We start from the raw sequence: 115197 nt of genomic DNA, 5'->3' as shown, positions 1-115197 counted from the left end.
AAACCTCACTCCCATCCGGGTCACGACACCACCGTAACCAGTCCTGCTCGACCTGCTTAGAGAGGGATTCGCACCGGTGTCAGCCAGCACAGGATGCGGGTACAATAACGAGTAGACTAAAGGCTAAAGCCTCTAGCTTTAGTCGCTAGTGTGCCTTTTGAGGCCAGGGGAGTGAGGTTTACACATACCGCACAGCTGTCACGTACCAGCTTGCTCCCATTACATAGGGACAATATTTAAAGGGCAAATTTTGTCAACTTTGACAATAACTTTGAGACAGCAAGATGCTTTTTTGAGAGCATTAACAACAAATACCTTTAACATCAAACAAAATCCCATTGTACCATGTAATAGAAACTTGATGACCCATTACACGTAAACTGCATTTCCATTATTTCTCTTTGGCTGACACACAATGAAACAAAAGACATTCATGAATTCATCATGTATACAAAACGAGGACATTAGTGTTGGTTTGAGTCAACAGGTGTGGAATATTGAGTTTGCTCTTCCTGCCTCAAGCCACCATCTGTCTTTTCGGTTCAGCTTCACCGCTCCAAAGACTGTGAACTCCAGTGACACAACTGCACTGACTGCAGTGTCATGGTCACCCAGTATGGCTCCACTCTTTCCTGTTGATTATTTTGATCAGGGGCGGAGCCAGGGGCCTCTCACAGGGGTGGCTAGGCAGGGGCCAGCGATCAGTTTGTGGTGGCACAGACATTTTTGGGCAGTATTTTCGTATCGTCAGACGGGGGGTTGTTCGTCTAGAAAACAGAGACGCGTGGATACAAAGATGGAGTCTTCACAGAGACAGTTCCAACTGTAAAAACTAAATTGTGCCCAAGACAAAAAATGATCAAAATGGCAATTGTGAGTGGGGTGGCCAATGGGGTGGCCTGGCTTGGTGGCCACGCCCACCCCTGGCCAACCCTAGCTCCACCCCTGCCTAGTTTAATAGGTTTTTGTCCATTTCTGTTGGTAGTCAACGAAAGGCACTTGTGCACTTGGTCTACTTGAGATCTATTTAAAACAACTTCAGGTGTAAGGATGTGTTTAAATGAGTGTGTGCTTAGTTTCAGGTTTAACAAAACAACATGACTAATTTAATTACCTTAACTACACAGATTTCTTGACCCTGTTAGATCCAGTTTCTTTACTAGATCTTTCTCTTTATCAGAAGATATCCAAATATCAGAGTTCTGTCTGATATTCAAAACCAGTCAACATCAACAGCTTGTTATGTGAACTCTTCTAACAGCCGAAGAGTAGGCAGAGTAAGCATGGGAATATAGCAGGAGGCAGGAGACAAAGTGTTTGTAAAAATGAGCTGAATTTACTGAATAATCTTAGTTGCGACATTTCTCAATGCTCAGTCTGACTTCATCTGATCAGCACAAACTCAACAATTGTTATTATACATAGCAAAGACAATGGAAAATCACTCCTTCACAACATCAGTGATGCTAAAGACATTGAAATGGAGACAGTTCTTCATCATCTCTAACTTGGGATGACAATATATCACACCAGGGGTGGACTTAGCACTAGGCAAAGGTATGCATCCGCCTAGGGCCCCCAGAAGCCAAGGGGCCCCCAAAAATACAAATAATATTATTTTTTATTATCATTAATTCTAAATAACGTGTGCTGAAATTATAAATATCACCGTTACAATGCCAATATGAATAACATAACGCTGTTACTTTCAGCACCATTAATGCAAGCAACCCCCTCAGATCAGGCTGTAATGGAATATTCCAAGGTTTTATGCATCTCCACAAGTTCATATAAAGGTGAACGTGAGCCAAACAACTCAGACAGATTAGTGTGATTTCACTGTATACTCTGTTGCAAGTTACAAGCTAAGTTACAATGTTGCTAGTTCAGTTTGAATTGAATTTGTGAAGAGAAAAAAAAAGGTAACACTGTCTTTCAAAACAGAAAAGCTGTACAGCCTACACTGCCAAACTTCTCTGCTTCCACAAGCACAGCAATCACTAAAGTCTCCAAAGCACAGTGTTGATGATGATCTGGGCGTTGACACTCATAAATAAGAAAACACTGTGAGACTGAGACTGTTGACTCATTTTCGCCTTATTTAGCTGCATAAATCTAGCTTACTTATAATGTTTTCAAATGTAAAAGTTGATCAAAGCCTTCTGGAAACATGCAAAGTCAACTTTTTGTCTAATAATTTGGATATAGTCAATTCAAGGTCAGTTAATGGAGAAAAAGTGCATTAAGAAAGAGGGAGAGTGAGAAAGAAAAAAGCTATTGTAGTGGTATATACAGTATAGTAGTTCATAGTAGCCAGATTGTGTTTTTTTATATAATATGTTGTCAGACATTATTATTCACTCCTTTTTAGAAATGTATCACAGCCAGGAGAAAGAGACAACCACGGCTACATATTTGTTTGCTGTCACAGAGACAGATGAAGTATCTCAGGACACTTATTGTGTTTCAGTGATATCTTTCAGGACGAAGGAATATTTTCTCCTTACCATTCCATTATATATATATATATATATACAATGGAATGGTAAGGAGAAAATATTCCTATATATATACTACCAAATGTTTAGGGTCACTTACTCATTCTTTATTTATTTTGTTCACATTTTATAATAATAATAAAGTCATCACAACTATGGAAAAATAGATAGTAAATTATGTTGTGACTAAAAAAATCCAAAATAAATCAAAACTATGTTAAGGCCACACTTTGCCTAGATTTTGCAGACATGTACTCTTGGCATTTTCTCAACCAACTTCTTGAGGTATCACCCTGGGATGCTTTTTAAACAGTATTGAAGGAGTTCCCATCTATATAATGGGCACTTATTGGATGCTTTTCTTAATTATTCGGTACAATTCGGTACAAGTTTTTTTATTAAAAAATTTTATTTGTAATTAAATACATTTATATATTGGAACAATTATATTTTTGTCTACAAAACTAATTTCAAACTTTTAAGCAAAGCCTTCAGATCAAAAGATTTTTAAGATCATGAGAAATATTTCACCAAGTGACCCCAACATTTTGAATGGTAGTGTATTGTGGCAGCGGGGGCATGGTCAAGCGCCCGTCCGGGAGAGAAAAGCGGTAAGAGCGCTTACACCTGAGCTAAATTAAGCCTAACACCTGTGTCTAATTGCAGTAGCGTGAGGAGAGCGGATAAAAGCCAGCAGCCACAAAGCTTCGAGAGAGAGCCCGACAACAAGGCCAAGAATACTTGTGTGTCACAGACATATATACACACATAAATTAAGCTGAGAAAATAAAGCTTACCCCTTAAGCTGACGCCTGTTTCCGTCCCTTCCTTGGTCCGTTTCACATGTATATATATATAAATATACGATATATATATATATATATATATATATATATATATATATAGAAATATATATAAAATATTTCTCTTACAGTACCTTTGGGAGAAAACCGATGTAAATGGCCCCATACCTGTACTTTGCCTAGGGCCCCCAAATCACTAAATCCACCCCTGTATCACACAGCATAAGATTAAACAGTAAAGAATAGAATAAAAGTAAAAATTTGTATAATATGGTATTCTGTATGTATGAATAAGGAAATAATATGAAAGAAATAAACACTTTATCGTAAGGTTCCATTTGGTAACATATGTTCACAACATTAGTTTACATGAACTAACAATGAACAAAGATTGTACAAAGATTAATTAATACTGTAAAAAATTAAGTTAATTATTTGTTGATGATACCTAATGCATTAACAAATGGATCCTTATTGTAAAGTGTTACCAAAGAAATAAAGAAACAACTATAATAAAGTACAACACAGATGTATGTTTGTTCTCTTAATGTAACACACACACACACAAACTTTTTTATATATCATTGTGGGGACTTTCCATAGACTTTTATGCATTTTATGGATTTTATACAGCTCTAACAATCATTTCTATCCCCTAACCCAAAACCTCACAGAAACCTTAGATTAGTATGTTTAATAAGCCATTTCCCTCATGGGGACCGCTGGCTGGGCCCACAATGTAAGTGATCTCAGGTTTTACTATACTTGGGGTGACATTGTAGCATCAACTTGTACACACACACACACACACACACACACACACACACACACACACACACACACACAGGTTGCCTTTAAACACTCAAATTAGAACCATAGATCCTTCAGCCCTATGAAATAAAAGAGTGTGGGAGAGCTCCACTTTGCTGCCTGTAAACATCATGATAAAAATTTAGAAGATGAATGCAATGACTGTAAATATTAATCTGTGGATGGACGAGGCACATTAAACATGAACTATGTGTCCCTGGAGGATAATGCATTTTCATTTTAAACCTGGGTCATCTGCACAGCTTAATATGAATAATTTCTCTCCCCCTGAGTTTGTCTAGTCATTAACATAGTTCATGTTACAGCATAAGGGTATTCAGCAGGAAGATCATTTGTTTTAATTTGTCTTTAGAATTCAATTGAATGAGCGTGTCCAGATAAAAACACCCCTATTTGTAGAAACAAACAATCTTCCTTTACCTTGTGTCTGACATGTGTCTTGGTTTGTAATTGTTGCACCTTCATCATGTCAGTTTCAAAACAAAACATAGAAAATGGCTTTTCATTACACAACTAGCTTGTCTATTTAACATGTTATTTTAGTGTTAATTATAATTAGAAAAATAACGTGTTAATAAATGTTTGCAACTTATCATATCCTCTGACTCGTATGTAAATTCCATAATAAAAGTCCACATTTTCCTACAATCAGAGAAATTCAACTTGAAGCACATGTAACTTCTTGTTTTATGAGCAGCATCAGGGGCAGTCAGCGCACCTCAACAAACCTCACAAGCAGCGCAGCCACAGAATGAGAGACGTCACAAAGGACAGTTGACAGCAAGTACAACATAATACATCTCGAGACATGACAAGTTTCAACTACTTTAACTTAACACTTTTATGACTTCCCTTGTGGTGGGACTGGAAGCGTGTTGCGTCAGCAGTGTGGGAGACCCGGGTTAGGATCCCATGTTAAAACCAGGAAGTAATCGTGTGCTTAAAAATTGTCGAGTGTGAATCGGATATTGCATTTTTCACTCTAACTTAAAATGTTTACTCCACTGATGGTTAGGTTTGGGGTTTGGTTGGAGGGTTCAGTTTATAAAATATGTGATGTTTTAGTAAGCTCTACAAAAATCTCTTGAGGGGTGACATGATGTTGTCGGTGCTCTTAGAACGGGGTCGGGACGGGTGAGTTTTTCAAGTAGTTTAGAGTAGGGTTCAGGTTTGTAATTTTTTATATATATTTTTTATATAGGCTGTCCGAACTTGTTTCTCACTCGCTCTGTTTTTCCAAGTTTTTTATGTAAACACAAGCTGGACAAACATCCATACCTGCTGCACCACATCTCACTATTTCTTCAGTGCCTCCCGGAGGACCAGCACATTTACAGACCCTGTGTCAATTTAATAAAAGCTTCAGGTTTAAAAAATGCATGCCGTAACACCTGATTTGGACAAGTTCTGGACAAGTTCAGGTTGCAAAGAGGGGATTGTTACAATGTTAAACATTATTCCAGTTTGTTCTGCAACAAGCAAAGTTTCAGCGCTTGATAATCAATGTTTTCCTTCTGCTCTACGAGCCGCTATGCCTTGTATGTTTATTGTTAAAGTTACGAATATTACCTACAATGCTTACATAAAATACAACCTCAGCATCAGTATATAAGCTCCAGGTGAAAGTAAAATAAATAATACAGGAATATATATTACTATTATATACAACAAATCCTCAAAGTATTAATAATAATACTGTATTATATTATAATGACAAAATGGACAACAATAAATAATTGTTGGGTTATAATATTAATAAATAACAACTGAATTCCAAAATGTTACTGGGTGAAGTAGTAGGTTTTGCATACCCTGTTCACAAAAAAGAAAAAAGAAAATATAGAATATATGTAGGTAAATCACTGTATTGTGGAAAAACTGGAACACATATTATTTTTTAACTATTAATAAACCAGGGTATCAGTGCATTCAAACTTGCACAAAAATATCATCTGTATGTCATAAAACGTGCAGTTGAAGTAGTGTAATCTCATGAGACTTACTGTGGTTTTATTCAAATGACCTGCCAGTACAAATAGTACCCACATGCACAGAAATCTAGACTGTAGATGCCCCAATGTCTCCATTTTCACACAAGGTAAGTTCTCACTAATATAACCTATTTAGAGATTAAATGTACTGGTAACACTTTACAACAAGTTTCCATTTTTTAACATTAGTTAACAACATTAGTTTACATGAGCTAAAAATGAACAAAACTTTTACAGCATTTATTAATCTTAGTTAATGTTCACTTCAACATTTACTAATACATTTTAAAAACCAATCAAAAACCAACGTACAATGAACTAACCTGAACAAACAATGAACAACTGTGTTTTTATTTCCTAACATTAATAAAGATTAATACATGCAGTAAAAAATATTGTTAATTGTTTGTTCATAATACTAATGCATTAACTTGTATTAACTAATGGAAACTTATTGTAAAGCATAATCAATATACTTCATATGTGCATGGTTTGTCAGCGCCTTTACTTGCTGAGCTACCCAGGCCCCATGACTGATCCGAGCTCTTGAAGGATTAGGCTGTTTTTGGAAGCTCCTTATATACTATGACATGATTGCTTCACCTGTTTAACATCTCCTGTTTCACATTGCTATGTTATTTTAACTCATCAAATTGTTATTAGTCTTAAACTGCCCCGGTCTCAACTTTTTTGAAGTGTGTTGTACTCATCTGATTTGAAATTACTGTGAAATGAACTTCAAGTAAAACATCATATGTGTCGTTGTAATTTTTTCAATATAGTGAAATATGATGAATATAATTGACAAATTACTTTTTTGTTTTTATTAGCATTTTTCATACTGTTCCAACTAATTCGGAATAGGGGTTGTACTGTGAAACTAATTTAAAACCAACCTAGCTGAACTTTAGAAGTAAGATTATCTGGGACATAATATATTACTGTCATGTTCTCTGTTGTCTTTTGTTTTTGTGCTTATATTTTGAAGTTTAGTTTAGTTCCTGTTTCCTGTTTGGTTTTTGTAGTCCTTTGTAGTTTTATTTTATGATTGGTTTTCCCCTGATTAGTTCTCATTCCCTGATTATTTCACCCAGGTGTTCCTTATTCCCTTGTTTGTTCCTTTCTGTATTTAAGTCCTTGGTTTCCCTGTCTCCTGTGTTAGTTCTTGCAAGTTTTATTTTTTATGTTCTGTGCCAGGTCTCCCTTGTTTTGCTTTTTTCTGTTTTTTTGAATAAACCGCTGCATCTAGATCCTCATTCTCCGCCTGCTTCATCACAATTACAGTGTACATTGTTTTTAAAATAACAGTTTATACAGATTTATTGAAACTTTTCTAAACGTTTGTGTTTAAGTCCATATTCATAAATGTAGTGCATTATTCAGTTTGGATCTATTTACATTTTGATAGCTTGATTTTCATTTTGAAAAGAAATAAGCAAAAAAAAAAAGACACGTTTATTGGGTTGTTGTTTTAAATGAGAAAAAAAAAATCCGGCTTTATTTTAAGTTTTGGTTCATGGGTAGAAAAGCTTGAATATTTGCATGGGTATGAAACGGCCCTTTCCACTGATTGGTCAACCCGCGCCATCATTAAATCTTCCTCAAAGCCGTGCAACAGAATAAAAGTCTACCGCTATAACAGTAAAAAAATAAAATTTGCCAAAAATACATTCTTTTCAAACCATTTTTTTGTTTTACAGAACTGTAGGGTCGCTACCGAAGATAGTACTAGGCCTAATATTTGCACGTCCATAAATCATATTTTATCACGTTATTGATATTTAGTCACATTATTTTGTATCTTTTTTTTATTTTCATTTACCATCACAACACATCTATTTTTGCATTTTGTTAGATTATTTTGGACTTTTTTCATGCTTGGAGCTTAACCCTGCATACACTTGCCATAACTGTAAATAGTTCATTAATTACATTAAATAAGAGATTTCTAACTACTGTTTGACTATATATTTTTTCATGTTGTTATGCATTTAAAATGGATTGTTCCTTTGTTTACATGTTTGTGTTGTAAATGTTATAAATTAGCCTCATTATCTGAGGATTTGTCTAGTGTATGAGGATGTTTTCTTCACATTCTAGAGCTTTTTTTGTTTACCATTGCAATTGTCACTCACAAACCCTGTCCAATTATAAAGTATGAGTGTTATGAATGTATCTTTGTGTTTTTCTAGTTTAACTTTCTCACTCGATTAACTTAATGTAACTGAATCAGGTGAAGACAGATGACATGTTAGAGTGTAAAATATTTACAGCTATAGGCTAAACTTTTTTTAAATAAATGTGAAAAACCGAGAAAGTGTGAAAATTAACCCAATCCATTTGGTTGGATTTCTTTCTCTAGTTGCTTTAATAAGAGTAATTAATAGTTGTATTTGGGGCCTTTTCCAGAAATATATTGTCCAGTCCGGCTGTGGTAAACTTTTGGAAATAGGGTTATCAAAATGCTGGGACAGTCTCAAAATTTAAAGATTTGTCCCTCATCCCACAAGTCGTAATAGTGTCCCACATGTAAATAATTTGTCTTTATTATTTTTTTGTTGTTGTTGAAGATAACAATAATAATAATAATAATACACAGTAACAGTGCATTTTCATGCATCTTCCCTGAAATTACAATCACACATTTATTTAAACCAATACATTGTAAAGTGATCAATGGAAAGGAGGAGGCAAGAACCGGCTTTTCAATATAAATAATAGTTTAATGATAAACTTAAAAGACAACAGAAACACACACATGACGGACATGTCTGTAAACTATCTCTCTCTCCCCCGCACGATCCTCTGCAGTCGATCTTTATCCCTCACAGAGGCTTAATTAGCCTAATACGGGACCGGGTGTGTAGGATCATGACCCGGCCCCGCCCTCCGCCCTGCCACATACATCAATAACAATCAATTACAAATCTTTAACAATCTATTTCAAAAAATGTTAAAAAAATTATTTGCGCAGCCGTCATTTGTAAGGTTGCAGGTGTAGGCTACTGGAGACTGTCCCAGCTACTTCGGGCCGAATTATGGCAGGTAAAAAACTTAACAGGTGGATTAAATTATGTATGATGCAATTCTTCTTCCTTTAATAAAATCTTCCTTCAATATCTAAAATTTGCTGGAACATGTTTTCATCTAACATGGTACAATTGTGAAAAATAAGCCTTGATTTTTTGTGTATTTCCTCGTCTATCTCAGCACCGGAATATGCAGATATTAAAGTAAATAATTCCAAATAACCAGTGATGTGAACACAGGTGATGTGAGGGTTTTTAAAATGAGAATTTTTGTTGACAGACATTAAAAATGTAATAAACAGTCAAATAATCACATCTAGCCTGGTTTGCCTGAAACGTGGTTCGTATGTGCGAGGAATGGCAGCCGGTGGAGTTTCTGGTGCCCCGCAGGATAAGATGGTACCCTGTAGGGAGAATCTTATCTTATTTTAATTATTAATTTATATTCCTTCAAGAATGTGAGAAAGACTGTTGCAATTGTATTTTATATTACACTATTCATTACAGATTGAATGAAGAAAACTGAAGAGTTGGGGGCATAACTGAAAAGTGGAGGGGTTGGAATGAGCTCCTGGGTCACTAACGATCTGAGGTATGCAAGGGATAAAACAGGTCACAAATTTGGTAGAAACTGAAATAGCATAATTGCAATCACTACAATGTAAATGCATCCACTCCGCGCTTTGAGAGATGTTGATAGCTGACAGCTAAATAAAACTGTCTAAGAAGTAAACAAAGAGGTCATTTTGCATGCAGATGCGAGGGACATCAAACAAACATCTATTTCTCTGCCACAAATAGGTTGCTGTACCCACTCAGTGCATTTGTTTGATGAGAGAGAGAGATAATATGTAGCCATTGCAATAAACTATGAACAGCCGATCGAACACATTGAGAAACCATACAACAGTAATAGCGGTGGACTTTTAGTCTGTTACAATGCTTTGAAGGAGATTTAATAATGGCGCGGGTTGATCAATCAGTGAAAAGGGGGATTTCATGCCCACTCACATGTGCAAATCAAATATTCAAGCTGTTTATCCAGTTTCTAACCATTAACCAAAAAAATGAAAAATCAAGCCGAATTCTAGTTGTTCCGGTTTTTTTCAAAATGAAAATCAAACTATTAAAACTTACAAGGACCAGTTGGTGCACATGATGGATTACCATCGATGAATATGAGAGAATGTAGATTGTACACAAAACTGAAATAAGACCAAGTCTCCTTAGGTTTGTTTCTGTTTTGTTTCAACTGCATGTTGTCTTGCAATGTTGGCCTTTGAAGTGCAACACTTAAACATTAAAATTGCCTATTTCACTTTTAACTGTTATCTTTCTTTCAGAAGGGATTGTTATATGGAAGGTTAAGCTTTGTTCAAAACATAAATCATATAATTAGAGTTAATTTAACCCATTAGTCATCTATGAATAATTTCAACAATGGGTTTACTATGGTATTAGTCAGTATGTGTATGTGCTGTACATGCAGGTATTTGTCAGGGGCTAGAGAATGGTGCAAAGTTGCCGGGAGGGGCAGTACTTGGACATGCTGGTGCAAAAGTGTGTGTCCTGCAGCATGGTCTGTCATAAACCTTTGATTCTTACACGCTGCTCACAATACTGCGGTAAGTTAGAACAAACTGACTTTCCTGGGCTCATACTTATCAAAGATTTGTCTACTATAGCAAAAGTGGGTAATACTGAGACAAGCGAGTTTAAGTAGAAAATGGGTGTATGTAACTATTTAAAGGGATTATTCCAGATCTAATGCAAGTTAACCCTCCAATGGTATTCTGTCATTTTTTACCAAAACACATTTTCCTTGTTTCATTATTTAATGAAAGTCTTGTTCAAGACTTGGTGACGTTTCCTCAATTTGCCATCTGAACATAAAAAAAACAATGGGCTTGATACGATAAGTCTGAGTGGTCGTACAAAAAAAGAGACTTCTTTGGTATTCGCTGTCAAAATATCTGGAAAACAGCACTTACAGGGTAGTAGACTCTTTAGAGACTCTAAGACATTCTCAGTGCAAAGCATTCACACCTACTCACACACAAAAATGATCTGGTGAGACTATAACACAGCTTATTTTAACATTTGTCAAAAAACAATTATAAATCAGTCACAATGCTAAACACACTCAGAGATGAAGGCGTGGGACGATAACACACTCACAATGCAGAACACACAGACACACGCACTCAGAAATGAAGGGGGTGAGACGATAACACACTCAGAATGCAGAACACACAGAGACACACACACACACACACACTCAGAAATGAAGGGGTGAGATAACACATAATGCAGAACACCTACAAACAGATGTTTGAAAAAAGAATACTATAGAAAGTGTGAAATTGCTAAATGTTTACACTGATTCTTCTGTTTAATACTCTAATTAAATGTTCAGAATTTTGCAGTTAGATTATTGGTAGAACAATGTTTATTCTCTGTCTTCTCTTTGTAACACCATGGTCAGGTTTGATTGCAAGCATAATGACATTCACTGCAAAAACTGACACTTCAAATCTTTAAAATGCTAAACTTTGACAAATAATAGTTTTATAATGTCTAACTATATATCAAAATGTATGTCGTACGATCAAATACACTGTGAAACATTTTTTATTATTTATGTATTTATTTATTGTTCATGGGTAGTAAGTGTTATTTCCTAATTTCTTGTGCCTCAAAAGTATAGCAAATTACTTTTATTATTCCCCACAAACTTTGCTTTTGTGACCAGGACAGTGATATTTTGGAATTTACCTATTTTCCAGAACATTCCAGATAGATTCAGTTCAGAGTAAACTTGGAGTAACTTCTAGAACTTTCCAGTAAAATAATTAGTAGTATAAATACAGGGGCCTTAAGCCCACAGTTCAGTTTAATTCCAGCTGCCAAAATGGATACATATCAGCATTTTCTGATATGACATCAAGAGGCTGCAAGCATCCGGCAGATGCATTTTGCTATGTCTGCGGCCAATTTATCAAGACGAATGAAAATGTACTCTGTGGAAACATCTGCTAAGATGTGTGAGGCCTTCGAGGCATATTTCGGCATGCCTGTCAGGGATCAAGACAAACCCTGGGCACCTCATTTCACCTGCGAGCACTGCAAAAAAACACCGGAAGGTAAGATGGACAATTGTTTCTTGGAATTTTATGTTATAACATTTGTTAATGTTTTAAATTGGAAAAGTTTTTAATTTGTAAATGTTTTTTTGGGACAGCAGGGACACCAAGGCGCACTACCACAGGCAGGACTGGCCACAGGGGACAGAGATCTCTGTCGGGAGTGGGACCCACTGGTGGACCCCCAGAAGGTGCTGATGCCACCACTGCACATCAAATTGGGTCTTATGAAACAATTTGTCAGAGCTCTATATAAGGAGTCGGCAGCCTTCAAGTACCTTCAAGACTTCTTCCTAAGCTGTCTGAGGCAAAGGTCAAAGCTGGTGTCTTTGTTGGACCACAGATAAAGAAGACCCTGGAGTGCAATGAATTCCCCAAGAAGCTCACTAGTAAGGAGAAAGAGGCTTGGAACAGCTTTGTCACAGTGGTTCAGGGCTTCCAGGGCAATCACAAGGCCGAAACTCTGGTGAAGAACTACGGCACAATGGGCTGTAAGACATCCCTCAAAGTCCATATCCTTGATGCTCATCTTGATAAATCTGGAGAACATGGGAGCTTACTCAGAGGAGCAAGGCGAGTGCTTCCATCAGGATATACTGGACATTGAACGCCGCTATCAAGGACAGTATAACGAGAACATGAAGGGAGACTACATTTGGGGGATGATTCGTGAAATGATTTACAGTTTAATTGTAAATCTCAAAAAAATGACTCACTTCTAAATCGTTTGCAGTCATTTTTGTATTACTTTAATATAAATACATGTTAGTTTGGATTCATATGTTGTTGTTTTTCTGACTTAATGTGAGTGAAAATACAAAAATGCATCCGTTTTCTCATTGGAAATATGTCAATTTCAAAATATCACTGTCTTGGTCACAAAAGCAAAGTTTGTGGGGAATAATAGCATTTTCTATACTTTTGAGGCATAATCAGTTAGGAAATAACACTTACTTATTTATTTATAACACTACTTGTTACATAGTGATGGCAAATGAATTCACAACAAGCCATCAGACTACACAGTAGGTGGCTACAGCCATCTACTGGCTGTTACTGGCATGAAATGGTTTTCAAGTCATGTTATTTATATTTTGTTCACCAGATGGTAGCAACCTGCCTCCAAATTGTCTTATAGAAGTGTAGGTTCTAAATGTTTTTTTATTTTTCAAAACTTTTGGAAAAAACTATTTATGCAAACTAATGGAAAAATTTAGAAATGTCCCCCAAAAAATGCATAATTTTATTTGGGGGTTTACACATCTAACCCTTCCAGTCATAAATGACCGCAAATAGCAAAGGGAGGTGCCATTTTTTTTAATCCCATAGCAGGGGTTCATATTGATTATGTGGCAGGATGCTGATAATTACCAAAAAAAAAAAAAAACAATTATAATAATGTTGACTCATCCCTCATAATGCAGAAATGCATTAACGATGCAACTCTACAGGGCAAATGTTTGCCTCGTAGACTTACAATGTAAGTGCCTGTGTGTCACAGATGCCATCAATAAAGCTTAATGCCAACACAGGCAGTATCTTTCTTCATATTAGTGGAGTGGTGGTGGTGTAGGTGTAGTGGTCTAAGCACATAACTGGTAATCTGGTTATCAGAAGGACGTTGGTTTGAGCCCCACAGCCACCACCACTGTGTCCTTGAGCAAGGCACTTAACTCCAGGTTGCTCCGGAGGATTTGTCCCTGTAATAAGGGCTCTGTAAGTCGCTTTGGATAAAAGTGTCTGCCAAATGCATAAATGTAAATCTTTAAAATTATTAAATGCACAGATGAAGTCTTAAATGCACTGAACTACATTGCACAGTGGTCTGGAGATGCAAAGCTGTGTCCAGCCAGTTCTACGACACACTACTGAAGAAGTGTTTGAAGTGCTCAGAGCTGTGTGGCAGTCACCCCTCAGTGTGCTCAGAAGTGTGCAAGAGTGAGTAAAGTTTAATACAGTAAGGGAGTATAAGAGAAGCACAAAGGAGACAAAAAAATAGTATATATATAGGCCTATAGTCTTCATGGATAAGTAACACAATTATGATTTAATATGCGTTTCATGTGTTCAGAAGAAATGCAATAAGTTATATTCTATGGAAAAGGCAAAAATGAGTGCAGTATTCACACTAACAGTTAAGATGAGCTAGGCATTAAAAAAAATATGAATGTCTTTCATACAGACACAGATGCAGCGGCTGTGATGCCTAATGGCATGTCTGCAGTGCAGTTGTTCAACACAAAAGGTCACTCAGTACCCAGAGCAGAGCTGTACTCGGAGGCGCTCCTGTACTCTCTGCTGGGCCTGTGCATCGCAGTGCTCATGTGTACATTCACTGCTGCCATACTAGTGCTGCTGAAGAGAGCAAAGGGCCACCAGCAGCCAAACAAACATGGACAATCATCTAATGGTGAATATCATACATCTTACATGAACGTGGGAACCCTACATATATTAAAGTAGTCGGCCTACCATGGTGCTAAATGGTACTGCTACAGTATTAGCGTTAGTGAAATAAAAACTGCTGCTTCTTTCAGATTCTCTAATGGCTCGGGCAGAGGATGTGTCTCAGGGCAGAGTGAATCAGGATAGACCGAAGGCGACAGAAACCTGTGTCTATTGCTTCTCGGATCACCAGAGGGCGCCACACGTGCTTTATCAGCAGGCAGAACCTCGCGCTTTAGACGCCGACGCGAGCCAGGACAACAATCACCATGACAACGGGCCGGACAATAATCCAGTTAATGCAAATTATGATAAAACCAGATCCTTCAGGATTATATGTTCACCTACACAAACAAGCATGTGAATGTATTGTAGTATACTTGCTGAATCTCAGGCATTCATACATGAACTGTTAGTGTTTTGCACGTCAACTATAAACTCGTTGGCTACAGTCATGGCAAACATACTGCATATGTAATTCATCAAAAATTCTTATGGAAACTTAACTTCATTTTAGTTTTAATAAATGTTATGTACAATAGGATGCAATAGCGACTGCCAACATTTTAAGTGGCATTGGTTTCAGAAGTTGTTTCCCCCTGTTCATTTTCTGAATGGGCATTTAACATTCATCATTACAGTCATGCCATCCCAGATGTGAATATTTCAGCTGTTTGTCTATACAATGAAAGTGAATGGTGGCCAAAACTTTCAAGCTCCAAAAACCACAAAGGCAGCATAGAAGTATTTCCATTGTTTAATTAACTTGAAGCGATCCAATCATGTTTTGGGTGAGAATAGACAAAAATGTAAAGACATTCAGTATACATCTTACCATTGCAGTCTCTTGGCACAATCGTGATTTTAAGCTTGATTACACATCCTAGTGCTGAGGGATGCTCAGAGTGCTAGGAAGTGTAATCGAGCTTAAAATCATGATCACCAGGAGATGGCTAATGTCAAGATATACAGTGAAAATGGAGATTTTTGTTTGCTCTCACCAAAAATCAATTACTACAGAAGAAAAGGATTTAACCACTGGAGTTGTATGGATTAATTTTGTAATTTGTTTTTCCCCCTGAGCTTTAGAATTTTGGTCATCACTCGCTTGCATTGTGAGGACCTACAGAGCTTAGGAATTCTTCTCAATATCTTCATTTGTGTCCTGCAGAATAAAGAAAGTCATAAACATCAGGAATGAGGGTGAGTAAATGAGATAAAAAATAAAAATTAAGTTTAACAGATATTTTTACACATTTTATCTAGTCTTGTTGAATTTCTAAGTTACGTCGACATCCCTGTTGAATAGTTACACTGCATCAGAATGAACTACTCATCACGAGCTACCATATAAAGCATAGCGAAAAATCCAATGAGCAAAAACAGAAAAACTGTTTTTCAAAGTACGCAGTAAACGAGAGCATTTTCTAAATGCACCTTGTTCGGTGAAAACAGTGCGCGTTTATCGGGAGACCTAAATGTAGGTAAATCATTACATTTTCAATAAAAAAAAGGGTTAATGTGGACATGTCCTGACTTGTTTAAGTCATTACTATCCTTAGCAGGATTGACAATGTGGGATGACGCAAGCCTTCAATATTTATATCTTAAAACACAATTCCGGTATCTATGGTAAAAGCAACTTCTCTGATTGATGGATCTCGCTTTAGGATTGTGGGTAATGTAGTACTTAATGTCACCAGAAATTTAGGAATTAACTTTGGGTGGGTTGGTGGGGGTTTAGAATGGCTTCTTCAGAATGACATGGTTTAACTTTATGCTAAATTAACTAATGCTAAAATAAATTTCTCTATGGAGAAAATCTACTTCGTTTGCTTCCCTTCGTGTGGCTGCTGCTTTAAACCCAACTTTACGAACTCTTATCTGGAAACTATATAAAAAAATTAAATCACAGAAATAAAAGACAGCCTAAAAAACATGAAGATAAGAGATGGTGAAAGCAGAATACATTAAAAACTAGAACAAAGCATTTAAAGAAATTTGAAAAGACTAAGAAATTAAGAACTTAACAGTTTTAAAGAGCTGAAATTAATTGAGAGCGAATAAATAAAGAACACAAAGATTAAAAATTTGCTATTCAAAAATGCTGAAAGAAAAAAAGCCTTTCATCCTTTAAAGCTGAAATATATGCAGAAATCTACTGTAGTATTTCTTATAACTTAATGTGACAAGTTGTTCAAGCCCAAAGAACAAAACAGACAACACAGCACTTTTTGTTTCACTATTTTTTTTCCATTGATTTGTTTTACATACATTACATACTATACATAGATACATAATTAACATTTATAAAATCCTCCCCATAGTCTTTTAGCATCCAGTTTAAACGGCATGCCAAGTTTGAGTACTGATTCAGTACACACACACACACACACACACACACACACACACACCACCACTATCAGACAGGTGCCCACATACCTGCATGTGCACACGCCTGGCTAGTACACATATACACGGGTGTACACGGATATGTATACATGCGCACTCGCACACACTCAACTGGAGCAACATGTGGCTGAGGATAACACTGTTGAATCAAGCCGTGGTGGCAATAGGCATCACATGAAAAGAACGAAAAATCTTCATTCACAATGCATCAGAAACATGACAAGCCTTCACAACAAAACCTGTAGCAACATATCGGCAACTGAAACTTTTCATGTTAACAAAAAGAAATCAAGATGCAACAAAGCTAGACTTCTCACAGAAAAACCTTCTTTCCATTCCTTAGAAGACATACAGCACATTTATATATAAAAAAAAAAATAATAAAAAAAAGGGTTCATGGGGAAAACGAAATGAAAAATGTATGTATGCATGCATGTATACACACACACACACATATATATATAAACACTGTATATGTGAGTGAGATACATTTTTATCCTTCAACCAAAATAAAAAAAAAAAATTATGAAAAACTTAAATTCTTGGTAAATGGTACATTCTTTTGAATTAAAAATGAAAGTGCTGAACACTGACAGTATTTTCAAACTCAACCACCAAATGACAATATAAGTTTGAGTTAAAGTTCACAATACCCCTTTTCTTTCTTCTGCGTTCATCACTAATCCATACAAAGAAGAAAAAAAAGAATATTTTCCCTTATATACTTCTTGAAATATCATTTGAGGATGAGAATATGGGACTGAAGTACATGAATGTTTATATTCTTTGAGATAACGGAGGAGAAAAACATAACTAAAAGTGAAAAAGAGATTGTGAAGTTTAAAGGGATAGCTCATCCAAAAATGAAACTTTGCGTTATCATTTAATCTCATGCTGTTCCAAACCTTCCTTTCTTTTATAGAAAGCAAAATGAACATTTTAGCCTAATGTTCGCCTCAGTCACCATTCACATTTATTTTATGGAAAAATGCAACGAAATTAAATGATGACTGAGGCTATCATTCTGCCTCACTTTGTGTTCCATGGAAGAAAGTTATTTTGGGGTGAACAATCCCTTAAAGAACAATGTGATGAGGTGTCAGTTCATCTCCTCTGTTTGTAACGAGAGAAAAGAAAACAGACGGAGGTCTCTCCATCTTCTCTAATGCCGCCTCCGCCGCCTCCGCCGCCGCCTCCTCCTCCTCCTCCTCCTCCTCCTCCTCCTCCTCCTCTTTCTGTCAAGTATGCTACGGTTGCTCAGTGCAGATTGGTTTAGCTGTGTATTTTGTTTGTTTTCAATTTCATATTTTGATATTTTTAATTTCCTTAGTTAATAAAGACTTTTTATTTTCTTTTAACAGCTCTCCTGGGATGAACAAGTGTCAGGCCGGGTGGTTTATGCTCCTTTCTTTCTGTTGTCCACCTCGCCTTCACTCATATGATCTTCCTTTCACAGCTTGTGACTCTGACCACTTCTTGATCTGGGGATTATTCATATTCTAGGAACTGTTTATGGTAAAATAACAAGTACCTGCAAAAATGAAATGCATGTTATTATATAAAATTATTAAATACATGTATATAAACAATATATTATAATGAAAAATATATACATTTCTCCAAAAAGACTGCTACAAAAAAAAGTTCTTTCATGTTTAAGGAATTACAATGGCCTCAAAGTATTTGGACACTTAACTCCAATTAAATATAGTTGAAGTCAGAAGTTTACATACACCTAAGCCAAATACATTTAAACTCAGCTTTTCACAATTTCTGACATTTAATCGTAGAAACAAAATTCCATATCTTGGGTCGGTTAGGATCACTACTATATTTTAAAACTGTTAAATGTCAGAATAATGGTAGAGAGTATGATTTATTTTAGCTTTTATTTCTTTCATAACATTCCCAGTGGGTCAGAAATGTACGTATACTTTGATACTATTTGGAAGAATTGCCTTTAAATAGTTTAACTTGGGTCAAATGTTTTGGGTATCCTTCCACAAGCTTCTCACAATAAGTTGTTGGTATTTTTGTCCATTCCTCCAGAACTGGTGTAATGGAGTCAGGTGTGTAGGCCTCCTTGCTCACACATGCTTTTTAAGTTCTGCCCACACATTTTCAGATTGAGGTCAGGGCTTTGTGATGGCCACTCAAATACCTTGACCTTGTTGTCCTTGAGCTATTTTGCCACAATTTGAGGTACGCTTGGGGTCATTGTCCATTTAGAAGACCCATTTGCGACCAAGCTTTAACTTCTTGAGATGCTGCTTCAATATATCCACATAATTTTCCTTTCTCTTGATGCCATCTATTTTGTGAAGTGTACCAGTCCCTCCTGCAGCAATGCACCCACACAACATGATGCTGCCACCCCCATGCTTCATGGTTGAGATTGTTGTCTTCGGCCTGCAAGCCTCACCCTTTTTCCTCCAAACATAACAAGGGTCATTATGGCCAGTTCAATTTTTCTTTCATCAGACCAAAGGAAATTTCTCCAAAAAGGAAGATCTTTGTCCCCATGTGCACTTGCAAACTGTAATCTGGCTTTTTCATGACCGTTTTGGAGCAGTGGCTTCTTCCTTGCGGAGCAGCCTTTCGGGTTTTATTGATATAGGACCTATTTTACTGTGGATATAGATACTTGTCTACCTGTTTCCTCTAGTATCTTCACAAAGTCTTTTGCTGTTGTTCTGGGATTGATTTGCACTTTTCGCACCAAACTACATTAATCTCCAGCAGACAGAATGCGTCTCCTTCCTGAGTGGTATGATGGCTGCGTGGTCCCATGGCATTTATACTTGCGTACTATTGTTTGTTCAGATGAGCGTGGTACCTTCAGCCATTTGGAAATTGCTCCCAAGGATGAACCAGACTTGTGGGGGTCCACAATTAAGTTTTTCTGAGGTCTTGGCTGATATCTTTGGATTTTCCCATGATGTCAAATACATCCACAGGTACACCTCCAATTGATTCAAAGTAGCCAAATTAGACTCTCGGAAGCTAATTGCCTAAAAGCTTGGCATCATTTTCTGGAATTTTTCAAGCTGCTTAAAAGACACAATAACCTTCTTATCCACTGGAATTGTGATAGTCAATTAAATGTGAAAATCTGTCTGTAAACAATTGTTGGAAAAAATTGTAATGTCATGCACAAAGTAGATGCCCTAAATGCAAAACTATAGTTTGCTAATATGAAATCTGTGGAGTGGTTAAAAAATGTAAACTTCAGACTCCAACTGTATCTATGAATGCTATTGTATTAGATTAAAAATAACACATTTTAATTTGGCTAATTTAAACAAAGAAATTAATAATATTATTATACAAAAAATAATAATACTTAATATAATAATCATTTCAATTTAAAATGATAAATCAACAGAAATACTGCTCAAAATGAAGCCAAAAAAAACTATTTGGCACTCTGTTGTCAAACATTAGTGGAACATGTCTATAGTTAATATGTTGAAATACACGTGATCTCGAGGGTTAGGGTTAAAAAATTAATTTTAATCACCTTGAGAACTGTTATAGTTTTGAGAGAAAAAAATGTCTAGCATCACTGCAACTTGGTTTTATGCTTTGTTCCATATCTAATGTAATGACATTCAGACATGTCTTTTTAAAGGATGTAGAAGACAGAATTGCAGACTGACCCCTCACTGTCAAGAACATCTTTAATGCTGGCTTTAGTGATAATGGCGTCATCACATTTAAACCACTGGTCCTTGTGCTGGCGTATAAACGTGGTGTAATGGCCGCTCTCCAACGTGCCCTGATGGTTCACCACTGCAAACAGAGAATACCTGCACATCGCACGAGAGAAGTTAAAAGCTAAATCAATGATACAGTGTGAGCAGATGGAAGATGTTTATGTCGACATATATTTTAAATCATAAGCAAATATAAACTCACCAAGCACTTTATTAGGAAGACATGTAAACCTACTTATTCATTCGATTATCTAATCAGTAAATCTTGTGGCAGCAGTGCAATAAAATCATGCAGATACGAGTCAGAAACTTCTGTTAATATTCACATCAACCATCACAATGGGGAAACTTTTGATATCTGTGATTTCAACCATGGCATTATTGTTGGTGCCAGACAGGTTTGAGTATTTCTGTAACTGCTGATCTGGGATTTTCACGTACAACAGTCTCTAGAGTTTACTCTGAATGGTGCCAAATCAAAAAAATATCCAGTGAGTGGCAGTTCTGTGGACGGAAATGCCTTGTTGATGACAGAGGTCAACAGAGGCTATGGTAACTCAGATAACCACTCTGTACAATTGTAGTGAGCAGAATAGCATCTCAGAATGCACAACATGTCGAACCTGGAGGTGGATGGGCTACAACAGTAGAAGACCACGTCTGGTACTTTATTAGGACTGTAGTGTTTCTAATAAAGTGCTCAGTGAGTGTAGCAGACTTCAACTTACTTGTTGTCATTGTTTAATGAATCTACTGGCTGCTGGTACTGTCCATTCATTCGGCTCTCTTTACTGCAAGAAAAACAGAAACATTAGCATGTAGCTGCTAAATGACTTGCTAGATAAATGTGCTAGCTCCACAAACCCTGGTTGTGTCTCAAAACCCTGTGAGCGGTCTCGCTACTGTCAACATAAGCAACGTAAACAGCATTCAATCCAAAACAGCTTGATCACGTCATACTCATGCACCATACAATGAGCACTCCTTATGTGAATAAAGTGATAGAAAAGCCCAAAATATACTTCAGTCAGATGCAAATTCGGAGTATGCGTGTACAAGAAGTGTGACGCAAATGTAGTCATAGGTAGAGTGCTCGAGAACTGAACGGATGTGGCCAATTTTTCTAAAAGTCCAAAGGGTACACTGGTTTTGACACAAATGCTGAGTGTCTGTGTACAGTCGAATGTGCAGCCTTTTTAAGTATACATCCTGGTGCATGTGCACTATGACTGCTGAGATACTGGACTAGTTCTCTTCAGAGGTTTAGACCCATAAAGATGTCTTTATATTCCTTCAGACTGGAAAAATACAAATGCAGCTACATGCGTTCTTGATGTGCACGTTCATTGTTGTTGTTAACCACCTTCATCTCCTGATGTTTAATACTGGCGATTTCATCGAACACTTCTCTGTAAAGCAAAGCCTCAACTGTGTGTTGCCACCTTATGCACCCACTAATTAGTGAAAATAATTCAAGACACATGTGCATTCTGCGCATTCAGAGATGCATGGTTAGAAGACAAATCGGGCTGCGTGTGTACAGTGCATGAGCACTCTGCTTATGATGAAAATTTGCATCACGCTTACTGTCCTGACCCAAGTATACAATGGGCTTAACCACTCATACTCTGAACGTGCAGAATGCGCATGTGCCTGGAATTATTTGAAATAATTAGTGGGTCAACTAAGGTGGCAACACACAGTTGAGCCGTTGCTGTCACGAAGACGAGCTAGAAGGTTTAATCGCCGGTAAACAACAGGAGATGAAGGTAGAAACAACAACAGTAGATGTGCATGACAAGAACTCCTGTGTGAGGAGGTGTGGAGATACCTGCATTTGTAGAACTCGAGTCTTAAGGAATATAAACACATACAGCTGTACGCAAGAGGCTAAGCGCTCACATCAAAACCGAAATATACTTTGGGCTTCACGCTCAAAGTTGATTTTGATGTTATCATGTTGCTAAGATAATGAGTCAATACTCCAATACAGACAAAAGTACATATGTAATGCAAAAATACATTTGGTTAAAAAATCTTGCACAAGTATTGGATGGAAATTTTATTTAGATGGAAACTATGTGTAGATATTTTAACATATATTTTTCACATATTTTTCAATAGAATATTTCCCCCTCCTCTGTGGGAGAGAGAGTGAAAAAAAAAAAAAGATGAAACCTGCCAAAAGTGTTTTGTTGGTCTTAACTTGTCTCCCTGCCAGGCCAAGCTAATGTTCTGGTCTCAAAAACTCTTCTAAAACAATCAAATTGGACAATCTCACTTGTGGAAACCAGCTCATCACAATGCATTATAAGTTTGCCTTATCCATGCAAGCCTCTTCTATATTGGTCAAAGATACTGCCGTTTTTGGAGGCAGTATCAGTTTGCTACTTACAATTGGAGACACCCTACACGTTGGGAGCTGGCCTACAATGCCCAAAAATACAGTTTAGCTAGGTTGATTTAGAAACACAGCCATTAATTGTAATTCAAAAGGCAACATTGATTGATATAGTTGTTTGCGCATTGATGTGCATGGTGGAAAAGTTGTCATATGCTATATACTGTTAATGGAGTATACACAGAAGGAACTTGATAATGAATGATTCTACTATGGAAGTAATGGCTTTAAAACTAGCAGATTGACTTGCAGTGGTAGATTCTTTAGACAGTAAACCACATTTGTACATTACAAACATGTGTATTTTACCCACTGTAACTGTCAGTAATATGGAGCTCCTTTTTTCCCCTCATTTGGTTTTGTGTGTTGAACAGGTTCAAAATGTACAGTTCAAGTCAGAAGTTTACATACACTTAGGTTGATGTCATTAAAACTAATTTTTTTAATCCCTCCACAGATTTAATATTAAAAAGTATAGTTTTGGCAAGTCATTTAGGACAAATTTTTCCAACAATTGTTTACAGACAGATTACTTTAATTTTAATGGACTATATCACAATTTCAGTGGGTCAGAGGTTTACATACAAGTTAACCGTACCTTTAATCAGATTTGAAAATTCCAGAAAATTATGTAAAGCCTTTAGACAATTAGCTTCTGATAGGAGGTGTACCTGTGGATGTATTTTAAGGCCTTCCTTCAAACTCAGTGCCTCTTTGCTTGACATCATGAGAAAAATCTAAAGAAATCAGCCAAGACCTCAGAAAAAAAACAAAACATTGTGGACCTCCACAAGCCTGGTTTATCCTTGGGAGCAATTTCCAAACACCTAAAGGTACCACGTTCATCTGTACAAACAATAGTATGCAAGTATAAACACCATGGGACCACGCAGCCATCATACCCCTCAGGAAGGAGATGCATTCTGTCCCCTTGAGATGAATGTTGTTTCATCCCAGAACAACAGCAAAGGACCTTGTAAAGATGCTGGAGGAAACAGGTAGACAAGTATCTATATCCACAGTAAAACAAAGTCCTATATTGACAAAACTTGAAAGGCTGCTCAGCAAGGAAGAAGCCACTGCTCTATATCTGCCATTAAAAAGACAGACTACAAATTGCAATTGCAAAATTGAACCGTTAGGCCATAATGACCATCGTTATGTTTGGAGGAAAAAGGGTGAGGCTTGCAAGCCGAAGAACAGCATCCAAACCACGAAGCATGGGGGTGGAAGCATCGTGTTGTGGGGGCACTTTGATGCAGGAGGGACTGGTGCACTTCACAAAATAGATGGCATCACGAAGAAGGAATAGTATGTGGATATATTGAAGCAACATCTCAAGACATGCCAGGAATTTAAAGCTAGTCACAAATTGGTCTTCCAAATGGGCAATGACCACAAGCATACCTCCAAAGTTGTGGCAAAATGGTTTAAGAACAACAAAGTCAAGGTATTGGTGTGGCCATCATGAACCCCTGACCTCAATGCGATAGAAAATTTGTGGGCAGAACTGAAAAGGCGTGTGCGAGCAAGGAGGCCTACACACCTGACGCCGTTACACTAGTTCTGTCTGGAGGAATGGGCCAAAATTCCAGAAACTTATTGTGAGAAACTTGTGGAAGGCTAGCCAAAACATTTGACCCACATTAAACAATTTAAAGGCAATTCTACCAAATGCTTACAAATTGTATGTAAACTTCTGACCCACTGGGAATGTGATGAAAGAAATAAAAGATGAATTAGATAATTCTCTCTATTATTCTGACATTTCACATTCTTAAAATAAAGAAGTGTTCCTAACTGACCTAAGACAGAAAGTTTTCTACGATTAAATGTCAAGAATTGTATAGAGTTTATATGTATTTATATGTAAACTTCTGACTTCAACTGTACCATGAAAAGGTACCGTCATATGATTTAAAGTGATTTTGACTCTCTCTAAAATATTTTGAATGCGGTCATCTTTGATAACAAACATCAAATACTGATGACTATGTTGACAGAAACAATGAGTAAGGTTGTACCTTGAGGCCATGAAGGGTGTCATGTCCAGCTCTAGAGGAAAGGACACATAGGTGGTGATCTTTCGCCGGAGCTTTGCGGAATGCTCAAACCGCTGAAAAAAAAAAGAAAAAAAAAAAAAAGAAATGAGAGCGATAAGAAGAAATAGCAAACGGAGAGGGGTGACAGTTTAAAGAAACGCATGAGAATTACAGTAACAATAACAGGCAAGAGAGAAGTCCAGCCTCATACAGACGCCCACACACCTTCAAACGCATATTGCACACGCTTCAATGAGCGCTTCTGAAGAACTAGTTGCTGGATTTGACAAAAATGACCAAGTTTATTGCATTGAATCTATTAAAGATATTCGGAGTTGTTGCATAGTAGCAAGTACACAGAATATCCATGCATGCAATCACATGATTACTTTAAGGTGGAAGCATGCCACAATAGGCAGTCTCTTCATTGTCAGCTGCTTGGTGGACTCCTGGTAACTATGGCAACCGCTGCATTTGATCTTGGCGCTACTTCCTAAGTGTTCAGGTCGAGTGAACCTGCAATAGAGAAAGTTGAGTCAGTGGCAGCCTGAGCAATCCATGAACATGGACAACTTGTAGTGTGATTTGAGTGCGTTTACCTGCGCAGGCAGTCTGTGAGTGTGGTAGCTCCAGTTGGGTGGCTGTCTCCATTCACCACACTGCCATCACTGCCCAGGCTGAGGGGCCAGAAGGGGGTTGAGGAACCTGGCAGATCCAAACTAATATCCCAGAATGGGTCTATTGTCGTGGAAACCCCACTGCGGACAAAGAATACAGAGAAAAATAAATAATAAATCAAGAAGTGAAGCATTACAATCCGTTTCAGTCTTACAGTCTTAAAAATAAAACCTGAACAAAAAAAAACAATTAAATGATTAAAAAAAAGTGACTTGATAGATGCAGTGGCACTAACACTCACAGCAGGACTGCATAGCTTGAGGATTAGTTCAGGTATAAACAGCAGGGGGCATGGGGGAGTGTAATAGCTCTATTAAACACAGGGTGGTGCTAAAGAGCAAGAATGACCTCTGTATTTTTCCAACAGAATCTTTACTCTTGAGGATTTTAAATAGCATTCAAATTGGATTTCCAGATATCAGCTTTGTTTCAAAACCTAGCATGTTGCCTACATAAGCAGCATTTCAAGGCATCCCTGGCACACTCCTGACCTGAAAAGCTTCACTATTTTATGGAATATTCTGTGTTCTGTTGGCCCCATTCACTTCCATTTTAACTGCCTCACTGTAACCTCGATTAAAAAAATTTATAAAAATAATTAAAGAAAAAGGAGGCACCAAAAAAAAAACCTTGTTTCTTTTTGCAATAAACATACCACAAATGCTCTTGATTGAGCATGGCTTGAATTGAACCAGAAATATTTCTTTAAGATGCATTTTGGCCAAAATCTATGAGAAAACGCATGTATTCCTTGCGGTGAAGGAAATCCTATAAATGTTATAATTATAAATACCCTATAAATCATTTAATACTGAAAAGTATCTATAAAATAGTACAATAAAATTACAAATTGACTATTTTATCCAATAAAAATGTGTACTATATATTTTTATGCTTATTACAAAATACTGTAGCATTGTTAGCTTAGCAACATGCTAATGTGACAGTAGCCAGCTGGTAAGTGATGGCTTTGCAGTGTGTAAACCTCACTCTCCTGGCCTTAAGAGACCGAGGCAAGGGCCATGGCTTTTATAACCACCTTGCTAGTGCAACCGACTCCCATGCCGGTGATCGCTGGTTCAAATCCCACTCGGGCAGGCTGAGAAGGACTGTTGACACTAACACCAAACTCTACTGAAATAAATTGCGAGTCAAGTCTACTGTGCCTTTCTTGTGAGGAGCATGTTTTGTGTGATGTTTGGAATTGCTGCCAATGTAGACCGTTCCAAATTGGCCACTCGCGAGGTTCCGTTTCAGTTAGGACGCTGCCTTAAACGGCTGCTGCCAACGTAGGCAGCAGACAGCATGGCAAAGCAACAGACTACCTCAATCTCTGATGTGGCACAAATGTGGCTAAAAACACACCCAGACACACTAATAAAACCACCCATTTGTCCTTGGCCAGTTTACCTCTTTTTTTTTTCTTCAGAAAATTAAAATACATTAAAAGACAACACTGTTTGGTCTTACTGGCAAACTTGACAGGTGACGTCAGACTGCAGGCCTCCAGTGAAGATTTGGTCAATGATACAGCTGCAGTGGTTTGGGTTGTTAGCCTTTTTCCCATTATCATCTCCTTAGTGGACATACAAACAGCATATGCACACACACACACGAGAGAGAGAGAGAGAGAGAGAGAACTCATTAGAAAGCAAAGCTCGGATTGCTGCAGGAACACCCCTCCCTTTTTGTTTCACACTGCAGGAGGAAGGAGGGATGAAGTGAAGGGAGGGCGAGAAAGAGTTAGGTCGGTCAACAAACTCTCCATCTATATCCTCCCTCTCACTTCCTCTCCCACTGCCATTTGATTCTTTTAGCAGTGAGCTGCAACTCCTCACTGCCTTCAGTTTCTTTCTCTGCCTGTTTGCTCCCATCTCCCACCCACTCTCTGACCCTGACTCATGTACAGTACTTTCCGTTCTGCTGCATGCAAAACACAATTCTAGCTATCCTCTCACATACACACTTTTGAAGTTTTCAAATTGAAAGCACATGAAATGCTCGGAAATGTTCAACGATAGCCTTCTCAGACAAGGACCGATGGCTCAATCTACACCTGGTATTAAGGTGGTTTTCATACGTTTGCTGCGGTCCGAATCGGAGCACGATTGTTCCTGGTGTGACTTGATAGATGCAGTGGCACTAACAATAAAGGCACAGCAGGTCTTCATAGCATGAGGATTAGTTCAGGTATAAACAGCAGGGGACATGGGGGAGTGTAACACCTCTATTAAAAACAGGGTGGTAATCAAGAGCAAGTATGACCTCTGTATTTTTCCAACAGAATCTTTACTCTTGAGGATTTTCAATAGTATTCAAACTGGGTTAGAAGTACAAAACAGGATTTCCAGATATCGGCTCCATTCCACAGCCTAGCAAGTTGCCAACGTAGGCAGCATTTTAAGGCGTCATTGGCACACTCCTGACTAGGGTTGCACGGTTGACCTGTGCTACAGTAGTAGCGCAACACTAAAGCTTCAAAATACTGGTGGTGCCACAGTATTTTTTTTTAAGTCAATACGGTAGTACCATAATTTATGTTGTATGTTCTTCGCTAAAACCTTCATTTGAATTAGATCTATAGTACTGGGCAAAAGTCTTAGGCACATAAGATACTTCACAAAAGCAATTGTCTTAAGATGGTTATTTATATTTTCAGCTTTTCTGTGTCAATAGGAAATATACATTTAGACTCCCAAACATTTCTTTTGCAAACAGAATAGAAAAGAACAGGGAGCTCTGCAACAGATGGCATGGTCTCCACAGAGCCCCTGATTACTGAGTCAATCTGGGATTACATGAAGTGACAGCCAATGTAGATAGAAAAACTGTGGTGAATTCTCCATGCTTGGAACATCCTATCTGCCAACAACCAAGAAAAACTGTGTCCAGGTGTACCTTGGAGAATTGATGCTGTTTTTAAGGCAAAGGTGGACACACCAAATATTGATTTAGCTTTTTTGTGTTTACTGGACTTCGTAGAACATTAATTGATAAATAAAAACTATTTATGGCATTATTAACTCACGAAATTTTCCGGGTTTTATGAAAAAACGCTCCCCCGCCAAACACGGAATTTTCCGGGTATCCGTGTTTTAGGTGGTATACGGTAAGGAAGACCCGCACGCATGTTTTGAAAGAGTACGCAACTCTTTGATCAAAGAAACAGACTGCGATCGTCTCAAACGTGAAGTGGAACGCCACACTAATACTAAAGCACTTGTTTGATAAAAATGCCTTTTTCTCAGCTTTTTGTCCGAAATGTTGTTTTTGACAAAACCTACATCTGTTCAAGTGGCAATAAAAAATGAACAAATGAAGATAAAATAAAATCGTTTTTTTTGCCTAAAAGCAGAGGCTCAGATCTTTATTTTGATATATAGCATCTTAATATATTCATGGAAGAAAACATTCTGCAGGCCATTAAAGTTTAGTGAAAATCGTCAAAAACCCTGGCGGTGGCTGGCAACTTTTTTTAAAAACGCTGGCGGGGAAAGAGTTAAGACATCCTCACTATGCTCCATTTTTCCCAAGTGCCTAAAACTTTTGCACAGTACTGCATGTTGCAAAATTATGTTTAGAATTTGCCCCTTACATGATAATGTTTATTTTTCAATGTGTGGTTTTCCCATGCTTCAAACATGTCTGAATCCCACCATGTTAATTTGTCGGTCATGCCTCCTAATGAATAAATACATAAGTAAAACTTTGGATAGTGGAGAGCTTTTTACACAACAAAATTCATATAATGAGAGTTGTACTTATTTTGAGGTTTGCCCGATGAGACCGGGAAAACCCATCTGCCGTGAATGTTGACAGAGATTTCAAGCCAAAGGGGGGGGAAACATCAGCAACCTTATTAAACACCTTTGGACACATCCCACTGCCTCTGCAGAATACACACGGGTCATCTTAACATTTACAGATTTACCATTTCTCTGAAATGAAACATTGCACTTAAGTACAATTGCATGGTGGAGGTAACTTCACAAAGTTTGCACTTATGATTAGATCACGTCCCTGAGCCGTGCGATCAAATCGGTGTGTATGTAATCTGCTATTTCAGCTTTTCACCCATCATGGCATGGACTCCACAAGACCTCTGAAGGTGTCCTGTGGTATGTGGGACCAGAGTATGTGAGCGGTGCGTTGAGGGAGCAGAAAGGTAATATTTCCTCCAGAGCGGAGAGTGCCTTTCTGAAAATTACGCTGCACTCGCTCGGACCGCTCGCTCAACCCAAAATGCCATATATGCCCCGAGTGTGAGGAGACTGTGAGAGTTAGCAAAGATTTGTTTAGGAATCTTAAGCGGCACAATGCCAGAAAGCATGAGGATGTGCTACGCAAACATAGTGCAGCAAAAGTTGAGTTAGTAGGTTACATTAATTTGATAATAAATTAATAGATATGTAGGTAAAAAGGTACCTCGCATGTGTTCTTTGCCGCAGGATTACTGTCCCAGACACACCGCATGAGCCTGAATCGTATGCGGGCCGAGCTTTCCAATGCAGCTTTGAATAGCGGGCACATCCAGTTCGACACGGAAGCCTCAGCTGGGCTCCCCCCCGGGTACGGTTGGCCCAGTCACAGGCTGACGCCGGAATGACAGACATGCTTTCCCGCTCTCCCCTGAACCCTCGTGGCTCGATGATTGTTTCCTGGGTCGCAGTGCCGCTCACAGACCCACTCCAGTTCCTTTCATCCCGTAAGTGCACAAGGAGCTGACAAGGTTGTGGGCGGCACCTTTTACAGCCCGGTTACAATCTTTCAGCTCCCCCGCCCTCAATACCCTCGATGGTGGGGCGGTCAAGGGGTATTCTGTGATTCCCCCAGTGGATAAGGCCCGCAGAGCACCGCCACCTGGCGCGGGCGCCCGAAGTTCCCGTCCAGGGCCTGTAGGTTTACGTCGTCCCTGACAGCCAAGGCCTACGGTGCCGCTGGACAAGTTGCCTCCGCCCTGCACGCCATGGCTCTGTTGCAAGTCCACCAAGCCAAGGTGCTAAAAGAACTGCTCAAGGTTAGTTCCACCCCAGGATTGATGCAGGAACTGCACTCGACGACAGACCTCACCCTCTGGGCGATGAAGGTCACGGCGCGGTTTTCGGGCGGGTGATGTCCACATTGATGGCCCAGGAGCGCCACCTTTGGCTTAACCTGGCCGAGATGAGAGAGGCCGACAACGCACGGTTCCTTAACGCCACCATTTCACGGATCCGGCACAGTCGCCGCAGGAGGATGCTCTTGGCGACGAGCAGATGGGGTACGGGATCTTGAACCGCGCCAGGGCAGGATGTGTTGGATGGCCTCTGTCTGCTGCTTCACTGCCGAGTGTCACAGAGTGTTCCTCGACGGTGTCGCCAAAGAGGCCAACCAACACATCCTGCCCCGGCGCGGTTCAAGATCCCCTACCCTATCTGCTCGTCGCCAAGTGCATCCTCCTGTGGCATGTCGAGTCCACCACAGGAAGCAGATGCCACCCATCTCACATGCTGTCTGCCACCAAGCCGTTAGCAACAGATCCTTTAACTCCTGTAATTTGCGAGATAAGGGGGCGGATGAGCCCACTGTCATATGCGAGGAGGCGGAGAAGCAGCTGAGGGGTGTGCCAGAGCCTGCGGGAGTATGTGACGAGGAGGAGGGTGTTGCCAGGCCGCAAGGATGCGCGTCCAGATTTGCCAATCAGCGGGAGAGAGAGATAAAAAGGAGGAGCCAGGGATGCCAGAGAGAAAGAGACACATGGAGCTGTGTGTATGTGTGTGTCGACATATGTTATGTTTCAGTTCAGCGTTTGTGTTGATTAAAGTCCTCCTAGTCACACTCTCCATCTATATCCTCCCTCTCACTTCCTCTCCCACTGCCATTTAGTAATCTGTACCTCCTCACAGTCTTCTATTTCTTTCTCTGTCTGTTTGCTCCCATCTCCCACCCACTCTCTGACCCGGACTCAAGTACAGTATGTTCTGTTCTGCTGCATGCAACACAATTCAAGCTCTCCTTCACTCACATGCACACTTATAAAGTTTTCACATTGAAAGCACATAAAATGCTCTGAAATGTGTTATGATAGCCTTCTCATTCATGGATCTATGGCTCCATGTATACCTTGTATTAAAGGTGGTTTTCACACTGAGCACATTTGCTGATGTCCGAATCATAGCGTGATTGTTCCCGGCACACCCCAGAGAATTGGTCTGGTTTCAGTCGCATGTGATTCTTTCGAACCCCAGTGCTTTTCCATCATCAACTTGCATCATCACAAATATACACACGACAGAAAACACAAAATGTGTTGCTATATTTATGTTTATTAATTTGGTGCGATTATGCACACCAGAGTGAATGACACTTGTGACTCACATGCTGTAATTCAGCAGTTGTACATGTTCATGAGAAGGCAACTACTGCATATTGGATGCTCCCAAATGATCTTTTTCAGGTCAAGGCTGTTTGCACGCCCTCTCACACATGTATATAAAAAGGCACCTCACCTCGTCTATGTCCCACAACGTTCCCCTGTCATTCATGGTGTGTTTGTTTTAGTGCAACTAATGATGTCATCATGCTTAAATTGGCAAAAACACATGCGCAAGTCATTTTACTTCCCAAACAAGTGTGGACCAGAGTACAGGTTGCTTTCTCACTAATGCAAACTATTTTCTCGGGTTCGATACCATGGGCCGCAAAACAGCTTTCACATTACCTACTTTCATACGAACAGTCCTCCGTTTCGGATTGAACTGCCAGTGTGAAAGCCCCTTAAGACTTTTTATGTGGTCCTTTTAAAACAGAAATAGTGCTAAAGACCGCATATACATGCAAACAGCAGTGAAGTGCTGCCTACTCACCTGTCAATCATCCACTCTAATAAAACAAGACATTTAAACTTTGCAAGTTATAATAATAACCATCCAATCCGAATACTTAAAGCACACACATGAACATGCACAGAAACTTCTTCAGTATGCCTGATATCAACATAAAGTGACACAAATGACAGTCTGTTTTTGTGCTTTACTATCATGCAATGATACACTGACTTAGTGACTTATGTATGCAGTCATGACACCGGAGACTCTCTCGAACCACTATTGGTCAAAAGAGACGTATTATGACCAGGAGTAAAGTTAAATGGTGATGTCGTTCGTCTGTCCAATTGTAATAGGATCGCCAAAATGCATCTTCCAGGCGTAAACGAGGGACTATGAATGTTTACTGAAATCTGAATATTGTGTCAGGGATGTAGCAAGCATGGGGCATGTTCTGAGCTATTACATGTTAGAATTTTTTTACACATTAAAACACAGGATCAGGGTTCTGATCAGCTGGGGGCTAGAACTTACTTCCGCACATTTTTCAAACCCAGAAATGTCCATATTACGAACAAGAAAAAGCTGTAGTTCAGAGCAACTGCCTCCAATTGGCTGTTGTAATGCTGCCTTTGAGTTGTGTTAGAATTATCTTATTTAAAAAATACAATCATACAAACGGCAAAAAAATGTTGTTTGCGCGCTCCAACTGAACGTGACAGGTTAACAACATGGAGACTGATATAAAAGACAGCGGTAATATTCCCAGATGTACTCAGTGTGATTGTACACAGTACGATTGTAGCTCAGCTTCGTCCATCATGCAGGTATACACCAGCTTAAGACCATAACTGGCCTCTGTGTGCTTATTCTGTGACGCGTTTCAAGTGTACTGCATCTAAAGCCAACATATGGCAAGAAAATATTTTGACACACTTTGCGAGTTGTTGCAATGATAAATTATTTCATTTTGCTGCGCTGCTCAGCATGAACCGCTAGAGGGTGCGTGCGTCTCTATCTGCAGGGGTTTATGAATATCCACACAAATTGTTTAATATACATGGAGTAATGTCTAGATAAACTTGATCATTTATAGATATTGATCTCTAGAAAACTTTCTAGACAGACTTTGAGATAAAAAGAATACCTACACTGGCTAAGAATTATTTAGAGGTTTTCGTATTCTATTATTTCTAAACATCTGGGTTTACTAGAGTTTAATTTATTTTACATTAACACTATGTTGTTGACAACTTCCAAGTGTGGTGCATTTGTAAATTTTTCTTGCACACCTTTTTTTCCTGTAATGAAAAGAACTTAGATTTATCTAATTGCCTTGCATTCTAATAAAGAACATTTAGCTTGAATCACGTTGGATTTAAAACATTTTTACTGTAAATCGTCCATGAGTTTGCTAAAAAACAAGATTAAATTTTTTGGCCATATCACCCAGCCCTAACTTCACGTCACCATTGCAATTTCAAAACTTCAAAGTAGAGGCATTCCAGGATAAGGTTAAGAGCAGCAGCCGCTGAATGGCTGCAGTATGTTTAGTGGAACTGTCTGTCTGATTGGCTGTAGTACCTTTGCAGTGTCTATGTAGCACATCCAAAGCAGCGATGAGGAACTCATGAGCGTCCTGTTGCTCGTAGCCAGCAAGATGTCGTGCGTGGGTCCACACGAGGTGCAGCAACCGGAAGGGAATGTGAGGAGATCGGTGACCCGAGTAGAACTTCATTAGAGATGGACAGAGAAAGAGAAAAAGGTTAACATGAATAAAAGACATTTTTGCACACTGTACATGTTTTGTGTATGTAGAGCTCTCACCTCCTGAAAGAGCTGAGACATTTCACAAACTAGGCAAGAGTTGGACTGCATCTCGCACTTGTGCCTGTCGGACAGGAAGAAGTCCCTCAGCAGTGGAGTGTGTGTGAGAGCCTGAACAATACAGTTCATAAAGCACGTGTTCCCAAGGTTTATCAAACCCCTTAACCCTGAAAGAAACAAGACAGAGAGAGAAACGGAAGGAGAAAGAGCGTTAAAGGTGATTGCTTTTGGGACACCACAAAAAGTATCTTTCCCACCTGACAGTTTTTCTGGTGGGAAAGGGGGGGGGGGGGGGGTGACCAAAAAACAACAAAATAGAGAACCAATGCCTTTAAGCGTCTTTGTATCCCAGTATCACCAGTATAACCCGAGAAGATTGGCACATAGTGTGTACCACCAAACTTCTCTTCCGCTTCAGTGCTGTCCGTGTAAGTCACTTCCCTGCTGTGATGAAGTGGGACACCTCTGAGCATTTACCTCTCCCTCTCTCATGGTCTGACAAGTAACAGGAGACCTATGAGGTTTGGGGTAAGGCCTGGTCTGTGCTGACAGAAAGCTGTGATCTCACAGGGAGGCTAAATGTCTTGAGCTGGCCTAGCTCCAAATGTATGGCTCTTAGACATCTGCTCCTAATACTTCTTACAGTTTAGTTACGGGAAGGATGAAGTGAGCGAGTAAAAGGAGAGCGAAACAGAGATAAAATTATAATTTTCAAATCACTCTTTTGGTTATATACTTTATAAACAAACTCTATCTGGTGAATCAATTGGCTATAAAAAGCTTAAAGTGGTAAATATTTGCATGTATATCAAGTCTCTGTCATGAGTCCCTGGTGTATTTCGGGCTTGTTTATAGATAAAAGTCCTGTGTTATACACCAACTTTTTCTGATAATTTTTATAGATTCAATTATTATACAGTGCCTTGCGAAAGTATTCGGCCCCCTTGAACTTTTCGACCTTTTGCCACATTTCAGGCTTCAAACATAAAGATATAAAACTGTAATTTTTTGTGAAGAATCAACAACAAGTGGGACACAATCATGAAGTGGAACGAAATTTATTGGATATTTCAAACTTTAACAAATAAAAAACTGAAAAATTGGGCGTGCAAAATTATTCAGCCCCCTTAAGTTAATACTTTGTAGCACCACCTTTTCCTGCGATTACAGCTGTAAGTCGCTTGGGGTATGTCTCTATCAGTTTTGCACATCGAGAGACTGAAATTTTTGCCCATTCCTCCTTGCAAACAGCTCGAGCTCAGTGAGGTTGGATGGAGAGCGTTTGTGAACAGCAGTTTTCAGTTCTTTCCACAGATTCTCGATTGGATTCAGGTCTGGACTTTGCCATTCTAACACCTGGATATGTTTATTTGTGAACCATTCCATTGTAGATTTTGCTTTATGTTTTGGATCATTGTCTTGTTGGAAGACAAATCTCCGTCCCAGTCTCAGGTCTTTTGCAGACTCCATCAGGTTTTCTTCCAGAATGGTCCTGTATTTGGCTCCATCCATCTTCCCATCAATTTGAACCATCTTCCCTGTCCCTACTGAAGAAAAGCAGGCCCAAACCATGATGCTGCCACCACCATGTTTGACAGTGGGGATGGTGTGTTCAGGGTGATGAGCTGTGTTGCTTTTACGCCAAACATAATGTTTTGCATTGTTGCCAAAAAGTTCGATTTTGGTTTCATCTGACCAGAGCACCTTCTTCCACATGTCTGGTGTGTCTCCCAGGTGGCTTGTGGCAAACTTTAAACAACACTTTTTATGGAAATCTTTAAGAAATGGCTTTCTTCTTGCCACTCTTCCATAAAGGCCAGATTTGTGCAGTATACGACTGATTGTTGTCCTATGGACAGAGTCTCCCACCTCAGCTGTAGATCTCTGCAGTTCATCCAGAGTGATCATGGGCCTCTTGGCTGCATCTCTGATCAGTCTTCTCCTTGTATGAGCTGAAAGTTTAGAGGGACGGCCGGGTCTTGGTAGATTTGCAGTGGTCTGATACTCCTTCCATTTCAATATTATCCCTTGCACAGTGCTCCTTGGGATGTTTAAAGCTTGGGAAATCTTTCTGTATCCAAATCCGGCTTTAAACTTCTCCACAACAGTATCTCGGACCTGCCTGGTGTGTTCCTTGTTCTTCATGATGCTCTCTGTGCTTTAAACGGACCTCTGAGACTATCACAGAGCAGGTGCATTTATACGGAGACTTGATTACACACAGGTGGATTCTATTTATCATCATTAGTCATTTAGGTCAACATTGGATCATTCAGAGATCCTCACTGAACTTCTGGAGAGAGTTTGCTGCACTGAAAGTAAAGGGGCTGAATAATTTTGCACGCCCAATTTTTCAGTTTTTTATTTGTTAAAAAAAGTTTGAAATATCCAATAAATTTCATTCCACTTCATGATTGTGTCCCACTTGTTGTTGATTCTTCACAAAAAATTACAGTTTTATATCTTTATGTTTGAAGCCTGAAATGTGGCAAAAGGTTGAAAAGTTCAAGGGGGCCGAATACTTTCGCAAGGCACTGTATATTATTGAGATTATGGTTGCACAATAAACTGCTTTGGGATGTTATTCATTAAGAGCCTCAATGTCTGTGCCCTTCATAGGAAGGTATTCTATAAATCGATTTAAAACAAATCTGGTGGAAAAGTGCAGATTGGTCCCAGATCATTTTATGTGCTAATTTTGGGGAAAATCTTCAGAGTTGTGCATAATGGATTTAAACATGCTAAAAATGTGTTAAAGCTAAGAGCACTTTCCTGCCATTGACAGCTGAATGTATAATCAAATTAGACAAAATATTTAATGCACAATGTGCAGGGGATATGTAGAACTTTCAGAACGACAGGTTTAAATTCTGTGGCAATCTCCAGTGTTTTCTGTGGAGTTCTGAAAGCACAGAGTCTGCAGATTGGGCACTGGCTTTGGCAGCCCGTATGTGGAAAGGAGTTCTCACTTCCGGCCACATCCTGCACCTCCTGCGGTTCTTCACTCTTCCAAGTTCTAATATATTATTTATGCAAATGAGCGAATGAACATCACAAACACGCCTGATCCAATACACATCAATGCCGGTGCATCTCTGCTGACAACACCCCCCCACCCCCTCCTCCAATCTCATCACTAGCCCAGTAAAGCAAGAGTTTCTAAACCAACAACCGCCCAATCCGTCATTCACAATAGCCTTCTGAATTCATCATACATGGGCCACATTATGTCCTAAATGATCAATGAAAGCTCAGGCTCTCATATGGCTAATCACATTAGTGTGTTTCTCTGGGTGCGAAAGAGGCTGGTGTTTAGTGCCTATGCTGGGCCTGCGGTGCAGACATTTAACGCCATTACTCCAGTGCCAGGGCCTCTGACTGAGGAGAAACAGGTGAAAATGAGAGAAGGGAACAGTACCACTGAGGAGAGCATGGACTATTTCTCTAATGGCCGACATCCACATACTTATTTGTGCGCACACACACAATTTCATTCTATTTTTACAACATACACACACAGACAAAACTTTATGAAAAATGTTTGAGTTTGACGCACTTGCGCCAAGAAACTAATTGTGGTCTTGGTTTCTGTACAATCCCAGTCTCTAGACATTTAACAGCAAAAGTCATTTGAGCTGATTGTGGTACCAAAAAAATGCAATTGGAAAGTGACCCGTATTGGTCGACCCCTATTCAAAACAATTACTGAGAGTCGTATTATAGAACATGATAGAATACAGAACAATTTGTATCACTCAAAAACAGGGCTTGGAGGAAAGAAAGTACTTGCCTATAGTGCAGTTTGCCGTTATTTTCCTCCGTTTGGGGTTGTGTCGCAGCAACTCCAGTTCTCGTTTCGTGGGCTCCCACATAGAGTACTTCTCGCCAATACCTGATGTTTTAGAGAATTAATACATTTATTGCATTTATTTTTACAGTGCTTGCAAGGTATGAAAATTCCTCAAACATTCTAGTAAGGGGTTTCTGCAAAGAATTCAGCTGCTTAATGTACAGACTCCGTTAAAACTTTGCTCAAGGGCCGTTCATACTGAATGTGTTTTTCTGTGCTGTTTGTCAATAGTTTTTATGTGTACAGCAAATAGGTGTTTGACGTACGGCTTTTATCATTGCACCAATTCTCAGTTTTTTTTATGCATCTTGTTCAGGGCAGCCATTTTTTTTTAGCGGTGTGTCAAGAACGTTGGCCTCCCGAGACTCATGCATTCTGTTCAATTCATTGTGCTGTGGCTAGCTTTTTAACGCAAGAACGTTTTCGGTCTGAATGAAGTTTTTGGCGTGCAGTCTATTTTGGGGTTTTGTTTACTTAATGATTAAAGTCTGAATAGCTCCCTTTGACTTACACCGATAGAATGGTCAGCATTCAAAATTTATTCAAATGCAATTAAAGGAATATTTTGGGATCAATACAAGTTAAGCTCATTCACAGCATTTGTGGCATAATATTGATTACCACAAAAATTTACTTTGACATGCCCCTCCTTTTCTTTAAAAAAGGAAAAATCTGGGTTACTGTGAGGCACTTACAATAGTGAATGGAGGGAGGTAAAATACTGACTGTTTCAAAAGTATAGCCACAAGACAAATGATATGCTTGTAAAAATGATTTAAGTGATAAAATCACTTAACTAACCTTTTCTGTGTAAAGTTATCATCAATTTTACAACTTCGTTTCAATGATGTTGTTGACAATAAACCATAAAACGATTGTAAAAATTACTGTTTAAACAACTTTACAGCTCAATTAATACACAAATTATTTTAATTTAAGTTTTAATTCATTTAAATTAAGTTTTCTTAATTTAATCTTCACATTTCTGTGTTTAAACCCTCCACAAATGGCCCTCATTCACATTCATTGAAAGTGCCTCACTGTAACCTCAATTTCTGCCTTTTTTCAAGTAGGGGCAAGTATAAATGAATTTGTGGTAATCAACATTATGCCACAAATGCTGTCGATTTCTCATGCACAGGCGACTGAAAACAAAATGCATGCTGGGTGTCATGACAACGGCACAGCAGCTCTGATGAAGCACTTTTACATAGAACCGAAGCTACCTTGCAAGCAGTGGTATTTCCTTTAGGACATTTATCTGGTTTAAATTATACTTGCAAAACACAATGAAATATGAGCCCTTGTCAGTGACACAAAACAGTCTTGTCCTCCCATGTTTCGCAACACAACAGGCTGAAACATACATTTTCTGTATTAGTGGCCTCTTGAACTACATTATTCTGGTGTGTGTGTGTGTGTGTGGGGGGGTCACCTACCTTGCAATTTCCATGCTTTTCTTTGTTCTTCTTTGGCAATCTGTTCCATGTCTTTGTCATATATGTAGTCTTGGCACACAAAGCAATATATTCCACCATACAAAAGGTCTATAGCTGAAGGAGACAGAGAGAATGTTTTAGGGAACATAGGGCCTATTTAAGACCTTTCTCAGAAGTTGACGCATGTGCCTTTTCTTGAAGAAATGTCCTATATACTCTTATGCCCTGTAAATATTGATGCAGTATTAAGGAAACATTTGAAGCATTGCCCAGTGCAGCAAATCTGCCTCCTTTAAATAAGTGACAGGAATTATAATTAGGGTGCAGCACAGTAAATATCCATCCCTGTTTGTGCCACAATATAGTGTCCTCTGTGAAATGTCACAGTGGCTCAATCTCATTGTGGAATAAATAGGAGCCCTGCAATAGCCTGGGAGGTCATGTGTGCTTGTTGATAAACGTAATGTGTGCTCCTGTCAGCTCCTTATTGCTCTGACTGATGCTACATTCATGAATGAGGCGTATTAATTATGAATTATTGCTTTTTAATGAGGTATGAACACTCGTGCTCAAAGAACATTCAGGAGGTACTCTTCCATTTCTCTAACACTGCAGTGGCATTACCTGTTTTTCAGTTCCCATGGCAACCTGATGATGGTCTGTTTCACACAGATACACTAAATGTTTGCAGGTGGAGCCAAGCAGTAGGTACCGGCTTCTATTTGTGACAACACTAATGCACAGCCTGGCACAACTCTCCGACAGGTGCCTGAACCATAAAGCTTTTAGTGGCTTTCTGTGCAGAGAGACTTTCTGTTCAGGGCTATTTTCAGTTGTTGTAAGAACATAGTCTTATTGTATGTGGTGGTGAACTGGTAGGACGTAAAAGATCAGTGAAAGATCAAATCCATTAATTAACCAATAACATCTGGGGCAGTGTTTCCCAACCTTTTTTCTGCCATGGCACACTTTTTACGAAAAAAATTAAATAAAAAGAAATCCCACGGCACACCACTATCCCACATAACCATCATTGATAGTTTTCCTTTTCAAGAACTTGTCCATGCTTTCTGTCTGTCTTAGTAGCGCTTTTACTCATAATGTTTGAAATTCAGCTATGAAAAAAATGCAAATCATGTAAGAACGCTGCATAATGAGGTCACAGGTAACAAAAGCGCTAAATGGGTAATGAAAAACCAAAATAATTGCATCTTTTCTCATTTAATCGATTTTTTTTCTTGAAAATTAATTCTTTCAATGCCACAGCAAATTATTATTATTTTATTTATGGATTTATTAAATTGTGGAATTTAATCATTTTCACGGCACAGTAGTTGGGAAACATTGATGAGAGGAATGTTATTTATATGAATTTCCTGATTTGGTTCGATTCTGATTCACAAGCTATTGATTCAAATCTGATTCATTTGGGTATTCAATTAAAATGTCCATCATACTTATGAAAGGAATTCTCTCCCAGCTAATATCAGTTTGTTAATTCAAGTTATGTAGTGAACTATCATGAGGATTGTAATAAATCAGAAAAAAATCTAGATTTTTACCAACCCCTAACAATTGAAATGCAAAACAATAAAATCCAATAGAATCTTGATGGGATTATTGGGACATTATTTCCCACTCAATATGCAGTTTCACCTGGAAATGTCACATAGAAGTTAAATGCATTGTGACACCGAAGATGGCATCTCTTGATTATTGCCATAAGACTGAGGTCCTCTTGATCTTTAATGCTGTTAAATGTATCTGATGTCCATGAAATTGCCTCTTAAAATGCTGTTACAACTCTTAAAGGAGTATTCCATGTTCAATACAAGTTAAAGGGATAATTTACCCAAAAATGAAAATGTTCTCATCATTTACTCATACACATCTGGGATGGCATAAGGATGACTTTCTTCTGCACAAGACAAATTGTGAGTTTTAGAATATTTCAGCTCTTTAAGATACACACAATGCAAGTGAATGGGTGCCAACATTTTGACACTCCAAAAAGCACATAAAAGTCATCATAAAAGTAATCCATAAGACTTTAGTGTTTTAAATCATATCTTCAGAAGTGATACATGTGTGTGTGAGAAAAAGTCCTTTTTTGCCTCCTGTCCAATAGGGGGCGATGTGCTTGAAGAAAGTGAATCACCAAAAACAGAAGTAGGTGAATGTTAAAGTGGAGATTGTCTGATCAGGGAGGAGAATTTACAGTAAAAAAAGGTCTTAAATATTTATCGGTTTCTTACCCACACCTATCATACACTGGAGTCTCATGGATTAACTTTTGGCACCTATTCAGTTGCATTGTATGGACCAACAGAGCTGAGGAATTATTTAAAATAAAAAAATCATTTCAGTTATGCAGAAGAAAGATATTCATACACATCTGGGATGGCATGGCACATGGATATTGATGGAAATATTGATTTGTCACAAAAATTTATTTGGACTTGCCCCTCCTTTTCTTTAAAAAAAGCAAAAATCTGGGTTCCAGTGAGGCACTTAGAATGGATGTGAATGGGGGCTCATTTTTGAACTTTAAATTACTCAGTTTCAAAAGTTTAGTTACAAGATATAATGCCTGTTAACATGATTTTACTGTGATAAAATCACTTACTAAATTTTTCCGTGTAAATTTATAGCCAATTTTACTACTTTGTTGCCATGACAATGTAATGTCATAAACACTAAACCCATAAAATGACTGAAAAAAAAAATAATCATGATTTACATAGGTTTACAGCTCAAATAATAAATTCGTTTTAATAGCAAAATTAATTGAAGTGCTTTTATAAAATTATAAGCTTCACATTTCTCAACTCATTACTTTTTTAAACCATCAAAAATTGGCTAAATTTATCAATTTGGTAAATTGGGACGAGTCTAAATAATTTTTTGTGGTAATCAATTTTATGACACAAATGCTGTCGATTGAGCTTAACTTGTATTGAACGTGGAATATTCCTTTAATTCTGAGGAGTTACATTCTAAGATGTAAAATTCTGACAAACACATTTATGACCTCACATTCTGAATTTAATGTGCGGAGTTGTAACGTTGTTTGGCAACAGTAAAAAGTCTACAGAAGAACCATTTATTCAAATTACTATCAATAATAAACTATTCATTAAGCACTGCTGCCTTATATTGCTGTTGCTGGCATTTCATAAAGCAATAAGCCACGAGAGGCTGTGTTACAGTAATTTTACCGTAGGTGCTGCTTTATGTTAAGAAACAAGTGGCTAAAAAAATTTAAAGTTAGTTCATACTGGGCTTAACTGGGGCTTCTTTTGATTTTACTAAAACAGTCAAAGAGTAAAACACTGTTACTGATCAACCTTCAGATAAAAGCTTTTCCTGTGCTGGCAAAGGGATTTATACAGTATTTATCTGACGCAAAAAATAGAGAAGCTTGTATAAGAAAATCAGGTGTGCCTGTATGATGCACGTAAAAGCCAACCGGCACAGGGAAAAGAGGAAAGAACATTGAGATCAAGCCTGACAAGTGTGAGCAGACCAAAAAGCTACAGTAAATAAGTGACAGAAAACAAAATGCAATATAAATAAATGATAACCACAGAGACGCACAAAAGGAGTCTGAAATTATAGCCAGATGATTCAGCCTTAATTACTCGCTGTCTGTCTTTGGAGAACAATCCCAGTTTTCCTCCTCGGGAGTGGCACTCTCATTTCACAGATATCCCATGTACGGAGGCTAAACTAATTAAATGTTCAATCAAACTCCGAGGGGAACTCAACACACACAGGGGAATGGAGTTGAGCTCAGTGTTAAGACTGAGTGATGTCTCAGTGCCACCTGGGAATGCAGAAAGTCTAGAGCTATCGGTTTGGCCTCTCAGTAATGGTGAATCTGGGGAAGTCCCATGATGCCTTGAACGTGACTAGTGATAAATCATGACCTGCAGTGCAAAAAATTATAGTGGATCAGCTGCAAGGGACCTGGATTTGAACAAAATGACATCAAGACAACAAACACATAATTTATTGTTATAAATTCAAGCTTGGGAGCAACACACTATGTTAGTACAGCCATGTCCTCTTTTACAAAGCTCACTTGGAGTGTGAAATTTAGCTTCTCTATTCACTGCCCGGTCCATTTATGACAAAGGCTGTCAATTTTGTAAAAGAAAGAAAGAACTTGCACCTCATTATGAATATTTAGCATATTACAGAATAACACCAAAGAACTTGGCACACTTGAGCATACATTTTATGTGTTTTTAAGAAGAAAATTCTAAAAGCATGGATGTGTCAAGATAGAACATCATAAGCGCACCATTGTTGCCATGGATCAAACATCTTTGTATTTATAGCAATACGAACACACCTTTAAATGTAATGTGGTACATGTACTTTTCTCTACCAACCCCTATCATCTATCTATCTATCCATCTCTGGTGGTTCTCTATCTTTTACTATACAAGGAAATCGTTCTAGTCAGTGGTTAAAGATACAAGCTCCACCCCAAAATGTGGGAAGTAATTCAATTTAGGTTTATGGTATTTCCAAATAACCTCTATGAAATAGGTGGGTGATAAACTATAAGCTACCGCTGGAAATAAACAGTGCAAGTCACATTCACACACAAAGTCAGGGACTATTATCCCCTTGCATACTGTAATTACCCACATACCCATCTGTTTGCGTTTTGTTGTTGGAGGGTGGCACCACTCCTCATTAAAACAGAGGAGATAATTACATGGCACTGATGCAACAAGGAGCTGGGAGATATCAAAGACACCCCATCCAGACATCTATGGCCAGATTGGTGAACTTAATGTCTCTTGCTTGGGAGTGAGAGCAGAACTACACGTTTATGCTTTTTGTAATGGTGGTGTTTATGCCGTTACAAAAGGAAAAAAAATTCAATTGAGCAATATAAACTGAATTGGGGCACCAGACAGGATTATGGAATTAATTTAACCCTAAATAGCTCTAAAAGCCATCAGTTACAAAATGAGTTGAACTTAATCAATTGTATTTCTATTTAACCAACAATTTAACCAACAAGAACAGCACTTTAATAAATGCCCATAGAAATAAGGAATATGAGGTTTGTGTCACTAAATTCAAAACAAAAAGATTCAGTTGTCAAAATTGTATTGTTTCAAGAATAAGCACAAGCAAAAACAACATGTTAAGTTTAAGCTGTATTATCCTTTATCAACATCAACCAAAGACAAAAATTATTAGGAAAAATATAGAAAACTGCTTAGTGATGTGTTATTCATGTACAGATGATTCACAACAACAGATTTAAAAGTTAATTTTTTCCTTGGCTTGTCGCCAAGGACGTTGATTTGGCTTGAACATTGGAGGGGTTGCAGTGTGAAGCTTTGACATATTTCCATTGATCATGGTATAAATAATGGGGGATTGTACATGCATGTACCATCACCCCCAGGATCTAAACTCCTGCTTGTTGCGATTTGTCACCATACATTAGGGGTGTCCAAAGTCCGGCCCGCGGGCCATCCGCGGCCCTCCGACAGCTCTGATACAGTCCGCCAGAGACTTTAGAAATAGAACAGAATTAGGACCGCTATGGAGAAATTATCTCGCCATAACGTGCAGCCACTATTCACAGTGCATCATCTCCGCTAGTGCATTCTGTGTCGTCACCAGCTTCATCCACTGGCAGAGCTCAACAGGAGTTTGGAATACTCCTTAATTCCATGGATGAAGCGCCCCACAGAAAGAATTATGCATTTATTAAAAGACTGACATCAGGTTAGATACTTTTCTCATGTACTTGTTCTTGTAACAATGTCCCGATACCTCAGATCATACAACCAAGTAGAGCTGCTGTTGTGCGAGCGGCTGAACCGTTTATTGAGCATGCACAGAGACATGCAAACCGTGCATACTCTTCTAGAACATCCTCTGTAGCAATGGGAAGTATACAGCAATTCATTGGTTTGTTCTGATATTTTGTTGAAACAAGAACACTTTCACAGGCTTTCCAGTGCCATTTGAGTGAGGACATACTGTACTGTACAGTAGAGGAGAGCGCTTAACGCCCGTTTCACACATACATAGTTTGCAGTGTGTATGCGGTGCGTATTTTTTTCCGTACCCATGTTAACAGGTTAGAGCTTTTACACTGCACGTGGATGCAGTCCGTCGAAGCGTTCCAGCTGCGGTGCGTATACAGCAGTGTAGCGATAGTTTCCGCACAGAGTCTATTTTTGCTGTGCTGCACCGCACTGAATTAAAGTGGCAGCGCATTGTTCACATTAAAATAGACATAGATTGAAAAGAAACTAATAATTTCATCAAATACGCATAATTTCAGTTAATGTGTTCTACAGTTACTAAATTACAGGGTCAAGAAAAACAAAAAAGTATGATTATAGTCCCAAACGTTGCAAAATGCCATCATATATGATTTTTTTTTACCCTAAAAAAGATAGTGAACCCAAATGCGTCTCATTCTTCTCCTTCTTAGCAACAGATATAGCGCGATAGCTTTTCTTCTGTCAACAACTCGAACTACATGTAAAACAAAGAATCACAATGAGTATTGTTGATGATGATGATAATAATTTTCATACGGTTTCAATGTCATAATGTCAAAGTTAACGTTTGGATTTAAAATCAAAATGACTTACACATTTTTGATTTTGTGGCACACAGAAACTGCGGCTCAGTAGCGCACTGCAAACGCAGCATATGTGAAAGCACTATAGTGCGTGCTGCTCCTGTACCGCACACGGAGTATGTGTGAAACGGGCGTAGCACATGCACATCTACAAAATACAATGAAGCGCAATTATTTTGATAATTTAAATTGTATTTGTAACGCAAGTAACAACAGAATAGAAGTTATAATTGTATAGCTATAAAGAGTAACTCCATGAAAAATAGAGTAATTTCTTGCATCACTTCATGAAGTGATAAAATGTAATCAGATTCTTATTATTGTGATGGGTCACAGCAAACACTTATAGCAGCTCTATATTTGCTTTGCAGTGCCACTGAATGGACGTCAAAAAGACAAAAATATGAATAAATTAGTATAATATTTTGTATAAGTCTCATCACTGTTCCTTTATAAGAGTTCTTTGTGAATGAAATACTCAAATCTTTATTTACATGTAGGGCCTACAAGCATACCATAGAGCATAAATTATTATTAAAACTTGCATAATATTTAGCGTACAATATAAAGATTATGCGTAGTTGCAATCTAGTTGCTTCTAGATTTTTTTTTTTTATTATTACAGCAATGCGGCCCGTGGCACCTTATTTTATTCTGCATTAGGCTCCCATCCGAAACGTTTGGACACCTGCCATACATGGAAGCCATTAGCGTTTGCAGAAAACGTTGTCAAACCTGGCAAGATCATCAAAAATCTACTTTTTTTAATTACTCACAAGCACCTATAAGATTGCTTGGAAAAGAATGGCTTGAGCATTCTGCCAAAAATCATATTTTGTGCTTCATTGAAGAATGAAAATACTTGGAAGGAATGAAGGGTAAGTAAATGATGATAGTGTTTTCCTTTTTGGGCGTACCATTCCTTTAAACTAGGTTTTAATGTTACAGATTTCAAATACCGTAATTTCCGGACTATTGAGCGCACCTGAATATAAGCCGCACCCACTGATTTTTAAATCAAATATTATTTTGAACATAAATAAGCCGCACCTGTCTATAAGCCGCAGGTGCCTACCGGTACATTGAAACAAATGAACTTTACTCAGGCTTTAACGAAACACGGTGTGGCAGCGGGGTGTGGTCAAGCGCCCGTCCGGAGAGAAAGCGGTAAGGCGCTTACACCTGAGCTAAATTATGTCTAACACCGGTGTCTAATTTCAGTAAGCATGGGGAGAGCGGCATAAAATGCAGCAGCCACAGAGCTGAGAGAGTGACACACGTCAGTCTAGTGTTGGCGCATAGAAGAATTGAGAAACTTTATAAAATTGATTGTAAACATTGCTGTGGCCATTAAAAGCCTTACCTGGAACGTCAAGTGCCCTGCTGAAAACTGTCACACTGGTGCCCGTGTGACAGTTTTCCCAAGAAGGACACGTGAAGCAGGGCACTTGAAATTAGACACCGGTGTTAGACATAATTTAGCGCAGGTGTAAGCGCCCTTACAGCTTTTCTCTCCCGGACGGGCGCTTGACCACGCCCCCGCTGCCACACACGGCTTGTAATAAAACATTTGCAGTAAACGGTAGCCTACCAATAAAGTCATTGGTCACCATCTTCCTCGTCCTGTGCACTGAAACCACTGAAGTCATCTCCTTCGGTGTCGGAGTTAAATAGCCTCAGATTTAGTTGTCTTTTTGCACTGAGTCAATTCCTCACGCTGCTGTTTCCAGTGTCTTATCATCGACTCATTAAGACCAAGCTCCCGTGCAGCAGCTCTATTTCCTTTTCCAACAGCCAGATCAATCGCCTTCAACTTGAAAGCTGCATCATATGCATTTCTCCATGTCTTTGCCATGGTGAGGGTGACAAAATTACTACCATAATCAGAATGATGGGAAGTTTGAGCGCGCTCGATTAAATCTAAACAGTAAACAAAAAAAGTTGTTTTGACCTTAACCCGTTCGGCAATTTCATTGGTCTAATGAAAGCTTCAAGCTGCCAAAAAACTGAGCACGTCACAGAATGTTGTTTTTTTTTTTTTTTTTATAAAATTTGAAAGCGGGAAAAATCCATATATTAGCCGCGTCATTGTATAAGCCGCGAGGTTCAAAGCGTGGGAAAAAAGTTGCGGCTTATAGTCCGGAAATTACGGTAGATGGATTCTGCCTTATATGAAAAGATTTATGCCAAGCTCAAACATGCTCTATATTCTTCACCTTTAAGAGAGTGTGTTCACTTTCTTACAAAGCATTTAATAAACCCACTCTGATTGTGTTAACATGACTCTGTGTTTTCGTAATAGTCGTGATTGTGTTTTGCACATTGTGCGCATGTCTTTTGAAGAGTCGTGCTTGTGTATTCCATCTTTTGCTAATGACGTCCGTCTTGTGTGGGTGTCTTCTCGTAGATGCTTAGGAGGAATGTATATAAATAAGATTGAGCTAGATTTGGTCTTTGTGAAGAATGTCTGTGTGCATCTTACCTAGGTTGTGTCTCTTGTTTTTGGCGTGCTCATGGATGTGTTTCTTGCTGAAACAGCCGAAGAACACACAATGGAGACAGGAGTGAAGTCGATTTAAGTGTGCTCCACACATATGACATAAACATGACTTTGCCTAAGAAAGTGACAGAGGAATAGAAAGAAAGAGATATAGGTGTTTAGTAACATTGCTCAACTCTCTATGGGTGGAGTCACATAACACAGTGACATTCAAAACTAGAATTAGAGATGAACGATTAAATCAAAATAAAATCAAAATATGACGTAAAATGAACATCAAACCGCAAAAGCTGTGATTTAATAAAATAAATAAATATTCTTCCTGCTGAGGTGGGGTGAGCAAGAATGTGGCATCGGGCCTCGGAGAGGAGTTTATTGGGAACTCCATAAAACATACTGTAAAAATTTCCAAAAAAGGGAATAAAGTGTCCATGGGGAAATTAGTGTCCAAAATAAAGGACAGTCTGGCATCCTCAGTATGCACTAGTGCTCTGGCGGGCACAAAACGCTGCTCTCGTGGTTCCGAGGAGCGGCCCTGCTTTCCTGGGCCTCGTCACTTATGGGGAACAGCAGCCCAACATCCTGACCCTTCAGGTGCAAAGTGTGCTCCAATCCCCGGCACTGAGTTTAATTTATGCCGGGGTGCGGTCCCGCATTGTATCTATGCGCAAGGAGATAGAAGCTAGCATCCTGAGGAGAGGAGAGCTCTGCATCTCTATGGCAGTGTCGATGAGGCTCCACTAACATCAGGTGTGCCTCATCATCCACATCCCAAAAGAGGCTCAAAGTAGTGCCTCTCCAATCTACAGCCCACTCCCATTGTGAGCCTGGCTGAAGGACAGCCCTAAGAGGTGGGGCAACGATGAAGAGAGGGAGGGGAGGATCATTTCTGCAACAACGCGATGCTCACTGTGCTTACTGTTCTTTGTAGTGTTACACTCTCAAAGCACATGAGGCTAATAAACGGAGCATGTTAAATTTAAAGTCCTCTAGATTCACTAATGGCACAATTGTGTAAATATGCATTGCTAAAAGTTACTATCCAAATCTAAAGTAACCTCATAACACTGGGTTTTTGTGGCCAAAAGAGTGGATGAAAGTTGGCCTTTCTTTGTATTAAAAGGCCACTGTCAACTCCTATAACATTAACAACACCGGAGGAAAGATATCGTTGGGATCAATTTCATAGCTTTTTTTTTTTTTCAGCTAAAATATTTGTAAAAAAAAAATCCATCCAACTTTTAAGGGCTCAAGTCGCAAAGTGCACTCATCTTCAAAATAACACATTCCAGCACTGCATCGCCACTTATTACATACATAAAAAAGGGGAAACTCCTGCACATGAACCGGCAATGTTTCTTCAGCATTGTTCTTCAGAATTGTTCAGTATTAACGGAGATAAGACAACGAAAAGCTAACGCAAGCTGGTTGCATAAAATAACCTCAGGTCTCCTAGCACTAATGTTGACAACATTGTCTTGTTTCCTTTGAAGTTGTATACATCTATTTTTCTTTTCATTTCGTTGTAACTGAATAAACAAATGTATCATGTGTTGGTGTAAACACTAATATGTCATCTTTATACTTATCATATAGTTATCATTCTTGTTGAGATTGGGCCTTTAGTGAGGTTCATTTTAAGAGGACTCAAGAGTGAATACCCTTTCTTGAGGATGTTTGCACATGACCAGCCCTCTAACATTGTGAGTAAATCATTCGCATACGTGACCTAATTTTGCGTTATCGGCCACTGGCTAGTAAATGTTCCCATTTAACTTGCCAGTGATTGAGTTGTGTAGTGGTAAAGCACCGTAATCCTTTAGAATAAGAACCTGGAGATTAAGAAGCTGGATTCAGCCTAGTCTTTATTGCCTGTTGTGTCTTGTGAGCACACATTCTGAAGGAAATTGAACTTATTTGGCTGCAATGTGACCAGAGTTGTCATCGATCGCGGTGTCACCATCGCTTTAGTTGAACCATGATATGCCACAGTTACATTTACATTGCATTTAACGACGGCAACTCTGATTTTGGTTAAACTTTTCAGCGGACTGTTTTCGCAACATTCTCTATATTAAAATCATGACTACAGTATGTTGGAAGATAAGTGTTGCAAAACTCAAGAGCTTGTGGATTTTTAGCTATAATACAACGCTTCACGAGAGGGTGGAGTCAAAGCGGTCTCTCGAGTGATGTATTCGTGTTGTCATGGATACAGATGTAATCTCATATTCTCCACTCTGTTGAGACATCCAGGATGAGCACACAAATGCACCATTGTGAGTAAAGAAACTGATAAATACAAATATAAACCAAAATAAATAAAGCTTCTGTACAGCATTCTTCTTCACTTTTAAACAACACTGCTCTTCTGGCTGTGACGCAAATGCCAATGCAATTACGTCACATGAGCGTACTGCTTCCAACCGGAAGCATGCTTTAGACTTTTAAAGCGACCGTGTCACTTTAACAGCTGGTGTCGTATTGATTAAGTTTACAATGACTTAGTGATTTTTGAAGCATCAAAAGAGAAATCTCCTTTCACTTGCATTTTTAGGACCTACAGAGCCAAGTTATTTTTCTGTTTTTCTTCAAATGTGTTCTGGTGAAGAAAGAAAGTCATACACACCTGAGATATCATGAGTGTTAGTAAATAATGAGAGAATTTTCATTATTGGGTGAACTTTCCCTTTAATATATACTTTGTTATTTACGGTCAGTTGATCAAAAACATAAAAAAGAAACATCAATTCTAATCATACATTACACGGAAGAGGGATAAATCATTCAACTGTAAAAATCTGCATGCTGAGCTGCCAGTTCTCTTAAAGAGACAGTACCAATTTAGCGCTTGTTATACATATCAAATGTAAACTCCATGTAAATCGTACAAAAGCATAGAAATAAACATAACAAAATGTAGTAAATTAGTAAGTGTAATAAATGTGTAAATATTCACATTTAAAGGGACAATCATATATTATGATATATTTTAACAAACAAATACTGTAAATATTGAAGTATTTGACAAATAGGCTCTTGCAGCATCTTTGCAGAGGTTTGGAATCATACAAATTAAAAAAAGCAGATACATATACACAAGCAGGATACCTTCATGGATCATCTTCAGTGTGTCTGATATCAATATGAACAGACAATTTCGAAAAACAATAACATCTGCAGCTCAGGTTAATACAGGTAATCCACTAAAATAACAGACAAAAATTTTACTTTAGTGCTTAAATTTCAGCTGTGCTTTGAGTCATTTGTGCTTTCGAAATACTTGATTTAACACCCTAAATTATGAAAATATAATGTTAAATTCCTAATAATTACCATAAAATATATTAAACCTACCTTAATCTCAACATTACCACCTTGTCTTAAATATCAGAACCAAAGAAAATTCCTTGACTATTCAACAAGTAGGTTGCTGAATGACAAACCCCTAATTAAAACCCATCCCAATACCATAATCATACATTTCATTGATTAATACAGTGATGAATACACTTGCTTTAAACATAGAATTAGATCACTACAAAGTTCCAGTGTTTAACGGTTGGCCCTGCTTTTTACCTCCAGACTAGCTATTTTTGTAGAGACCCCATTCCATCGCACCTTGCCCATCCACTATTCCCCTGTGACATGCCACCCTGCAGACAACTCCGAAAAATAGTTCTACTGCAGGAAATGGAGCGCTAAATGACAGGTGCTATTGAGAACACAGAAAGAACTGGAGCATTTCTTTGTTTTGCATTTCCATTACCTAGCGTTTCCATGAAAAGTGATTGTTTCCCAAACACGCCATGGCCTAAAGTCTGGTGAGCTGGATTTACATGGAAGAAAATATACAAATAAAATATTCATAATAATAAAGGAGAAAAGCTTTAACAAAAATAGAACATAAGAGTTGGCGGTGTTAATGCTAATCTGCCATTATCAACCAAAACATTATCTTTTTTTCCATTTAAAAAAAAAAAAGATATAGGACAGAATCAATGCAGGAAATAAACTAGATAACCCTACAGATGTGGAGAGAGAAAGAAGGGAAAGGCCTTGTTTTGTTCTCCATAAGAGTAATTTGATCTGAGACACAGAGGGAGAAAGGCCTGTGGTAAGGTGAACTTGGCAAACATATGACGCATTGTAAAGATACACATGTGTACACAAGCACACACAACAGTGCTCCCAAAATATCTTTTTTTAGACCACTAGGGCATGACAGGGCTATTTTAGATTTTGGCAAGCTGCGATAAAAGCTAATGTCATTAAGTATTTTAGGAATATGATATTGAATGTTACTGATGATATCATGATATGGACCGTTAATGAAACACTCCACTTGCAGTTAATTCTATTGCTGAATATCTTGCCCCAGATCCATGCTATGAGCTGAACAGCTGTGCCACGCCTAAACTCTCCGAACAAAAGACCCTGGCTATGCACTGGATTGCATTCTACCAAACTACTTATAATATTTTTTGCAATATGCCAAATTTCCTGTATTTTCTGTATGGAATATCCAGTTTACATTCTACATTTGTGCCAAAATGTGCCATTTGTCAAAAACAGAGCCTACTGCATGAGAAACTGCAATATTTCACAATGCAATGTGCTCAACTTCTATTTTTTATGTAATAAATGAACCAGGAGTATTATTAGTCTCACGATCCAACATTTCTTCCTCGATTCGTTCTTTGTTCAGCAGATTGCCAAAAGTTATAACCTTGTTTACACAAAATGGCATACAAATATAATAAAATAACCAATTTTATTTACAAGACACTCATTGGACACCACAAGCTGAATTAAACATGCAATGTCATGAGACCAGGTGCTTGAGCAATATATCACTTAAGCATGAGTGCTGAAGATAATCACAGCTGTTGTATGCCACCAAGCAATGGACACAGGGACCCACTGTAAGCTGTAAATATGGACAAATACATGAAGACCTCTGGATTAGAGGAAAAGAAATAACTGATGCATAATGCCGTTTGAAATGTAAATTGTTCCATGTTACGTACTGTTTAACAATACATTTAAGAATTGTAGGCAGTCAGCAATGTATTACGCACAGTTGGGATGCACCATTAATCGAAGATTACAATTGTGTCTGAAGCGATTAAGAAATTGTGAAAACTGATAATGACATCATTCTATTTAAGTCTACTTTTGTTTAAGTCGAATTGAAAGGTTTCTGTATACAAGAACTTTTTGCAGTGGTTGAGTATTCTAGCCAATCCCAGACATGTCGGTTTGGCAATGAAGCATCAGATGTGCGAATCTGAGATGCTTTAATTCCTCTATAGTCCTATCAGTAACCAATTCGGATGCACAAGTTGAAACGGTCTGATGGCAGATGCTTACTCTTAAGTATTTAATGTAACTTCTATAATTCCTTATTAATAATCATGATTACAATATCAAGGGAAGTGATATTCCAATTTTTTTAATAAATTGTGCAGCTCTTTAGCGAAATATGCAGTACGCCAGTACCTCCTGACTCTCTATACAATAAGATCTTTCAGTTCCTTTGCATCTACAAAAGCCCTCTTCCATTATTCTTTGACATTTTTAACTATCCCAATCTCCATTTCCTCTCTTTCCCACCAAGCAATAATGCTTTTTCCTCCGGGGGAGGGGGGGGTTTCCATCGACCCATTAAGTCATCCAATCACTGCTTAAACAACCAAACTTGTGCATTCCAAATGGGAACAGCAAAGAACTAGGTCTCCATCCTCTCTAAAAATGAGCTCATTCAATGTGTGACTGGACTGTGGGGAAGATGACATCAAACTCTGACCAGGCCTTAGAGAAGGGCTCAACTGTTAGCCACACAGTCATGCTGCGGAAGCGAGACACTGATGCTGACTCACTAAAACAGGCATCAAGGGAGGAAGAGCCCAGCCGTTTATCTCTCTCAATGGTTCAATCCTGCATGACCCGCAACAAAGCTGCATTGTCATCCCACCCAAACTGTGCATTTCCTACTCGAGTACTTGACAAATCAAACTGGAAAGCAAGGAGGGGGGAGATGAAGAAAGTTCTCTTACTACCATTTTGCAATTATTGGTCTATGTAGGCGTCTTCGACTGTTGCAACTAGGATTGAATGGGAAACAATAACTGGTTCTTATTCAGAAATTATTCAGTTAAAAAATAAAAAGATACACAAACTGAATGATTTTGATGATTTTCGGTTCTGTTAGCAGTTCTCAAACATGTATTCTTCCTTCGGACACAACCACCGTTTCCTGCACTACAATTCAGTGACACAGCGTAAACAGTGTAGCCCGATTCCTGAAACAATGAGTCGACTCTTAGGAGTCGGATCTTTTGAATCTACACCGCAAAACATACATTTCCTAGCGAATAAATTTGTATTTTGTGAATCAAGTTTAGTCATTCATTTCACCATGCCCGACTTTACACAAACCATTAATTGTTTCTCTGTTACAGTATATGCAGCTATGAAAAATTGTGAGAATTAAATCAGAGTAATTACTGGATGGTTGTTAATATGACAATGTGAAAGTTAAATATATTATATTATTTGTTACTATTATTAGTATTTTATATAAATAAAAACTGTATGAATAAAACCGCTTATAAAAGAAGTCAGTCCGTGTAAACACCATTTGCATTATCTAAATGAACCATTAAACTATTAAGTGATCTAATCGTTTGGTAACGGTCTGCTGAGGGCAGTAAATCCAATAAGAATTACATTTCTTATTTCTAAATACTGTTTCCTAAAAAGTACTAAAAGAATCACAAATGGAACTGTTAAGAAACTGCTAAGAGAATCGGAATCAAACCCGAATCATTCAATTCTTTACTAGGGATGTCAATATTCATAGATTTTCATAATAACTGATTGTCTTAGACAATCAACTGATTTATCGTTAACGCCGCAAAACACACATGAATGATTCCAAATGAAATGTGCATGTAGCCTACTGTTGAAATATAATTCAAATTGGCCTAATGCACTTAAGAAATGCAAGTATTGGCATGTTCCTCTTAAAATATTCTGTATTTTAATACAATAAGGCTAAGTTTTGTATGAATTAATTATATTTTGAGTTAGAGTTAATGAATTACTGTTAATAATAACAACTTGTTAACAAGATACATATGAGTTCATTAAAACTTCACATTGTGGAATATTTCAGAGGTTTGGATTCAGGGCTTTGGAGATATGGCCTAAAATATTAAAGCACAATATTTTTTTCTATATTATTCGACATTGATATTTATCACAATATACAATTCATACCATTAATGGGGGAAGGAATGCATTCCATATGTTTGTTGGACCTCAAGAATGAATGTATGCTCAATCATCATTCCTGTCCCAAAGAAACCCAAAATCACACTTAATGACTACAGACATGTCGCTTTGACATCTGTGGTCATGAAGTTATTTGAGAGACTGGTGTTGGCCCATCTGAAGGACATCACTGGACCCTTTCTAGATCCCCTTCAATTTGCTTAGAGCAAAGAGGTCTGTGGTTGATGCAGTCAACATGGGATTTCATCATATCCTGCAACATCTGGACAGACCAGGGATAAATGCAAGGATCCCTTTTGTGGAGGCTTTCAACACAATCATCCCAGTTATTCTCCAGACTAAATTACACCAACTATCTGTTCCCACGTCTATCTGTCAGTGGATCACCAGCTTTCTGATGGCCAGGCAGCAACTAGTGAAACTGGGAAAATTCTCTTCCAGCACATGTACAATCAGCACTGGTTCCTCCCCCACGGATGTGTGGCCTCTCCACTACTCTTCTCCCTGTACACAAATGACTGAACAGCCAAGGCCCCTCTGTATAGCTCCTGAAGTTTGCAGACGACACTACTTTCATCGGCCTCATCCAAGATGACGATGAGTCTGTATACAGAAGGGAGGTTGAACGGCTGACTCACTGGTGGTCAAAACAACCTGGAGCTGAACACGCTCAAAACGGTGGAGATGATTGTAGATTTTAGGGAGGAACACCCCAACATTGACCACCCTCACCATTCTAAACAGCACAGTGGCAGTATTTGAGTCATTCAGGTTCCTGGGCTCTACCATCTCACAGGACATGAAGTGGGAGACCCACATTGACTCTAGGACCACAAAGGGCCAGCAGAGGTTGTACTTCCTTTGCCAGCTGAGGAAGTTCTACCTGCCACAGGTGCTGCGGATACAGTTCTACTCAGCAGTAATTTAGTATGTCCTCTGCACTTCAGTAATGGTCTGATTTGGGGCAGCTACGAAATCGGATATCAGAAGACTACAAAAGGACAGTTTGGACTGCCAAGAGGATTATTGGTGCCTCGATACAATCCTGTCTCTGAGGTCTACAGACAATTCCTTGGACTTCATTGCTTGGTTTGTGCTCTGACATCCACTGTTAACTGTGGGACCTTATATAGACAGGTGTGTGCATTTCCAAATCATGTCCAATCAACTGAATTTACCGCAGGTGGACTCCAATCAAGTTGTAGAAACATCTCAAGGATGATCAGTGGAAACCTTTGAGTCATGGCAAAGGCTGTGAATACTTACGCACATGTGATTTTTTTTATTTCTAATACATTTGCAAAGTTTCAGACAAACTTTCACGTTGTCATTATGGGGTATTGTTTGTAGAATTTTGAGGAAATTAATGAATTTAATCCATTTTGTAATAAGGCTGTAACATAACAAAATGTGCAAAAATTGAAGCACTGTGAATACTTTTGGATTCACTGTATATATATATATATATACATACATTTATGCATTTGGCAGACGCTTTTATCCAAAGCGACTTACAGAGCCCTGGGGACTTACAGAGCCTTGTTGCAGGGACAATCCCCCTGGAGCAACCTGGAGTTAAGTGCCTTGCTCAAGGACACAATGGTGGTTGCTGTGGGGCTTGAACCAGGGTTCTTCTGATTACCAGTTATGTGCTTAGACCACTACCACTCCATATATATATATATATATATATATATATATATATATATATATATATATATATATATATATATATATATATATATATACATATATATACACAATAACACTTTTTTTATATATATATATATATAAATAAATTAAAAAAAAGTCTTATTGTGTATTTGTATATATACTTTATTTTCTATCCACTTTTTATTTTATTATTATTATCATCTATGTCTTGTTGCTGTATTGTTTGTGCACTGGAAGCTTCTGTCACAAAGACAAATTTCTTGTATGTGTAAGCATACTTGGCAATAAAGCTCATTCTGATTCTGAAATATAACTTGTTTGTTAACAAGTAAACTCCAGAGGGTAAACTACCTTTTAAGTATACTTAGGATTTCATCCTACATAAGCCAGATAACTAGCGGCTATGCAGCCTCATTGCCCATTTCCATTACATCAGGGCTATGTAACCACTAGCCAGCAAAGACATCTTAACCGGCTGATTTCAAGACTGTGATTTAGTTAGCTATTTGTGTCTATAACTTTGCCGAACTGCTTGCATTTTTGGTTTGTGTGCCACAAGTGTTATATCAAGATAAATATAGTCCACCTGAATGAAACAGAAATTGGTTACATTTCATTCAGATGCTCTCTATTTTTTTGTTGTGAGAATAGGTCATGTACGAACGTGCTCTTACACCTAAGAGTTGGGTGCTATTGGCTGCCCTGGATTCAAAGCAAAATGAGGCCTACTTTGGAACATTTGTGTATAGTTGTTACTAGGCTTTGATTAGTGAAATGTAAAAAAAAAATTATCGTTTTTCATTATCGTTTGTTGCCGTCACATTCAAGAATTCAGGTACTTTGTATCTCTGATGAGAAGAACGGTGCTATAGTTAGGTTAAACCAACGCCCAGACCTTGATGAACACAAATCTCAAAAAGCCCCAAATACAAACCCATGATTTTAATTTTCAAGGTAGTTTGGAAGCCATTAGTTCTTGGAGAATTATCAAATCGAAGCAGTATTTTTGTAACTGAACTTTATCACCATGTACCCAACAATGCATCATAAGGGGGCCGCAATCCCAATCTCTCTTATTTATTCAGAACAAAACTATAAGGATTGTGGATGTCAGATACTTGGGGTCACTAACCACAGGACGCAGGCTTTGCCATGTCTATACTAATAAGCTTTCATGCTGCCAATCATATTGGTTCTCGCAGTTTCTGCAGCAACTAAACAACCAATCATTGGCTTGCTGCTGCGTTTCCAAGATCACAAGTGTAGTAGGAGGCATGTGGGTGATGAGGAGAATCAAGGGACACAAGAGACATGAAAGAGAAAACAAAAAAAAAGAGAGAGAAAAAGAAGGCACTGATGATAAAGGATGGATGACAGTTCAAACACATGCAGATGAGGTATATGAACGCTTCTGTGCTGCCTTGACTGTGATAAGGCTAAATAAATTAGATCAGCTGAGGGGGGGGTGCATGCGAGTGAGTACAGAGGGAGTGTCAGACTGATTTTCCACTAGGATTTTTTTCATAAGCGATGCCGTTGTGTGCGCGTCCACAAGACCGCAATGCTGGACCCGTATTGATGCGTGTTGGTCAAAGAATATAATAAAACAGGGGTGTCAAACTAAATTTCAGCCTGGGCCACATCAGGGTTTATTTGTGCTCTCAAATGGCCCTTTGAAAATGTGGCACCAGCACCTGCTTTGGTACCACCAATGCAAATATTTTTATTTTTTATATGAAATATGTGTATTTCAAATGTGCATTGAAATACACATTTGACAGTACAGCATTGATCTTGCTGTTGGGAAGCAGATGATATTAACAACAGTGACATCTGTGGAAAAAATTAACACCTGATTTTTATATGGCTAAATTGAAATATTCTGTCTGTGTGACTAAGTTGGGTCTTCTTTACAGATTCCTTTCATCAGGCTCCTACTAAAAAAAAAACTACAGTCCTGTCTTAGAATTTCTGAAGCCAAACAAAACAGCTTACATTTTCCTACAATCAGAGAGATTTACAAGAGTACAGATTTTACACAGATGGTAATCTGATAGCTTATGAAAATGCACCATAGTTCTTCCATAGTTTTAACAATGATATTTGTAATAGTTCATGGTAACCATAAAACCATGCATGGCTCCTCAATACCATGGTTAGTAACCATGGTTTCCACATAAAGAACTATGGCATTATTGTATTGAAAAATCAGCAGTCTAAACACATTTAGAAACTTTTTCTACCACAACTACCCTAGTTAGTACAATGCAGTTAGTGTTACTGCAGGAGAATTGAAAAGATTTCTAATTTATGAAAAACTGTGCTGTAGGGCTGTCAAATAATAACTTGAAATTCGAATATTCATCGAATTTAAGAAAAACTAAAATGCACATAAATGCTAAAACTGTGCATTCAAATATTGGATGTATGTGCCAAGAACTGACGACGACTTCAGATCAAAATCACATTCTTGCACTAACAAAAGGCTAGGCAAATACAGTTTAACAGAAAGCAGGTGTCTCAAGATGCAATGCTTTTTAAAGTTCTTTTTAATTAGACACAGATTCTAAAAAAACATCACTCCTGCATAAGACGCTGAATAAACAAAAACAAAGCTATACAAAGATGTTAGTCTAGCGTGCATATACACAGAAAAACAAATGGATGGATGCAAAAGTGTTCGGTGTGAACAGTCTTTTACAGTAGCTGGAGGTTTTTGGACATTGCATCTCACTCTCTTATACACTTTTCACAGATCAAGCAATGGGCTTTTAAATGCTTTTTCAGGAAAGGAATTCATACTCCTATTCTGTTCCATTCTGTTGTGGTCTGTCTGTTTGAACAGCCCCTGGCTGGGGCTCATAGTCTGAGCCACTTCACCATACAGTTCAACCGAATACCACTGCTATCTAGAATATTGCCACCCTACATACAACTGTAATGAATAAAAAAAATTAAAAAAATAATGTGGTATTTCCATGTGAACTGTCTACTGAAGTGTTTCCCCCCCATTTTACTTTTGACTTAACATTTGAGAATATGGACAGACTAAAACATGTATTTATTTTATGCACATTAGTTCAATAATATTACAAGGTGCTATATGGTTTATGTATTCTTTGCACACTCTTGTGGACTAAGGATACAACATCCATTTAAAAATCAGCCGACTATACATTTTGAATTAAATTAGATTTTCTAAAATATTTAATTTAAAAATTCTAAATTATTTTCTTTGCCAATTGAGAGCCCTAGCCTGCTGTCAAGAACCATGTGCCAACTTGCACCTCATCTGTAAATATCTGTTCAAGCTCAAGAGGGATAGGCTGATGGTAAGGAACTGTATCTATATAACACACATCATCTCAAGGCATGTATCAATATGACAAACGGCCAATGGTTGGAATAATCAATGATGGCGAAATGGGAGTGCATATAACATAACATGCAGAATAGATGTGGCCTAGCCTCTTCATAAATATTTTTTTAATGGCTAATTTAATGGCATTCTGGTAAATGGACAAGCTTCAGTGCAGGCTGGTGTTAATCACTGCTATCCAGTAAAATGTTTCTTTGGGAAAGATTTTATGAAATCAGACTAGGGCTGGGAGATATGTAAAACATTTTATTGATAATCGCCTTACAAATATAGCAATATCTGATTATATAGTCAAACCCTCTACCAAAGGTCAGCGAATATTTTGCTTTATTGATTTTGCTTTAACCATTTTCTTCATTTATTGAAACACACAAAAAAAACTTAAGACAAATAATATAACAAAGTGATCAAAAACCTTTAGTTAACCACCTACCCAAATATTTACAGTCTCCAACAGCCCATAAGCCATCGTGTAAGAATCAGTCTGCAACAACCAGTGGAAAACTACTAATAGCCTATGAATTAAGAACTAAACACAAGTAAAAATTATAAGATTATAATAATATTCATAATAAATAAGCCAAATACAAGTTCCCAAAATAATGCTGCCAAATGTGATCTTATATATATATATATATATATATATATATATATATATATATATATATATATATATAGCTGAATCTGCAGAGTTGTGTTCACAATGCATGTTAACTGGTCTGTGGAAACAAAGCGAACTAAACTCACAGCATCTCCTGACATGATCGGAGATCATTTGCAGCATTTTGATAGTCTACATTATTCTTGCAAAGAGTTTACAGACGAATGAAACATAAAAAAAAATGTGCAAGATCTTTACATGCGTGTTCCTCCTCAAGACAGCAAATAAGACACGAGCATTGATGCATTTTCTTTTGTCTGTTCTTAAAAATATAATAAAGTGTGTTTGTTCAAGTGCGTGTTTTTGTGTCTAATATCACGTGCCACTCAGAGACATCTTACCAGTGAGATGTGCTGCATGGATTGCAAAACCGTTTGAATATGGTACAGAATTGTCTGTTGCAAAACTCTTATGTCTCATGATGAAACTAGTTTAAAACAAACAGCACTGACAAAGAAAACATAAATTAGAAGGCTACCATGGATTTACTGCAGAAACACTACCTGTGCCAACTATGGTAGTTGTGGCAGAAAAACTTTGTAAATGTATTTAGACTTTGTATTATAAAAATGTCATAGTTCTTTATATAGAAACCATATAAGGGAGGAGCCATGCATGGTTTTATGGTTACCATGAACTATTACAAATATCATTGTAAAAACTATGGAAGAACTATGGTGCATTTTCATAAGCTATCAGATTACCATCTGTGTAAAATATGTATTCTTGTAAAATCTCTCTGATTGTAGGAAAATGTAAGTTGTTTTGTTTAGTAGGAGCCTGATGAAAGGAATCTGTAAAGAAGACCCAACTTAGTCACACCGTCAGAATATTTCAATTTAGCCATATAAATATCAGGTGTTCATTTTTTCCACAGATGTTACTGTTGTTAATATCATAATTTTCATCTGCAACACAACTGCAAAATCAGTGTTGTACTATCAAATGTGTATTTCAATGCACATAAAATGTAATATTATTGGTAATTGCCTGGGTGCTACAAATGCAGGTGCCACATTTTCAAAGGGCCTTTTGAGAGCACAAATAAACCCTGCTGTGGCCCAGGCTGAAATTGAGTTTGATACCCCTGTTTTATTATATTCTTTGACCAACACGGTCAATACGGGTCCAGCGTTGCGGGCTTGTGGACGTGTGTACAACAGCACAGCTGCTGAAAAAAATCCTACGGGAAACACTGAATCGGCATCGGCCTATCACCCAGCCCTAAATACGAATACAATGGACACATTCTATTTTTTTGCTTATTGAGGCATGGGTATACTTTGTTTTTCTGACTTTTAAAGTATACTTTTTTGACTGAGCGAATATGAATGCATTCGACACATGCGCACTATGACTTGCTTTGCGATACTCTTTTATTAGTCAACGACAGGCGCATGCACTGAAGATGCGCACAGACAAATCCGGGCAGTCCGCACAGAATGCTGATAATGAAATTGCATCATGCATACTGTGTGTGGAGCAAATAGCAACACCGAAAACAAAGTATATTTTCCAATCTTTTGTCTTTAGAGTCATTCATTCGGTATCTGCCTTCACTGGTCACACTGTAGGTTTCGCACCGCCAATAATAACACAAGAAACGCTTTCCGAGTATTCTAGTATGTTGTTCTGTATAGAATGCACGCATTAAAATCAAAAACAATAGGTTCCGGTATTAAAGGAAACAATTCTGAACCGGTTCTCAGTTCCCAACCCTAGTCACATTGGGATCAGATGACTTGAGATGAATGTTGATACCAGCTGTAAACAAAGCCAGAGTTTGTGAAACTATAGACTTATGTGAATACAAGCACACATACATCAAAATACATGAAAAAAATCTGAATACGAAACAGATGATCTGTTCACTTGCTGTTTGAGCACAGCAAAAAAGAGTGTTCAACCTGACATTCATAAAGCCAGCTGGGCAGGAATCATTAAGATCAATGCTTAATCCATTCGGGAGCAGTGACGAGAAGAGCTCAGTGACACCTGTAATCAGCAGCAACCAATATCTATTCACTCTCCTATTTGCACCCACACATGGAAGGGTGTTTTGAAAAAGACAAATTAGCCAATCACTTCTTCATTAGCATTGCTTTCATGGTCAATGTGTTTGTTTTCTTGTCTCCTTCCTCACTCTGCTCAGTGCATTTACCTTAATTTTGGTAACCATAGCGGAGGGGACAAGTTGTGGCAGGTTTTCTGTAGAAAACAGTGACTTGTTTGAATGGACGGCCTGTTCTGATGTCACTGCTGAATCAAGAGTTGCGAATTGGAATAACAGCACAGATGGTATATAACAATAATACTGTGACCACACATATGCAAGGTGTCTCTTCCACTAATATGGTATTACATTTACCAAATTTATAGTAAATGACAAGGGTGCAGAGAACACAAAAGCCAAGATACAAACAGAAACTTATCTTTTAATCTACTGATTCGGGACTTGTTAAAGACCGGAAAGCAAAGAATCCCTTTTAAATCATGGTGTATTTTGACAAACTACACTATAAACATAACTCACTTGCGCCAACTTAAAATACTATGGCGTTGACATAAGGGATGCACCGATACCACTTTTTCTTTTGCAATCCGATTCCAAAAATCTCAGTATCAGCAGATACATATCCTGATCCGATACCAGTGTTGTTGTTTTAAATATGTAAAGAAACACATACCTCTAACTACACATTATTTCAATATAACTGTATAGCTTATTAAAAAACACTTTACTATTAACTAGTATACTGGATAATGTAGCAGTTTTTTCAACTTGCATCTGGACTTTAAAGGATTCGGATCTCTTTTTTGTTCAATTTAGTTGTAAGATATCAGCTAATTTTTCATTCACACAGGTATTTTTTTTAACCCATTCAACTTAAATATTATTATCATTTTTATACAAATAATAATATATTCTATTAGTAAAATAGATAGTAATATATCTCAACTGTGCACCTTTACCTTTTATTTTGACATTCTGAACTCTCCAGTAAGTCCTGTGTGTCTGTTTGTAAGCAAGTTCACAGTAGTTTAATTCGCATCTTATTCAAATTCTGGTAAAATGCACCTCCAGTATCATTCTAAATACATATTATAAGTGAACCAAACTATTGAGCATCTACATCAGATATGTTTTTCATGAGTAGCGCTCAAATATTGCGCACTGCGTGAAGGCTAAAAATTGCCGCAAGTGTGTGGGTAAACAGAGCATCGCCATTCACCAACGTGCTGGCGCTGGGCATACTAAATATTTACTTATTAAACACAGCCTTTTGTGATTCACAGAGCTATCGCACGTCTTCTAACAGATTTGAATAAAATGCATGAGTCATAAGAACTACTTTAATTGTGTTTTTTTTGGTTCTTTTATGTCATTTTTTGAGCTTGACAGTAACGAACATGACTAACACACAGTATCGGATTTGGATCAGGCTTGTCGGACCGATACCCGATCCATCTAAAAGCTTCAGTATCGGAGCCGATACCGATCCAGGTATTGGATCGGTACATCCCTAGATTGGAGCTTGTGATTTTCTCTGGTGCTTTTCAGTTTTGTGTGTTGGAACTTGCACACAGACTGTAGTCAGTCTGTGGGCTTGTCATCTGAGATTGAGACTAGGCTATGTATTGGAGCAAAATATATCCACCAAAGGCATTATGTTGTTTTGCAGCAGGGGGATGGGGCAAACACGAGTGCTGGCAAAATACCTCTCCAGTGCTTACAGAGCTCCTCATATTGCTCTTGTCCTTTCTTGCATACAACAGGACAGATGAGAGGCAAGTGTGTCTCCATTCCCACCTATGCTCCACAGATCTGTGGACCCTGACTTTATCTGCAAGTACATTTCTGAAATGGGCTACAAGTAAATGCGACTTAAAGGTTAGATCAGGGATCAGCAACCATTTTTTTTTTTCCTGGTCAATGGAAGAAAATCTGCCCCCATAAGAATAAATTGCATGCATGTGATTTTCCGAAGTTTGAGTCCACTTGTGAAAATTTTTCCATTTTGCATTTTAATTCAATCGTGTATTTTTCATTACAAATGATATTATCAGCATAACATTTTGAGTGAAAGATTTGTGCAAAACACAATGATTACGATATAATCATGATCCTGCATGTGAATTTAAAGCATTTTGTGAAAGTGCTTTAATGGAAGAAAATCTGACCTTTTGTACAAAATGGGCAGACACAGCTAATGTCACAAATTTGCTTATTAGATTACTGATCACAAACTTTCTTCACAATCTTGAATATTTATTATATTATGTAATACATTTTTCAAAATCACTCATAGGGGTAATCATAGCATGCCAGCAACAGTGAGAGAGGAGCAGGCTATTTTATTTATATTAAGTTTTTTACACCTGCATTTCATCTTGATGTTATCCTTCATGACTGTTTCCATCACACGAATGGGAGGCTAAACACCACTAAAGTGTGACGAGTAGGGTTGCAGCGATATCCCGGTTTCACGGTATACCACGGTTTGAAAATTGACGGTTATCATAACATGTACATTTGCTTATCTACGGTATTGAGAAAAAAATGCAACAGGACGGAGAATCTCACATGCGCATCTCCTTTCCTTCTTGACTGTCTGTCAGACCAGTCAACTTGCGCGCCACACACACACACGTCAGAGAGAAGCGAGGGGAAGGGGTCTGACATGAGTGTGTGTGAGTTAAAGCAGTGTTTCTCAACTGGTCTATTCGGACTGGGTTACTTGCACGATTAACCGAAAGTGAAGCACTGCCAGCTTGTGATGCACAATTGGCTTGCACTCGCTGCACGAGTCTGTTTGGTATACAGCAGTCTTGTCACATTTTTACTTTTTGTTTAGCCTCCCATTCAGCTCATGAAAACAGGCTGGGTGATCATGAGGAAGGATTACATCAAGATGTTGATTGGAATGCATGTGTCGAATTTACTACCCCTTTGAAAAACTACTGGCTCCGCCCCTGTTCACTTAGCCAATTAACAAATGTGTTAACTTTATCTTGAATCAGTACCAAAATCTACTAGAAGATGTCAACGGATAGTCAAGGTTTTTTCTTTCATGTTTATGCAAATTTTGGTAAATACATAATTTATGTGTTTGTTTCACATGTGTACATCTTATTTGCTGTTGTTAAACTGTATTATGTTTATCACATTTCTATCGACCATTGGCCATCCTGCTCTCTAGACATCGGTATCGGCCTTTGAAAAACCCATATTGGTGGACAGTCAATCTGAATTTTGGCAGAAACATGTCCCCATCCCTCGATGTTTATGCCGTTTACAGCCATGAAAGAGACCCCCGAGATGTAAAGTTAATGCTTACCGTGAAATATTTATGTTGCACATCTATCGACAAAGATAATTTGATTAATAATGCAAAAAAGTAACATACATTTTTTATAATTTATTGTATGATAAAGAACAATACAATTAAGGAGTGAAGAAAACATTAGGGCAAATCCCACCTAAAACTCAGTTGACAAACCAAAAAGTGATGATGAATCACTCAATCCCTTATTAAACAGATGCTGAGGCAATAGTTACATTAATCCTATATAAAACAAACGACCTATGAGCAAAGTTATATTTATAAAACGAAAATTGTTTTATCAATGTGTGACCCAAAAATCAACCCTAAACTAAACCGGGAGACTGGATTTCCTTTCAGGGATCACGAGATCACACCCACTCTGAGAAACTCCACGACTATGACTGTAAAGATATGTAAAGACATTTCCTTTGATTTGAAGGACCCATGATGTACATTTTGTTCAAGATAACCCTTTGTGCGTTTGTTTTAGAGAGAGGTGGGTTAAGTGAGGATAGTTAGTGATTAAAAACTGTCCTATCAGTCCATCATCGACGTCTCTCGGCATCGGTCGGCGCGAGCGTGTTCGTCAGTGTCGCGAGGGCCGCGTGCTGCTCATACACACCGAGACATTGCTGCTACATGACCTTTAAAGCATCATCAGTGATATAATAATGCAAGTGTTAAAAACGGAGTTCAAGCAGAAGCTTCATTAGGCTCCGTTCTTCCTCCTGCCGGTTCACAGACAGATGCAGTAGTGATAAAAAAAGTGAAACCGAAAACTCTGTGCATTGGGTAATCGATGATTTCTAGGCCTGGCAGGTCTAGTGTTTGCATCAGTTAGACCCAGGAAAAGTGATGTATGGATGCCATGCATCATTGAGATTTGTTGGCACTTGTGTCATGGCAAAATGACATCCCGTACCAATTAGACTTAACTGTTCACTGGTTGCCTAAAGCGACTAATGTACTGGCAGCAGAATAGCATGTTTAGACCCACATCCAGCCCTGTGCAAACGGATGCATAAAGAGTCTGCGCAGGCCATCCACTTGTGTGCACGAAGGCTAGCAAGCAGGGATGGACATGTAATCATATCCCTCCATAAAAACAATTCCAAGGAAAATAAAATACTATCGTTTCGAATCACACGTCCATTTGTGTTTGAGAGACTACTGCGACTTAGTATCGAGAAGGATGGGCCGATGCAATGCACCACTGGGCTCCGATGTATTTTATTTACCTTGCGTTTCCTGGTTTCAGCAGAGCCACTCCACACAAAGCACTGGTATATGACCCGCAGATTCTGCTTCCAGTTCTCCACTTTAAAACTGGTCACATGGGAGCACCCGGCCGGACTCATGACAGAAGCCACATTCGTGTGTCTATGTACTTCAGCGATGAAATATGCTCAACTCAAGTCACGAGGAGAATTATCCACCAATTGTTCCGTTTTGCCAGGCAATGCAGTGAGCCACGACAGGGTCGAAGATGCGTGCGCTACACATACGGAGATCCTTTCTCAGTATCCTTGCTCCATGAATATGTCATCCATGATGATATGCAAGCAAGCTTCTGGTAAAACGGAGCACACTTTGATATTGTATTTTCCAAGTCGGCTGCTTTAATGGACGGCGATGGAATTCAACAGAGCACCGTGGGCGACGCAATACTTGCGATGCTCAACGCGGTTGGCAGATGGCTTATTGTTCACGGCTTTGATTGGCTATCACATGTGCCATTTCCGTTCAAGTCCCGCCTCATTTTGAGAAAAGCGCATCCTGATTGGCTAACGACACGCTCGTCTTTGTTCAAAGACATGTAGGCAGCTTGAGCGCTTGTAATTGGCTACAACTGCTTGTTGGTTATGTCATTCATGGAAAAAACATACGGTCTCATGCCCACCTGCATTGAAGTTGTGAAATTTAAAATCAATGTTGTCATGAGTGTGAGTTGTATGGCGTCATTTTTATATCACTAGAACTGGAATTTGAAAAAGCCTCCGAATTCATGATCTTGAATAAAGAGGGGGTAGTTTTAGGTTATCGATATTAAATTGTACCTGTTAATTTTAAATATTTGAAAATAGTTTGTGTGAATTCACTTAAAATAATTCAGGTTGTGAGATTCAAGTTTTTATTATTCAGGTCGTGAAATTTAGGTTCTTGAATACGGGTTGAGAAAATCAGGTGGCAAAATTTGAGGATGATATCCAGGAATACAAGGAAGAGAAAATGAGTATTGTTGTAATCCATCTCTCTCTCGCTCTCTCTCAGGCAATCAAAAAGTGATGTGAACAGCTCAAAAGTCATTTTAAACAACTGTGACAAAAACATTGTGTAAACACAAAAAAGTATACTTTGGAGATACTTATTATAATGTTTCATTAATGGGTTTTGAAGAAACAATCAACTTAATCAGTAAATTGGATCCTTCACCTAACAGCAAGTTTCATCAAGAACCTTATTTCATGAGGACACGTGACGCCATGGGAGAAGTAGACGTGTAAAGACAAGCTCTGAGCACTTTGCTAGTTTTTTAATTATTTTCATATTAAAATCCGGTGAGATTCAATACACCAGAAGGCACCTCGGGAGAAGAAATTCAGCGAAAACTGTCCAACATCTCTGTGATGCTGACGAAGGTTGTTGCTGACTTGGAGGATCTCGCTGTAATACGTCAATCGATTACGTAGAGTTGGTCACAAGAGTGACAGATGTTGAGAAATGGACCGATTATCTGGAGTCATTGGAAAGGGAATTATCCGCTAATCTGTCCGCATCCAAAACAGACTTGGAACACATTTTTGGAAAAACTGGAATATTTCGAAAATATGAGCCGAAGGCACAACATGCGGATTGTTGGAATTCCTGAGCATGAAGAAGGCAGAGATATGGTGAAATTCCTTGACTAGCTCTTCCAGAGTCTGCTTGACATAACAGGCCATAAAATGGAAATCGAGCGAGCTTACAGAGTCCCGGCTCGCAGATCTGATGAGGGAGGCAGGCCCGGATCCATTCTGGCCAAATTTCTGAAATCATCTGATAACAATCTCGTGTTGCGCCAGGCGAGGAGCAAAGGAAAGCTTTCTTGGAGGAATCATAATATTTTCTTATTCTCTGACTTTGCGAATTCGACAAGACAGAAACGTGATCGGTACAAGGAATGTAAGAAACACTTGCATCAATGGAAGATCGCATTTGCGTTGATGTTTCCGGTCAGACTGAGAACAGAAATGAAGGATGGCTGCAAAGTATTTACAAGTCCCAAACAGGCTCTCTAATTCATAAATACATTGTAGTGAGTAAGCCATTTGATGTTTCTTATATTAGTGGACTGACTCGCTGTTCAGTGACTCAATTGTCTGAGGAAGATGGGCGCCATTTTTGTTTCTTTTTCCGTTGGCTCTGCCTAGTGGCTGGAGTTTTCTTTGTGGAATGACACTTCTCCATCAAGAAACCTTTGCATTGACTGAAAATCGTTTTTACACTGAAGTTCCCCACCAGATTGAGAATGGACACTGGTTGACCGTATAATATCTACATGCTCACATAAAGGATGTCTTTTATAAAGTTGACGGGCTGAGTAAGTCATGGTGTATTTTTTTTTTGTGCAGCCTCCGAGTGAGTTTGGCTCTTGATCATCCGAGGAACCGGGATGCCAGTTTTGTTTCTCTTTGTGCTGGTTCCACCTAGTGGCTGGAGTTTGATTTGTGGAATAACAATGCTTCGGGACTGTTGTGGATGAATCTGTTCATTCTTTGTGTTTATGCCTCTTGTTGTCTGGAGTTTGTTTTTGTGGAATATTTTTAAGGGACATTAGAATGATAATGTCATCTGCTGCACTCATAAACAGCCGGCTCACTGAATAATTGTAAAAAATTCTGGCTTACTGATTAAGTAAAGTTATGACATCTCTTATACATATAAATCAGGTTGGGTTTATTAGGGGCCACAGCTCTTCTGACAACATCAGACTCCAGTTGCTGCCTCTCACTTGACACTGAAAAGGCGTTTGATATGGTAGAATGGGATTGTCTTTTTAAGATTTTGGAAATATATGGGTTCGGAAATACTTTTATTGGTTGGATTAAGTTACTTTATAGAAGGATGATTTTCCAGGGGTGACGGCAGGAGGTGTGGCGCATAAGATTTTACTTTACGCAGATTCATTCATTTGTTCGTCACCGACCCCACTAGATCTATGCCTTGCCTCCACAGAAGGTTAATTTGTTAATTTGTCTAAGTCCAAAGCTTTGGCTCTGACAGCGTACTGCCCAGTAAAGGCTTTTCAGCCGGGTGCCTTTCAATGTCCCAAACAGGGCTTTAAGTATTTGGGCATTTTATTCCCAGAAAATTTGTCTGATTTCATTTTGACCCTTTAATAAAAAGGTTTTTGAGTGATGTGGGCATGTGGGCTCCATTATCAATGATTGGGAAGGTTAATGTTCTTCAAATGAATTGTATTCCAAAATTAAATTACCTACTACAATCTCTCCTTGTAGATGTCCCCCTCTCTTATTTAAAGCAATTTGATAGCATAGCAAAGTCCTTCATTTGGAATGGTAGACATCCCAGATAACATTTCAATAAGTTACATAGGCCGATTGACAAAGGTGGGCTAGGCCTACCTAAGATTTTGTTTTATTATTATGAATTTGGTCTCAGACATTTGGCTCATTGGTCACTTCCACCTGAGAGAGTCACTCCCTGGTTTTGTATTGAAAAGGATGTTCTTGCCCCTCGCCATCTCGCCACTGCAAAGCACTTCTATCAAACTAATTGGAGAAGTTAAGTTACACCCCGTTGTCTCGCATTTACACTCGATATGGACAAAAGTGTCTAGAGTGATTAATTTGAATATTTATTTAAACGTAGCCTCGAGCATATGGATGAATCCTAAACGATGTATTAATAAGTCTCCTTTCTGCTGGTCAGATTGGATTGTGAGGGGGGGTTAATACACTCTGTGACCTAAATGAGTGGAGTATTGAGATTTTTTGAAAATTTGAGTCAGCATTCCCAGATCTAAATTTTATAAGTATTTACAGCTGCGCCACCTGCTCTGCACTGTTTTTGGGAGTAGCATGCACCCCCCTAGAGTGGCAGATACTCTGGGGGTCGTGATTGCTGCTTTTGCGAAGGGTCATGAGGCATCAGTTTATTACTACTTGCTAATTTAGAGTCTGGGGACAGAGCTTTAAATTCTCTCAAAAGTGTATGGGAGGAAGATATACATTTGTTATTGGAGGAAGAAATGTGGACTAGGATTCTAAAAAATGTCAAGTCTGCATCTAGTGATGCAAGGGTTCGACTTATGCAATTTAAGATTTTACATAGATTTAATTGGACCCCTTCTAATTTGTATTGGCTTGGTCTTAAGGACACACCCATCTGCTGGCGATGCCATTCAGAAGATGGAGACATTATGCACCTATGTTTTTTGGGGGTGTCGTAAGATCCAAGAATTTTGGCTGAAGGTGCAAAGTTTTGTATGTGATGTGTTGAACACTCAAATCTCGTTCTGCCCCAGAATCTGTATTTTGGGAGATGGGGAGGTAATACATTTCGAGCATAAGTGCATACAAAATTGGGTTTTGACCAGTGTGATGATGGTAGGCAAGTTAATTTGAGGGGATGAAAGTCGGATGGAGCACCCTCGTTCCTAGAGTGTTGCGCGGTGATGGGAAGGGTGGCTGCCTTCGATGAGGGGTCAAGCAGAAGGATGGGAGTTAGGGATTTTTCCAATAAGAAATGGGACAATTACTTAGCATTTTTGGGGGAATCTAGAGGAGGGGGCGGCGGAGGGAGTAATTTAGAGTTTCGTTTTTTTTTTATTATACTTGGTAATATAAAAATGACGCCATAGTGTTGCAGTGATCATTACAGTTTCTTCAGTGTGCTCTGTGGAAGTGGAGCATATCATTTCTGCTCAGGAATCACACAACAATGTGCTTGCTGATTCACAGTATTATTTTTTTCAGGACTGATTTGATCAAAAAACAGCAAAGTTTTACTTATTAAAAATGATTGCACAATAAAAACTGTAAATCATATTAACAACTTATAAAAACTTATATCAAATTAAAGCAAAAATGAAAGTTCTTAAAAATTATTGCAATATGAAAAGTGTAAACACTAAAATAAATATTATTTTAAGTAGAATATTTTGTCAGGTCTGGTTTGTTAAAAACTGTAAAATGGTTAATTATTAAAAATGATTGCAAAGAAAATTGTTAAAACCTACACTCAAAAATATTTTAAGATTTACACATTTTATCTCATAATAAAATAGATAGTATACATATTTAAGTTAATTTTGTTAAAAATGTAACAATTCAATTGTATTTAAATTTGTTAAGAATTTGAAATGCATAAATCTATAAAAAAAAAAAAAAGGCTGAAATATCTTTTTTGGAGTATATGCAACCTATACATACTGTATATAAAAACTAACCAAATATATTTAATTAGTGAGAACTATGCAGAATATTTTGGCAGGACTTGTTTAATAAAATTCAGTACTAAATATAAAAAAAAAATATTCTTTCAATTAAATTTTTTTGTTTAATTATATATATAACTGGCCAGTGTCACAGCAATACAAGCTACTCCAGTCAAAAACATGTCTGGTCATATTTGACCCCTATATTCAATTACATAGAATAACTTGCCTGAAGAAAATGAAGTCTACTTTCAATACCTTGAAGATATTTTGCATTGTGAAATTATTTTAATAACAATTACATCTATTTATGGTAAAGCCCAAATCATGGGAGACCTCTGGAGGACTGAAACAACAGCACAACTCCATTCCCAAAAGCCTTCCTGACATCTGAATGATGTAGGATTGGTTTGAAAGTTGGTGGAGACATATTGCAAGGATGATATTCAAAATGTTAGTAAAACGTTTTGAAAAATTGGACACAAGATACCATAACACTGTTTGGTAAAATTACCACAAAGTTGGTCGGAATATTTCCGATTTTCTGAAAGTTGTTAGGGACATGTCCCTATCAACCTTACCTGAATCTAAACCAATGTCTGAATCAATTAATCCCTCAGTGCAGAAGACTGTAGGAACAGCAATTCACACATTCAGCTTCACAGTGATAAACATTAGATAAAACAGTGGATTATTCAGTTAGGTTGATATCGTCATGGGGTTGGGGAGAACATAAAATAAGAAAAGCTGTCAAAAGATCATGCAAATATCAATGCACTAAATGGAAACAACAAGACTAAAGATATATTTTGGAGAGGAAAAACTGCAGGATTTTAAATTTACATCACCAAAAATTCAGACTCCCTCTATAGACTATTATGTGGCATAGGTCTATCATATTGTTTGCATAGATATGGCTCTCTTCCTCACACTGGTCATAAAATAGTTTCTTTATTCCATCATTCAGTTGTTACAGTGAAGGTTTACAAATGTAATTCAGACAACTCTTTTGAACAAAGTAGTCCAGTATTTTTATTTGTATGATCATAATGGATGCAGTGGCATTTCAACCAAGCATTGATAAATAAAACACTGACAAAAATGAGTTCTTGTTTAGGGTGCACTGAACAAAACAATTCCACACATTTATGTTTTCCTCCAATATAGTCCATACTCAATAAAACTGATTTTGCTTTCATGAAGGTTTTCCAGCTTTGGGATGAGGGGCGGGGCGGGGCAAAGCAGTGATCTGCCCAATAGCCTCAAGAGTAGCTTGACGTCTTGGTGCCAACATCATCTTCTTGCGTTCCCATACTCTAAAAGACAGAAGAGACACAATGGAATGCTGAAATTAAGTTCTGGTTAAAAGGATGCAATTTCCACACCTCTCCATTTGAACCTTTGCATAGGCTTGTAAAAAAAATGAAACTGTGTACCTTTTGCACAAACTGTGGGTTTACAGTGATTTCTTGATCCATGGACTTTAGTTTCTCATCCAACTCTATACATTTCAGCATCTGCATAGGGGTTTAAGGCAGACTATAGTGAGCCATCTAAAACACCTAAGCAATAACCTATAACCAAAGTGAGTTGAGATGAAAAAAGGCAGGGCATTATATGTGCTTAAACATCTGGTAATACTAACACTATATCATAATGAATAGATCGTTAACAAACATTATATACTGTAAATACAGAACAGATCAATAGTGCATGTGTATTCAAATCTGAATATAAACGATAATATTTAGTGCTGTTCATTTTGAAAAATAAAACAAAGCAACGTAAAACGAATAAGACATTTATAGGATTCTGCACCATTTATAGATCACTAAATCACATAAGCAAATTTGTGACACTGCCTATGCAAACTCCACTGTATGATGTCAGATTTCCTTGCTTCCATTGATGCACACAAGATGATATTTGGAACTTTTTCAAAACCATGCTTGAATAACATGCATAATACTGCCATTTAAGCAAAAGGGGTACTATACCAAATACTAAGGAATTCTGATTTTAAGCAATTCAAGCTTTTATTACATTTCGACAATTTAAACTTTTGATTTTATTTCAGTTTTATATTCAATTTGCCACATAAATTTGTTTAGTTTTCATTATTTTTCACAGTTTGTCTGTTAGTTTTATTTTTCTCAGCATTTTGTACTGTAGATTCAGTTTAGTTAGTTTTATTTTAGTATTTTTCAAGGCTGCCAAAAGCTGAGCATTTACTGGTGTAATTTAAAAAGTACAACATTATTGCGTTTCTCTGGGCAGTCTTGTTTTACGTTTATCTAGTGGTATTTTCATGTTGCAAATTTTATAATATAGGGTGAATATGGGTAAAGTGACAAAGGGGCCAAAACTTAAAAGCTCAAAAAAAGCACATAAAGGCAGCATAGAAGTAAAGCATATGTCTTCAGAAGTGATATGATAGGTGTGGGTTAGAAACATCAATATTTAAGTGTAAATCTTGACATCAGCTGTCTCCTTATCAATCATAATTTCATGCTCAATTTTATTTCCCAGCACCATCTAGCTATCTGCAAACTCTACAAGTTTAATCAAGCTTTAAATAATGATCGCAATGGCAAGGTGTGCAGTTAAAAAGGAGTTACATTTTGGTCTGTTCTCATCCCAAACAGATTAAATCACTTCAGAAGACACCGATTAAACAAACCACATATGGATTACTTTTATGCTGCCTTTATGTGCTTTTTGGAGCTTAAGAGTTTTGGACCCTTTTGACTTGCATTGAATGGACCTACAGAGCTGAAATGTTTATTTGTGTTCTGCTGAAGACAGAAAGTCAGACACATCTGTTATTGCATGAGAGTGAGTAAATGATGAGAGAATATTAATTTTAGGGTGAACTATCCCTTATTTTCTTTGAAGTTTTAAATGGATGAGTTTACTTCGGGATATGTGGCAGAGCACATTTCATGGCCACTGGTGGGAAAAGCAATGGCAAAGAAAGTGACAGAAATTTGAGGTAAATCTGGTTAAGGTTATAAAAAATGTTAATCTCCAAAGTGATGTAGAAATTGTTATTGTCCCACTTTACCTCTACTGCTTAAACAAATCTGGGATTTGGACAAAAGAGGGTCTTCAAAAGGTTCTACATCCAAGTATTGAATATTTCTTCAAAACCATGCCCATATCCACCATAGTTAGCAAAAACTAAAACGAATTTGAGATTATTTGTATTTTATTTTAGTTTGTTTTGGAGTTATGAAAAAGTATTTTAGTTTACAGTTTTTTCCCAATATTTTCAAAATTGATTTTAGTTCATTTTCATTAACTACAATAACACTGCATTGTTCTCTAGTACCATGGCAGTATATTCATGGAATCATTGTAGTATAATTACAAACCTCTTGGTCAATTTTGTGGAGCATTGCAGGGTTGTTGTATTTCTCGGGGTTGTCATGGAAACAGACCATGCCATCTTTCTGGTTGATACTTGCATAAATCTCTCCATCCTCAATCTGTGAGAATTAAGATAAGAGCTTTGAGCACCAACAAACACTTAAGATGAACAGAACCCTAAATTAATTATGCGATGTGTACTCTGTCTTGTGAAGTGTAATTTGAAACGGCACATGGAAAACAAGTGGATTATTCCAGAGAAGGAAAACCATTAATCACGGCAAAAGATTTCAGTGAAAGATCAGCAATTCTCAAAGGAACAGCTGCTTGAAATTGATGTAAACAAACACATCTGATTAGAAAAGCTGTATATAAATAGCAGGCTGGCTTCCTACCATATGTAAGACATATTTTTCAGCTTCTTGAGGGCCGGAGAGTTGAACTCGACTTGCCATGTCTTGTAAAGATAATGTCAAGAATGTCTGTCAATCACAAGAACAGAGATATTATTGCTTCCTTTAGGAATACATTTCAAAGTATCAGTACAGTCTCCCGTCTTAAACTGAACGCAATAGTTGCCGCCCACTTTTTCAGCCGTTTGGGTTCCGGAAGTATTTTTCTCATTCATTTTTCCCGTAGGGATATCATTAAATTCTTCAATAACGAATTCTAAGCCATGAACCAAACCAACCAGCTCCAAGGTGAATCACAACATTACAAACTTTGAGAAAGTAGTTGTTTGCAGCAATTCTCTGATTGGTGGATGCTTTCATTTCAGGATGATGGGTAGTATAGTTTGACACTAGGACATTCTGCTATTAAACCATTTTTAAAAAAGTTGTGGAAATAATGTGGACTGATGGCTTTACCAGAAGCATGATCCATAGATTATGCTCATTAAAAATGAAAATTCTCTAATCATTTACTCACTTTCAGGCCATCCCAGATGTGTATGACTTTCTCTCTACTGTAGTACACAAAGATTTTGAGAAGAATATCTTAGCGCTGTATGTCCACACAAGTTAATGGACTTTGATCTTTGAAGCTCAAAAAAACCACTAAGGCAGCATAAAACTCATCTGAACTACTCCAGTGGTTTAATCCATGACTTTAGAAGAGATTACATTTATACTGCCTGACTTTGTGCGCTTTTTAGAGCGTCAAAGATTTGGTAACCATTCACTTGCATTGTATGGACCTACAGCGCTGAAATATTGTTCTAAAAATCTTCATTTGTGTTCAGCAGAAGACAGAAAATCATGAACATTTGGGATAGCATGAGAGTGAGAAAATTATTAGAGAATATTAATTTTAGGAGGAAAAATTCCTTTAACAACCTTGGAACTCACAGTAGAGCTGTATTTAAATGGTTTGTTAAAAATCAATTGGTCTATGTAGAAAATTAATTAGCTTTTTACTTCTGGAAGCTGACTGTTGTGCTCTACTATTTTCTAATTGTGAAAATGATAATGTAAACTATTTTGCCCTACACTGGAAAAAAACTAAATGCATGGTTTATCAGTATCAAATGAGCATAAAAGGTAGACCTTGGTTAGCCTCTGAATGTTTTTCTTGTAGAGTGAGGACAGGCATTGTTTGACTAGTCCAGTGTTGTTGTCCCGTGTAAATATCTCGCTGTGTTTGTTGACCAGACTTCGGAGCTCTGCAGGGTTGTTGGTGGCATACACCTGAGCCAGTTCATGGTAAGCATTACTGAGGGGCTTTAAAATATACACACACACACACGAGAGAAAAGATTGTTAGCTTATGAGGCCCTTTAAAGAGCTTTTGTGAACTGAATCCAAGTATATTACCATGTTGTGGCAGAAAATCTCACCTTGATAAATCTTCCCACAATCTGTGATGTATATTTGGGTAGTTGTTGTACTTTGCCGTGAAGGATAAGGGACACCAGGATGTACTTCTTGTATGCTTCTAACATGATGTGACTGACAGCCATTGCTGGAGTGGTTATTGCCTGAAGAGAGAGTATAATTTTCTTTAAAGGGATAGTTCATCCAAAAATACAATTTGTCATCATTTACTTGCCCCCTTTGTGGATTCAAACCTAAAGGACTTTCTATTTCTGGAGCCAAAAAAAAAAAAGAGATGTTAGGCAGAATGACAACTTCAGTCACCATTCACTGCTTCATTGCATCTTTAGTACATACAATAGAAGTGAATGTTGACGGAGGCTGTAATTCTGCCTAACATCTCTTTTTGTGTTCTATACAAGAAAGGAATTCATATGGGTTTGGAACTAGGGATGTTAATGATTAATTGAAAATCGATTAATTGTCATTAATAATTTGATTGATTAAGCTTATCGATCATCGATTAATTAATTTCAGAACAAATGCACAGTAATTATGACAGCAGACATTGATAAGTCTCTATACGGTCACTTGCACTCTGCATGTCATTAATACTGTTCACAGAGGAGAGCCAACGCACAGATCAGAAAGTTCCCTTACAACTCAGTACACTTGACATTGCGTTTATTAATGCATATAGGGAGTGCCTTCTTACACAACCTAGTTGAAACCACTCTACAATAACGGCAATATTCTAATATTGGCAATGGTGTTTGAGCCCGCCTGTTTTGGCGCGAAACTGTATGCTATAATACAGGTGCACAAATACCATTACCTCAGAATTTCTTCCTTCAAGACAGCAATCATCTCTTGGCCATAAGCCCTCTATCTTTGCCATCGATATACACAAGTCAGCGGGCGGAATCTTTGTGGCAACGAGAGTGGTCCGTGGATGATGCTATCGCCCCTCACCGCAGCAAGGGTGGGGAACGCGCATGCGCCACTGACAAGGAGATGCTTCGTGTCCTTACAAGGGCGGTCGAAGAGCTCAACCTCAAGTGGTCTCCCCCAGAGGAACCTGAGCAGTCTCGCCACAATGGTAAAGATGCTGGCTACCACCCCTGGAGTTCGCTAGTTCGAATAACAGGGGATGCTGAGTGACTCCAGCTAGGTCTCCTAAGCAACCAAATTGACCCGGTTGCTAGGGAGGGTTGAGTCACGTGGGGTAACCTCCTCGTGGTCACTATAATGTGGTTCGTTCTCGATGGGGCGCATGGTGAGTGCGTGGATGCTACGGTGGATGCCGTAAAGCCTGCACATGCACTATGTCTCTGTGGTAATGTGCTCAACAAGCCACGTGATAAGATGCGCAGGCTGACGTCTCAGAAGCGGAGGCAGCTGGGATTAGTCTTCTGCTACCCGGATTGAGGTGAATCACTATGCAACCACGAGGACTTAAAAGCATATTGGGAATTGGGCATGCCAAATTAGGAGAAAAAAATAAATAAATTGAAATGGGCAACAATTAGTATTTTCTCACGTTGAATTTTTAGAAATACACTTAAAAATGCAAAACATTTTGGATGGAAACCCAGCAATTGTCGATACCAATTATTGCACACTTTATGCATTTGGACCCGCTCAAGCAAGGTCAGTACAAATAACATGCATTTTTTATGCAGTTTGACCTGCTCAAGTGTCAAGCACCCCTCCCTGTCACTCCTGATCTGCTGCCTTGCAAAACAAGAGACATGACGGCACAGTCAAATATGGTCATCTAGCACATTTACACAAGCAATAAAAAAAATTACGCAGAGTGCGTTTTACTATTCATCATGTCTTTATCGCTTTGACGCTGTGGATAAAAAGAGCCTGCAAAGTGAATATCTGCAAATATAATTTCTTTTTCCAGAGGGGCACCTCATCCCAGGAGGCCAAAGAGGCAGTGGTTTGACCCACTGATCCACACCCCTGTGCATGTCCCTGTACACGAGTATTAAAAATGTGGATTAGCAGAGCCAATTTGAAGTAAAAGGCAAATGTACGACAATTAGGAGTCTTGAAAGTTCGGGGTATTTGAACTCCATTGACAGCCAGAATTCTGAGAGTGTGGTTGAGTCAAAGGGTGCCTTCAAAGAGTAGTCACCTGAAAGGTCCAGATGTGCATCCTGTTGTTTTGATGACAGGTGACACCTCGCACTTTCAATGAAGGGGTTTCGAATTAAGTTGTGCTGGTTCCAACTCTGCTGCTCAGGAAAATACTTTGTGAAATGCTCAGAGAGGGCTTGCAGATATATTTCAGTGAGAAATTCATCCAAGGTAGGGAACATGTCCACATTACCCAATCAACCTGCCCTTTCCCTCACTCCAGTTTCCTCACAAACCCCAAAATATTGTCAGATATTGTTATCAGGTTTGAATTCAGGCCATGCAGAGACGAATGAAATGCTTATAAAAAATGTCAGACAAGTAGGCAAGATTTCTGAGCCAATTCGGATCAGTTAGAAAGTTTACAAAGGAAGATGCACAATCAAACAGAAAATAAGTAGTTTGCCATGCAATGAAAATATCGACTGAAGGACTTTCTCTCTGGAGAGCCACCGTACCTCAGTATGCAAGAGTAATGATTCATATTCGAAACCCATTTCTTTGCACAACAGGTTAAACTGTCTCAATTTTGTAGGACGAGTCTTGATGAAATTCACAATATGTATTGCTGTCTGAAGCACAGCGTTCAAATCTGCAGGTAAAGTGTTTGATGCAAGCTCCACACTGTGAATCATACATGTGGAGCAACATCACGCACTAATGTCCTTTATTTTTCCCCAAGCATGGCTCCCGCACCATCTGTACACATGCTGACACAATTGTCCCAATACAGACCCAGTTCATCCAGATTGCTCTTGAGTTTGTCAAAAATATATCTCCCTGTGCATGTTTTCTCCAGAGCTCAGCAAAATAAAAGATCCCCAACCAATCGTTTCTCATGCTGATAGCAGACATATACAAGTAGTTCTGAGGCGTTTGAGATGTCTGTCCACTCATCTACTTGCAATGAATAAACTTTCCTGACTCTTATTCTCTAAATTAGTTGAAGATTAGTTGATGATTTGATCAATGCCACTGACAAACTTGTCCCCAATCATTGTATTACAGATAGTCACTGTACAATGTAGGAGGCTTTTTTGCATGAAGCACTCTCTTTGGACAATACTGTTGTATGGATGGTCATAGTTAGTTTTGTTTGTCAACCCCAACGCTTTACATTGGAAATATTCAACAGGCTTATCTTTGAGCATTAGGTGTTTGGTTTGTAAGTGTCTTATGAGCTTCACAGGCTTTAAACAGCCATTAGCAGGCAGCTCTGAACAAACAACGCATTGAGCACGTGAATCCATATTTTATGTACTGTTCATCATATTTTCGTTGTTTTGATGCACCAAGACCTTTATGTGTAGTAAGCTATTTCTGTGTGGTAAGACTTGAACTTCATGTGGACAGTTCATTGTCATCGATGTGATCAGCTCTTACGGGCTCGCCGAGGGATTCTTCCAACAAACCTGAAATCTTGCATTCTGTCAGTCGGTTGAAGAGTTTTTCCACCATTACTCTTGGTTTTCACAAGACAGCGGTCCATTTTACTATGTACGTTCTTTTTCCTTTCACTTAACTGCAGCCGTAGCCTACAAGGATTCGCACAATTAGCTTGATTAGCAGCCAACTATGGGGGCCAATAAATAGATTGCATCCTCTAGTGGGTGGCTAAAAATTGCAGATGTAATCATTGCTCTGCAGATGGATAAAATAACTCCAGTACAAGCTTAACCCCCGTAATCTTGCACATGTTGAAACCCCTGGTCTATGTTAAGTACTGTGTTTATGCATGTGTTATGATTTGACAAAAAAGTCCAAAGTTTCAAAATATCCCCTGATCCACAACGTGAAGTTTTAATGGACTCAAATATGTATACAAATTACATACACTCACCTAAAGGATTATAAGGAACACCATACTAATACTGTGTTTGACCCCCTTTCGCCTTCAGAACTGCCTTAATTCTACGTGGCATTGATTAAACAAGGTGCTGAAAGCATTCTTTAGAAATGTTGGCCCATATTGATAGGATAGCATCTTGCAGTTGATGGAGATTTGTGGGATGCACATCCAGGGCACGAAGCTCCCGTTCCACCACATCCCAAAGATGCTCTATTGGGTTGAGATCTGGTGAATGTGGGGACCATTTTAGTACAGTGAACTCATTGTCATGTTCAAGAAACCAATTTGAAATGATTCGAGCTTTGTGACATGGTGCATTATCCTGCTGGAAGTAGCCATCAGATGATGGGTACATGGTGGCCATAAAGGGATGGACATGGTCAGAAACAATGCTCAGGTAGGCCGTGGCATTTAAACGATGCCCAATTGGCACTAAGGGGTCTAAAGTGTGCCAAGAAAACATCCCCCACACCATTACACCACCACCACCAGCCTGCACAGTGGTAACAAGGCATGATGGATCCATGTTCTCATTCTGTTTACGCCAAATTCTGACTCTACCATCTGAATGTCTCAACAGAAATTGAGACTCATCAGACCAGGCAACATTTTTCCAGTCTTCAACTGTCCAATTTTGGTGAGCTCTTGCAAATTGTAGCCTCTTTTTCCTATTTGTAGTGGAGATGAGTGGTACCCGGTGGGGTCTTCTGCTGCTGTAGCACATCCGCCTCAAGGTTGTGCGTGTTGTGGCTTCACAAATGCTTTGCTGCATACCTCGGTTGTAATGAGTGGTTATTTCAGGCAAAGTTGCTCTTCTATCAGCTTGAATCAGTCGGCCCATTCTCCTCTGACCTCTAGCATCAACAAGGCATTTTCGCCCACAGGACTGCCGCATACTGGATGTTTTTCCCTTTTCACACCATTCTTTGTAAACCCTAGAAATGGTTGTGCGTGAAAATCCCAGTAACTGAGCAGATTGTGAAATACTCAGACCGGCCCGTCTGGCACCAACAACCATGCCACGCTCAAAATTGCTTAAATCACCTTTCTTTCCCATTCTGACATTCAGTTTGGAGTTCAGGAGATTGTCTTGACCAGGACCACACCCCTAAATGCATTGAAGCAACTGCCATGTGATTGGTTGATTAGATAATTGCATTAATGAGAAATTGAACAGGTGTTCCTAATAATCCTTCAGGTGAGTGTATCTTAAGACAGAAGTTACTAATAAATGTATTTCAACAATTCCAAAATTTGAACTAAACATAGTCTAAATCTATTTAAATACACTGAACTAAGAATATTTTAAGTGGAAAATACCAATACTTGCATTTCTTAAGTGTATTCATTTTAATTATATTTAAACAATAGGCTGCATGCACATATTATTTGGAGTCCTCCATGTAAGTTTTGTGATGTTAACGATTAATAATTTAATTGATTGTTAAATTCTGTGATAATCGATTATAAAAATGTCTGAAATTTAGAACAACATGAGGGTTATTTCTGATTAAAATAAATATATGAGTGAACAATCCCTTTGAGGCTAATACAGTGAAGCAGAGTAGATTATTTAGAATCCTTACAGTATTTACAAAGAAATTGTGATATAAACATTTCTGGCCAGCAGAATTATACCGCAAAACTGTTCAAAAAAGTAAAATACCTGTTCAAAAAAATACAGTGCCCGCTCAAAGTTCTTCAGACCTGTGTAGATCATGCCGCCATAGTAATAATAACATAGAAAGTGCTTTGCATCGTATGCTCCGTTCTCCTTACAAATATCCATCATGTCCAACTCAAGGAAAGGAACTGCAGGTTTGAAGCACTTAGCTAAGAGGCATAACTGTAAATAAAGAATGATATCATTAGTTACACAATCATCAAATAATCTAGTCTGTTTGATTAAAGTATCTGCAAAAATGAGAGCTCTGGCATAGAGGGTTTATAGTATAGGACCAGTTAACGTCTGACTGCAGTCATCTGCTATCCTTGCCAAACACTGATTCAATTTGCCAAAACAGTTTAGACTAAAAACTGATTTCATTTAAATTTCAAACATTATTTCAAATTACAAAGCGAAAGACATTTGAATGTCTTTGTCTGAAACAAGGAATATCTTAGCCTGCAATACAGCCACATTTATCAATACAATATCTATAACTACGGTATACAATTTATTACAACAAATAACAGATTTTTTGAATGACTAAAACATCCTATAGTACTATTATCACAATCTATACAATATAGTTTATAGTTACCGGTAGTGTATAGCTCCACAATTACAAATTTGTTATGCAATGTAACAAAACTGTAATAACGCCAATCTTGCATCATAAAAGTCTTCAGGCCCCAATGCCAGAATTTAATTTTCTTTACCATTTTAATACACAGGATCAGAGTCTTACCCCGGTAATCAAGCTGTTAATATTCCTGACTCACCTGACAGAGATCTGCATGAACTGAGGTAAGCTGGTTTGTGTTCATCTGCATTTTGTCTATGGCCTGTTTGAGTATACTTATTCCACGCAAGGGCTGTGGAGGAAAAGAGAACTTCATGCCATTTAATACAAAGAGAACAATAACTTCCACATTAGAGGTGCAAATCTGCACTGGCCTACTGATTTGATTACGAATCAATTAAAGAACAATTCTCGATGCATTAGTATGCACCTTTTCCTCCAACTTTTTTTTTTTATCAATACACACACTCAGTATTAGATTATTAATTTAGAATGAATCAATCCCTAGCCTATACCCACAACAATCGGTTGCTGGTCCAGGATGGCTAAATGAGATATCTGCTTCTGTGTGAGTGCAGATGTCAGCTTTTCTATTCCAAACCACATATAATAGTAAAGTGACACAAATCGTGGGGTTGCTGCTTAAGAAATCATCAAGCATCTAATATGTGCACTAGAGCTGCACAATTCTGGATAAATTGAGAATCAATCATTGAGATTTTTTTCCTTAGATTAATAATCACGTTTCTCTCAAGATTCTGAAGAAAAAAAGTTATTTACTAGAGGTTCAGACAAAATGTTCTCTGCTTCAATCTATGCAAAAATGAAATAAAGTTGATAAAATGATTTAGCCTGTTTCTCACATACTAAGAAAAAAAGCTTCATTAACAGTTCTATGGAAACTTGGTGTTGCACTGGAAATCAAAAATGCAATAAACCACTGTTATAAAAAAATAAAAAATAATAATAATATATATATATATATATATATATATATATATATATATATATATATATGTGTGTGTGTGTGTGTGTGTGTGTGTGTGTGTGTGTGTGTGTATGTGTGGTGAGAATATATATATATAGATTAACAAATTAACTTAAAACAATGAGGCCTACAGTATCACTTGAAAATATTGCTTCTAGCTTTTAAAGAATTATTCAAGAGCCAGTAATTAAATAGAGAAAAGTGTAAACAGTGATTTAAGTATCAACAGTAGCAATTAAACATTAAAAAAATAACAAAACAAAAACATTAAAAGTAATTTAATGCAAAGCTAAATTACTTAAATATTTGACACTCTTTACAGTGATTATTAAATATACATAAATACTGATTTGATGCTGTAAGAATGCTGGCATTCCTATAACAGACAGCTTGCAGCTTATTTACATTTAGACATCGCACAGATCTAACATTTTGAAGAATATGTCCCATCTGCTTATACATTAATGGCTGTGTTTACATTAATATAACCTAAAGAAGAGGGGTATTTTAATTACAAACGGTGCCAAGTCTTTGGCAGGAGTGCTGCATTCATCAAGAGACACAAGTGCACGGACAGACACACGTATGTGAGTGTTTGAATGCAGTTGGCTGTGATCAAACAGCGGACAGGTAGAAAATGTTGTCAGATCTTGGTAATACTGGTATTTTTTTAAGCATTGGTGGCAATTCAAATATTGAACTGAGCAGAGGTTGTCACACTCCTCGCTAAGTGTGGCAGGACCCTGCAGTTTGTAAAGCACTGTGCTGGACAAACATCTTTGGCCGTTGCGTTTTAGTTTATGCAGCATCTCGTTCAGAAGCGCTGTGTTTTGTAGAAGTTTAAAAGTTCAACATTTAAAAACTCGTCTTAAAGTGAATTTTCATCTGGTTTTTACATTTAAGTGCAAATCGGTGTAATAACGGGCACAAGACCTACTTTCATGTTGTTTGTTGACGTGAACACGACCACCACTGCATTGCCACAGGTTAAATTGAACTCAAAATAACATTTTAGAGAATCGATTCAGATTAATTTAAGAAATAATTGTGATGCATCTGAGAATCGATTATTTCTCCCTCCCCTATTCCACATACAACAAATGTACTCACCTGTTTTCTTTCTACAAGGGCATTTGTCAACTGGTGGCAGAGACCAGCAACTGTAAGGCAGAACAATAGTAATAAAAACATTGAGAACCATAAAAACAGAATAAAAAAAAATAAAGCATATGTTTAACAGTGCTATGAACAAGTGAATGAGTTTATTTTGCTATAGAGCTGTGTGTACATGTGTCTGTGGCGTATCGGATGTGTTCTCCGTTGCAGGTGCTGATGAAGAGCTGGACTTGGGAAAACAAAGTCTCAAAATCAGGGATGCTTGGCATGGAAAACTTCACAAACCTGCAATGCAGTTAAAAGATACAACAACCATTTCAGTTTGGCACAGATAGGCTTCATAAGGTGAACAGTCTCACATCCTGATGTATTCAAATCAGGCTGAGACTTTTAATATTAAAATATGGTATCAACTAAATAAAGTAATTTAAAGTTTAATAACATTCGACAAATATCAATACATCACTGACTTACAGAACAGCTAAAACACCAAGGGAATGCTCTTGGATGTCTAAAGCTCCAAGAACAGTGTCCAGATGGGAGAGGTTCTTGGCAAGAAGCTCCCCACTTTTGTTGATCAGTTCACATAGTTGAGTCATCTGACCTGAAAACCCAAGGCAGAGAGGAACAAATATGAATTAAAATTTTAATTCAAATAAGAAAAAACTGAAACAAGCAAAATATACACATAACCAAAGTATACACCGATCAGCCACAACATTAAAACCACCTGCCTAATATTGTGTATGTCCCCTTTGTGCCAACCCGCATCTCAGAATTGTATTCTGAGATGATATTCTTCTCACCACAATTATACAGAGCGGTTATCTGAGTTACAGTAGACTTTGTCAGTTCAAAACAGTCTGGCCATTCTCTGTTGACCTTTCTTATCAACAAGGCATTTCAGTCCACAGAACTGCCACTTACTGGATATTTTTTTTTATTTGTTTTTGGCACCATTCGGAGTAAATTCTAGAGACTGTTATGCATGTAAATCCCAGGAGATCAGCAGCGTATCTAGCACCATCTATCATGCCACGGTTCAAATCACTGAGATTAACTTTCCCCATTCTAATAGTTGATGTGAAAATTAACTGAAGCTCCTGACCTGTATCTGCATGATATGCTGACACACGATTGGCTGCCACATGACTTGCTGATTAGATAATTGCATGGATGATTGTTGGTGTCAGATGGGCTGGTTTGAGTATTTCTGTAACAGCTGATCTCCTGGGATTTTCACGCACAACAGTTTCTAGAATTTACTCTGAATGGTGCCAAAAACAAAAAAACATCCAGTGAGCGGCAGTTCTGTGGACAGAAATGCCTTGTTGATAAGAGAGGTCAACAGGCTGGCCAGACTGGGTCAAACTGACAAAATCTATGGTAACTCGGATAACTGCTCTGTACAATTGTGGTGAGAAGAATATCATCTCAGAATGCTATTCTGATATTTGGATTGGCTCTGTTTTGGCGGCACGAGAGGACCTACACAATATAAGGCAGGTGGTTTTAATGTTGTGGCTGATCGGTGTACTTGTAATAATCATAGCAATGTTTTGTTTTTTGATGATGATGATGACCTGCCCCTCTTCCTCTACTAACTATCTATGCCAAACAGTGAGGTTTATAAGGATGTTACTTCTAGTCTACGAAAGTCATTTGTTATACAAGACAGAATAGCTATATTTAAGATGACTCGCCTGCAGAACACACTCTTAACACGACAGAAATAATGTGTCATGGTAGATCTCAACTTATCACTGCATGTTTACAGCCACTTCTGCCCAAATCCACCCAACCTGGTTAATTACAAATGACTCAGCTAACATGACATCAGTTATTTTGCCAAGAAAAAGCGTAGCCGTTGAAGCAAACGTCATGATGTATAAATATTATACAGCGTTTATAAAGTCTCGAAGACTCGTTCTGATTTCTAGGTGCATTTCCAGAACAAGATAAACAAATACCATGTGTTACTCCCTGAAATATAAACAACTAGCATGCTATCACGCTAACAGCTCCTGCTATCGGGTTTTAGCCTTAAGCTAGTTCGCCCATGTACTTGTTAGCATGAGTTTCATTTAGAGTGTCCGTGAGGCGTGTAAATGTTCGTACCTTGAGCGGAGAGTTGCCGCACATTATTCACGAACTGCTCCAGAGCTGAAGCCATCGTTTTGAGCTTTTGTGATGCTGTTTTTCATTCAAATGTCAGAAGCGGCTCTACTGTACATAAGGACGGGCCACAGCCGCCAACCGCATCCAGATATCGCGATGTTTGACGGACGCATCCAGATATCGCGATGTTTGACTGACATACATGTATCGCCATGTTTGACTGACAGCTACAGATATCGTGACGTTTGACTGACGCATACAGATATCGCTACGTTTGACTGACGCATACAGATATCGCGACGTTTGACAGACACATACAGATTTTTTTATTTATTGAAGTTTAACAAAACAAATAGTAAGAACATACAAAAACGTCATTAATACAGAATACAGCATATTAAGCAAACAAAGAGCCAGGGGGAGAATCAAATAAATACATTAAAGATAGAACATAACAGAATGGTTTTAGCAGCCTTCTTATTATTTGAGTCATAGATGGATTTAAGGTACTGTTGTGTCTCTTTACCAAAAGCAACAAAGGAAGGTTTAGAATGACTAAATTTGGCTTTATGAATATGATATTTCCACAAAATGATCAATAATTAATTAGGAATACTTCTTCCTGATTTTTACCTTTGTTAGCATGGAGACCAAACAGCACATCCCTCCATAACAGAGAGAAATTAGCGAAAAGCTTACCAGCAATGTATCGGGACAAATCTTTCCAAAAAGTGCTGGTGTAGGGACATTGCCAGAACAGATGTGCCGTTGTTTCTGGGCATACACCACATAAAGAGCAGTTAACACATATGTCAAGTTTAAACCTAAGGAGATATTGCTTAGCAGGATAATATCTATGTAAAATTATAAAGGAGATTTCTATTACTTTATTCGTAAGCAGGTATTTGTACGGTAAATTCCATATATATCCCCAATTCAAGTTGTCAAAAAAATTAGACCAATAGGGAACAACATTGGGGGAGCAGATGACATCTCTCTGGAATAAAGAACGAATATTACGATTGTTATTCCTTGAAGTAGTTCCGAAACAAATATCACCAACCGAGGTCAATCTAGGATCCAAAATAGGTAGGCAATCCGGTTTTCTAGTCCCTTTTAAGAGAGTTAAAATACCAGATGGGATGGCATCCATGACAATTGCAAATTCTCTTGGGGTGATTGGAATGCCAAAAGTGTGAAGGAATTCAGAATAATTCAATAATGAACCGTTATCGTTCAACAGATGAGATACATGGAATATGTTATTATTAAACCTTGTGTTATAAAATAAGGATTTATTTTTTAATTTAATAAGCCGATTATTCCAGATGTAGCACCTATGTGGGGAGAAATTATGTTTGTAGATTAAAGACCATGCTAAGAGCATTTGTTTATGGAATTCAGATAAAATTAACGGAATCTTTTCTATTTTATAATCTATCTATATAATTTGCTGTAAAAGAAAATGTTTAATCCAGTTTATTTTAAAAGTATTACTGAGGGTTGTAAAATCCAGAAAGTTTAGACCACCACGTTCAGATATGTTCATAATAACAGATTTTTTCACATAATGCGTCTTGTTTTTCCAAATAAAATTGAATAGCAAGTTATCAATGGATTTACAGAGCTTTTTGTTGACAAACAAAGGGATAGCTGCATAAGTAAGACGGGATAAACCTTCTGCCTTTGTCAACAGCACTCGTCCTTTCAAAGATAAACCCCTCTGCAGCCATTGATTTAGCTTCTTCTTTGTCTTATCACTAATTAAATTAAAATTTTCAGAACATCTTTCCTCCTCATTTTTCATTATAGTAATCCCAAGATACCTTATCTTTGATAGGTATGCTACAGACCTGGGAGGTATCGCTTTCTTTTATGGAAAAAAGTTCACACTTATTCAGATTTAAGCATAGTCCAGAAGCTGCGGAAAATAATTCAGTTGTTTTGATAGCAATTGGCACTTGACTGGCATTTTTTTTTTTTTAAATAAAGTAGTATCATCTGCTAATTGGACATACAGATATCGTGACGTTTGACTGAAAGATTTCGGACTGACAATCAGATTTCACGAGATCTTAGGGAAATGTATTTCCAGCAAGCCCTTTCTTCTGGAAAGCAAACTCTACGGTTGATATTCTTTTGAGATAATGTTGGATTTTATTACATGCTCTCATACTAAGTTTATACTCAAGGCTACATGTTTGGTTTCGACAGCATCTGGCCTTTAGCAGATCCACAAATTAAACAGAAGAAGAAGCAACCGTTTATCAACGTGAATCCCGCGATATCTGCTTTGATCTCGTAGCGGCTGATCCACTACGAGAAGTGAGAAATGTCCGACTTGATCCACTACTCTCCTGACTCTGCAACCCTCTTCTCTTTCTACTTTCTAGGCGAGGCACTTGGCATCTCGAACAAGCCTCTTATTTCTTACGGTTGAAATATTTTCCACAAAGATGCTTCGACCTGGAGATGGGCAGCTTCAATCTCAATGTATTTCCAGACATTCAGAACTAATAAAAAAAATTAATACTTACGTTTATAAATTACATGAAAACTATGTCAAAGTTAAAATCATTAAAAGTGCACTCAGTAGTTTTTACTCCAAAAGAAATGCATAGTAATTGTGAAACATATGTATAAAATCATGACCACATACGTGAGTAATAAGACTTTAGTCATATCAGTAGCCTAGCTAACCTTATTTCAGCTGTTTTATTCTAAATGGAGAAAGTCCCTCATGGGGGCAGCCATAGGATAATGTTAGCACATTACACGTGAACGTTTACAAAAATAGAGTGGACAGATGCAAATATGTGTTCGCAACGAACGGGCCCTAAAGGCTGCGGTAACCTTGTTTTTCTGCATGCTGTTCCATCTTGCACAGGGTCGCGCGCACAGTATACTCTTGTGACCGTTAAGGTACGTACACACTGCCAGCGACATCGCGCGCGACAGCGACTCAATACCATTCATTTTCAATGCGAGCACAGCGACTTCCGGCGATACGAGCTGTCGCGACCGTTGGCGCTAGATGTGGGCGTGTCCAGCGACGCGACAAAGTTGAGAAAAGTTCAACTTTGGAGCGACTAACGGAAGCGACAGCCAATAGGAGAGACGACGGGAGAGCTCACGTGATCCTTCTCTCTTTCTCTCAGCTCCTGCAGTAACGGAAAGATGGATGAAAGGCTAATTCTTGCTGTTAGAAATGTTCCAGTGCTCTATGATATGTCTCTTCCCACGTACAAGGACATTTTAAAGAAAAATACTGCGTGGAAAGGTGTATCTGAGATCGCGGGGATTTTATGGACCCATACAGACCGACATTTGCATTTTCGCCGCAGATAAACAGCCGCTCTGGCAAACAGCACGCCTTGTTTCTCATTCATCTTTGATATAAAGCATTTTATGTACTGATTCCATTTATATTTAGTCTTTTCCCTACAAAATGTTTGTTTTTAGTGGCAAGAAAAGAGATTCGCTGTCAACAGCAATGGAATGACATCCGTGAATGTCATTTATAAACGTTACTAGGCAACCAGTAGTGAGAACACCCACTAGCGACTTCACCGCCAGCCACTGGCGACCTGCAGCGATAAAGTCGCTGGCAGTGTGTACGTAGCTTTACGTGTTGCCAACTATTTTCAATGGAAAGTAGCCAAAGCCTGCTCGAAAAGTAGCTAAATGTCGCCAGATGACGTCATCGCGTCGTATTTGCATTCTGCCTAATTTGTCGGTACTGTAGCCTACTTCAGTTTATAATAACGGTTATCTCCCCTAAACCGTTCTCATACTGTTTTTATATAAGTATATAGCCGAATGTCCAGTAAAACGGTTCTCAATTACATATTTTCTGTTAGACAACGGAACGGAACGGAACTTAGCTAACGTTACATGTTTATGAGTTTGAAGAAGGTTTATTGTTGTGTTTGGATAAGTAAAATGTATAGAATCTGTAAATATACGATCTGAAGTCGGAGAGTTCAGAAACCGAACCGGAATGAACTAAAACTCTGATCACTGATCTATATATATATACTCTGATTAGTAGTGAATATAAGCGCATGCCAAGAAAAAACGGTCAAATTAAATGTTTTGAATTAAAACAAATGAGAAGGCAGCTGCTATGTGATCACTGATTGGTTCCTGCTAACACAGCGTGAACATGCGCAGCTCATTCATGTCTATGTGCGCTGGCGTGCAGTCAACGGAATGTGCTGCTCCTCTCAGCCGAAGACCTCACGCTTGCAGTACTGGCGATATTTGGAAAGTTGCTAAGGTTTGTCCAAAAAGTCGCTAGATTTGTCGCTAGTCGCTTTTTTGAAAAAATGTCGCTAAAGGGGTCTGAAAAGTCGCTAAAAATAGCGACAAAGTCGCTAAGTTGGCAAGACGATAAATAGCAATGATTTTGGAATTTTAATTATTCTTTTTTGTTAGTGCTTTGTTTCAATAATATGAATTTGTTATATATGACAGATCATATAATCAAGTAATATACATTTACTTGAGCTAATGACTACCCTTCATGTTTTTATGCAAATTAATACATAATTTGATTGATATAATGTAGGAGTATTTTCTCACTGGTACAACATGGGAGTTTTTACCGTCATTTATTGTGTATTTTATTTATTTATATATTTATAAATATTGTTTGGCTTCTTCCATATTTTATTTCCGAGTTGAATAACCTTAAAAATGAATCCCCTGCTCGGACGTAGGAGCTTCCATGCGTGCGCAATCTCATCTTTGCAAACATTCTTGGGCCGGGTAAATTCCGTCAGAGATATTTTAGCAGAGACTGGCCACTGGTAATACATTTTGGAGAAATTGGAACGCCCAAAGGCTAACGGATGTAGAAAGGGAAGTCCCACCTAACAGATAAATGAGCCAATCACCTTTTAGTTAGACATTGCCTGCCATTGAACTCGAGATTGCCCATGCGCATTAGCTGAACCAGCTTTTTATAACGTGATCGGAGTAAAAAAAAAAAGAAGCACAGTTTGTTGTCATATTTACTGCTGATTGTAACAGTGGCCAACTACTTTGAAGATTTCGTTTTTTCCTCATTTAAGTGATAGGAGCTGTACTTTTATTGTTATGGAAAATAGCTGCCCAACCTGCCCGGTAGCATTCCAAAGATAGCCGCCGTGTGGACTGATTTGCCATGAAATAGACTTTGGTTTCGTGACAGGCTACACCAGAAATAGCAGAGTAGTTTGCCGTTTTAAACACCGTGGTCAGAGGACAACGGCGCATAGTAGTATGTCATTACCGCACAGCACTACGCAAATACTCTACTAAACGGACGCCTTCTCACCCAGCAACTTGTAAACAAATTAAGAAACCGAGAGTCTATGGGGCAGGTCAACAACAGCTCTGCAAGTAAACACCAGCGACCACTGGAAAAGCATATGAGATCGCGACCCTCTGACCCCCACAAACAAACAAAAGACACTGTAATAAATAGAAACGCGTTTGCAATGTGCAAAACAACAGAGAGCCAACATAATTAGATGGGTTACAACACGGTCCACGGGCAACCAAACCGCTCCCTAAATCACTAAATCTACATTCATATCAATAAATGAAACTTTGCGTATTAAATACATTGGATTTAGAGGACTTTGGATCTGTGGACTTTGAAGAGGTTTATTTGAGGCACGACCATGACTTTACTACCGAGGATTGTACGGTGGGTTGAGAGAAGCGCTTCATCTATCTACTTTCACTACCTCAAAGCCAACATGTCCACGAATAACAACAGACTGAGAGTCCTGGTGGACATGGACGGTGTCATCGCAGATTTCGAGGGAGGATTGTTGAAGAAATTCAAAGCAAGGTATCCGAATGATCCGTTTATATCATTAGAGGACAGAAGAGGATTCTGGGTGTCCACACAGTATGGGGATCTGAGAGGTGATCTGTGTGTAAGTGTATAAAGCTGAACCATGTTCCTTCTGCTGTGCTTCTTTCAGTGTTGTACTACTTTAGGTGCCTTCAGGAAAGACAATCAGTTGATCTGATCACCAGCCTCAACATAGACCTTAAAGGTGCACCATGTAACTGGTTCCTCATTTATTTATTTTTTTAAATACTGTAATTTTGAAACCTGTAATAATTGGCATTTGCATGTGATGAAGAGTCCATTAACCTTTATAAAAGTTGATTTATTCTACATGAAGAGGGTCCCCTCATGGGGGAAGCCATGTTGAGGTCACATGACCGAATGCTACCAAAGTCTTAAAAGTCAGTCTACTGTCGGCCATCTGAATGTGGAAAGACTAAAATCTCAAGAACGGTTGGTCAAGATAACGATCAAAGAACATATTTCAAATCATCAATAAATGAATAATAAATAATAATACTGGAATCCTAAATTGTGCTTCTTCAACTCATATTACGCTAAAACACACAATTTTCCCAGCTTGGAGTTGATTGACAGGTGATGTCTGTATCTAAAAGGTGATTGGCTCTTTGACCTGTTAGGCGGGACTTCCTTTCTACATCCGTTTACCGTTGGGTGCTTGAGAATTCCAATTTCTCCCATTCATTTAAATAGAAGTGGCCCATTTCTGCTAAATAATCTCTGATGCTACTTGATTAATATCATCAACCACATTGTTATTGAACACTTTCACTTATGGATTAAATGAATCAAGTCTGACTGTGAATAGTGAATCTCGACAATGGGGTCGGTAACTGAAAGCTATTGTGTTTAAGTGATGCTGCATCTAGGTGTGTAAGTTCAAGTCGACATAAAAAAAATCCTGGAATTATGTCTTTGTCTCAAAGCCTAGTGTGCTGCCTACCTAGATGCCATTTTTGGACATCACAGGCACATGACTAAAAATTCTGTCTAAGTGCTTACAAGGCAGGGTTCACACAGTAATGGGAAAACCCTGAAATAGCTACTTATAATTTGGAATTTTAGAAATGTGATTTTCAGGCCTGGAAAATTCTGGAAATTTCTATTGTGAATATAAAACTATCTATTTTTTTTATAGGATCCAAAATATTTAGTCTTTTTGTGACATTTTTATAAGATGACCCCAATAACAAACAACAAAGAATTGTGGCAACCCCAATTAGCATTTGAGACACAGTCATTCACTTCTTGCATGAAGGGAGTGTAAATGTAATTGTTGCATTGATTGCAGGAAAAGGCCATCAGTATTTGGGAGTCCAAAAACTTCTTCATCGAGCTTGACCCTCTTCCTGGAGGAGTGGAGGCCATGAAGGAGATGTCCAAAATGGAGAAGTAAGTTAAGCGAAAGGTTTGGCCGCACAATACGATGTTATTGAAAGAAATAAACACGTGTTGTAGGTTTACGGGACCTATTATAAATCATATCAATAAATCATCCACCCTCCTGGAGAACTTGCATAACAGACAGATAAGCATGGCTAAATTGCCTTACTCGTGAGTAAATGTTTAGTCTGTACATTAGTGGCTGGAAAATTATTCTGTTCTTTAAGATCAGATTTTCCTTTTCACTACTTAGTACAGATGTCTTCATTTGCACCAGTCCAATAAAGAATTACAGCTACTGCCCATTTGAAAAGGTAAGATTCTCTTAAACTTTTTTAAGGTTTAAGGGCTAGTTCGCAACCAATTTTAACTCACCCTAATGTCTTTTCAAACCTGTATCACACAAAAAAAGAAGTTGAGTAGAATGTCTGAATTGCTCTTTTCCACACAAAGATAAACTGGATGGGGATCAGGGGTTGACAAGCGCCAAGAATGTCAAAACATATGCTGAAAATAAGTCTTCACATATTTGTTCATATGACTTGTGCACTATATTCCATGTCTTCTGAAACCATATAATAACAACTTGTGTGAGGAACAGACTGAAATTAAAGTCATTATTCACTGAAAATCTTGGTTGACACGTGTGGTCACCATTCACTTTCATGTATGGAAGAGAGCAGCTTGAACATTTAGCTGTAAATATCTTCCATGGCAGAAATAAAGTCATATGGGTTTGGAATGACATGAGGGTGAATAAGTGATGACAAAATATTCATTTTTGGGTGAGCTATCCCTTTAAACTGTTCAGCCAATGTATAGCCACATTTTGCATAGGTTTAGCAACACATGTCTTTGTGTTCATACAGTAATACCCTATTTTTGACAAACTCAGTAATGCAGCTACATAATTTTAAGGACAGTCAGCATTTCAGTACATTTTCTATCAGTTTCCATGGTTTCGTCTCATAAAGTGTGTTTGTCCCCAGTATGCATGGATAGAGAAACACCTGGGGCCTGAGTTTCTGGAACAGATCATCCTGACCAGAGACAAGACCATTGTGACAGGAGACCTCCTCATAGATGACAAACCTGATATCCTGGGTGAGTATAAACTGCATCCCTGGTCTAAACTATAAAGGGCCCTGATAATTTCTGTCACATGTATCTTTCCTCACTTTGAAGGTGTGGAGCCAAACCCCTCCTGGGAGCACATCCTTTTCACTGCCTGTCACAACAAGCACCTGCTTCCAGACCCCTCCCGTCGACGGCTTCTGTCCTGGGCAGATGACTGGAGGGGTATTCTGGCAAGTAAGCGCCAGTAAGACAACCTCAAAACAACGCATCATGCAACTGGCACCCAGTGCTGTCATACACTCAACCAGCCTTTAGGGACAACAAGCTGATTGGTGCACAGATGGGTAAATGTTACCAACTGTAATAAGTTGAACAGCATTTAAGTATTCGTTTACATTTTTTTATAAAAGTCATTAGTCATAATAGTTCACCCAAAAATGAAAATTCTCTCATCATTTACCCACCCTCTTGCCATCACAGATATGCATGACTTAAGTTCTTTCTTTTGCAGAACACAAACATAGATTTTTAGAAGAATATTTCAGCTCTGCATATCCATACAATACAAGTGAATGTTGATTAGAACTTTGAAGCTCCAAAAAGCATAAAAGTAATCCATACGACTCCAGTGGTTAAATATGTCTTCTAAAGCGATCTTATTGGTTTTGTGTGAGTACAGGCACAAATGAACTCACTTTTCACTTTACATCTTGCCATTGTTGTCTCTTGGCACTATCACGATTTCAATCTCGATTACACTTCCAAGTGCTTAATGCACGCACAGAGGAGCGCAAATGCTAATGTCAAGATTTAATAGAGAAAAAGAAAGTATATGTTGATCTAGATAACTTCGGAAGACATGGATTAAACCACTGGAGTCATATGGATTTCTTTTATGCTGCCTTTATGTGCTTTTTGGAGCTTCAAGGTTTTACTCACCATTCACTTGCATTAAATGGACGAACAGAGCTGAGATATTGTTCTAAAAATCTTAATTTGTGTTCAGTAGAAGAAAGTAAGTCACAAACATCTGGGATAGCATCAGGGTGAGTAAGTCATGAGAGAATTAACTTTTTTAGTTAAATTATTCCTTTAACGAAGCCCTCATTTTCAGTATTACTCTGTATAGGTCCATAACAATGCCTGTTATCTTTTGCATGATTATTGAATACTCAGGCATCATTGAAAATATTGAATAGGGGGTATAATCAGAGGGAGGCAAAATCTTTGATTTTTATTTTAGCATCCAAAGTAAATGATTCAATCTTTAATGCAAGAATATTAGTATTACTCTAATGTCATCTTTTTATTGTTTACCATGCTTTCTATTGAGGGCTGAGACTTTTCTTTAAATTTCTAGTTTACATCAAGCATGAACTGCCTTCCACCTCATTTTAAAAAAGAGGAACTGTCTACAGAAGGTAGAATATTTCCACTCCTGTCTAACCGCACAAACATTAGCATAAGCTTCTTTCAAACTCGCTAAGGTTTTTCACTGGTTATTCTCATTCTGATGGGATAATGTCAGCATGAATGCATATTTATATTATTTTTAATTCAGGGAGAACACAATACTCAGAACAAGAACATGTTTAATAATGTATATCATACCTTACCATGTTTTGAGTGTCACTAGTTGACTAGATCAGACTGACCAAACCACTGTGACCACCTTCCTAAAAGGAAGACTAGAGACTGCAGTGACAGATTCTTGGGCGTGTAGCACTCTTGACACAAGAGGGCACTCTGAACACATGTAGTAATTAGAACACCTCATACTTGGATGTTGCTTTTTTTAACCAGAGCCTTATAACTTATTTGTTTGGGATCTTTTAATACATGTTTGACGCCATGGGGGTAGGTGAACTGGTTTATGGCTTTGGTAATGTGCTGAAGTACAATCAGGCATCTAAAAAAAATAAAATGAATTAAACCGAGTGAGAGAGCCCTCAAACGATCAAAGAATAAATGTGCAGAGTTCAGTACTGTAAACAAAGTCATATTTATCTTTTGTGCACCATTTTAAACCACTTATTGGTTGAATGACAAAGGCTTGGCATGACTTTAAAACAAGAAAGGTTTATCATCTGCAAGAACAAGCAATCAAAGCGTAGTCTTATACTGTAGATTAAATATTTCAAAGTCCTACAAGAACACACAGATGATCAAAGGATGTTTAAAGTTCACTGATGCTGATCATCAAATACTTACAGCTCATTTGCTGCTTTACTGGGAACATTAGGGTTTAGTCACCGCGAAAATGGTATTTGCTGGATTTCCTCATAATTATGTCTTAAGTTAATATGAGATTGGCAGATACAACAAGCCTTATTTGTATCTGACTATGATGAAATTTTTATTTTTTTTTTTTTTTGCAGTCTGTTACCATTAAGTTTATGAACTAATCTTAGGAAAGTTATATGACAGAGACATTAGGAATTCTGATACAATGTAATTAATTCAACAGGGCTGCAGCCTTACCTTAGAACTTTAAAGGGATAGTTCACCCAAAAACGAAAATCCTCTCATCAATTACTCACCCTCGTGCCATCCCAGATGTGTGCTTTTTGGAGCTTCAAAGGTCTAGCCACTATCCACTTGCAATTTATAGACCAATAGAGCTGAGGAATTTTTCTAAAAGTCTTTGTGTTTAGCAGAAGAAAGTGAGACAGACCTGGGATGGCGTGAGGGTGAGAACATGATGAGAGAATTTTCATTTTTGGGTGGACTATTCCTTCAAAATTGGGTGGACTATTCCTTCAAAACAGACACTCGTTGGTAGTTTCTTTTGTCCAAACATGTACACCAACCTGTGCAATGAAGATTTATTTAACCAGTATGAGATGCATTATAAAGCAAACCACCTGTCATGCTTTTGAAAGATGATGTTGCATTTAGGGTTAATGTTAAACTAGTGCACAGGATCTAATATAGCGTACTCTCTGCAACAGGATTGGAACATCTCTACCTGAAGGCTAAATTATTAACAGCAGACAGGCTGAGATATTGCTTTAGTGCTTAGAGCAATGGTTGCACTTGGTGCTGTATTTTTCTAGCTCAGCAGAACGTTAGCTGAGGCTATTGTCCAGTGGCACAATGTCACTTTGTTATATGCGCTTGCCTTTGTCTTTAGTACATCTGCAAAGAGATTATTTTTGTTTTTGTTGTACTTTCTGCCATGTCATTTTGAAATAGATAAACAGAAGTTGGTCATTTGAAAGTGAGTTCTTTATGAAGTTTTAACACATTAAGATTCATAACCAACAAAAGTGGAGCTAGAAGCTCTTCGCTGCTGTGAAGAGCCTGGAATATTCTGGAGCATGAAAGCACCTGACATGAGCTGAATAAATAGCCATGATCACCAATGCAATTGCCAAAGCTATTCTCCTGGCATACATAGTGTTTTCACCATTATGAGTCTTTTTTCTTTGATATACGGATTTGATTTCGATAGGATTCGATAGGATAGGACTTTGTTTAGATGACGTTTTTTAGAATTATATTACTTTTATGTACATGAGGAGTTCAAACCTGTTTTGTTTTTAACATGGGAGTGTTTTTAATTTAATTATTAAAGGGCAAAATATAAAACCTGTTTGAAATAATAAAAAAATATTCAGCGAGAAGATCTATGTATGTATGTATGTATGTATAATAAAAAAGATTATCAAGGAGACATCGCAATGCTTTTTTTCATCTGATAATGTAAAAAGTATTATATAAAAGGCCATCTTTTTTAATTTATTCTCAAAATACTCCATTTAATACATTTAAGGTGACGTGTATAACACATTTATAACACAGACCACAGTAGCTTGACCATTGTCCTGTAAAATAATTTACTTGAATCCTTTTCAGTCAGTTGTCATGTGGTAGTCTTGTGGATTTAATTGATGAATGCAATTATATCAATGTCCTGGGTGAGCACTGCTGTGTTCAGTTATCTACAGTATGTCATATTTCTCACCTTGTACTTTTTCACGTTACTGGCATTAGGGGACGCTGTTGCATGTGTCAAAACTGTTTTGTCTTTTCAAAACGCTCCCGGTCTTGATGTGTGTCTGCAGACCAAACATGTATGCATAACTCTGCTGAGTTACTTGAATGGTTAACAGTCAGAATAGAGTGCCATAACTGGGTCCCAGAAGTAAAAATCCCATTTGTTTTCAACATAGAGGAACATATGTTTAACATTAGCATATCAACTTTAAAGACCATATAATGAGCTCCAAATTGGTAAATCAAAGTCAGTGCGACTCTTATGATTTCTTAATTTAAGAAATCATGTTTAATACCTGAATTCTCAGTAAAGAACTACTCTACCCATAATCAAGAACAGAGATCCACCAATCAGAGAAGTCGCTCTTGCCATTGTGGAAAAACATGATCAAGTCGGTTTTTAAACTACTTTTATATTGGTGTATATAAATATTTTGCTATTAACTTAGAATATGTTGTTTTTATACATATAATCGGTGAAAATATATCGGTAGATATATTGTAACATTTTTGATTCAGTTACATCTTTTGCAATGCTTTATGGGATGAGTAGTTAATTCCTTCATATAATAATTTTTGTATGCACTATTGTCTTTTTATCTGATTGTCAAATTGCTACAAAAGAAAGTGTGTAATGATATGATTTATCTTGGAGCTGGTTGGTTTGATCCATGGACAAACTCTTTACCTGAATATTTTTTTTAAACACCCATGGAGAAAATAAATGGGAAAATATAACTGGAACCAAAGCGGTTTAAAACGTGCACCATCTCTGTTGCACTCCATTCGGCCTGACAATTGTCATTAACATACATTTTTCACTCAGAATAGACAATTTTACAACAAGCAGCCTGAAGTCAAAATAAGTCACACTATATGCTTAACAGTAACCTACTGTATCTTTATCCTCAGTACTCGTGCAGATATTATATAAGACAGCCATACACATACCGGGGTCTTGCCAGGTCTTCTTGTTAATATATGTCTGTGTGACCTATTCAGTGTGTATGAGGGGAAGTTAGGCTATGATTCCAAGTCTTGTACAGATACAAAAGTATTTGCACCCTTGGTAAATATGATCAAAAGTCTGTGAAAATGTCTTTGTGTTTATCCTTTTGTTATTTCATTCAAAATATTCACAAAATTGAACCTTTAATTGAAGTAAACTAACTGAAAGGGGGAAAATGTCATACTTCAATAAATATTTTTCTCCAAAACACGTTTGCCACAGTTATTGGCACCCCTAAAAATTCTTATGAGTAAAATATGTCTTATATTTCCATTCAGATTTTACCTTTTTTAGAACACCTGTGTGACTAGGAACATGAAAATCTTCAGCCATGACTTTGTTTCACAAGGGTATAAATATAAGGTTACACACAAACCAAATTCCCCTAATCATCAATCACAGTGAGACCAAAGAATACATTAATGATGTTTGAGTGTTTCATATCTATTTAACTTTACTATAGGATATCTAATTCTATAGGCAAATTAGTACTATATTCATACAAATGTCTACTATATATAAAATTTATGTGGATTTTTTGCATCATCTCTATTAAAAAAAAACCTTAAAGTAACAGAATAAATAATTTTCTATTTGATAAATACATGTGCTGAGTCGCTGAAGACCAGAGGTATGCAATAATGTTTGCCGAAAAACCCATGCTTTTTTAAGATTAAATAAGAATCTAAGTGGTACTTACCGTAAACTCACCTGCACTAGGATGTTTTGGGTGGTTGCCTGGGTGTTGCTATGCAGATGCTACAGTGTTCTGATTGTATTTTAGTGTGGTGCTATAATAGTAGGGTGTTCTGCATGGTTGCTTACTGGCCCAAGGTAAAGGAGCACATCCCCAAGTCTATAATATTCTGGTTCCAGAGCCACTTTTTTGGGGATACCAGCCTGCAAATGGCTTACTTGGCAGTTGGCCTTGCATATTAAGCTTAAGTAGGATAAATTATTCTAACTATTAAAAAAATTCATCACCTTTAAAGTAATAAGAAAAGCCTGAAGGAAGAAATAAAATGTAAACATCAAGTGTGGCTATTCTCAAAACACGCTTTCATTACCTTCCAGACATTTTCTGTTCTCTGTTTGTGTTTGTGTTCTTTCTGTTTGTTTTCCAATGGAATGGGTAGCCACTAGCTTTGTTGCACTGATGCTGTTTCCAAGAGGCAGACACTCAAAGGCAAGAAAACACTCGCAAGGTGTACTGCACACCTATGCACACAGCTCTCAATTTCCAGAGAGGAGCTACTCAAGGATGGTAATAAAATCATTTACCAAAGTACTGACTCATCCTCAAAAGCAGGGAAAAACACAATGACGTTGGCTGAGTAGGCACAAGGATCCCGAATGAGGACCTCTTTTGGTTTGTTTGCAAACTGTCAATGTCAATATACAGACCCCTCAACCTGCCACATAAATCCAAACAGGTTCCATAATTTTTCCCAGAGAAACGAAGTGACTAATTTCTCTTGTAACCCAGTTGGTTTGAAGTGTCCCTTCCAGGAAACAGCATACCTGCAAGCAAATACTGCAGTAATTCCAGCAAATAAACTATAAAAATGTCCATGATAAATCACAATGATATAGACACTTAGCCTGTATGAGAGCTGATATATCTAACGAGACCTATAATAAAACTCCCTTTTTTTTTGTTTTTTTTTGCACATTTCTTTGCACATTTTTTACCTCTTGATGTCGCTTGCCCTGTTATGGTCACTGGCCATATATATATTTACATATTTGTACTTCATTCTGTTCAATGCACCTTCAGTGTTTAAACTTCTTTGTTTGCACCTTGTATTGTTCTCATAGACATTTGCATTGAGCAAATGGTCTCTGCTTCTCTACCTCATAACTTTGCACTCCATTAAAAATCTTTATTGTATATACATATATATATATATATATATATATATATATATATATATATATATATATATATATATATATATATATACATATTGATATTTCCACTTCTGGTTTGATGCTAACTGCATTTCATTGGCTCTGTACCTGTACTCTGCACATTCACAATGAAGTTTAATCTAATCTAATATAAAAATAAGGTAAATACAAATAACATTACCATCCATTTAAAACAAAACTCACTAGAATCTTGGAAAAATTGACCTCAGTTTTGCTGTTTTGTCATTTCAAAGAAACATTTGTGGAAGTTTTCGGTTTGGTGCATACATAGACAGTATTTCATGGTTAAATATTTAGTTGTGGTCATGCCAGTTCTTTGAAAACCAGAGGATTTCTCTGTGTGTTTCTCAGTTGTTATGTGTAATCATTGAACTTTCAGTTTTTGCACAGCCCTGAATTGAAGAGCAAATTGTATTCACATTGTAAATTATATGGATTAACATTGTTCTGACAGTTAGTACAACATGAGAGAAATTACTAAATGGCACACTTTGGTCATTCTTGGAAAAAGCTTTTCGTAGCAGAAGATTTATGGAGAAAATCGTCATGATAACAGAGAAAAATTGGATTGGGGGGTAACCTGACAAGGACAGTAACTAGAATAACTGGTAGTTGCTAGATTTATACATTTTCTTATGGAAATGTAAGGGGTTCATGCCCATGTAAATTTCAGTGGTTGAGCCCACCGCAAGCCCCAAGTTTCTGATATTCTCTTGCCTATGTACATTTATGCATTTGGCAGACACTTTTATCCAAAGCAACTTACAGTGCAATTATTACAGGGACAATACCCCCGAGCAACCTGGAGTTAAGTGTCTTGCTCAAGGACACAATGGTGGTGGCTGTGGGGATCGAACCAGCAACCTTTTGATTAACAGTTATGTGCTTTAGCCCACTACTCCGTATGTATAACTATGTATAATCATGTATAATCCGTATGTATAATAATGTATAACTGTAAATATATGGCATTTTTGGCTGTTTTATCATCAGTCATGTAAAAACTGTAAATCAGTTCACTTAGAAAAGTAGCCAACATCTCAAACATAAGCAGGATTTAAGGTGTTATTCATGACTGTAGCACAAATTACACAGGTTTGCATTTGTTCAACAAAAACACAAATAGATGTGATATTCTTTTGAGGAAAAAGTAAGTACACCTTTGGCCTCAGAAGCTAGTAATGTACACATTTAGCATAATTGACCACCAGTCTCTGACATTGGCTTTTTGACCACTCTTCTTTACCAAATTCTTTCAGTTGCAAGATGTTTGAGGGTTTTAGTGCATGTACTGCCCATTTCAAATCCCCCCCCACAACATTTCAATGGGATTCAAATCTGGGCTTTGATTAGGCCATTCCATAACCCTCCATTTCTTCGTTTTGAGCCAATCATTGGTGGATTTACTTGTGTGTTTCGGATCATTATCTTGTTGAAATGTCCACCTCCGGTTCAACTTCAACTTTTGGACAATTTAGCCTCACGTTATCTTCAAGCAATCTTTAATATGATGCAGAATTTATTGTTGAATCAGTGACTGCAAACTGCCCAGTCCCTGAGGCAGCAAAGCAACACTAAACCATAACATTTCCACCACCATGCGTCACAGTTGGTATGAGGTTGTTCTCCAGAAAGGTTGTATTTGGTTGTTCATGTTGCACCAAACATGTGTACTGTTACTCTGGCCAAACAACTCTTATCTTTGATTCGTCTTTCCAGAGCACGTTTTTCCAAAAGGCCTACTCTTTATGTTCATTGGCAAACTTTAATCTTGCTCTAGTGCTCTTTTTAGACAGGAAAGGTTTTTTCCTGGCACGCCTCCCATGCAGGTCAAATTTGTGCAATCTCTTTCTGATTTTAGACGCATTTACTTTGACCACAACAGATCCTGTGATGAAACTTTGGGGTTCTTGGAGACTTCTTTTTTTCATCAGACGGTTTGCTCTTGGGCCGAATTTGCTGGGACCGCCAGTCCTGGACAAGCTGGCAGTCATTTGAAATCTACGCCACTTGTAAATGATTTTCCGTACAGTGGAATAATTTATTTTAAATAATTTCGAGAGCTTTTTAAATCCCTTGCCAGACTCACAGGCACCCACAACCATTTTTCTGAAGGCCTTACAGAACTCTTTAGATCTTGGCATGATGACACCACACACCTCAATAGCAAAGCGAACATGAGACAGATTTGTGAGGTTTAATTAAGACAGGCTCCACCTGCACTCCCTAAGGAGGTTCTAGTCATTTGCACCCAATCTTGAAGACCTAATTCTAATTTTATGGATTTAAACATGTGATAAATGTAGGGGTGTACTTACTTTTTCATGGGACTGATCTGTTGTTGTTTTTTGTTGGTTTGTTTGTTTATTTAAATTATGAAAATGACTACAAATGTTAATTTTATGTGTCGTTTGTTTGAGTACATCAACTTCATTTATAGGCACTGTTTCAAAAGAATCCAATGTTTGCTTGTCCAAATATGTAAAAAAAAAAAAGCCATGGGTGTACTTATTTTATCATATGACTGTATTTCTAATGTATACATTTTTCATTGAATGGCAATGAGTAAATCATGCATAAATTGTAAACTAATCAACTTAAGAAAAGTTTTGATTAAAGAAGCATATTTTTTTAACTTTCCTGTTTCTGACTGGATATGCAAAGATTATGCATATGAAAACATGTGAATGTGTGCACACTTGTTGTGTGTCTACAGCTCCTGCACATGTGCTGAGCCAGAGAGAAAGGAATTTTCTTTCCTATTGATCATTGTCATACTCAGTGGCAGTATAATAACAGTATGGATCTGCTATCTCTCTCTTCCAATGACATGTTTCTATCCTCCTCGACCCTTGACAATATCACAATGATTCGTTGCTGTTATTTTATGCTCTTAAGCAAAACGATTTGACCTGGTTGTTGCATGCTCATATAACGTGGACAACTTTCTCTATGACTCTCCTTGACAAATGCATTAATTTTGACCTTTTCTGTAAAAACAGGCAAGTTTAAACCCTCACGCACATGTATTTATATGGCCCTGCTGGCAGCATGTGTATTAAAGGAATAGTTCACCCAGAAATACAATTCTGGTATAAGGTACACACCCTCATGTTGTTCCAAACCATATGGCTTTCTGTCTTTGGTGGAGCAGTTATTTATACAGGAGTTATTTTATTCCAGAATGTTCAAGCTGCTCTTGGTCATACTGTGTAAAAATGGATACATGCAGTTATAACCATAACAAGTTATTTTTACTCGATTGAACCCTTAAAATGACTTGGTGTTGTTGTAATGAAATCAGTTTGATTTATTAAATATGAGTCATTTTAAATATTTTTATTTGAATACATCCAGTTAATTTAGATGTTACTACATGAAGCAAATATTTTAAGTTACATTTTAAATCTTTTTATTTTCTTTAATTTCCTTGACAAGTTTATAAACATGAAATTTAATTTGATAGCTTAATATGAAATATTAATATGTTAACATTAAAATTTTCAATAATTAAAGGAATAATTGATGCATTGATCAAACAAACAGATAGTCACACCACTAACTCATGCCATCGGTTAATTCAATGTTGTCGTGTCGGTATGGATGGGTTGCACAAAACAAACAGAGCACCACAGAGACAGTGTTTGCAGTTTCCTATAAACTTAACCTACAATTGCATACTTAAAGTTGTTTCTGCATATTATGCTGGGACAGGAGAAATTATTTTAACACAGAAAAAAATTACATGCTTTAGCTTTAACAATGACTTTTCATAGAAGTAACAAAGCCAAACATTATAACATGGGTTGGGGGGACATGTTAGGAAATGTTACATAATATTTCAATTCATGTTCCGTGCAAGGAAATAGTAGATGGCCGCCTAAACGACACCTTGAAGTAACAGCAGAAACCCCCTTTAACCGTGTGGTTCGGCAGTGATCACAGCCATCATCTATTGCGTTTCAGGACTACAGGGCAAACAATGTCAGGTTGATGACTCTAAAGTCACTTTTAAAACATGATTGCGTTGATGATAATGAAAGTAATTATGTTACATCATAATTTTGTATGGAGAATAGGGGTGTGCAGCGAAGCCATTATCTGTATCTGTCTCTGTTCATATGTCAAAATGATCTGTATCTGTCTCTGTATTCCAATAGAACTGGGTGTAGCGGGGCTTAAACCTGAAGTGCATCAAAACTAAATGAAACACCCATTTTTAAATGTTACTCTTAAATTTATAGTTTCTATTAATAAAGTATGCCTCGTATACAGAGTTGGGAGGGTTACTTTTGAAATGTATTCCACTACAGATTATAGAATACATGCTGTAAAATGTAATTTGTAACATATTCCGTTAGATTACTCAAGGTCAGTAACGTATTATAAATACTTTGGATTACTTCTTCAGCACTGGTTGATTTTTTTCACTTGTTTTGACTATAAAAACTCTGCCAGTACAGTAAGACAAAATACACATGATAAAAATACATTCTCTGAAAAACCTAAATATCATATGCAGAGTTGTTTCTAAAACAAGATTAATCATATTGATCTTGTTTTAAGGATTTTAGAAATGTTTACAGGAAAAGAATACAAAAATTATTATCAATAATATGATTTTTGACCTAATATCAAAGGTCTTACTAGAAAATAATAATTATGATCCAACGTGAATTTTCTTGATAAAAAAATATGATCGTGCCTGCATAAAAAATGGCTAGAAATAGAATTTTAGTTTAAAGTAAAACTATTTATTTTTCTTCTGCTCCAGACTTACTTTAAACGTACTTCTCTGTCTGCTCGTATGAATGTAACACGTAAGAAAGTGTTTCACCGCTGATCAAATGCACTTTTGATCACATCATTTGTATGTATAAATGTTTTCCATCTGAAAGTACTAAATATTAAATTAAAGAAATGACAATAAAATGCAAAGTAATCTCTTCAGTAATCAAAATACTTTTTGATTGTAACTGTATTCTAAATACCAATGATTTAAATTGTAACTGTAGTGGAATACAGTTACTTATATTTTGTATTTTAAATACGTAATCTCGTTACATGTATTCCGTTACTCCCCAACCCTGTTTGTATATGCCTTTTCATAATAATAACCTAATAATTATTATTATTGAACAATTATTATTTAATTTAATTATTATTTTAAAAAAATCTTACCAGATGAAGCTGAATTTGTAGGCTACATTAACTGTGGAACATGTTGTTAACTGGTTTCTCCTGGTATTTCTGATATTAATATCTGCATGAAACAGAATTTTAGTTTGTCTATTCATGTATAACAACATTATTCTGGAGGCAAGAGGTGTCAAACAATATGTGAAATGTCAAGCGCACATTTTCAGTTAATAATAAATACAAATTCAAACACTAAAATAAGTGAAAATAAATAAATATAGCCTACAAACTGGTGAAAGTCCCGTAAATATATCAGTAACTTTTACAACAGGACACCATTATTTATTTAAATAACAATACTACTACTACTACTACATAATAATAATATTACATTTATATTGCGCCTTTCTGGAGCTCAAGAACACTAAACATTCAAAATTTTAGAACAGTTTAAAGAAGAAGAAAGACGGAGCATGTTTCTGTTTCTTTGTTTTACATAAGCAGGAATATACCTAATAGATGAATACTCTGTGGAGCATTTAAACCTTTATAGAGCATTTAAACTTTTATTCGAAATAAAGTTTTAACAAGTTAATTACCTTAATCACTGATATGGATATAAATGTTGTCAACATTAAGAGATGACTAGACGAGCTCCGGCGTGAAATCATCACTTCAGGTCAGGAATTTAACATCACACTCAGGTTTAGGCTGTAAATAAATACATGAGAATCACATGTGAATTGGGTGATACATTAACATAGACATTTCAAGAAGTGGAAAGAGTATATGATGTTGTATCTTAGTTAATGCTACACTTGATAAGCTCCAGATGCACACAATTTTGAGTCTAGACTGCGCCCATCCGATCAACATCACAACAGGCGCATTTTCATTTATAAATTTACACTAGAAATACTGGCTGCACAGATCCATAAATTCTTTGTAATTTTGGATATGTTTATTTTAAATGTTGCTTTATTCTTGTGCATCCTGGATAATCAAACAAACTAATATCTTTTACAATATTCAGATTAATCCTTTATTCATTTTAAAGTAATTATTTGTGCCTTTCTGAATAAGGTATTCGGCACCATTAGGTGCATGAAAGTGTGCACTCTCTCTCTCTCTCTCTCTCTCTCTCTCTCACTACACACACACACACACACACACACACACACAGTGTTTGCAAGGAGAGAAAGTGAAGCAGCATAGACACAGGAATGGGTAAAAGGAAAATCAAAAAACTTGGTATTAAAGGGGTCATGACATGAGAAACCAAATTTGCCTTGATCTTTTGGTATATAAGAGGTCTTTGTATCATTAAAACATCCTGCAAGTTTAATATTTTAAGACGTCCTCCCCATTCTAAACGAATCATTTATTTAATCAAGCTCAAAATACAGCTCGTTCTGGATTCATGGTTAGAAGTGACGTGACGGTTAGAAGTGACGTACCAGCGTTTGCATATGACCGCCTCCAGCACAAGATAACTCACGCTTTAAGCGCAAGACAACTACGCTCATTTCAGTATCGCCGTGCGCCTCACAAGTGTTCAGTCGATGGACAGCGAGCTCTGACAGAGACTACTTGTGCACAGGAAAATTACGATGCCACACAGATGTGCTGTTCCTGGCTGTGGTCAAACAAAACCTCTGAATAAGCTGCCGAAAGATCCAGACATCAGGGAAAAAATGGATGCAGTTTATTTTTTGCGGACGTCCCAGTCACGGCAGTGTTAACTTAAGCGTTTGTTCTGTACATTTTAAGGATGACTGTTTTGAGAACAAATCTCAATATGATGCTGGCTTTGCCAGAAAACTGTTGCTCAAAGATAAGTCCGTGCCGACTATTCTGGGAACAACGACGACGCAAACTGTAAGTAATCTATTTTAAACTTTAAAGTACTTTTTAAAGCGCAATTTCATTCATTATGAATAATCACAGTGTTTTTACTTAGTTTACTTGCATATTGTTCTGGCTGGAAGCGTCAATAATTGATACATAGGCACTGACGTTAGCCAATCATAACAGTGGGCGTTAACACTGAAGTCTTAAATGGAAAACGCCCCCAAAACAGACTGTTTGAATCAGAGGATGAGAAACAGGGTGGGAAAAGGTCATAAATCACTAGATTTTAAAAGTTTTTCTTAAAAAAAAATATATTAATACTATAATTGCACCTAAGGGAACATAATAATACAATAAAAAAAACCCATGTCATGACCCCTTTAAGGGATAGTTCACCCTAAAATTACAATTCTCTCATAATTTACTCACCCAAAGACATTACTTCAGATTTTAATATACATTTCCACTTTCACGTCCACATTCTTCTTTTGTTTTTTGGTGATTCAAATTATTCTTGGATATCACCACCTTCTGGTCGGGGCTGGTCAAAGATGGACATTTAATGTAAAAAAAGACTTAAATATTCATCTGTTTCTTACACACACACCTACCAAATCTCTTGAGAAGACATGGATTAAACCACTGCAGTCATATGGATTACTTTAATGCAGCCTTTATGTAATTTTTGGAGATTCAAAGTTCAGATCACCATTCACTTGCATTAAATGGACCAACAAAGCTTTTATGTTCTGCAGAAGAAAGAAAGTCATACACATCTGGGAAGACATGACGGTGAGTAAACGATGAAAAACATATTTTGGTGTGAACTATTCCTTTAAGAGTGTGTTTGAAGGTTAACAGGGTTTGTCAGAATGCACACAAAACAGACACACATCCATAAACAGGTCAGCTGTAATTGAGCTTATGAGGATGACCTGGCATTGAGTCATGTTAGTGATCAGACCCTTGACAGCGGTGATTGTAATAACATGGCCCCCAATTAAATAAAACAACCACGCACCTGGATCTACAGGACACACACAGATACAAAGAACCACACAGCTCAGCTCCTTATAAGTAAAGACAGGCTTGGCAGTGGTTTCTCAAGCTAAACATCCTAAATTGAAAGAAGATGTTGCGTTTGTCAAGTCAAATCAAAATCATTTGTATAACGCTTTTTAAAACAGGCGTTATTTCAATGCAGCTGTACATGAAATGATGCTATAACAGAAAATGAAGGAATATAATGCCAATATTAGTTATTTATGTTTAGAACTATTAGTGGTTAAAGTTGTGAAAGTTGTGGGTCAATGATTAAACAAAATGATTTTGTATGAACTATAATTTGTAATGTTAAAGTCATAGAAGTCATCCCGAATTCGAGGAAATACATGTAGATGCATTATCCTTTGATTTGTTTGTTTGTTGCCCTTTTGAGCTATGTGTCATGTGGTATTAACTTAGAGTGCATCTCTTTCCATATGTGGTTATTGAGTGCCATTGTGGTTTGTGTCTTGGACGTTATTGCACACTGCATTGAAATTATTGTTTACAAATTACTAGAGTTCTGAAAAACTTGCCTCAAATTTCCCACTCATTATTTTCAAATGCAAATGAGCTTGCAATTCACCGCAAATGTTTGCCAGAAGTTTGCAGCTATTCACTGACGAACCTGCAGCAAACCTTTGGTGACTATTACGATTTTGCTCATTTACATATGAAAATAATGAGTGGCAATTTGCAACAAGTTTGCCAGAACTCTCAATTTTTGTAAGGGTAGTTGTCCTACATTGCAACCAATTTTCATGCCCCAAAAACACCCGGACTGTGACTGACATCACATGCTACATAGCTAGACTAGCAAAAATAGGAAAGGGTACTGTAGTTTTGGTCTCAGTACTGTTTGGGTTAAAAATATAGAAATGTAATTACTACTAAAATGTTGCTGAAAACGGACACATCACGTCACGCCACATCCATTTAAGGTTTATGAAAGTATGCTGTTTTGATCTCAGTACTGTTGGGGGTTTTTGGGTTAATAGTTTATTAATGTAATTCTTAGTATAATTATGCTTATATTCTGACATGCTGTGCCTTTCACATGACATCCATTCAAAGCAGTAAGTTCTCGCTCTTATGTAGTGCATAACAACTGTAGTTATAGCTTCAGTAACATGGAGGGGCAGTTCAGACATTCAGCAAAGCAAACATAATATTTTTGTAAGGGTGATCCGAATATTGTTGGCAAAACATTTCCCATGTGTTCATGTTGTCAATTGGGTGGAAAAGTTTTCCTCAACTGAATCAAGTTCATTGAATGTTTTTATTTGCATCTAAACAAAATGATGAACACCCACTGATAAATAAAAGCTCTGAATAATAACATTGTTCTATTGACCAGTGTAAAATATTAATGAATGAGTCCTTTACACTTTGTGCCATATAGAGGAGGCAAGCACTACATGTCTCTTATTCAGCCATTGATCTGAATAAGTTTCCATTCAGAATGTGTCTACCTCATGAATATTTGATTGGGAAAGCCGCAGAAAGTATAACTCATCCTATATTGCAGTATTAGTAATAATAGTGTCTGTAAACAAAAATAAGGCAGTGGAACTTTCCACCGGCCAAAGAGCGTAGAAGCAACATAAATTATGCAGATAGAAAAACAACAGAAGATGTAAGTGTGAGGGAATAAAATCAATAAATGAATGCCGTTAGCTAAGGTCTGGTTAAAACAGAGTGGCGACGAACTGCTGCTGTTATTAGCCATAACCAGGGCAGTGTGTGTGTGTATGTGTGTTTAAGTTAGTTTTAAAGTACAATAGCTTGCAGCTCGCAGTATTACACCAACCTAAATCACCAGAAAATGAAGCATCAAAAACTGGGACTGAGTGATGCATAATGTACAATTATTAGCGCAAAATAAACCCCAACATGAAGTGGTGGTGTTGTATCACTATAACACTTCATACCCAATGGATAATTAAATGGATATGAAATACTGATTCGAGTCAAAATTATTGGATTATTTGAGGAGAAAGAGTGAGCAGAGCATTGCAAGAGACTATACAATTGATTGGCTGGGTCAGCAGCCTATTATTGTATAGTTTAGTGGTTGTTATACACTGTTAAAAAACCTGAAAAGATACTTGAGGGACACTGTAAAAAGAGTTAACTTGCAATTGTTACCTTTAGGGGCTATTTCTACCTGATCTAACCCTTAAATCTAATTTTGTTGGTGCAATTAATGTATTCAGGTTGATTCAGAAATGCATTTAGTTTTTTTACTTGAATCAAACCAGTTAATTTGTGTTACCACATGACACATTTTTTAGGTAAGCATTTTTTCAGAGTAGAGAGGAAATTCTCTTTGTCTAAAACAAAAAAAAGAAGCAATGTTTGTGTGTTTGCATGTGACGTCTGAGTATGTGTTTCTGGCCAGGGCCCAGACATAATACATACAAAC

General features: G+C 37.7%; 4 protein-coding genes across 6 annotated transcripts; 2 read left to right on the top strand and 2 right to left on the bottom strand.

The window, feature by feature from the left end:
* Window positions 1-6204: 6204 nt before the first annotated feature.
* Window positions 6205-16012, top strand: LOC127633878 (tumor necrosis factor receptor superfamily member 13B-like). 2 transcript variants are annotated; one of them, XM_052113253.1, is made up of 6 exons: window positions 6205-6230; window positions 9660-9744; window positions 10642-10777; window positions 14117-14233; window positions 14478-14705; window positions 14833-16012. In XM_052113253.1, exons 3-6 carry the CDS (start codon window positions 10663-10665, stop codon window positions 15102-15104), a joined length of 732 nt encoding a protein of 243 aa, XP_051969213.1. In that variant the 5' UTR covers window positions 6205-6230; window positions 9660-9744; window positions 10642-10662; the 3' UTR covers window positions 15105-16012. The 2 variants fall into 2 exon arrangements, with proteins under 2 accessions (XP_051969213.1, XP_051969214.1); XM_052113254.1 differs by lacking the exon at window positions 9660-9744 and having other exon boundaries at window positions 6206-6230.
* Window positions 16013-18381: 2369 nt separating this feature from the next.
* On the bottom strand, window positions 18382-69039 carry LOC127633561 (ubiquitin carboxyl-terminal hydrolase 22-like). Of its 2 annotated transcripts, none has more exons than XM_052112745.1 (13): window positions 68621-69039; window positions 49025-49157; window positions 39912-40025; window positions 38413-38514; window positions 34623-34789; window positions 34380-34527; window positions 27460-27565; window positions 25911-26069; window positions 25701-25827; window positions 25294-25385; window positions 21597-21659; window positions 20812-20961; window positions 18382-18683 (listed from the first exon to the last, which is right to left on the bottom strand). In XM_052112745.1, exons 1-13 carry the CDS (start codon window positions 68738-68740, stop codon window positions 18641-18643), a joined length of 1524 nt encoding a protein of 507 aa, XP_051968705.1. In that variant the 5' UTR covers window positions 68741-69039; the 3' UTR covers window positions 18382-18640. The 2 variants fall into 2 exon arrangements, with proteins under 2 accessions (XP_051968705.1, XP_051968706.1); XM_052112746.1 differs by having other exon boundaries at window positions 27460-27562.
* A 5703-nt stretch (window positions 69040-74742) lies between these two features.
* LOC127633926 (COP9 signalosome complex subunit 3) lies at window positions 74743-89618 on the bottom strand. Its single transcript, XM_052113302.1, has 12 exons — window positions 89470-89618; window positions 87826-87955; window positions 87524-87636; window positions 87346-87395; window positions 85447-85539; window positions 84668-84847; window positions 79028-79168; window positions 78738-78911; window positions 77586-77672; window positions 77196-77309; window positions 75258-75338; window positions 74743-75137 (listed from the first exon to the last, which is right to left on the bottom strand). Exons 1-12 carry the CDS (start codon window positions 89522-89524, stop codon window positions 75084-75086), a joined length of 1272 nt encoding a protein of 423 aa, XP_051969262.1. The 5' UTR covers window positions 89525-89618; the 3' UTR covers window positions 74743-75083.
* A 4927-nt stretch (window positions 89619-94545) lies between these two features.
* Window positions 94546-102139, top strand: LOC127633443 (5'(3')-deoxyribonucleotidase, mitochondrial-like). Its single transcript, XM_052112534.1, has 5 exons — window positions 94546-95399; window positions 96630-96730; window positions 96975-97035; window positions 97711-97825; window positions 97907-102139. Exons 1-5 carry the CDS (start codon window positions 95139-95141, stop codon window positions 98044-98046), a joined length of 678 nt encoding a protein of 225 aa, XP_051968494.1. The 5' UTR covers window positions 94546-95138; the 3' UTR covers window positions 98047-102139.
* Window positions 102140-115197: the final 13058 nt, after the last annotated feature.

Source organism: Xyrauchen texanus, chromosome 40 (genome assembly GCF_025860055.1).
Source record: "Xyrauchen texanus isolate HMW12.3.18 chromosome 40, RBS_HiC_50CHRs, whole genome shotgun sequence".
Taxonomy (NCBI): domain Eukaryota; kingdom Metazoa; phylum Chordata; class Actinopteri; order Cypriniformes; family Catostomidae; genus Xyrauchen; species Xyrauchen texanus.
Note: the sequence above shows the minus strand (reverse complement) of the source record. Positions and strands in the feature narration are given on the sequence as shown.

Bases quoted from the DNA above. Each gene is read 5' to 3' on its own strand.
- LOC127633443 (XM_052112534.1), top strand. From the start codon at position 95,139: ATGACTTTACTACCGAGGATTGTACGGTGGGTTGAGAGAAGCGCTTCA. The intron at 96,731-96,974 runs GTAAGTTAAGCG...TTCACTACTTAG, and splicing joins GAGATGTCCAAAATGGAGAA to TACAGATGTCTTCATTTGCA. The intron at 97,036-97,710 runs GTAAGATTCTCT...GTTTGTCCCCAG, and splicing joins GCTACTGCCCATTTGAAAAG to TATGCATGGATAGAGAAACA.
- LOC127633926 (XM_052113302.1), bottom strand. From the start codon at position 89,524: ATGGCTTCAGCTCTGGAGCAGTTCGTGAATAATGTGCGGCAACTCTCC. The intron at 79,169-84,667 runs GTATTTTACTTT...CTCTCTCTTCAG, and splicing joins CACTGTATTTTTTTGAACAG to GCAATAACCACTCCAGCAAT. The intron at 75,138-75,257 runs GTACACAGTTTC...TCTGTCTTTTAG, and splicing joins ACCCACAGTTTGTGCAAAAG to AGTATGGGAACGCAAGAAGA.
- LOC127633878 (XM_052113253.1), top strand. From the start codon at position 10,663: ATGGTGCAAAGTTGCCGGGAGGGGCAGTACTTGGACATGCTGGTGCAA. The intron at 14,234-14,477 runs GTGAGTAAAGTT...TCTTTCATACAG, and splicing joins GTGCTCAGAAGTGTGCAAGA to ACACAGATGCAGCGGCTGTG. The intron at 14,706-14,832 runs GTGAATATCATA...TGCTTCTTTCAG, and splicing joins ACATGGACAATCATCTAATG to ATTCTCTAATGGCTCGGGCA.
- LOC127633561 (XM_052112745.1), bottom strand. From the start codon at position 68,740: ATGAGTCCGGCCGGGTGCTCCCATGTGACCAGTTTTAAAGTGGAGAAC. The intron at 34,790-38,412 runs GCAAGTACTTTC...TGTTTCTTTCAG, and splicing joins AACGGCAAACTGCACTATAG to GGTTAAGGGGTTTGATAAAC. The intron at 27,566-34,379 runs GTACTACAGCCA...ATGTCCACTAAG, and splicing joins GCTACATAGACACTGCAAAG to GAGATGATAATGGGAAAAAG.